The 144,179-nt window shown below is 39.2% G+C and overlaps 1 protein-coding gene across 1 annotated transcript; it reads left to right on the top strand.

Annotated features, from left to right (window-relative positions):
* The first annotated feature begins 8,195 nt into the window (after positions 1 to 8,195).
* ENPP1 (ectonucleotide pyrophosphatase/phosphodiesterase 1) lies at positions 8,196 to 82,059 on the top strand. Its single transcript, XM_061428001.1, has 25 exons — positions 8,196 to 8,450; positions 41,912 to 41,984; positions 44,637 to 44,753; positions 45,832 to 45,957; positions 46,837 to 46,897; positions 47,908 to 48,005; positions 49,869 to 49,948; positions 50,806 to 50,925; positions 53,333 to 53,442; positions 55,960 to 56,025; positions 56,330 to 56,402; positions 58,542 to 58,650; positions 59,846 to 59,977; positions 61,445 to 61,476; positions 62,249 to 62,376; positions 63,335 to 63,404; positions 64,344 to 64,431; positions 66,586 to 66,755; positions 67,547 to 67,598; positions 68,879 to 69,030; positions 70,831 to 70,960; positions 72,007 to 72,087; positions 72,992 to 73,124; positions 75,242 to 75,404; positions 77,616 to 82,059. Exons 1-25 carry the CDS (start codon positions 8,211 to 8,213, stop codon positions 77,784 to 77,786), a joined length of 2,775 nt encoding a protein of 924 aa, XP_061283985.1. The 5' UTR covers positions 8,196 to 8,210; the 3' UTR covers positions 77,787 to 82,059.
* Positions 82,060 to 144,179: the final 62,120 nt, after the last annotated feature.

Consider the following 144,179-nt stretch of genomic DNA (forward strand, 5'->3'; position numbering starts at 1 on the left):
TCATTAGGACTATAACCCTTCAGTTTGGGATTGGTCTTTCTATGGGCTCCCAACTGACTGTGCCACCCTTTGGTAGCTCTCAACATACTATATTACAGTTACAGTTAGTGAATATTTCTGGCTTCCACACTTGGCTAGGAGCTTCTCATGAGGATGGACCATTCTTGTTTTTCTTCTTTATCCAATGCTTCTTGTACCGTCCTTAGTATACAGTAAGTAATCAGTAAATGCGTGTTCCAGGGGGTTGATGGATTAGCATTCAGTATGCACAGTTGCTCCAGTACTTTGGCCACCTGATGGGAATAGCTGACTTATTGGAAAAGACCCTGATGCTGGGAAAGATTGAAAAACAGGAGGAGAAGGAGACAGCAGAGGATGAGATGGTTGGATGGCATCACCCACTCAATGGACATGAGTTTGAGCAAACTCTGGGAGATGGTGAAGGATAGGGAGGCCTGGCGTGCTGCATTCCATGGGGTCGGGAAGAGTTGGACACGACTAAGCAACTGAACAGCAACAACACCAATGCACAGTGGCGATCTATCTTTCATACTAAGTATATTTTTTGTGATTAGTAATTAACCAAATATGTGAATATGGTAATTTCATGCCTTTTTGTTCTGGAGTCCTAGAGTCCAAAGGCTGTGTTTTATTTTCTCCACAGAATAAACCTTCGGTTTTCTGCTGACAAAGTGGAAAGAGATAGTCACCACTGCCTGAACTGGGGAGAGGATCTGGCCCTCTAACTATTCCTCAAACAGACTTTGAACCAATTCGTCCATTGTTTCAGTCCTACCTTCACATCCTCTAACAGAAGTACCTGGTGTAGCCCATTTTACATATAAATCTGCTTACATCTTGGCTTTCTTTACTTCTGGTTTAAATTTTCCTTGGTCTGTTAAAGCATTTATCAAGTGTCCATCTGTGTTTCCATTCAATTATTGTGTAATTCTAATCATGTCTTGCCAATTTTCTTTGTCCCTGAGGATGTATGCCTTAAAAAACAAACAAACAGATTCTCTTTTGGCTTAGTGTAGTTTTAGGAGAAAAGTGGAAGTAAATGTATATGTTTGACCTGTCATCTTTTTCCAGATGTCCCTGTTTGCATTATTTTAAAAAAAATTTTTTAAATATCAGCTTTATTGAGGTACACTTCATACAGGAGAACGCTTTGATTTTAGGTCTGTTGTTCAAAGAGTTTTGATAGATATTTGCAGTCAGGTAAGCCCCAAAATCATGACGGAGAGCACTTCTGTCACTCCAGAGAGCCCCTGTGTGCCTGTTTCTAGTCAGTTTCCTCCTCCCATCCTGATCCTGGCAGACACAGACCTGCTTTCTGTCACCACAGTTTAGCCCTTCTAGAATTTCCAGAAAACTGTTTATAATATTCTCTTATCATTTTGATACTTGTAGAATCTGTAGTATTCGTGTCATCTGCTTCCCAATATTGGGAATTTGTGACTTTTCTCTTTGTCCTTCTGATAAGTCTAACTAGAGGCTTATCAATTTTATTAAGCTTTTCAGAGACATCTTCTGGTATCATTGAGATTCTTCATTTATTTCTGGTTTTTATTTCATTAATTTCTATCCTTCACTTTGTTTCTCTTACTTATAACAGTCCTTAGCTGCCTGTTATCAATATGATGAAGAAACACTTTTAATATGTTTTGTCTAATTTTATTATATTGGTAATATAAGATTCCTTTGATTGCCAGTTCTCCTATTATTAGTTAGGGCATTGCTTTGAATGTTTTCTTGGTCATATGCTTTTTCATTTCTTGTAAGTAGCTGGTAACATTTTTTTTTTTAATAGAAAGAATTGAGTTGTCATTTTTTAACTGTCTGCAATTTTCAAAATATCATTAACTTTAAATGATTATAAAGTTTCTTACAAATTAAGAAAGATCATACTTTATCTCTCATTTATTCAATCTTCTAAAAAATGTTTGTTTGAAAGACCAGGAGCTATGAGGTAATTTTTTACAATCACCTATATTTTTTCATATGCATTTATGAGGGTTTTTATACATGTGTATATATTTACATTTTTATCTTTTAGAAGTGTATATTGGAATAAAATAAAATGCCCCATTTTTATACAGTTTTTCCAATATTTTGGTTTCAGGTATCTTAAGGTATAAAGAGGAAAAGCTTTTCCCTCTCACTGTTCTCCATGAGAGTTAACGGATCTTTCCTTCACCGGGCCAGACCTAAGCATCTGACAAATTGGTTGATGTTACCAGCACAGTGAGGAAGAAAAGTGAAAGAAAAGAAAGTGAAGTCATTCAGTCATGTCCGACTCTTTGGGACCCCATGGACTGTAGCCCACCAGGCTCTTCCATCCATGGGATTCTCCAGGCAAGAATACTGGAGTGGGTTGCCATTTCCTTCTCCAGGGGATCTTTCCGACCCAGCGATCAAACCCAGGTCTCCCGCATTGCAGGCAGACGCTTTAAGCTCTGAGCCACCAGGGAAGCCAGTGAGGAAGAGGACATTCTTATTCTTTGGGACCCACAGCTACAACATTCCTCCTGTCTCCCAGATTTTAGGCTGTCCTTCAATGGTGGTATCTTTGTAGCAAATGTTCTCTCAGATGAAAGAGAAGGAAGGCCATGTGTTTGTCTCAGACTTAGTCCTCTGTTTTCCACAATCACACTTAAATAAGCTTTGCTGACCACATTAACATAAAAAGTGAGATGCCCTTATTAATGAATCAAAAAAATGTCAATATCTTTCCTATATACATGTTATATGTGTTATATGACTTGTAGGGGTTAAAACGGATAATAGCTTTGAAAAGAATGATGAATTAAATGATTTTTTTCCCTCTGTGAAGGATCAGATACCTGGCCACTAAAATTCTCCACCTGCCTCAGAGATGGGAGAGGAAGATAAAGCCAAGCCAGGCAGCCTTGGCTTTATTATGCTAATATACAAATATATACATATTTTATACAAATAATATACAAAGATAAAGGATTTTTTTTTATCAGTTTTCAACTGCAAAAATATAGTTATAATACCTACTTCAAAGATATATATTGCAAAACCTATTTTAAAGACAGATATTGTTAAGAGAGAAAACAATTTCTAAATTTCTTAAGCTCCCACAAACAAATTAAGAATGAGGCCTGAAAGAATTGAAAGTTCAGTGTACTGTAAACTAGCGGAATATAGAACTCAGGAGATGATGCATAAAAAGTCCCTGCTATCCTGCAATGAGAGAAAGTTGACTCGGATTCTGTGAAGAATGGAAACAGAAGGGGGAGAGGGAAGCGCTCAGGTAGACACCTTCATGACATTTTGACCTTTTGGGAGCTGAAATCCTGGATGGGAAGATAAACATTAGGTAGGCTGAGTAGAATCCCGGAAGCAGAAATGCTTCCACCCTACTTTCTGATTGGGCCTCTGTTGGCAGAATGTTCCCCTCATCCACATGGAAAGGGCTTCTTCCAAATGAAAAACAGTTACACATCGTGGCCAGTCAGAATCTGAGGTAGCACTCTGAGCCTTCACTGGCTCTCCTGTAGGAAAGGAGCAATACTGAACGTCTCACATGCCTTTGGGGATGCTGAAGTTGCCTCAGTTGAGAGCCAGTAGAGTTACCCAGTGGGCATTATAGTCAAAGACACTTACTTGTCACTTGTGCTCAGTCGTTCAGTTGTATCTGACTCTTTGCGACCCCATGGACTGTAGTCCACCAGGCTCCTCTGTTCATGAGATTTTTCAGGCAAGTATACTGGAGTGGGTTGCCATTTTCTTCTCTAGGGGATCTTCCTCACCCAGGGATTGAACCTGTGTCTCCTGTGTTGGCAGGTGGATTCATTACCACTGAGCCACCTGGGAAGCCCTAGTCAGAGATAAGATGACCCTAACTCAGAGAGCCAACTGTTTACACCATGTTTGGATGGAAGATGTGGCTGTACTCAGAAGTGGTTGCAGCCCTACTATGAGTTGAGGTAGAATTTAATCAACTCTGAAGGATTCCTGAGCCTTGTTGGAACAAGAAGATGAGTCAGGCATTTACCAACCGCACTCTAAAGCAGCACTCTATTATAACTACTAGAGCAACTGTGCATGTGTGCCTGCTCAGTCACTTCAGTCAGTCATGTCCGACTCTTTGTGATCCTATGGACTGTAGCCCACTGGGCTCCTCTGTCCATGGGATTTCCCAGGCAAGAATACTGGAGTGGGTTGCCATGCCCTCCTTGAGGGGATCTTCCTGACCCAGAGATCGAACCTGCGTCTCCTGCATTGCAGGCAGATTCTTTACCCACTGAGCCACCTGGGAAGCCTCCCCTAGAGCAACTACCAAGAAAATAACTTTAGAAAAGCTAAAATTCAACAGAAGAATTACCATGATATAATAAAACACATTTAAAACAGAAATTTAAAGAAGTGAAGAAGAAACAGAAAGACAAAAAAAAAGATATGAGGCATAGAGAAAAGAAGTAGCAGAGTGCTGTTGCTGTTAAGTTGCTTCAGTCGTGTCCGACTCTGTGTCACCACCAGGCTCCACCGTCCCTGGGATTCTCCAGGCAAGAACACTGGAGTGGCAGGCATGAATTTAGATTATTTGGCAACCCCAGGTTTTGTTCAAAATGAGGTACAAAAGAGACAATGGAGTGGGGAACAGGGGTAGCAGAGACCGTAGACAGCCAGAAAGTGAGGACTGTACTGCAGTTCCCTTTAGATGGGGTCTGCGCTTGCCATTTTCCCACAGCTTCTATGACTTAATTGCATTCACTTTCTAATTTTGTTACCTGACTGACAATGAGGTGTTTTTCCTCCATCCCAGAGGAGTCAGTATCTCTTCCCGATACCCTGGGTTCTCCCTTCATAGATGCATATCCAGTAGGGGCTCTCAAATCTTCCCAGAAATTATGCTTAGATTATATTTAAATCATTTGCAGTTAAATCATATTTAAGTATTTTAATCATGCATAATTTATGTAAAATTAAAGCATTTAATTCTCTCTCTTACAGGGGTAGGGATTGGGTGATTTAAATATGGAAAGGATCCATTTAAATTTAACGTAAAGTTGGAGAAATGTAAAATATTTTATTGACATTTAGAGATACTGTGGTTTTATGTATTATTTGTAACTCCAGTTTATAAGTGAGGAAACCAAGGCACAGAGAGTTCTTGTACTCTGTACAAAGTCATGTTGTCATCCAAGCTTCTTCCAGGGGGAATATTTTCACGTTTACAAAAAAGGAAGAGAAACCAGGATGTCACACAAAGCTTTAAAAATGAATTAATGTCATGGAAAAAATTTTTTTCTACATCTCATAAAGATGAAAGAGACTTGTGGTTTTTTTTCATTTTCGACTGGCCTAGATGTCTTCCATGTTTCACTGGAGAACTGGAGGGATTTCAGCTGGAGAAGCTTTGGAGCAGCTGCTAAAATAATTACTCTATCGTATATTTCATTTTTGAAAAACTGAGAAAAGTTGCTCCTCAGTTTCTAGAGGCCTTAGTTCCAAACACAGACAACAAGTTGGTTGTGCTAGGTATTCTGGTCTTACTCACATCCCAGAGTTCCAGGCACCCAGGGGAGTGTTCACATATTTTTGTACAATACAACCTAAGGAATCATCAAATCTTACCCTCTCATCTAGACTAGACTAGACTAGATTCCAGTCTAGACTAGAATCCTCAGTCATTCAAGGCAGAATGGTTTAGGACTAAGGACGACACATTGATTGCCCACCGTTACGCTAACTGGAGAAGTTTTGTTACAGTTTTATGTCTCTTGACCTTATTGTACTTCGGGCGTGTGGAGTGTTCACATATTTTTGTACAGTACAACCTGAGGAATCATCATATTTTATCCTCTCATCCTTACTGCCATCTTAGATTAGAGTCTTCATTCAAGGCAGAATGGTTTAGGACTAAGGATGACATATTGTTTGTTCACTTTCACACTAACTGGAGGCGTTTTGTTGCAGTTTTATGTCTCTTGACCTTATTGCACTTTGGTGTGTGAGGCTATCCCTCATATCATGTTGAATATAAACGAGACAGAGGCATGACTTGTCTATCGCTCAGTTTGTGGCTAAACAACATGAGTGGCCTGCTCAATCCAGTTTTATTCTGATTTTAGAGTTTCAATTGGATTTTTTATAGTTACCCATAAAAGTCCCAGTTGGCATTAGGCGAGGCCTGAGCATAAGGCAAAGGCCACATCCTGGTGGCCTGTGTGCCAGGCCCACCCTGCAGATGTGTTTTTACGTTTTGTTTGGCCTTGAAAGTGGTTGAAAGAAATTGTTTTTCTGAATTTCATAGACAAAATTTTGCAATCTGGAGAATTCACATAAACATCTAAATTTCCTGTTTCTCCTGAAAACTATCTGGCCACAGTGGGCACTAGCCTGCTGAGTAAATGCCACCACCTTTAACAGGGCACAAACTCACATTCAGGGGGCTGCCTCACTCTTTTATGTTCCTGCTGGTCCTGGATGTTTGAATCCATGACCATGCAGTCCCCTCCACCAATGGGCCTAGTCTTTAAAATGATTTGTTGACTTGGGATGCAGACAGTACACCTACTTCATTTGTTTTCCCAAGTTCAAAGCCACTGGGAATGTTTCTGTTGTGGTGCTTTTAGAAGATCTGAGACTCATTTGACCAGTCTCCATGGAGTAAATCTTTGACCTTGAATTTGACTTTTGGGAACAGTCAAAGGAAAATTTAGAGCCAAGTTTTTGGGGTGAAAAATATGTGTGACCATGTAATAGTGAAACCTGTTTCTCTTGGGTGGTTTGGTTTGTAAGCTGACTCAAAGGTAATTAAGGGAAAAAAAAGAGCTCAATCATGCTTTGAGGGCTTTACTTCTTCCAGATGTCCATTACCCTTTCCACTGAGCTGTCATAATATCCTATGTGTGTCTCTATTATGCATCTATGATTTGAGTTTTAGTTTTTTGTTTACTGCCCTCTCCTCTTGGATCAGACTGGGAGCCACTTGGGAAAGATACACTTTTGTTCATCTTCGATCTTGTTGGAGGCCATCGGCACTGTTGAAAGCCAAGAGACTGAACTGAAGAATTCATTATTGAATGAATGAATGAATCAAAGGACCTAAATGGAAAGCGTCCCAAGTTAATTATTTTAAAGGGGACAACAAACACTTTATATCGTAGGCATCCATTCTTATTTAAAAATATATTTGCATATATTCCTGAAATCAAAATGAATTGAAAAATTAATTGATATTGGATTGTATGACTTTCCTTGTTCCCTAACGTCAGCTCCGGTATTGAAAGTCACTGTTTTCCACTTGACAAGCAAAACTCATTTGTCTGCACACTTGTTGTCTCCCTAACTGATGAGCAAGGAAGTGTAAAAGCTGTAGAATCAAAGGTGAATAAAAATCCACCAAGAATGATAGCCTACTGCTCGTGTCCTAGTTTGAAACAAAATATCAAAGTATTTCAGATATTAAATTTTTTGGTAGCAGCAGCAACCTCAGGATAGCGCAGCGCCGACACTTTGAAGCTTTCGATGTAGAAAGTCACCAATAAATATTTCACAAGAGCAGCAGCCCCACCCCCAATGCCGAAAATCCCAGAAAATTAAATCTCTTATATGTTGTTGCATTTGTAAAATCAGGTGTTTTAAGGTTGGATAGTCCTGAGCAGCGTTAAGTATTCAAGGAATTCTTGAGTGTTTGTACGTAGAAGTGTCGCTTCCCACCCCCCGCGCTGTACCCGATAGCCTCTCTGCTTGTCCATCCAGAAACAGAGGTCCGTCCCGACTCCACTCTCCCGCCTTTGAGAAGCCGCACAGGCTGGCCGCATCCTCCCTGTCCACCCGCTCTATTTTGGGGCCCCATGATCTCATGCCCTCTGCAGACCACACGCTGCAATTCCAGACCAGCCTGCGCCGCGAGGCCACGCAAGGCGATTCCTGCAAGTGTTCGGACGCTGCCTGAGGCGCGAGGTAGGCAAGGCTTGGAGGGGGAGGTTAAAGACACGCCCACGTAAAGGACCCAAAATAACCGACACGCTGAGTGCCCGAAATCAGACAGGAAGCCAAATAATCCGGGGCGTTGAGTTGCTTTCCCCTCACTCGCAGCGCTGGGCGGGCGCCCAGCCAAGGGTCTGGCGGCGAGGGGCGGGCGCGGCGGCGGGCGGGATGGGGCGGGGCCGGCGCGGAGCCTATTAAAGGCGCGGCGGGGCGGCGGGGCCCGAGCGCCCGGGGCCACGATGGAGCGGGACAGTTGCGCTGGGGGCGGGAGCCGCGGCGGCGAGGGCGGGCGCGGCCCCCGAGAGGGCCTGGCGGGGAACGGCCGAGACCCGGGTCCGGGCCGCGCCGCCGAAGCGTCCGGGGAGCCGCAGGCGGCTGCGTCGCTGCTGGCCCCCATGGACCTGGGGGAGGAGCCGCTGGAGAGGGCGGCGCGCGCCCGCCCGGCCAAGGACCCTAACACCTATAAAGTGCTCTCGCTGGTAGGTCCCCGCTGGCCCAGCACGCGGGAGGGCGGGGAGGGCGGCGCCCGCTCCTGCGCTGCGAGCTTGCGGTCAGCACCCGGGGCCCGGAGAGAGACAGTTGTGTGCCGCTCTTCGTCCCCTTTTGGCTCTCCTCTGCGGGTTTTTATCCGTGCTCATCACCACCGAGCCTTCTCTTCCTCTCGGGGAAATAGCTCACTCTCGCTGGTGTTAATGATGCTCCGAAGGAACCTGTTTATGAAACCAGGCTGTTAAAAATCGTGGTCTTTGGAAATCTCACCGCTTTGCCCCAGAGAGTACAAGGCCGTTCGTGGGGAAAGATGACCAACCTGAAAGTTGTTGGTTTTAGGATGATGGACAAGGTTAGGGTTAGGGTTTGTTTTTTTTTTTTAATTTAATTTTCTACCTCTTTGGGGATATGCTTTCCTTGATTAACCGATTCCACTTGAAAGATGTAACAGAGCTCTTTAAGTTGTATCAGGAACTTTAGAAAGTACGTACTTTTTCTCTTGGCTCTGCTTAGGAATTTCTTTGCAGCTGTTCAGAAACCCCATCAATATTCATGTTACGTGAATGTGAAGAGGTGTTTATGATTCGTCGTGCATTCTTCCAACCACGTTTTTTGTTGTTGCAAAAGTACCCACTCGTCCTCTGCCACTTTACTGGTACACTTGCAGGATCCACAATCAATTTCAGGAAATGTGGGGGTGGTTTTCCCTTCTACATCTATGGCAGGAAGTACTGGACCCAGAATTCTGGGTTCTTGCTTTCATGGCCTTTATTAATTGCTGGGGCCTCCTATAACTTTACCCAAACCTCAATTTCTTTAATGTTAAAATGAGGACATCATCTCCATGTGCATCACGTAGGATTATTGTGAGGGTCAGGTGGAACAATGTATGTGGGGAAGTAAATTTGAAAACCACAAGGAGATGTAGTCATTTTATTGTATTTAGAGTGTGCCTTAAACTATATTGTCATTTAACGTTTTATGATTGGACAATGCAGTGTGGAGGACATCTTTTCTGATATTTGAAATCTTTCCTTTCATAAACTTTCCTTTTTCACTGTGTTTTGAGTGTCATGGAGATGATACAGTGCTTTGAGGAACCAACTTTCCTAAAGAGATAGTGTCATATAATTAGTACCTAAAAATAAGCCTAAGATTCAAAGAGTAAGTGTCCCAAACCACATAATGTTTGTATCTCAAGATATATTTTGCATCATATCTCACTATTTAAGAACACCTGATACTTACAAGAACTTAGTCTTTTGAGTCACCATTTTTGTTTTTGTCAGAGGGAAACCTTAGCTTTTGCAGCACTGTTACTTAATATTTTTCAGTTTGGCTCAGGCATTCAATAATTGTACATTGAATCTGTATGTAACTCCCATGTGAAATCACTTCTAAATGCCTATCTGCAGTCTTAAAAGTTTGCTAAATTTTCCAGTTGCTAAATTCAGTTTTAGAATCTTTCCTATTCATTTACCTATAAATCCACAGTAGGTATCAGCAGAGATCTACCTTTGGAACATGAATTTCAGTCTTTGACACCTGCAATCAGCTGGTCAAACAGCATTTGGTTTTACTCTGTTGATACAACTCTGGGCTTTGACATGGAAATTTCTTTAATATTGCTACAAGTAGGACAATCATGAGAATTTTTAACACCATTAGGTGGGGTATTTTGTTGTAACACGTATTGAATTGAAAAGAATTCTTACTTCATGCCTTTTGATGAAATACAATGGGCCATTAATATATACCCAAACGCACTGATGTGTTTTTGAAACTCTTAATTAATGGTTTCAGGTGAAAATGAAACCCTGGTGGCTCAGTGGTAAAGAATCCACCTGCCAGTGCAGGAGATGGGTGTTTGATTCCTGGGTTGGGAGGATCCCCTGGAGGAGGGCATACGGCAACCCACTCCAGTATTCTTGCCTAGGAAATCCCGCAGACAGAAGAGCCTGGAGGGCTGCAGTCCATAGGGTCCCAAAGAGTCAGACACGACTGAAGTGACTTGGCACACACGCATGCACGCATCCATTCTTTCCCTTCCCTACTTCCATATCCTTCTTCCTCTAGACTTTCCCAAATGATGCACTTCTAAAGGGAAAAGTCTCCAAAAGGAGCTTGACAGTTGTCACCAAAGAGCTCTGGGGCATGTATTCTAGAGAGAAGCTGCAATTATATCAAGTGGAACATCTGCACACTTTTCATAAAGCTGAAGAAATGGGTTGACTAATTGCATCTGAGGTTGGGATTACGAGAGCCCAACCAGTGAAGGGGTCTTTGGTTTTCATCTAGCAGGATTAACATAAGAATTACCTTCCGGAGAGATAAGCAGGGGCCACGGGACTGTCACATTCTTTCTGAAAGTGCTTCAGATACACTTAAATGCTGGAGGGAAGAGGGAGTGAATGCAGAAGGCACAGTCCTGCCCTGCCTTGGCTTCTCCTCATATGATCCCTAGGCAGACCACAGGCTCTGCTCTGGAGACGCTGGCCCTGGTCTGTGGATGTCCTCATGCCTAGGCACTGAGCCAGGCTGTGGGAAACTCCAGGAGGTCAAACAAATATATGCTTCAGTAGATATGTTAGATCTGAATGCTTTTCCAGGTTCCACATTAAGTTCTGAACTGAAATGCCTGCTTCCACTAAGGTTGTTCCTGGACATTAATTTGAAATAGCTTTCCTGTTCTCTGGTAGGGTTTTCAACCACATTGCAATACACTTCTCTATTCTTCAGTTAGCTCTTCCACAGCATCATTTTGTGTTTGTCACCTTTTGCTGTCCTTATGAATACATATACCTGTGTGTGTTCGTAGGTGGCCTTGTGTGTGGGTGGTGGTGAATGAAGACAACTTTCACCTTTTGATGAAAGAGTTCTTTGTAAGTGGCAGAAGTTTCCCTTGTTTATCAGAAATTTGAGTGTGAAAGTTATTAATTCTGTTAGCTTCTCTCTCCCTTCTTGTAACACATCATCTTATTTCCAGACTACCACCTGGAGAAGAGCTCTGCTGTTAATCCAACTTGAAATTGACATTGCTTTTTGGTTTGTAAAATTTTATATCTGCCCAGCCATAGTTGAGCATTTTATTTCAGAAATGACCAAGCACATCTTAGGGTCTAGAAATGTCTCCTGTTTTCCCTTTATGGTGTTTTGTTTCACATGTTCTAGTAAAATGTACTCAAGGTTTCTAGGAACTCAGCAAGACATTTGTGTTTACTGCTGGGCCTACGGTACCTCACTGTCAGTGTAAGCTTTTGGTTGAATGAATGCAGTACGTTTTTACTTAGACTGAGTAACACTTTGACTTGGAAGAGGGTAAGCTAGGAAGACTGAACACACAACTATGTACTCATATAGTCAACTGAAAGTCAGGAATCCAAATATAAATGCACTAATTGGGCTTCCTGGTGGCTCAGATGGCAAACAGTCTGCCTGCAATACAGGAGACCTGGGTTTGATCTCTGGGTTGGAAACATCCCCTGGAGAAGGAAATAACTACCCACTCCAGTATTCTTGCCTATAGAATCTCATGGACAGAGGAGCCTGGCGAGCTGCCGTCTATGGGGTTACAAAGAGTCAGACACGACTGAGTGACTTCTGCTGCTAAGTCGCTTCAGTCATGTCTGACTCTGTGCACACCAGGCTCCCCCGTCCCTGGGATTCTCCAGGCAAGAACACTGGGGTGGGTTGCCATTTCCTTCTCCAATATATGAAAGTGAAAAGTGAAAGTGAAGTTGCTCAGTCGTGTCCTACTCTTAGTGACCCCATGGACTTCAGCCTACCAGGTTCCTCCATCCATGGGATTTTCCAGGCAAGAGTACTGCAGTGGGTTGCCATTGCCTTCTCCAGACTGAGTGACTAAGCACGCAATAAGCACACAATAGAGATGACACTTATATCAATTCAGGGGTAGGATCAAAATGGGAATGTCATTATTTAGCGCATCGCAAGATGGAAGAAGCAGTGAATGAACCACAAACAAAAGTTCCCAACTAAAGTCAGCATACCTAAGAGGCCAGAGGGCCTTCATGATAACTTGGATTCAGAATCAAGATCTAGTCACTGGCCATGCCCTGAGAAAGAAACAGCCCAGGTATGGTGCTCCCGCAGGCACAAGTAAGGTCATCCTTCAGGTACAAATGAATCTCCTTTGCTTATGCCAAGGCCTCTTCTGTGACTTTGCTGTCACATCCCAAATTCCATTTTTGTGTGGTTCTTTTAGGGATCTGTTATCTTCAGCATTGCTTTATATGACTTCCTTTCCTTCTGATTTGAGTCAGATTCTAGTCTTACTCTCTCTCATCATTTATATTTCAGCTGTTTCTACTTCATGTGGCCTCTTAGGAATACACAGGTGCCCTTTCAACCTTTTTGTGTTTTTCCAATCTATTCCCTCTACTTTTTTGTTGCCTCTAGGCTCTCAGTTTTGCCATCTCCTGCCACATCACATCCTAATCATGACTCTGAAGAGAATCTCTGGAACTATATTGATAGACCTCATGCATTTTCTATAATAAAGAACTGGGGACCAATAACCTTTTTAGAATATTTATAGATTTTTTTTTTAAATCAGCTTCTTATCTTCCTCCAGGTAATTCTTTTTTTCCCCTCAGATTTAAGTATTAAAGGCAAATGAAAGTAGTTTTAAATTCAGTTTTGTTTTTGAGTCTGATAAATTTCATTGCCAACTATCTGTGTCACTGTTAAGACATAGAAAATGTATTTCATCTATATAATGGACATTTTAGAGAAGCCAAATAACTTATTCATGATTCACGGCTTTTTGGAGTGGAGAGAAGGGGGAAAGCCACTTCAACTTTTAAACAACTTAGGAACAAAAACCTTTTGAAGTACAACTTGTAATTAGAGATCTGCCTGTGGTTAAGATAAACATGCCTCCATCAACCATGAACTATACCCCAAACAACAAAAAATAAACAAGAAACCTTTTAGCAAATGAGACCAAGCAGAACATAGATTACCCTTGTTAGTCTAAGCTCTGTGCAACAAGAACTGATATTCAGAAGGCTGACCAATATGAAAACCCTTTGACATCAAACAAAAGGTAAGTTATGTATTTACCAAGGAAAGAAAGCATCAGTTCAGTTCAATGGCTCAGTTGGATCTGACTCTTTGCAACCCAATGGACTGCAGCACCCCAGTCCTCCCTGTCCATCACCAACTCCTAGGGTTTACTCAAACTCATGTCCATTGAGTCGGTGATGCCATACAGCTATCTCATCCTCTTTTGTCCCCTTATCCACCCGCCTTCAATCATTCCCAGCATTAGGGTCTTTTCCACTGAGGCAGTTCTTCGCATGAGGTGGCCAAAGTACTGGAGTTTCAGCTTCAACATCAGTCCTTCCAGTGAATATTCAGGACTGATTTCCTTTAGGATGGATTGGTTGGATCTCCTTGGAGTGCAAGGGACTCTCAATTGTCTTCTGCAACACCACAGTTCAAAAGCATCCATTCTTCGGCACTCAGCTTTCTTCACAGTCCAACTCTCACATCCATACATGACTACTAGAAAAACCATAGCTTTGACTAGATGGACCTTTGTTGGCAAAGTAATGTCTCTGCTTTTTAATGTATTGTCTAGGTTGGTCATAACTTTTCTTCCAAGGAGTAAGCATTTTTTAATTTCATAGCTGCAGTCACCATCTGCAGTGATTTTGGAGTCCAAAAAAGTAAAGTCTGTCACTGTTTCCACTGTTTCCCTATCTATTTGCCATGAAGTGATGGGACTGGATGCCGTGATCTTAGTTTTCTGAATGTCGAGTTTTAAGCCAACTTTTTTACTCTTCTCTTTTACTTTCATCAAGAAGCTATTTAATTCTTCTTCTCTTTCTGCCATAGGGTGGTGTCATTTGCGTATCTGAGGTTATTGATATTTCTCCTGGCAATCTTGATTCCAGCTTGTGCTTCATCCAGCCCAATGTTTCTCATGATGTACTCTGCATTTAAGTTAAAAAAGCAGGGTGACAATATACAGCCTTGATGAACTCCTTTTCCTATTTGGAAGCTGTCTGTTGTTCCATGTCCAGTTACAAGTTGCTTCCTGACCTACATATAGGTTTCTCAAGAGGCAGGCCAGGTGGTCTGGTATTCCCATCTCTTTCAGAATTTTCCACGCTTTATTGTGATCCACACAGGCAAAGGCTTTGGCATAGTCGATAAAGCAGAAATAGATGTTTTTCTGGAACTCGCTTGCTTTTTAGATGATCCAGTGGATGTTGGCAATTGATCTCTGGTTCTCTGCCTTTTCTAAATCTAGCTTGAACGTTGGGATGTTCACAGTTCATGTACTATTGAAGCCTGGCTTGAAGAATTTTGAGCATTACTTTACCAGCGTGTGAGATGAGTGCACTTGTGTGGTATTTAGAGCATTCTTTAACATTGCCTTTCTTTGGGACTGGAATGAAAACTGACCTTTTCCAGTTCTGTGGCCACAGCTGAGTTTTCCAATTTGCTGGCATGTTGAGTGCAGCACTTTCACAGCATCATCTTTCAGGATTTGAAATAGCTCAACTAGAATTCTATCACCTCCACTAGATTTGTTCATAGTTACGCTTTCTAAGGCCCACTTGACTTCACATTCCAGGATGTCTGGCTCTAGGTGAGTGTATCTTGGTTGTGAAGATCTTTTTTGTACAGTTCTTCTGTGTATTCTTGACACCTTTTCTTAATATCTTCTGCTTCTGTTAGGTCCATACCATTTCTGTCCTTTATTGTGCCCATCTTTGCATGAAATGTTCCCTTGGTATCTCTAATTTTCTTGAAGAGATCCCTAGTCTTTCTAGGGATTCTATTGTTTTCCTCTATTTCTTTGCATTGATCACTGAGGAAGGCTTTCTTATTTCTCCTTGCTTTTCTTTGGAACTCTGCATTCAAATGGATATATCTTTCCTTTTCTCCTTTGCCTTTCGCTTCTCTTCTTCTCACAGCTATTTGCAAGCCCTCCCCAGACAGCCATTTTTCTTTTTTGCCTTTCTTTTTCTTGGGGATGGTCTTGTTCCCTGCCTCCTGTACAATGTCATGAACCTCTGTCCATAGTTCTTCAGGCACTCTGTCTATAAGATCTAATCCTTTGAATCTATTTCTCACTTCCACTGTATAATCATAAGGGATTTGATTTAGGTCATACCTGAATGGTCTAGTGGTTTTCCCTATTTTCTTCAATTTAAGTCTGAATTTGGCAATAACGAGTTCATGATCTGAGCCACAGTCAGCTCCCAGTCTTGTTTTTGCTGACTGTGTAGAGCTTTTCCATCTTTTATAATAATATATTTAAAAGAGCTTTTCAAAAGAATGCCCAGAATGTTCTGATAAATTTTAACTGGAACATTCTGTTTCCTGAGTATTTTAGTTATTTCATATTCTGTGACAAGAATTAAGATAGCATCAATAGTACTTTTCCTTTTATCCTCCCGCTTTGGGAATAATGTTTGGTGGAAGAGTAGGTGGTAAAAGTTCAGATGATTATGTTCACATAGAATCTTGCACTTTCAGAAGCATTTTCTTGTTTCTTTTTAATTGACCCTTGTCATATCAGCCACTCTGAAATAGGAAAGTATGGTTACAGATAAGGAAACTGAGGCTCCCAGAAGTGAATGAATTCTTTATTAGAGTGTGTAGGTTCCAGCTGGGAAGTGTTAGGACCATAGACTCGTGGGCTGCATTCCCAGACACTGATTTTTATGAGGTCATGAGGATGAAACTCTGATGATGGGATTAGTGGCCTTGTTAAAAGGGAGAGAGAAAGAGGAGATCTGAGCAAACATGCCCATCCATAGAGGAAAGACCGTGTGAAGACACAGTGAGAAGACAACCATCTGCAAGCCAGGAAAATAGCCCCACCAGCAAACTAATCTATCAGCTCCTTAATCTTGGACTTCTCGTGCCGAAGAATTTATGCTTTTGAGCTGTGGTTTTGGAGAAGACTCTTGAGAGTCCCTTGGACTGCAAGGAGATCCAACCAGTCCATTCTGAAGGAGATCAGCCCTGGGATTTCTTTGGAAGGAATGATGCTAAAGCTGAAACTCCAGTACTTTGGCCACCTCATGCTAAGAGTTGACTCATCAGAAAAGACTCTGATGCTGGGAGGGATTGGGGGCAGGAGGAGAAGGGGACGACAGAGGATGAGATGGCTGGATGGCATCACTGACTTGATGGACGTGAGTCTGAGTGAACTCCGGGAGTTGGTGATGGACAGGGAGGTCTGGCGTGCTGCGATTCATGGGGTTGCAAAGAGTCGGATACGACTGAGCAACTGAACTGAACTGAACTGAGCCTCTACAGCTGTGAGAAGTGCATTTCTGTCACTTAAGGCACCCAACCTGTGGCACTTTGTTTTAGCAATTTGAACAGATTAAGATAGGAAGGGACCCAAGAAATCTTTTAGACAAGTACCTCAAGTTATTCAGATGTAGTTGGTTCATTTACTCCACGTATAGAAACAGTGGGTTACCTTTATAGGCAAAAGTCACATCATTTGTGAGTAGAGGACTATGATAACTGAAAGGACATTTAACCACAGATTTTTATGCTGGACTAATGACACACCCCCTCTCCCCCATTCATTTTCCTTTTATCAGTGGGAAGTCAATAATCATGTTATTGTGAGCTTCCAATGTATACCAATTTTGGGGAAAGTGACTTTCCTCTTCTTAATTTGAATTTTCTTCTTAATACATCTTTAGATGTGCTAGAACAGGGAAGTAGAGTCATGGTAGTCATTTTGGAGTGAGTGAATTTTCGCTAGCTCATCTCATTTTGGGTCAGTCATTTTCTCACCATTTCTTAGGAATTGACACAGATTTAGGTGCAAATATCCTACCGCTGTGGTTTGAGTCCTAAAGATCATTCTATCTTGGTTTTCAGGAAGTAGTCCTGAGAAAGTAGCTTGTTCTCAGAGCTGGTATCTTCTTTTGATACACTTTTTGGTGTTAATAAGCATCTGGAGCCTTTTGTCTCTCTGAAGACAGAGGGAGAACTGAAAAACTCAACAGCTTTGTAAATGATGCTGTGATACAATAAATAAATTTAACCATCATTATGAGACTTTTTTTTTCCAAATAGTTTCATATTACTCCATATTACCTGTAAGTGATTTTGGATAAAATTTCGAGGCAAAAGGCAACACAGGTAGAACAGTTTCAGCCAAAATATTTCAAGCAGCAGTTCTCAAAATGTGGTCTGTAGATCTCTGAGGGGCCCTGAGAGTCTTTCAGAGGGACTGTGTGTCTAAACCATTTGAACAATGATGGACATTATTTGGGCTTCCCCGGTGGCTCAAATGGTAAAGAATCTGCCTGCGATGTGGGAGACCTGGGTTTGATCTCTGGGTCGGGAAGACCCCCCAGAGGAGGGCTTGGCCACCCAAGTACTATTGCCTGGAGAATTCCCATGGACAGAGGAGCCTGGCAGGCTACAGTCCATGGGGTTGCGGAGAGTCCGACACGACTAAGCGACTAAGCACAGACATTATTTGCGCTTTGCACTGTGCTGCCGTTTACACCGCGTGAAAACCGCTTGCACCTCAGTGGGAATGAGGGCAGTGGCACCAATTGTACATGTCCTCTTGCATTTGCAACTAAAACCAGAAAAGCCAGTTTCATGTAATGAAGCCATAAAAATGTCCTCAATAGAGCAGATTTCATTATATCAACCTAAATTGCCTGCCTTGTTAGTATTCTGTGTGACACAATTGGAAGTCTGCCGTTAGCATGTCTGCTGCAGACTGAAGTATTGTTGTTTCTGGAGGAAAAGCAGTCGTGTTGTTATTTGAGTTGTGAGCTGAACCAGCTGCCTTTTTTGACGAGAGGGAAATATCATTTTTATTTGAAAGAGCAACTGACAAACTGGTTATTCAGACTTGGGTATTTGGCCCACATTTTCTCAAAAACGAATAGTGTCAGCTTGTCACTTCCAGGGAAACAAGGTACCTGCCACCTGTAATAAAATCCAGCCTTTTAGGTAAAAATTGAAATTTTGGAGAATTTGATTCTGCCATTGTAAGTTTGACAGCATCAAAATCCTTAAAGACTTTTCTGATGAAACCGATGGAGATAGTAAGGGATATGACTTTTTTCATAGGCTGTAATGATATGTGTCAATGCTTGGAAGAATACATAGCTCAGTGGACCAATATTTTCCAAGGGACCAATGGATGATTTACAAAAATATGTATGGGTGTAAGTTCTAATCAAAGTACAAGATAGAATAATGGGTTTTAATGTAACAATATTATTTCAAGTTTGATGTTGCATTTTTCCTTTAAGAAATTACAGCCCATCAATAGATGAACAGATACAGAAATTGTGGTACGTATGTAAAATGGAATATTACTCAGCTATAAAAACGAACATATTTGAGTCAGTCCTAATGAGGTGGATCAACCTAGAGCCTATTATACAGAGTGTAGTAAGTCAGAAAGAGAAAGACAGTTATTGTATATTAATACATGCATGTGGACTCTAGAATCTAGAAAGATGGTACTGATGAATCTGTTTGTAGGGCAGTAGTGGAGACGCAAACATGGAGAATAGACTGTGGACACAGTGGGAGTAGGAGTGGGTGAGATGAATTGAGAGAATAGCATGGAAATATACATTGCCATATGTAAAGTAGATAGGAGGTGGGGACTTGTTGTGTGACACAGGGAGCTCAACTCAGTGCTCTGTGACAGCCTAGATGGGAAAGGGATTCAGGAGGGAGGGGACATATGTATGCCTGTGGCTGATTCATGTTGATGTGTGGCAGAAACAAACACAATATTGTAAAGCAATTATCCTCCAATAAAAACAAATATATTCAAAAACAAGAAATTATAGGCCATAAAATTTTGGTGTCATTTTAAAGAAGGATGTGCACAATTATCTGAGAAGGCTTTTTAGGGTCCTCAGTAATTTGTAAGAATATAAAGTGATTCTGAGATCAAAAGTTTTGAGAATATTTACTTTAAGGAAAGGTGTACATTCAGTACTATTTTGAGAACTAGGGAAAGAGGGAAAGGAAATTAAGACATATAAAAAGAATCAGCTATGTACAATAATTTTATCTTTATTTAGGTAAGGTCCTTTATTGATTTCAAAATATTGATACTTTTTTTAATGTCTTTTTTTAAAATTTTATTTTATTTTTAAACTTTACATAATTGTAGTAGTTTTGCCAAATATCAAAATGAATCCATCACAGGTATACATGTGCTCCCCATCCTGAACCCTCCTCCCTCCTCCCTCCCCATACCATCCCTCTGGGTCGTCCCAGTGCACTAGCCCCAAGCATCCAGTATCGTGCATTGAACCTGGACTGGCATCTCATTTCATACATGATATTTTACATGTTTCAATGCCATTCTCCCAAATCTTCCCACCCTCTCCCTCTCCCACAGAGTCCATAAGACTGTTCCATACATCTGTGTCTCTTTTGCTGTCTCGTACACAGGGTTATTGTTATCATCTTTCTAAATTCCATATATATGCATTAGTATACTGTATTGGTGTTTACTTTTTCATCTACTACCTGGTTTGGTCCAAACCACAGCTCTGTCATTATCTTCATGTTAGAGATGAAAAAGATCATACTTAGAGAAAGTTGGGGAGCTTTCCAAGATCACAAAACTAATAATTCTGTTAATCTCATTGCTATAGCTTATTGACAAATGAAGTTAGACAAAATTGGATTTAAAGTATTGTTATTAGCTGTTTGAAGGTATGGAAACAACTTAAATTTCCTGAATATCAGCTTCCATAATCATTAGGTAGACTTCATAAAACTCTGTTAGGTGTTAGGAGAATTAAGTTAGATACAGTTTACAAAGTGGCACATAGTATGACTTGAATAAATAGTCATTTTTCATGTTATTATTGAAAGCTGCAGTATTACTGATTTTTGTTTTCTTACTCAGAAGATACTTACATCTTTGCAAGTGTGGTCTGCAGACTAGCATATCAGAGTCATCTCCTTGGAACTTATACAAAATGCAGAATTTTGGGGCCCACCCTAGACCTACCATACTAGAATCTGCATTTTCACAACCTCCAGGGGTCTCTCTGCACATTGAAGTTTGAGGGGCTGAACTCCATAGGTATACCAACCTGAATTTCTTTAGCTGGGGGTTCCAAACAACCCTTGTCCTGCCATTGACTTCACACATAATGTTCTGATTAAAAAACAACTAAATGTTCTTTAATGACCTCAACTGTGTTGGCATTGGGTGGAAGTGGTGCTGCTGCTGGTGACATTTGTCCCTTTCCTTTTTTGAAGTTAAGAGGCACATTGATTAAAGTTGCCCCATTGCCTGTCATGTGTACAGAACATTGCATGCAGTCTCTTACTGTCCTTCCTGTGCGTGTTTTCCCTCTCCTAGGAGTCTTCCTCTGCTCCTATTGGTTTCTTTAATTGTGTTTCCTTACTGTACCCTGGGCTTGTCCTTTAATTGTTCTTTAATTCTCTAAGCTACCAGTCTTCTGGCCTTGCTGTGGTCTGATAACATGCCCATGTTCTTTCCAGTTCAGCTCTTCATCTATCAGAATTTCAAGTAGATTTCACTTTATATTGCTCCATCAGTAGAACTCTTTAATTCAAAGTTTCCACTGCAGTGCCTTCTCAACAATCCACAATATACTTGACACAATACCAAAACAAAGGAATCTTAGATCAGGGCTTTTTCAGGTGGTGTTGAATCAGGTTCAACATTCTTGGCACAGAGTTTATTCCATAATACTTCATCTTTCAAACACATATGCTTTTTATAAAGTGCCACCCAACACCATTTAGATTAGAATCTTTTGGAGACCAGGAGAAACAGGTGAATGAAGTATATTCAGGTGGGAAGGTGGAAAGGGTGTGGATTAAGAGCATTGTAAATAGACTATGCTGATCTTATCTGTTTTTGGATTAACTAGAGAAATAAGTACAGAACAACTCTGCTTGTACGGTATTTATTTAAATGCCTTACTGATCGGCTCACGGGAAGTAAATGTTAAGAATGTTGACAGAGGAAGGTGTAATTATGCCTGTGTCATTTTGGGGAAACTTTCAAAGAAAAAGAGAACATTGATTTTTCTGGGAAGACAGTCAAAGATCTTGAGAGACAGGCGTCATGTAAAGAGTCCTAGACTCAGAGTCACGAGAATAATTTGCTGTGTGACCTTTGAGCAGTTGTTTTGCTCTCTCTGACCATAGCTGAGTGTTTTGGATTAGGTGGGTTTCTTCTAGGTTTAATAATCTTTGTATGGACAGCTTATAATATTTTCCTTTTGTTATAAGGATACTACATACTGCAGGAAGTTCAGAAAGTACAAAAAAGTATAAAGGAGAAAATAAAAATTGTGTATGTGCTATTATCTGGTGTTAATGTTTTGTTCCCTCAGAACTTTTCTGTGTGTGTATTATTTTTTTTAAACAAAAATGGAATCATGCTGCTGCATATACTCTTCTATATGTGTTTTAAGCTTGTATTTCCCTTATGAGATTTTCCTATTGCTAGACAGCTTTTTACTGCACCTTTCATGAATGGAATTTTGAGAATTTTATCAACTTTAGTTCATGGGGTAATCTTTGAAAGCATCTCTGCTCATACCTCAGACATAATCATTCTGCAAGAATTTAAATATTTTTTAGGACACAGTTTTTTCTTTTTAATGAATTTATTTAGTTGGAGACTAATTACTTTACAATATTGTAGTGTTTTTTTGCCATACATTGACATAAATCAACCATGGGTGTACATGTGTCACCCACCCTGAACCCCCTCCCACCTCCCTCCCCATGCCCTCCCTCTGGGTTGTCCCAGTGTGCTGGCTTTGAGTGCCCTGTTTCATGCATCGAATTTGGACTGGTGATCTATTTCACATATGGTAATATACATGTTTCAATGCTATTCTCTCAAATCATCCCACCCTTGCCTTCTCCCACAGAGTCCAAAAGTCTGTTCTTTATATCTGTGTCTCTTTTGCTGTCTTGCATATAGGGTCATTGTTACCATTTTTCTAAATTCCATATATATGCATTAATATACTGTATCGGTGTTTTTCTTTCTGACTTACTTCGCTCTGTATAATAGGCTCCAGTTTCATCCACCTAATTAGAACTGATACAAATGCATTCTTTTTAATAGCTGAGTAATATTCCATTGTGTATATGTACCACAACTTTCTTATCCTTTCCTCTGCCAATGGACATCTAGGTAGCTATTATAAACAGTGCTGCAGTGAACATTGGGGTACACGAGGACACGGTTTTTGTTTAATTCATCCCTCAACTCCATCTCCATTGTCTTTGTTTCTTCTTATGGTTTGATTATTAGTTTTCTGAAAATAATGACTTCTTTGAACTGTATTTCCACTCTGAATTTCCCAGGTACTGCCACAGCACATGTGGGAAAATGTGTGCTCCTAAATGCAGTGGTCTTTTTAGCCTTATTTTTCATTACTCCAGTAACAGTGTTACCACTCGAGGGTTTAGCTTATACCTTCATGGATTCAGAGCAGTCCTGTACAGACCTGGGACAAATGTATGTAGCCATTTATCAGTCAATATTTGTCGAGCATGCAGATCAGACTCATCACATGGTATGTGTTTGTTGAATTCCTGCATGACTTTACTGAGTTTACTCTTTGTCTGACCCTAGGTTAAGCCCTTTATCTCCTTACTTGGTGTAGTTGTGTAAGGCAGGAGGGAGCAAATGTGTTGGCTGGTGAGTGAGCCTAGTCTGGGACTCACATCTCAAGGGACTCTGTGTCTCATATGTTATTAGGGGACTTGCACATCTTATAGGCATAACTTGGATTTAGGGATTCAAAGGGTTCAGGTTATTTTTCAGCTTCTGCTCTGGTGGTATTTTACCAATTTTAAAGAATCATAGAGGGCCTCAAGATGCCTATCTCATAAATGTCCAGCTCTGTTGCAAAAAAAAAAAAAACAAACCCAGAAACCTACATTACAGCTCAGACGTGTACTGTTCTCCAGATGCACTTTGTAGAGATCATTTCGGTTTTTCACCCCAGAAGTGGCCTTTCACCTGCTTTTTTCTCATCCAACACCAGGACCCCCTGGAATCCAGCTCATCTTCCCAGAGGAAACACTCTTTTACTGCTCTTTGGCCTGTGTCCCTTGTCCCTGAATGACTCAATTTCCGTTCAAAGGGCCATAGAGCTTAGTGGTTAAGGCCCAGACTGCTGGAGTTGAATCGTTTCTCTGTGCATAACTGCTGTGTATGCCTGGGCATAGGGCTTCCCAGATGCCGCTAGTGGTAAAGAATCTGCCTGCTAGTGCAAGAGACATAAGAAACACGGGTTCAGTCTCTGGGTCGGGAAGATCCTCTGGAGGAGGAAATGGCAACCCACTCCAGTATTCTTGCCTGGAGAATCCCATGGTTAGCGGAGCCTGGCGGGCTACAGTCCATAGGGTTGCAGAGAGTCAGACGTGATTGAAATGACTTGGCATCCTTGGGCACAGTCCCTTAATTTCTTTGTGCTTTAGTCACCTCACCTGTAAATTGGAAATAGGAATTGTAGTTACCTTGCAGATTTGTTTTGAGGATTAAGTGAATTAACCTATGTAAACTAGTTAGAAAAGTGCCTGAAAGATAGTAGATGCTAGATTAGGGGTTATTATGATGACAGCTAATAACTTATTCAACAAATAATTAGAGTTCCTATTGTGTGAGCAGTAATGGTTAAAAGGCTAGGAGCTAATTGGTAGTGAGGGGAGAGGAGAGACTTACTCCTTGTTCTCAGGGCCATCCCCGTAGGACTGGATGTTTATGAAAGAATCCTCCAGGATTGTTTCTCACCGCACCTATGACTGGTGCTGCCTAGAATATGCAGGCCTGTGAAACGAGATAGTCAGAGAGGTGTAAGAAGGTGTCCAGGAGGAAGTGATGGGCAAACAGCAATGGGTTCTGAGAGGCAACGGCAGCATGTACAAAGGGGCTGGGGTAACAAGGATGTGGTGTGACCCAGAATCGGGAGCTGACCAGGTTGCTGGTGGACAGAAAGATATGTGGTGGATAAAGAGACAGGAAGGGTAGTCAGGGGCCAGGTCCAGGCAGGGCCTTGCAAACCATCTCAGGGCTTTGGAGTTTTGCTTTTAAGAGCAATTGGGAATCACTGAAATGTTTTTTTCTGTTTGGTTTTGTTTCTATTTTTGCTCATAGTAACAAAGTCTCATTTATGTTTTGGAAAGGTCATTTTAGCTTTAAGTGGCAGGAACAAATTAAAGAGAGTATGTTGCCTGTAGAAAGAGCACTATCTTCTTTTTTTACTTGGCTATTTCATAACTATTTACTTTCTCTTTCCTACTGGATTTTTAAGTTTTACATGTGGCTATGCAAGTTAAAATTTGCACAAATTAAAGTTAAATAGCGTAAAAAATAATTCAGTCCTTCGTCACACTGGCCACTTTTCAAGTGCTAGCAGTGATGTGCGGGTACCACCCTGAAGGTCAGCACAGACAAAGGCAACACTTTATCATCTTAAAAAATTATATTGCATAATGTTGACGATTGTAATATCATAGGGCTTCCCCCCCGCCACTATTATGGTCTTTTCCCAGGAAGTAATAATGAAAATGTACATAGAACAAATGTTCTTTGCTGAAGAAATGTTTGTTAGAACAAAATTAATTGCTTAAGAGGGGTATGTTGTGAATGTTCTTACAAGTATAATTTTAAGATTCCTTATCCAATGAATGCATGTAATTGAGTTGACTTAAGCCAGGATATACATGTTAAAAGGCGACCTTTCTGAAATTCTGGTTGCCTCCGAAATTATAAGCCCATGTATCCATTACCAGATTTTAAGCTCTGCCTTTAATTTGTCACTGTAATTGCGATTGAGTGTGATTGTGATAGAGTGTTATGATTGAGTGCCACTGGGTCTTCACAGAAAGTGAGGGGTCACTTTTAAGCTCTCTGTTAACCCCATTCTCTGTCCTCAGGAGGAATGACCAAAAATCTTCTGGAAGTTATCTTTTTGTTATCTATTTCCACTGCTCATTTTTCAAGAATAAATGCAGGGAATGCTAGTCATTCCAAAAAATAGTTCCGAAAAAAGCTAGAAATAAATCACATAAACTGAACATGATGTTCTGTCTGCTTTATTTTATTTCTTCATCTCTGACCCACCACCTGAATTGGCAGGTACCTGCCTAGGCGATGGCACCCCACTCCAGTACTGTTGCCTGGAAAATCCCATGGACGGAGGAGCCTGGTAGGCTGCAGTCCATGGGGTCGCCAAGAGTCGGACACGACTGAGCGACTTCACTTTCACTTTTCACTCTCATGCATTGGAGAAGGAAATGGCAACCCACTCCAGTGTTCTTGCCTGGAGAATCCCAGGGACGGGGGAGCCTGGTGGGCTGCTGTCTATGGGGTCGCACAGAGTCGGACACGACTGAAGTGACTTAGCAGCAGCAGCAGCACAGCACTTCACCTCTTAGTCCATCCCCTGCCTAAGGGTGGGAGGGGCTGTCCTGTACCATTAATAAGCTAGTTTGTTCTCTTTCCTGTCTCATGAACTTAACAACACTAAAATCACTTAATACTACTTTTATTTAGTGAGTCATGTCTTTCTTGATTGTAAGTTCTAAAGAAACAAATCATTTTCAGGATTATTTTAACAATGCTTTTTTCCCCCCTGCCTCCTTGAATCCAGCTGAAGCAAGATCTAATTAAAATATGTTCTGCATCTAGGAAACTGAGAATTAAAAACAAGTGAACTGTCAAAATGGGAAGTTCTTTGCCTGTATTAAATGTAACTTCATTTATGCCTTGGGGTGTGTGTATGTGTGTGTCTGATGTCTAATTATTTACTATGCAGCTAGGGTCCAATTAGAAAAATTAAATCCATATCTGGTAATTGAATCTAGAGAATTTAGTATAAGAAACCAGTTACAGAGGTGTTGGAAGAGCTGAAAGCTGAGCAGGATGGTGTGGCAATGAGGCAACCCACGGAAGAGTAACAGAAGGAAGCTTATACTACCTTGAAGGCAAGAAAGACAAAGGGAAAAGCTGATGAAACGTGGAGCTGGCAGCCAGGAGAGAATCGGAAACCCTGGAGAGATGAAGCCTCTGCTGAGCGGTCCTGTCTGAGGCAAGGAGAACAGGGAAGGTGTATTCTGACTGTATTTCCAACCATCCCCTCTCCCCCGCACCCCACATCTTCTGTCGGTTTCCCTGGTGTGATGCTGGAGTCAGGGAGCCCAGGTAATATAATTAGTTAAGATGTCTTTTCTCTGAGGTAGAAGCACAGGAAAAAGGCAGGGTCAGAGTTTGGGTTTCTCAGGAAACAGAGATGGAGGCTTGCACACCAGGGGTTTCATCGGGTTTGCTCTTGAGATCAGCTCCTGGGGAAGGGAAGGGACTGTGGGGAAGGTGAGGTGAGCTGTGATGCGGTCTCTCCATGGAGGCAGTTCTTTCTGGCCTGAACCCTTAGAGCCATTGAAGAGGGAGCAGTCTTTCCTGGGGGAGGGGTGTGGCCTTGGGTAAATGCTCTCTTTAGCTGAGACAGTTCTTGTCCGGTGGTACCCCCAGCTCCCAGAGGAGTAATTCCTTCTTATTTGAAGGGGAATCCAGGCAGCTTGTCACAGTCTCCGCTACTGACAGGGGGCAGATATGAAACCATGTTTGCACATTGTTTATTTTTTTAAATCATATGGTACTGAAATGTATGAAGTGGAAGTACAGCTTTCTCACTTAACAATATCATATATTGTTTAAATATTTCCATGTCCCAACCTATCACTCTATTAAAAAAAATATATACTTTAACGATTTATTGATAAAATAAGAAATGCTTATCAAATAGTATTACATGTGAAAAGAAAAAAGTCACATATATATATATATTTATATATAAAGTGACTTTTCAATTGAAAAAATTATAGAATAATTTCTCAAGTATGTAAATATATACATTTGTGTGTGTATATATATATAATATATGCATATATATATATAATATATGCATATATATAAATACATGTGTAAAAATGCACACATATATATGTATATATACGTGCATTTTTTAAAAAGTAAAGGAAAATAGATCAATGTTTTTAAGTAGTGGAAATTTTGTAGTGGAATAATATGGATTCTTGCATATTTCTTTTTTCAATAAACTTTTTAGTTTTAGAATAGTTTTGGATTTACTTAAAAGTTGCAAAGCTAGTACAGAGTTTTCACATGTCACACACCAGTTTCCCTGTCTTTAGCATCTTATACTAGTATAGTGCATTTGTCACAACTACTGAACTAATATGGATGTGGCCCTATTAACTAAAGTACAAACTTTGTTCATATTTCCTTAGTTTTTTTGTGATGTCCTTGTTTGTCGTTCTGGTGTCCCATCCAGGAATACCAGGTTATGTTTCGATGTTATGTCTAGTTAGGTTCCTTTTGGCTAGGTTTCTCAGACATTCTCAGACTTTCTTTGTTTTTGATTAACTGGACAGTTTCAAGGAGAACTGGTCATGTATTTTGGGGAATGTCTAATGTTTTTCTCATGATGAGATTGGGATTATGTGCTTTTGGGAGGCAGACCACAGAAGTGAAGTGTCATGCTGAACACATCATATCAAGATTCTATGCTATTAATATGACTTCATCGTTGATGATGTTAACTTTAATTACCTGACTGAGGTAGTGTTTATGAGAGTTTTCCACCTCAAAAATACTCTCTTGTGTCTTTCCATTCTGTACTCTTTGGAAGGAAGTCACTATGTCCAGCCCACACTTAAAAAGTAGAGAGTTAGATTTCACTCTCAGGGTGGAGTATCTGCATAAATTGTTTGGAATTCTTCTGTACTGGAGATTTGTTTATTCTTCCCCACATATTTATCTATTCAATCATTTATTTGTATCAGTATGAACTCATTAATATTTATTTTATACTTTGTATCATAACCTAATAATGCAGTGGCTATACTTTTGCTCAAACTGTTCCAGCTTTGGCCTTTGAGAGTTGGCTTCCATGTCCCTCTGACAGACCCACATGGTTGTGTGTGTGTGTCTTTAGTACTCCCTTACTTTCTGGTGCTAAAAGATGAGTCTAAAAGTCTGAAGCTTCATCACACATAGTTACAATTTTTTTTCTTGTGATGAGAATTTTCAAGACTGACTGTCTTAGCAACTTTCAAATATACATTTTAGTATTCTCAATTATGGTCATGATTTTTCTTTTTCTTTTCCAGCACTTATTACTTATTTTAGAAATGGAAGTTTATACCTTTTGTCATACCCAGTGATTGTGTGTGTGTGTGTGTATAGCCTTCCCTTACTTTCTAGTACAGGAGTCTGAGTTTTAGGCTCCTCTTGTCCTATTTTTCCCCCTAAATGTTTACTAATCTCTTGATACTCTAAAACTCATGAGTATAACACACTTCTTCACCTGAAAATTAGAAGTGGACTTGTGTAACTGTGTATACCTGAGCTCTCTGTGCATTTTCCAAAGGAAGAAAAGTATACATCACACCACTCACATCTCCATATCACTCTAGGGAGTAGTTTGTAGACATTTCTCTTCCTCTGCGAGGTGATGAAGACCCAGGTCACTACTTCTGAATGAAGTTGGCCAGTTGTGTACTTTTGGCAGAGTCAGCTCTTAGATTCCTTCACTGACCATTTTATTATGGGAATTTAGGCATAAAATCTGGGGGAAAGAAAAGCAAGCATTTTCCCTCAGATGGTCAGGAAGCCATATTGGTTAGTACTAACAACTTTGATAAATTCATCTCTGGTCAGCATCTGGTCATCAGCTCTATAGACTCAAAAGCACCTCATGGTTTTTGATGGGTTAAGGATTCAGGAAAGGCTTGGCTTGGCAGGTGTGGCTCATAGTCACCCAGTTGCAGTTAGCTGCAACAGGAAGGAATGGAGTACCTTGATGTTGGCCAGGCATCTCCCACTTCAGGTAATTTCAGAACCTCCCAACTGGTCTCTGTGCTGAGATAGTCTGGGCTTACACCATGATAATCTGAGTATAATGCTTGCATTGGGGCTAATGGCTTTAAGAGTAAGTATTTCAGAAATAGATTTACATAATTTTAAAGTAATTAGATTGTGTTTTATATTATTTGGGTTTTAGTTCATTTCAGTTGCTCAGTCGTGTCCAACTCTTTGTGACCCCATGGACTGCAGCACGCCAGGCTTCCCTATCCATCACCAACTCCCAGAGCTTGATCAAACTCCTGTCCATCAAATCAGTGATGCAATCCAACCATCTCATCCTCTGTTGTCCCCCTCTCCTCCCACCTTCAATCTTACCCAACATCAGGGTCTTTTCAAATGAGTCAGTTCTTTGCATCAGGTAGCCAAAATATTGGAGTTTCAGTTAATGTATTATATTAACTCAATTGTTTATTAACAGAAATTTATGTTATTTGCATATCTTTGCTATTACAAATAATGCTACAGTAAATAAATATCTGTGCAAATCCTTATCTGCTAATGTGAACCATTCTATCAGATAAATTAAGAGATTTGAAATTGCAAGAGTTAGTCAGTCAGTCAGTTCAGTCGTTCAGTGGTGTCTGACTCTTTGAGACACCATGGATTGTATAGTCCATGGAATTCTCCAGGCCAGAATACTGGAATGGGTAGCCTTTTCCTTCTCCAGGGGATCTTCCCAACCCAGGGATCGAACCCAGGACTCCTATGTTGCAGGTGGATTCTTTATCAGCTGAACCACAAGGAAGCCCAAGAATACTGGAGTGGGTAGCCTATCCCTTCTCCAGCAGATCTTCCTGACCCAGGAATCGAACTGGGGTCTCCTGCATTGCAAGCGGATTCTTTACCAACTGAGCTATAAGGGAAGCCACTTTTCTTAAGAAGCTACAGTAATTCTGAAGATTAAAGAGAGGCCACAAAAGTGTATTCTTCAACACTGAAAGCAGAAGACAGTTAAATAAGCCATAGACCAAAATCAGTGTTGATATTTAATAATTTTGTGATTCCATGTGGGCATTACCCACTCTTGGATGTAAATAGAAACTCTGGTTACCTGCCAGGTTTTTAAGAGGATCCTGCTTTGTGTTGAGGTGTTTCCCGTTACTAATCTTGTTGATTAGGTGCTTACATCTCAAGATTCAGTGAGGGTATAGCAGTCATTGAGCAAAGGTGGCCATCAAAGCTGAATCTCTCCTGAGACCATTACTTTATACACCAGATGGACATTTTATGCTTTGACCTTTAACTTCAGAGGGAAATAGTCTGTGAAAGCTATCGCTGAAATCTGGGAGAAGTGATTTGCTCACTCAGGCAGAAGTTTAAAAAGTAGGGGGATATTATTTTCCTTTGAAAATGCTTGCTACTTTTAGAAACAAAAATAAATGATCATGTTTTTCTTTTTATTGTATCTATATGATAGGATGGATGTTAGCTGAGCCTATTGTAATCATTTCACTATGTATGCAAATCAGACCATCATACTGTATGCCTGAAACATACATAGTGATGTGATGTATGTCAGTGATGTATGTCAGTTATTTCTTAATAAAACTGGGGAAAGAAATCAGTGAACATGATAGGAAAGGAGAATTACCAGCCTAGATAAATCAGTTCTCTGGAAACCTTGCAGGGTCCCAGGAAAAATTTCCAGTATGAAGAATATGGCTCAGGTGAGTGTCTGACTCCTCTTCTGCTCCACCTGGGGAAGTAAGGCTTCAGGGATACTGTTTCAGGTACTTCTCATGACAGGCCTAGGAGTTTATTCCAATGGCCTGCATTCAGGAAGAAATCTTAATATATGTATGGATTTGGAGTAGTAGTCCATAAGAGAGGAGGGTATAGGATATGGGGTTGGGGTGATCCAAATAAAGATAAGATCAAATGTCAAGGGAAAGTAGACTCATAGATATTATATATTTATTAGGGAGCATAGAAAATATACAATCCAAACCAATAAAGGGACTGTAGATGACATGATTTTCTCAGTGTCACAAAACTCCCAAAGGCTGCAGCTTTGTTATAGTTATATGTTTAATTGAAAATGGATACAGTTTTAAAAATAATTTCCCTACAATTTATGGTATGGTAACAGACTAACCTTGTTTCTGTTTTCTTAAGCTAGGATTCTCATTTGATATTTCATCTTAACATGTTATCCTAAAAAAATATATTTTTCAGTTATCATTACTAGCTCTTGTAGGCTACTGATTTGAACTTTCCTTGAAACGTTTCTTCAAATGCTTATTTTACAGGCATAATTCATTGAAAATTAGGAAAATGATTAAATGACTATTTGCTTAAATATCAAAGGTATAAAATCCTTTTTTAGACTATTATAGTTTAGACAAGACTCTCACATTTTTATCTGACCAAGAGACTAGCGAAACCAAGTGTGTGCTGTGCTTATTCAAAAACAATTGTTTTGAAGTGTGCTTTCTATTATCAGTAACTCCTAACAGACTGTTGGTATCATCTTCTCTTTCATGTGTATAGTGTCACGTCTGAATGTTAAAACATATCTTCTATTATCTTTCTTTCTCACTTAGGAAAACAGTTAAAAGTTCAGAGTAAACATGGAGGGGGAGCCATTAAGAGTCAATATTTCATAATAATATAAATATTATATAAATATTTAAATATTTAGTTAATTAAATAACTCTCATATTTAATTAAATATCTATCACCTTCTGACTTTATTTTTCCTTTATTATTTTTTAAAGGGGTATGAGAAAAAAGAATCCCAAAGAAGAGTGTGTAGTATTTTGATGTGAATATTATTTCTTTTTACTCATGACTAGAATTGACTTTGGTAAAAAATTGTTGTACTCAGCGTGCTACTGATTTCTCTTATTCACTAAATATGAAAAGTAGTTGGAATTTTAAGAAATGTACCAGATTTCATAGTAATATGTCTGAATAAATTAGAAGTGAGTGCTGTTGGGAATCATGGTATACATCCAGCAATTCTATTAATCCTTATTGTAAAAAAAATGCATTGATGGTACGTTCTTGGAAAGTCAACCAAAAATCTCTGTGATGTCATTGAAGCTTGTTTTTGTGAACTCCTATCTTAGCATCTCTCATTTTAAAGGCAATATTTTCCCTGCTATGTTTGTGGAAATTGCTGGTATCCACAGAGCAGAGATTCTTTCTGTCCATAAAAGTAAGAGTCTCTCTGAGGGAACTGCTATGGCTGGTGATCTTAGATTGCTTGTAACTCATACAGAGGTCTTAGACGTGCTTTAGTAGCTGGGTTTGAGAAGGTAATGACACACCCTATCCACATCCTGGGCTTGAGCAGGTGATGACCCCACATGCAAGGATCTGTGCCGAGTCAAAGGAACCTACCATGGTGTTCCTTTCTGTTATACTCTCAGTAGCCTTCTGATTTGTCCTTCTGGTTATTCTTATAAGCAGTGGTTTGGTGGCCTTGATCACCAAGATATGTTTGGGGTTTTGCTGTCATTTTTTTTGTGTGTGTGTGTAGTATAGTTTAAGAAATTAAAAGTTATTACTTGAAAGTTCATAAAGTAATTCTCCACTATACTTTTATTTTAGCACCTCTTCTCAGTCATCATAATCTTCAGCCTATGCTAGTTATAAGCTGATAGATATTGTGATAATGACTTCCGTGACTTCTAATTGAGACTTGTCAATGAGAGAATAAATACTGTCATTGTTTCCATAATTGCCAAAGCTGGCATAATGGTAAGGGTAAAGGACAGTCAGTTTAATACAGTTATCATATGAGATGTTCCCTTGTATAGTACTGGCAGATACTAACATTTCTTAAATTGATTTTGATTAGGTTTAACATGGGTCAGAGAGACAGAGATATAAAAGATATGTTTTTGGAAGCTATCAGAAATTGAAATACAATTTTGAAGTCATAAACTTAATTTTATAAAGAAATTCTGCCTGTTTATATATTATATGCTGTGTGTTATATTATAAATATATTAAATTATGTTGTATTAAAGTTAGAACATCCTCTGAAGGACCATAGCTATTGTGTAATTTGTGGTGTATTTCCCATATGTAAAGATACATACAAGTTAATCTCCCTTCAGCTTCCCTGGTGGTTCAGCTGGTGAAGAATCCGCCTGCAATGAGGGTGACCTGGGTTCGATCCCTGGGTTGGGAAGATCCCCTTGAGAAGGGAAGAGCTACCCACTCCAGTATTCTGGCCTGGAGAATTCCATGGACTGTATAGTCCATGGGATCACAAAGAGTTGAACATGACTGAGTGACATTCACTTTCACTTCACTTAATCTTACTTTATCCACCTCAAGTGATCTCAAACTTGATGATTCTTCCATGTTTTTGGCAGAAGCAAACATAAATGCTTTCTTGAGGAAAACACCTTCATCCTAGGCTTCAAAGAATCCTGGAAATTTTTAACATAAGTGAACAGAATACATTTAGAAACAATCAAGCACACACCGGGAGCAAAAACCAGCAGAAACATCACACAGCAGAAGAAGACAAGCAACAACTTCAGATGATGGTGTTATCAGATGATAAAATTCTTGACCATTTTTTAAAGAAAATATGGGAGAAATAATAGGGAATTGAATTAGGGTATCTTGTGATCTTTCTTTGTGATGCTGCTGCTGCTGCTAAGTCGCTTTAGTCATGTCCGATTCTGTGCGACCCCATAGACGGCAGCCCACCAGGCTCCCCTGTCCCTGGGATTCTCCAGGCAAGAACACTGGGGTGGGGTTGCCATTTCCTTCTCCAATGCATGAAAGTGAAAAGTGAAAGTGAAGTCGCTCAGTCATGTCCGACTCTTAGCGACCCCATGGACTGCAGCCTACCAGGCTCCTCCATCCATGGGATTTTCCAGGCAAGAGTACTGGAGTGGGGTGCCATCGCCTTCTTTGTGATACAAACTAGTTAATGTCTTCTGAACTACCTTTCAGCTCACAAATTCTGTCTTCCATACTCTACCTCTCTTCTAATGTGAAGCTTAATCCCTTAATTTTGTTCATTTTATTTTTAGAAATTTTATTTGGTTATTTAAAAAACTTTGTAGGTTTACTGATTTCTGATAACATTATCCATTTTCCTTTCATTTGGGGCACTATTTGAAGAAATGATAATTTTCTCAAAACAATGAAAGACCTAATCCATAAAAGAACTATATACCAAAAAACAAACAGAATAACATGGCAGAATATAAAGGTCAAAATTAAAATCACTGAAGGTATAGAAGAAACATATCAGATTTTTCTTCAGTGTGACAACAACTGAACTCTCAATAGCAATGATTAAAAACATGAAATAGTGTAAAGAGATGAGATCTTCACTGTGCCAAAAGAAAATAGTTGCCAGGCTAGAATTGTGTACCCCTGCAGAAATATCTTTCAAGAATCAGAACAAAATAAAGACATGTTTATGCAAAAATTACTGACAGACTCTGCCATCAGGAAAATTTTAAAAGATTTTTTTAAGCAGAAGGTAACTGATTCCCCAGATGAAAGGTGTAAAAGAAAAAAAAATGCATTAAAATGTATAAAGTTGTAAATATTTGGGTATGCCTGAATAAACTTATAAAATAACAAGGTCTTAGGGGTTTAAAAGTTAGAATAAAAGTAATATTAAAAGAGAAGGAAGTCTAAAACCTATGAACTAGACATCCATATCAACAACTTAGCAAAAGAAAACCCACTAATATAGAAAAAAGGAAAACCCAGAAAATTAGACCTGGGACATGGAAGAAAAAAATAAGGAGACCAGAAATCAGTAAAATAAACAAATAAACATATTAAAGAGACTGACAAAGTAAAAGACAGTTTATTTGAAAAAGTAATATTACCCCTGCTGCCGCTGCTGCTAAGTCACTTCATTGGTGTCCGACTCTGTGCGACCCCATAGACGGCAGCCCATCAGGTTCCCCCGTCCCTGGGATTCTCCAGGCAAGAACACTGGAGTGGGTTGCCATTTCCTTCTCCAATGCAGGAAAGTGAACCCCTAGTGAACCTGCTTAATGAAAAAAAAGAAAGCACAAATTATATCAGGAATAAAAAAAAGGAACACAAATCCAATGCTACAGATACTGAAAAGATAACAGTTTGTTATTGTAAATCATTTATATCAAAATATTCAAAAATGTAGATGAGATGAAAAATTCCAAGAAGAGAAGGCACTTTATCAAAACTGAGTCAAGAAAAATTAGAAAATCTAAATAATTCTGTAACCCATGAAGAAATTGAACTGAAAATCAATAAACTTACACAGATGTTTCTAGGTTCAGATCTCCCCATTAGTTCTATCCTCCAAGGAAGAACTAACTCTGATCTTACACATCTTTACTGCTTATTTTATGAAGTTGGCATGGCCTTTTACTTTAAGATCTTTTTATTGTTAGCATCCTGGTATTTTACAGTGATGTGATTAAGTACAAGCCTTTGATTTATTTTTATGGATGCTTGATATTAGGACCTTTTGATGTCAAGATTTGTTCATATCTTCTTAAATGCCATTATAACAGTACTATTTAGATGGGTTTGTTTGTTTTTTTTAATTTTATTTTATTTTTAAACTTTACATAATTGTATTAGTTTTGCCAAATATCAAAATGAATCCGCCACAGATGGGTTTGTTTTAAATATTTTTTTCCTCTTCTCCCTTTTTTTCCTTTGTTGTTTATCTTAGATCTTTTCTTTTTGTTCATTTTATACTGTAAATTTATCTCAAATGATGGGTGAATCACGGTGGTTCATTGATGTTTAGGATTGAGGGATTAGGTAGGTTGAATGGAAGCAGAATTTGTTGATTAGAGTTTGCTTAGAGTAAGTCGGCAGGGAGGAGCTTCCTGTTATGCTGAAGATCCCTAAAATGCCAGAATGAGGTAAACTTTACTCTGGATCACTGATATCCATGCTAGCTTCTGGGTTCTCCAGTATACTGATCCTAAACGTATATGGGTTTGTTGTGGAAGCTTTGAGCCCTTGCCATTTTGAAACTGAACCCCTTTCTGCCAGGCAGATGTCAACTTCTTCAGAGTTATAGGTTTCACTGAGTGGTTGGGTATGAGGTTTGCCCCTAAGTGATGTGCTTGCCCCGGGCTGAGTTAAGTCTTCTTTCCCCATTTTCGTTTGACCAGTTGTATAAGATCTCACTGCCATTTGGGGGAATCTTCATTGAGATCAAAGGTAACTAAAATGATGCTGTGTGTAAGAGGCTATACAAAAGTTAGAACTTTGTCTTTAGAAAGCTCCTCCATCCACTCAAGCAGTTCTAACTTTTGTATTGAACTTTGTAACACTTGAAAGTTGTTCAAGAACAAGACATTATCTTTGAGTCTCCAGTGGGTGTTTCTTGGCACCAGATTTTTTGCATTAGGATCTAATCCTCATCCTCTAGGGAAGGAAATCCCCTGAAAACTCCAGCAGTGTCTTGGTCGGAGTTCTTTCAAAATGTTTTCCAGAAGTATGCAGCTTTGGTCAAAGGCCAGAAGACTGATAGGCAATGTGGTCAGATAATTAATTCATCTTCAAGTTGGGGGGGTGGTCTGTCACATTTGAATACCAAATCCAGCCATCTTCCATCTCCTTAAAAAAATTGCTTTTTGCCTTTATTCATTATAGGCGCCCTTTATGTAAAGCAGACACAAAGGCACTTAACAAACTGATTGACTTTGTCAACTCACATGAAAAAAAGGGGGGAGGTTTATAGTTTTCCTCCAAGTTGTGTTTAATTAGTTTGCTGATTTTTCAGGTCAGCAGTTATTGAACGTCTGTGGGTTAGGCCCTGTGCTAGGCCTGGAAAATACCAAGATGAGTAAATAAATCCAGGCCTTCCTGGAGCTCACAGTCCAGTCAGAGGCAGACAGATAAACAGATCTCTCAGAGCATGGTCAGGTTGCAGTAACTGGGAGTGAGGAAGGGACCAGAGGAGAACAGAGGATCTCCCGAGAGAAAGCAGGCAGATGAGTGACTTATAGCACAGACTTCCACAGTGTCGCCAGATCTTTCTAGAATTTATAAATCCAGTCATGTTACTTCCATGTTCAAATGCCTCAACAGCTTCTAACTGACTGCCCCAAAGGCCACCTTTCAGCCTCTCCATTGGCCTTCCCCCCCGCCCCCACCAACTGCCCACTCCCTTTACAACCTGACTGCTTAAGTTCGAATCTTGCTCCTGTCAGTTATGAACTGTGATCCTTGGCAAGTTGCTAACCTCTCTGCAGCTATTTCTTTAAACTTAGTAAACACAATCATTTGTGTCTCAGTGTTACTGTAAGGATTAAATGATTTGATATAAAACTCTTAGAATAGTGCCTAGCACGTAGTAAGTACCACAGAAGGGATGATTACTACTGTTCTGTACAAGTGGTGGCTCTTACTGCCATCACTGTTGTTCCTCTTTCCCAGACTGGTATGATTTCCTTCCCTGGCATTGCACAAAGCACCATTGCATAGATCTGTTACCAAATTAGACACCAGGCCTCTCTGTTGGGGCTCTAGCTGAACCAAAGCTCTCCCCATGCCCCCGTTGCTCAAGGAGTTCTTTCCCACTCAGGTCTGTGCTGCTAATAATGAAACAGAGTTTGGTGCAGGCAAAACAGGCTTTTACTCAGTGACCAGAGAACTGAGAAGGGGTGTTCATGCTTTAAAGGTACGTTCTCCCCGAAGGAAGGGGAGTAAGGGAATTTTAAGGGTGAGGAGGCAGACAGGACATCAGGGCTCTAGGAAAGGGGTGGAGACTTCTGGGGCAGCAGGGGCATGCAGTCTCCCATGCTCCTTTGCACACAGCACCAATTGTGCCTAGCAGAGTACAAATCCCCCTCTTCCCGCCAGGTAGAGATGAAGCATGGTGATGAAGCAAAGGTAACTCTTGGATATCTCCAGGTTTCATCTACACAGGCGAGATCCTGTGGTCAAGTCAAGGCCAGTTCAGAGTGGTTGACCACTGTGTGTCTCTCAAAGCACATAGCTCTCTCAGTAAAACTTCAAAGCATCTGCCCAACATCAGGTGCTTTTGAAACACAGAGATGAGTCAAGGCCAGGCTCCAGCTCTCAAGGGTTGGTATGGAAACACAGAGATAAATCAAGGCATGGAAAGTGGTGACATTTATCCTACTTTATCTGCCATCTTGGAGCTGGCTGGTTCAGTCTAGTTTTGCTGCAGGACTTCGTGGCATCATGTTGATAAACCACAACTAGCCTGTACAGTTAAAAAATAGTTTCTGCACCTTTGCGTGGGTGACACATCATTATGTACGTTAATTCTTAGGCTGCTTTTCACTATCTCATGTCTTTATCATCAACAAATTCTAGAGTTGTTTCCCTGAGTAGATTATCAACTCAGATTAGAGATTTTACCACAAATTCTTTTTTGTTTTAATTTTGTACTTCTCCACAGAATTGAAATGCAATGCATATTGCAGGCACTCAGACATAGTTTATTGATTGAAAGGGAAATCCTTTTTTGTCCAGCTCTCTCTTCGTGATGTCTTTTTATAACCGTTCTCTCCACTGTACTGTTAGCATGTTAACATTTTTTAAAATATAAATTTATTTATTTTATTTGGAGGCTAATTACTTTACAATATTGTATTGGTTTTGCCATACATCAACATGAATCTGCCACGGGTGTACACGTGTTCTCCATCCTGAACCCCCCTCCCATGTCCCTCCCTGTACCATCCTTCTGGGTCGTCCCAGTGCACCAGCCCCAAGCATCCTGTATTCTGCATCGAACCTGGACTGGTGCTTCATTTCATATGTGATATTATACATGTTTCAATGCCATTCTCCCAAATCATCCCCCTCTTCCTCTCCCACAGAGTCCAAAAGACTGTTCTAAACATCTGTGTCTCTTTTGCTGTCTCGCTTACAGGGTTATCGTTACCATCTTTCTAAATTCCATATATATGCGTTAGTATACTGTATTGGTGTTTTTCTTTCTGGCTTACTTCACTCTGTATAATAGGCTCCAGTTTCATCCACCTCATTAGAACTGATTCAAATGTATTCTTTTTAATGGCTGAGTAATACTCCATTGTGTATATGTACCACAGCTTTCTTTTTTTTACATATTTCTACTGTAGCTCTTGTCCAATTCTATTGTAATCTTTCATTTTAATGTCCACATGCTTTGTTTCTCTGGCAGGATAGGAATTGCTTTCATTTGCATCTCTAGCCTTTAGCAAAAGGATTTCACACAGTAGCCACATATTTAGATGAGCACTTGATAAAGAGAATAATATGCATTATGTTAATACCACTGTATTTGAGGGAATTGGTGAGAACAAAAAAAAGATGGAGTGATTTCTTTGTACCTATTTTGGTTCAATAAATATCTAAGAAATAATTCAGATCCTCTAAACAAGCAGGAAACTCCAAATAAATATTCTTCTAGCATAGAGGCAAAACATTCCAAAAACTTTTCTTATGTCTCCAAGCTTCATGGTTTTTAAGATAAAATGTAGATACGGCATTGTTCACACTATTCTTGATAGGTTTATTACAAAGAAATAAAACTTCAATTCTCATGGTTTAAGTTGTTGTCATTGTTTAGTTGCCAAGTTATGTCTGACTCTTTTGTAACCCCCGTGAACTATAGCCCTTCAGGCTCTTCTGTCCATGGGATTTTATTACAGGATGCTAAATGTAGATTAGTTTGACTATTTTTTCATTCCCCTATATATTTAATGTTGACAATAAGAGAGTTTTTGTTGTTTTTGATAGATCCTTTAGAATCATCCCTCCATAAGCTTGTGTCGCTTTATAACATCAAGGCTTAAGAACACTTATTAGTATTCTCTATTAATACCTTGTTCTGTTTGCTATTCTTGTTCAAGCTCTTCTTCTGATGGCTATTTCTTTTAATGGACATATATACATTTAGGTTTTTGATTTCCCAAAAAGGAAACTGACCTAAACCCTGTTGCATTTTAGGCCTACTATTCTTTTACTCTTCTTTCCTTTACCCTCATTTTCTTTTGAAATGAGTTAGACCTGCTTCCTTAGTTTTCTTGCCACTCCGTTTCTCTTTAGTTCTGCAGGCCCTTGACAGTAGGCATCCTGAGGACAGAGGTCATGTGTCCTTTTTCTAAGTACCTAGTACTTAGTCTACAGACCAGCATATGGTCAATACACAGTATATTTTATTTGAGGGGATGAGTTCAGAAAACATAAAAGCCTTTGCCCACCATCCACCCTGTGCCATTCCCCCATTCCTCCTGGCTCTGTTATCTCTTCACTTTGGTTTTTGGGAAATGCCACACCACCTTTCCATACTACATCTCTTCCCCTTTTCATATTCTTGTTCCTGAAAAAGGAGGCTACTCATTATTCATCTGCTCCCTCCCATATACCTTCCATCCTGAAGGCCTTGCTTTATACTAGGTTCCTCTACTCTGTCCTCTCTAACCTTCCATCAGCTCTGCCTGGCAGTAACACACCATCATTTCCCCTTTGCAGAGCCCAGCTGAGAGGCTTCTTTGGTGAAACCTTTTCTGATCCCCTTCTCACTAAACACCTTAGCCTTTCTTCTTTAAACACTATAGAATTCTGCAACCAAACATGAGCCATTTGTGACTTTGCTTTTTCCCAAAAAGCAGAAGCTCCCTGGGGTATCTCTTACTCTTTTTGTCAGTGCATAACATAATCTTTACACATAGTTGGTGCTCAGTGAAGAATTTGTTGGATTGTCCAGAAATGTAACATTCCAGAGAACTGCCACGGGAGCTCCATTCCACTGAGAAATATTGAAGACAATTTTGTAGATTTTTCTGCTCCTTTTTTTTTTTTTTTCTAACTCACAAACTTCTGTCATTGTTCTTGGGAGTTATATGGTGTAACCACTTATATTAAAATGTTAAAGTCCAGAGTATTGGAGAATGAGAAGGTAGCAAAATATTAGAACTGGAAAGATTTTTAGGGATCCAGGGAGTCCAGCCCTTTAATTTTATAAGTGAATAAATTGGTGTCTGGAATGTTAAAGTCACCTGCCCCAAATCTATACATAGTTTATGGTAACATTTGGGTCTTGGATGTAATCTTTCAACCCTGTCTGTTGCTCATTCTTACAAGCTGTCACAGTGTACATGAGGATACTATTTAGGTTTGTGTAACAAAACTGTTAAAAGAGGCATCTGATATTATCATATTACCTTTTATGGATTAAAAAGTAGAAAATTGAATCTCTTTTTAGGTTTTCCTTTCCTCTTCTTTAATTATAAGTTTTTGGATTGAATTCACTTGCATCAACTGGGAAATTTCTGACTACATTAACCTAGGAGGGCATTGATTTGTTTGCTAATCTTTAAGTAATCTTTTGTTTGAAGTAGAACATACATACAGAAAAGTACATGAAGCGTAAATGTGCAGTTTCAGTTTTTACAAAGCGTACACGTCGTGTGACCAACACCCAGATCAGGAAACAGAGCAGCATCGACATGTTTGGAAGCATTTAAAGAAATGAAACATTTGAAGAAATAAAAGGGCTTTGAAACTACATCATTTTCTTTTTTCTCCTGACAGGTATTGTCAGTCTGTGTGTTAACAACAATCCTTGGTTGTATATTTGGGTTGAAACCAAGCTGTGCCAAAGAAAGTAAGTAGTATACTAATTCATGTGTGCATGGGTGTGATGTATGTGCCCCGCGCAGGTGTGGGTAATGGCCTTCTTGAGAATGTGATTGAGACAATAGTTACGTCCTCATCCCTTGAGTACTCCATGCATATGTGTGCATGCTCAGTTGTGTCCAACCTTTTGGCGATCCCATGGACTGTAGCCCACCAGGCTCCTCTGTCCATGGGATTTTCCTGGCAAGAATACTGGAGTGGGTTGCCATTTCTACCTCTAGAGGTGAGTGCTCCATAGATATTGCAAATTTGATGCCAGTTTGAACATTTATCTTGAAGATCTTTTATTATTTTAGCTGTATACTATCTACTTGCAAAACTTCATCCCAAAACAACAGAGAGGGGCTATGACCAAAAAAAAAAAAAAAAAAAAAAAGAGTAAAAAACCTCAAAACAACAAAAAAGAACAAAGATACAAACAAGAAGACATGGATGACAGGTTCTTGTGCTGGGCTCTGTGAGCCTCTCTCCCTGACTTCCTCCAGGGACTCCTACTTTTTGTCCCTAAGGCATTAGGTGCTGGAGCAGTCCTGAGGTTACTAGGTAAACAGCATGCCTGGGCAGCTGGAAACATCCTTACATGCTTGTAAGTCTTTTAGAAGTGCAGTCATTTCAAAACAATAGTGATATTTTTAAGCTGTTACTTACATTTTTCATTTTATGAAGTTCAGAAATCTCGCCAGCATGGAAAGATCACTATAAATAATAAAACTTTGAATCATAATACATTGTAGCAGTCATATTTTGGATTTGAAGTAGTTTTTTATTTTTGCTCCTTTTAAATCATTGATGGTCTTCCTTTTAAATCACTGATGAATTCCTAAGGAATTCAGTTTTGAAAACTGAACAAATCCTTCTATTCAGTTATTCCATAATTATACTATTAGTCATTTTTTGAAAAAATTTAGTGATTGTTAAGCTGTCATTTATTTTTAAAGTGAATGAAATGTAGTAATTTTATATATTTAGTCAGCAACAATTCAGAGCAAGCATATCAGCATTTAGTAAAATTAAGAAGCTACATATTGTAGTGTTCACCTATGTAGCCTTTAAGCAGTAATTCATTCACTTTGAGTTTAGTTTGGCACATAAAAATAAAACTGAGTGATTGAAAACAGCAATTTTAATCTAAACTCAAGGTGAAATACATTTTCTTTTTTAAGTTAATGGAAGTATACTAATGATCTGTAAGTAATAGCTATTATTATAATAGTTTTCCCTCCTGGGATCAGGAAAGTTCGTGTTTTTGACCCTAGAAATTATTATTGTCATTTCATGTTTTTAAAATTGCTTCATTTCCTGGTATCAAATGAGTTAAATTCTGTGACGGTGTCTTCTTGGGTCAGAGGAGCATTACAACCAAGAGCAAGGATTATTCCTTTTTTTTTTTTTTTCTTTTGGACTTCCATTATTCTACAAGTGGATTGTTTTTCTTACCATCCTGATTTATTTTTTATTAAATCTAGATGATTCTTGATAGCTAGTAAAGAGTTACAGTGTAAATTTTTAAAATTAATTTTTATTGGAGTATAGTTGCTTTGCAGTGTTGTGTTTGTTTCTACTGTACAGCAAAGTAAGTCAGCTATACATATGCCCCCTCTTTTTTGGATTTCCGTTCCATTTAGGTCACCACAGACTCAGTAGAGTTCCCTGAGCTATACAGTGGGTTCTCATTAGTTATCTATTTTATTCATAGTTAATAGTGTATGTCAGTCCCAATCTCCCAATTCATCTCAGCCCTCCTCCCCCTCTTGGTGTCCATACATTCGTTCTCCTTCTCTTGTAAAGTTGTTTTTAGTGCAAAGTGTTTTCCTTCCACGTCTGACATTTGTCCATTTAACTAAAACTTATTAGTACCAACTGTAGTCAAGGCTCTTGCTGGATACCCGGGGTACAGTGTGCCGGGCAGCATCCAGGTGTGGTCTTTGTTCCTAAGAAGTTTGTGGTCCAGGTTGAGACTGGGTTATTAACCAAATGATCTAGTTACAAATGAAATTAAGTGACTGAAAGGGAGGATAAGGTTTCATATAAACTTTAAAAAAATGGAAAAAGCATCTAGACTGGGGAGTTTGGGAAAGCTTCTCAGAGGGAGCCAGGCTGGATCTGAAGGTGCACTGGACAAATCCAGTGTGGTGGGAAATGAGTCTTGCAGAACATGTTCTGCACAAACACGTTACTTCTTTACACCAGACTGAGGGTGACCTAAGTCAGGTATTCTTTTCCATCACGAAGTTTTCAGAGATTATCAGTTTTTAGAGAACCCCACATAAAATATTCAGAACAAGCTCTTCTTATTTTTCCTTTGTTTAATATTCTATATGTAATTTTAAGTTTCATTAGCCCCTGTAGGATTTATACTATATAAAAGAAAAAAATTATCTTTTGTTTCTATGGCAAGAGATAAAATTGCAAACTCGATACGTAAGGTTACTGCCTTCTGTTTGCATCACTTTCTATAGGTATTTGAGAAAAGATTCTTGGTTAACTTTTTGCCCATCCCATCTGTATTTTCTAAAATAATATTTAAACCTACTCAATACCGAACTTAGGATATATTAGTTGATATTTGCTTTGTAATTATATAATGATTAGAAACATCTAACTCATTCGATATTTTCAGTTAAAAGTTGCAAGGGTCGCTGTTTTGAGAGAACATTTGGAAACTGCCGCTGTGATGCTGCTTGTGTTGACCTTGGAAATTGCTGTCTAGATTACCAGGAAACGTGTATAGAACCAGGTAAAAATCTGCAGGTAAAAAGATGGGGTAAAAGAGCAAAGGAAAGTTCTGCATGTTTTAGGTATGTGATTTACCTAACCCACTTGAGATTTTAAAAAATTTGTCCTTTATATTTCCTGACACAAACAAAATTTACATACCTTGCCTTTGTTAAAAATTTTATGGATGGCAGCACCATGCTGGATTTCAATGTTTGCTGACAACCTATATAGTCTAATTTGCATTTCACCTAAGTTCAAAAGGCTGATTAAAAATATACAACTCTTTCTGTTATGGGCTTATTAAAGAGAGAGTTCTTAAGATGTCCACTTAAACTTTAAAATAAAACTATCAGACTGTGAAAAGTTTGATTTGATCTTCTTTACCTATGAAAGTGAAAGTGTTTGTCACTCAGTCATATCCAACTCTTTGGACTTTAACCTGCCAGGCTTCTCAGTCCATGGAATTTTCCAGGCAAGAATACTGGAGTGGGTTGCCATCCCCTTCTTCAGGGGATCTTCCTGACCCAGCGATTGAACCCAGGTTTCCTGCATTGCAGGCAGATTCTTTACCTTCTGAACCACCAGGGAAGCCCATGCAATAATAACATTTAAATGAGAGTGAACCAGATTTAGATAAATTTGGAGAACTCTGGCAATGACTGGTGGAATAAGCCAAGATTCACATGGGAGTTGTATAATAAAAGTTATGTCTGTTTACATTTTATTTTTTATTTTCTGAATTAATTTTTATTGGAGTATAATTGCTTTACAATGTTTTGTTAGTTTCTACCTTACAGCAAAATGATCAGCCATACGTATATTAATACATATAGTCCTTCTCTTTTGGACTTGCTTCTCATTCAGCATTTACATTTTAAATTGCTGAGATTCTGGATTTTTAGTGAAATAGTAATTGTTGCCTGCGTATTTTCTGTTAGTTCACATTGACCACTGTGGTGGAAAGTTCTGTGAGTCACTGAGGGTTAAGAAATGGTCCATCATCTCTCATAGATCACATTCTAGAAGACAATTCTGTGTTCATTTTGGACATGTTGAATTTGAACCATAAAACGTGTTATGTTGACATTTGTTTCTAGAACGGATATGGACTTGCACCAAATTCAGGTGTGGTGAGAAAAGGTTGTCCCGAAGCCTTTGCTCCTGTTCAGATGACTGCAGGGACAAGGGAGACTGTTGTATCAACCACGGATCCGTGTGCCGAGGTCAGGAGGTTGTGCCGTCACCAGGTTCAGACACAGGCTGACATCTTCCTAGGTCTCAGAGGGGTTAGCATGGGTGTACTTTTTACAGTTGAAGTCATAGTTATTGACAAACCATATTGGCTGAAAAAATATTTTAAAAGCATTTTATTAGAGAAAGTTTCAAACATATATACCTGAATAGAGAGACTATGTAATGAAGCTTGTATCACCCAGCCTAATAATCATGATTGTCTACACACGGCTAGTCTTTTTTATCCATAGTCATACACTCTGCTGCTACTACACCCTCATGTTATTTTGATATTAGCTGCATATTTAATGCTGTATTTGTGGAACAATCACTTCACAGTCTTGGCTGACTATGTAGCAGGTTCTTTCATAGTAAACGAGGACAGTGTCTGCCTGATGTTGAGAGAAGTTAGTGCCTAAGATTCTGTGTAAGCTGGTGTTACTATGATGTCTTGCCTCGGTGTTGCAGGGTTCCTTGAAATTCTTTGACAGAACTTGACTGTATGAGAGGAACTAAGGCAGAAGATTCTGTCGGTGGATAGAAGTAGGGTTATAAATTTTGGTTGAAAATATTATTAATGACAATTTGAAAATGGAAAATGTGCCTTCAAGTTCTCACAAATACAGCAATGTGTTTTAGTCTTGCAATTATAAACTCATTCTTTAATTCCTGATATCAACTAACTCTTATTTTGAAATAGAATAACTTCTATTTGTTCTATTCCCTGAGAATCACACCCAACATGATCTATGTATCTGTTAACTTTTTTGTTTTTTGGGGGGAACGTGTCCTAATGTGTCTCACAAACATCACGACCATTGTTTCTGTTGAATGTGTTCAACTCACTGTACTTCTTGAAAATATTTTAGGGGAGAAAAGTTGGGCTGAAGAAGAATGTGACAGCATTGATGAACCACAGTGTCCAGCAGGGTAAGATTATACTCTGAGATACTCATGTTTTCTTTTATAGAAGTATCATTCTTTCTCTTTCCAAATTGAAAAAATAAAAATAATAATAATTATTCATTGGTTCAATATTATTTTTAGTTAGGCCTTCTTTTGGCATTGGTGGTATAGAAGTGATTATGACATGACCCTCACCCCCCACTTCCCACTCCTGGTCTAGAAACTGGAAAAAAAAAAAAAAGAGAGGTTATGAATATTTAATGTTCATGAGTGTTGGGTGGAAGAATTTGTTTTCCTTCTTAGGAAAAAAGGATCTTTACTTTCATTTGAAGTTTTTCAAGTTGAACTTATAACAAATTACAACTTTTTAAAAAAATTTTTTGATTAACTTATATATTTTCAGGATAACATGTCTATGAGAAGATGTTACATAGTTTTATAATTTGTATTTTATATTTTTTGTTTAAAGTGTTTTATACAATACCTTATGTTTCTAAGGTCATCAGGAATGGTTTGTGTAGAATTCGAAAAGTGGAAATTTGATGACAGTTAGACATGTTTATCTTTGTTCCACTTGAGACATATAATTTGAATTATTAATCTTCAGAAATATATTATATGTTTAAAATAATGATTTTTCCAAACTGTTAAACATTATAAAGCTGTCCTGGTAGAAACAAGAACACAATTTAGAATATGCTGTTTGTTAATATTTATTCTCTTGCAAGCTGGAGAAATATTGCATTTTGGTTGCATTTCATCTAGCTTTTGGACTAGCAGGGACCATAAATGATGGTCTCTGTATGGTACCTCACAATGGCGTGAGTGCTCAGTCAGGACTATTTGATAATGTACATGATGAAATACAAAATCATAATATGAATATAGACACTTCTAAAATATTCTTTATAAAGATGCTTGTTGAGCTTGTTAGTTTACCTTAGATTACATCCCTATCTCAGTGGAAAATGTTCACTGGATCTGTGTCTTCTTTCTTCTTTACACATTTTTTTTCTTTCTTTCTCATTACCCAGGTTTGAAACACCTCCTACCCTCTTATTTTCTTTGGATGGTTTCAGGGCAGAATATTTGCACACTTGGGGTGGACTTCTTCCTGTTATTAGCAAGCTGAGTGAGTAACTTCAGAGTATACTATTGGAGTGTCACAGTGTCAGTAGACTGAGGAGGCAGTCTCTTTTTTGAAAAATACAGCAGAATCTGTTTTACCAAACTTCTCTGTTGTAAAAGAGTTAAACCCTAGTGATAAGGACCTAGTCTTTAATATTATAATTGTTCTAAAACTGCCTTTTAAACAACTCTAAGATAATAATGATTATCTTAGGATTTTTATTCCTTGGTTACAGATGTTAAGGATAAGGCATACTTTTTTTTTTCTTAGACTTTTGGATTCATTTTGTGGACAAACTATTTATATATTTATTTATCTAATATGACTACATCTTAAAGTAGAATTTCAAAAACTGAAGGTATTTCTTATATGAATCTGGTAGTGCAGACATAGAATATTTACTTGTTATTTATCCTTTAGTATCATGAGGCATCCTTCCAATTTCTTTATCTCAATTAAAGCCTTAATTAAATGATTATTATATAAGTTAGTAATGCAGTAGTAGAATAGTCTTCTCTTAGTATGAATGCAAAAGTTTTAAATCACATTAACCACCAGTAATATGGTTATCACTCGTATCGTTGTTATTGAAAAAATAAAAAATTAAATATGGGTATAAAAGCTGAAGAACATTGCTTGTTATCAGTGATCAGTATTTAAATAGCCACAGTGTAATACTGGACTGAAATGGAGATAAGTAAATTCACTATTTTAGTGTTCTTCTGGAGTTCTGGGACATTATTTACTGGACTTGAATATTTGAATGTCAAAATCACTCTCCATAATCACATAGGTACATTTATTGTACTTCTTTTGTAAGAAACTGATATTTGGAGAACTTCTAAAAATTTCAATTTTTAATTTCTACTGGGAAGAAAGTTTTTATAAATAATCATTTGACATAAAAGTCTTTAGGAAAGAGCTTACATGGACAAGAAAGACTCTGTTTTATCAGCTAGGCTCACGGGCTTTGAAGCTTGCGTCTGGCCCTTTGTTATCATCAGGAGGAAAGTTGGTTTCCATAGCATCAAATACAATATCCTGAGTTCAGAATTAAGGAGCCTTAGGTACCTATATGTGAAGTTGAAAGGAACTCAATGCATAGTTAACTTAAGTCCTTGCTTTGGGTAATTAGGAAGTGTAGCCTGTAATTCTGAACTGTTTGGAATGCAGTGAGATAGAGAGACATGTACCAGCCTGAGGAACACTTTCAGGTATGAGGTATTGAAATGCTAGAATCATTAGTTATATGTTCCTTCCGCCGTAGAGGCAGACGAAGGATGTGACACTAGGGCTAAATCAGGAACAGTTTGACTCTGTCCTTCTTGTATTAATACTTGAAGCCAGAAGATACCTTTAATCATTAAAGCAGTGTTGAATTTGTCTAGAGTTAACTGGTTTGGACTTTGGGGTGGGACACTGTCCTCCTAGCTACTGCTTCATTCTTGTTTTCATTTTGCTGAGTTAGCTACTGTGGATGTTTGTAGTTTTGTTTTGGCTGTTTGTTTTTTTAAAAACTACATCTTGTATTTAGATATGTTACCACCAAGTAATAGCAAAGATCTAGCAAGCATCATTATGGTCCATCTGGACCATAATATTATTAGTATTGTTATTAGTAAGTATGGGGTAAATATTCCATTGGATTAATTATTTTAATTTTTTTTAACTAAGAAGAAAAACTAGCTCTCAGCATTGAGTTTGAATCTACAATGTTGCTTTGTAATTCACCCTGAATTTTTATATGGTTGTAAATCCCTTCTGGATTCATGTTTTAGTACTACTCAGAAGTCTGTGGTACCAACGCTAAATGAAGGAAACAGATTGTCAGTTGTATTTAATAACAATCTTTTTTTCCCCTTGTAGAAACCTGTGGGACATATACTAAAAACATGAGACCAGTATATCCAACAAAAACTTTCCCCAATCACTACAGCATTGTCACAGTAAGCTCTGCATTTCAATTTTTATATGTTCACAAAAGTGAGATGTAAATATAACATTTTTCAAGAGAATAATCAGATTTCAGATCAGAAAAAAATAACTTCTTTTTCATTGTGTAGTTAAGCAGGAAAACTGAGGTTCTGGTTCTTATTCTTCTACTAACACGTTGTGACCTTGGAAAGTCACCTTACCTTCTGGGTCTCCATTTCCCATACGTGAAAAGAGGTGATTGAAGACTCCAAGAAATGATTTCTTAATTCCCTTTAAGATTCTTAGGTTCTGTTCTTTCTGATTAGTTTTTAGCTTACTTTATTTGAGCCCCAGATTGCACTCACAGGTCCTCAGCCGTCTTTCCAATCATTTCAATGTTTGAGTCTAAGCAAACCACTTTACCTGACTCTAGATGTGATTACAGCTCTCTTTTTGCTTCACTTTCAGATTTAATTTGGATCCAGAAAAAAAAAAAATGTAGAATTCCTTAGGCCTCAAGGCCACAGAATTAATACTTTGACTTATATTGGTACAAGCTATTCTTGAACCCAATCAAAAAGGATTCTGTTATGCAGAAATTTTTCACTGAGCAATCCAAAAGGACATCTCAGTACTTTTTTCAAAATTAAGAGGCTGCTACCATTCCTAATGTATTTTCTCCTATTACATAAATTAAAACACAAGTACTACATAAAACCTTAAGCAGTTGGTTGTATTTTGATCATATGCAGTGTTTTGTTCTTCTCTTCTTAAGCTAGGTTAAGTTCCTTGTAGCTTCAGTTGTGTATTTCTCTCTGATGATTTTGTTCTGTAACCTTAACATTAAAAACTCACAACTTGCATAAAACTTGTATTTTATATATTTTAGGGACTTTATCCGGAATCCCATGGCATCATTGACAATAATATATATGATCCCCAAATGAACGCTAACTTTGCACTTAAAAACAAAGAGAAATTTAACCCAGAGTGGTACAAAGGAGAACCAGTGAGTTGTTTATTTAATTTAGCTATTAAAATTATTTTTTATTATTCTCATCTGTTTCTATCAGAGTAAAATGACAGATCCCCTGGAGTTTTTAAGAACCTATTTACTCTACTGTGTTTGTGTAATCCTTATGCAAATAAAGGTAAATGCAGATAACTCTAAATATAGTTTATATCTTTGTATATTTTATTTCAGAATAGGGTTCAGGTTATTCTGAGCCAGTTTTATTTTCTGCTTAATGATGCCTTTTTGTCCTAGTAGCAAAGAGCAGTAATCTGGGGGTAATATTTTGATCTACACAAAGCTAATTGTTTCTTCAGGAGTAAACTATGACTGTCTGCATTTGCTGACTTAGAAGATTCTCCCTGATTGTGATTTAGATGTGTTCTCCTTTTTAATTTTTAAAAATAGCTGCAACAATTCTAAAAGGTCTATTTGAATAGTCTTGATATCTCGAAAAGGTCAGTTTTCATTCCAATCCCAAAGAAAGGCAATGCCAAAGAATGCTCAAACTACCGCACAATTGCACTCATCTCATACGCTAGTAAAGTAATGCTCAAAATTCTCCAAGCCAGGCTTCAGCAATATGTGAACCGTGAACTTCCTGATGTTCAAGCTGGTTTTAGAAAAGGCAGAGGAACCAGAGATCAAATTGCCAACATCCGCTGGATCATGGAAAAAGCAAGAGAGTTCCAGAAGAACATCTATTTCTGCTTTATTGACTATGCCAAAGCCTTGGACTGTGTGGATCACAATAAACTGTGGAAAATTCTGAAAGAGATGGGAATACCAGAACACCTGATCTGCCTCTTGAGAAATTTGTATGCAGGTCAGGAAGCAACAGTTAGAACTGGACATGGAACAACAGACTGGTTCCAAATAGAAAAAGGAGTTCGTCAAGGCTGTATATTGTCACCCTGTTTATTTAACTTATATGCAGAGTACATCATGAGAAACGCTGGGCTGAAAGAAACACACGCTGGAATCAAGATTGCCAGGAGAAATATCAATAACCTCAGATATGCAGATGACACCACCCTTATGGCAGAAGGTGAAGAGGAATTCAAAAGCCTCTTGATGAAGGTGAAAGTGGAGAGTGAAAAAGTTGGCCTAAAGCTCAACATTCAGAAAACGAAGATCATGGCATCTGGTCCCATCACTTCATGGGAAATAGATGGGGAAACAGTGGAAACAGTGTCAGACTTTATTTTTCTGGGCTCCAAAATCAGTGCAGATGGTGACTGCAGCCATGAAATTAAAAGACGCTTACTCCTTGGAAGGAAAGTTATGACCAACCTAGATAGCATATTCAAAAGCAGAGACATTACTTTGCCAACAAAGGTCCGTCTAGTCAAGGCTATGGTTTTTCCTGTGGTCATGTGTGAATGTGAGAGTTGGACTATGAAGAAGGCTGAGCGCCGAAGAATTGATGCTTTTGAACTGTGGTGTTGGAGAAGACTCTTGAGAGTCCCTTGGACTGCAAGGAGATCCAACCAGTCCATTCTGAAGGAGATCAGCCTTGGGATTTCTTTGGAAGGAATGCTAAAGCTGAAACTCCAGTACTTTGGCCACCTCATGTGAAGAGTTGACTCACTGGAAAAGACTCTGATGCTGGGAGGGATTAGGGGCAAGAGGAGAAGGGGACGACAGAGGATGAGATGGCTGGATGGCATCACTGACTCGATAGACGTGAGTCTGAGTGAACTCCGGGAGCTGGTGATGGACAGGGAGGCCTGGTATGCTGCGATTCATGGGGTCACAAAGAGTCGGACACGACTGAGCAACTGATCTGATCTGATCTGATATCTCTTTTAGGAGGAAAAGAGAATGATGTTAATTTGCAAGTTATAATTTCAGATTTTTAGCTCTGACATTTAAAATCATGAATTTTGGGCAAAGTAATCTTTCTGTGCCTCAGTTTTCTGTACTGTATATAATTCTGTTAACTACCTCATAGAATTATTGTGATGATTATTAATAATCTAAGTTGCTTATACGAGTACCATTTACGACTGTAACTGGCAATAATAAGTGCTCAATAAATATTAAGTTACATAAGCAAAATATGTCAATAAGTTAAAGATATGTATATTTGTGAATTTTTCTTTTCTTGTGATTTTTTTTTCTTTTAACAGAAGCTTATTAAGTAGAAGCAAGTCTATAAAAGTTGCAGGAGTTACCAATTGTTTATATTCTTTAAGTTAATTTAATTTCTGATTATTTAATTTCTTTTTGCTGCTGTTCAAAGTCACATTTCATGGTTGTTTTGTAGTCTTAACTGCTGGAGCTTATTGACATCAAAACTTTCTAGCATTTGAGACGAAAGCATTGGCAGTTGTGTGAACACAGTTTCCTAAGAAATCAGTGCTTACATAGTTTCCTAATTTTCCTTCTCTGTCTTCTCCAGATTTGGCTGACAGCTAAATATCAAGGCCTGAAGACAGGCACATTTTTTTGGCCAGGATCAGATGTGAAAATCAGTGGAATTTTCCCGGACATCTATAAAATCTATAATGGGTATGTATAACTGTACTTTTTCTAGGACCTATAACACAGAACAGTTTATTTTCTTATCACAGCCTGAGTTCTAGCATTTGAATGATATGTTATCTGAAAAATGACACCTATCAAAATAAGAACTCTATTTCAAAGAGTTTTAAATGGATGGTAGATAGTAAAACTAGATGAGGTGTTTTGTTTTTTTTTTTTTTCTGGAGTTTTTCTGGAAAGCACTGGTGGTAACATGTTGGAGTTTGTGTTCAGATCTTTGGATAGGAATAAGAATTGAAGTCCTGGTGAAAGTAGGGGTCCTGAATATTTTCACTCCAGGAAGAAAGAACTAGGAGAAGGAGCTGAAAGTATTAAAGGGACATAGGTAGGAGTGACCCTTTGGTGTCCAAAAATACTATTTGAAAGAAGATATTAATGGCACCTCTAGATTTGCATTTTCAAATTACTTTTTTAAACATTCCATCTATAGTGGAACTGATTAGAGTAATCTCCCTGTGATATTCAAAATCCGTGTGGTATTGTGGGGAAAAACAAAACAAAACACACGACTTTTTTCCTGGAAGACTCCCTTCGGATTATTTTAGTGAGACTAGCAAAATAATTTGGCTTATACTTGGGGAATTTATGTCATAAAACCAATACGATAGTGTATTTGAGGGACGAAAGGGAAAGTTCATAAATTCCAAACAAGAAATGCGTATTTTCTTTTGTAATCTTAGGCTACTGTTGATTCTCTGTGGTTCATGTGAGCACCTTGTTATTTGCCATTAATTTCATTCCATAGGTGGTAATTGAGATTCTCTGCACCAGGCACTGTCTTAGACCTGGAGAATTGTGCAGACTAGTGGTACATGTTCTCTGGCCTCTCAAGTTCTGATAGAAACCTTCTCAAGGAACAACCTAGTGTACTTGGGGTTGGGCAAGCACTTTGATGGAGACCTATAAACAAAATTCTGTGCCCAGAGGAAGATGTCATTAATTCTACCCAAAAACTGTTGCCTGGAGAACTGTCTGCCCAACAAGTGTCCATTTCCCAATTTTACTGAGAGTCATCAATGAGTGAGTTCATCTTCATGAAAAGAAAGTGAAGTCACTCAGTCGTGTCCGACTCTTTGCGACCCCATGGACTGTGGCCTACCAGGCTCCTCTGTCCATGGGATTTTCCAGGCAAGAGTACTGGAGTGGGGTGCCATTTCCTTCTCCAGGGGATCTTCCCAACCCAGGGATCGAGCCCGGGTCTACCGCATTGTACACAGACGCTTTACCATCTGAGCCATCAGAGAGGTCCCCTTTAAAGAGTATATTGATTGACACTTGGGTTATTCATGACATGGCAGTTCCTATTCTGAGGTACAGGAATAAAATCCTCAGGTAGAAAATGGGAAGCAAATTTTTAGACCCAACTACAACTTTCATTTTTGTTTTTTACAAACTTTCTGTTTGTTTAACCTATACTCTGAGAATATCATGAGTAATGCCGGGCTAGTTAAGTTACAAGCTGGAATCAAGATATGCGGGAAAAACAACAACATCAGATATACAGATGATACCACTCCAGTGGCAGAAAGTGAACAGGAACTAAAGAGCCTCTTGATGAGGGTGAAGGATAAAAGTGAAAGAGCCAATTTAAAGCTAAATATTAAAAAAAAAAAAAAAAAAGACTTAAGATCATGGCATCTAGCCCCATTACTTCATGGCAAATAGAAGAGGGAGTGGAAATAGTGACATATTTCCTCTTCTTGGGCTCTAAAAATCACTGCAGATGGTGACTGCAGCCATGAAATCAGAAGATGATTGCTTCTTGGCAGGAAAGCTGTGACAAACCTGGACAGTGTGTTGAAAAGCAGAGACATCACTGCCGAAAGAAGGTCCAATATAGTTAAGACTGTGGTCTTCCCAGTGGTCATGAGACCGTAAAGAAGGCAGAATGCCAAAGAATTGATGCCTTCAAACTGTGGTGCTGGAAAAGACTCCTGAAAGTCCCTTAACAGCAAGGAGATCAAACCAGTAAATCTTAAGGGAAATCAATCCTGAATACTCATGGGAAGGATTGATGCTGAAGCTGAAGCTCCAGTATTTTGGTCATCTGATGCAAACAGCTGACTCATTGATGTCCTTGATGCTGGGAAAGATTGAGGGCAGAAGGAGAAGAGGACATCAGAGGATGAGGTGGCTGGATGGCATCACTGATGCAGTGGACATGAACTTGGGCAAACTTTGGGGGATGGTGAGGGGCAGGGAGGCTTGGTGTGCTGTAGTCTGTGGTGTTGCAGAGTCAGACATGACTGGGTAACTGAATAATAATGAACAACAACAACTTTCATATGTGTAAAAACTTAATATTTGTTCCTAGGTCGGGAAAACAATTTTAAGTTTTCAGATGAAACTCTTACATTACTTCAAACATATTTGATGTCTTGAATTGTTTTAATCTCTCTGAATGCAGTTTTCAGTAAGACACACATTGATATTTTAAACCCTAACACTCGTCACATATTTGTTTCATTTTATCTTTCATTTTAGTTCAGTACCATTTGAAGAAAGAATTTTAGCCATTCTTAAGTGGCTACAGCTTCCTAAAGATGAAAGGTATGTAGATGATTAATTTCTACCATAAAATACTCATTTGTTTTATAAAAATGTCTGAATATTTTAAATAGAAGATAGAAAAATTTGCTATTGGCTATGATGTTTTACATCCAAATGAACTTTTTAGTGACTATTATAGCCGCGTTTCGAAGAATTCTAAACATGTAAATTATTTCTCAGCACTTTTAGAAATGTTACCCCAGTGCTGTATAACTTTTATTCACTATCATTTGTTGAATTATTCTTTCTATTCTGTTTTACAATGTGTTCATAAAATATTACATTTTGATACTGTTTGATTTAGACCACACTTTTACACTCTGTATTTAGAAGAACCAGATTCTTCGGGTCACTCTTATGGACCAGTCAGCAGTGAAGTAAGTACATTTTTATCAGTGGTTTTTTCATTAAACCTGGTAGCATCTAACTGAACTTTGCTTTGAAGCAGATTTCTTGATTATTCTATAAGAATCCATGATTTCTGGAAAGAGTATTAAGGACATTTCTATTAAACTACAATGATGCACTTTAATCAAAAGGAACTGGGAGCATTGTTTGATTTTACACTATCTATGGTGCTGAATTGAACAAATGATGAGTTAAATTCTGCATTTTTAATTTCAAATGAGACCTGTCACACTCCACCCTTTGTACTCTTTCCAGCAAAACCTATCTCCAGTGACTTCAATGTAGTTAACAATGCTGCGTGCCCTGGCTTTGATTTTGTCCATCAGCTCAGCAGAGATGCTCTTTCTTAGAGGTGGGAGATGCATGGCTGACAGTGCGGTCCTGCCATCACTAGACTGAGGGAAGTTTCCTGTACCTCTTATGTTAGTCTAAACAATTGGCCAGATGCTAATATAAGTTTTATTCTTTCACTATCAAGATCCATCTCTAGGTAAGTTTGGCTACAAGTAACTCTAAGGATCATTTTGTAAAGGATCAGATCATATAAATTTTAAGACCAGTATTACTTTTCTGTTCACTAAAGATTTCCCTCTTGAGAAACCTGTATGCAGGTCAGGAAGCAACAGTTAGAACTGAACATGGAACAACAGACTGGTTCCAAATAGGAAAAGGAGTACGTCAAGGCTGTATATTGTCACCCTGCTTATTTAACTTATATGCAGAGTACATCATGAGAAACACTGGGCTGGATGAAGCACAAGCTGGAATCAAGATTGCCAGGAGAAATACCAATAACCTCAGATATGCAGATGACACCACCCTTATGGCAGAAAGTGAAGAAGAACTAAAAAGCCTCTTGATGAAAGTGAAAGAGGAAAGTGAAAAAGTTGGCTTAAAGCTCAACATTCAGAAAACGAAGATCATGGCATCCGGTCCCATCACTTCACGGCAAATAGATGGGGAAAGAGTGGAAACAGTGGCTGACTTTATTTTGGGTGCTCTAAAATCACTGCAGATGGTGATTGCAGCCATGAAAATAAAAGATGCTTACTCCTTGGAAGGAAAGTTATGACCAACCTAGATAGCATATTCAAAAGCAGAGACATTACTTTGTCAACAAAGGTCCATGTAGTGAAGGCTATGGTTTTTCCAGTAGTCATGTATGGATGTGAGAGTTGGACAATAAAGAAAGCTGAGTGCAGAAGAATTGATGCTTTTGAACTGTGTTGTTGGAGAAGACTCTTGAGAGTCCCTTGGACTGCAAGGAGATCCAACCAGTCCATCCTAAAGGAGATCAGTCCTGGGTGTTCATTGGAAGGACTGATGTTGAAGCTGAAACTCTAATATTTTGGTCACCTGATGCAAAGAGCTGACTCATTTGAAAAGACCCTGATGCTGGGAAAGATTGAGGGCAGGAGGAGAAGGGGATGACAGAGGCTGAGATGGTTGGATGGCATCACTGACTCAATGGACATAAGTTTGGATGAACTGTGGGAGTTGATGATGGACAGGGAGGCCTGGCATCCTGCGGTTCATGGGGTCACAGGGAGTTGGACACGACTGAGCGAATGAACTGAACTGAATTGAAAGATTTCCCAACATAACTGCTTTTCTGATTTATCTTCATTCAGGGTTCAGTCCATTACTTTTCAAATCATATTCATTAATTTATAAACTTGGTTAAACGCTAGTATTATTGGCTCATCAAAACTTACTTTATCTTAATTCTTAAAAATTCCAGTCCATGTTACTTGGATATCTTTCAGTCAATGTGAGATCATGTTGAAAGAGCGTGTTTCATAATAGAGTAAAATATACAGACTGTAAGTAAAGATTAGACTGGTTTGCTATAGGCAAAGCTGCACAAGAATTTCCCTCAGGTGATTTTGCTGGGAGAGAGAAGGAGAGAAATACCAAAGGCAGTTTGCCAAAACCATATGCCATTCTGTGTCCTTGTGACATTCGTATGCAAAATAATGCAGTTTGTTTGGAAATAATGGGTTTTATTCTTAGAAGTTCTAGTTTTAAAAAATTAAGTACACAGAACTCTAAGAAGCATTCCATGAATACTTTTAACTGCATGACATGAGATTGTTTCCCTTTCTTAGGTCATCAGAGCTTTGCAGAGGGTTGACAACATGGTTGGCATGCTCATGGATGGTCTGAAGGAGCTGAACTTGCATAGATGCTTGAACCTCATCCTTATTTCAGATCATGGTAACCTGGGTTTATATCCTTTATCTTTCAGGTTAAATGGAGCTTCCAAAAGTTTACTTGATTGATTCATGTTTTATTATTTCCTCTGACTTTTATAGCTAATTATTCCTTGTGGAGAATCTTTAGAAAACATTACATTAAATATAACATACAAATAAAACACAGAACTCACAGACACCTATGAGCTTATTAACCACAACGCACTTATCTCCTGATTTGGGGAAGACTTACATTAGAAACTTGGAGAGTTATTTTTTCAATATTAAATTTTGGTAAATCTACTCTAAACATTTTAGGCATACTTTGAACAGATTATTATGTGCTTCTTCTATTTTCTCTAGAATGATAAATCTGACTTTTAAAGGGAGTATGTGTTAATTTTGGCAGTATTTTGATCTAACTCTTATTTACTGTGACCTTTAAAACATGTTTGTATGCAGACTTGGGACTGTAAAAGCCATGTGTATACAGGAAAATCAGAAAAAGCTGCTTTTTGTTTGCTCTTGTTGTTATTATTGTTTGCTTCAGAAATAATTATTGAAAACTATTTCTAGAAACAGTCCTAAGAAGATGTATTCTAAAGAAGCCTCCAGTCTGAAAATGAGATGAGTGTTTTATACTCCTAGTTAGTATACTAGTTGATTCTGAGAAAATAACTGTGCTTTCATACTCAGGCTAAAACTGTGATATTCTTCCTCATTCACATAAAAATATTGTAATACATAAATAAGAAACACTGAACTAATTTTAGATGGAGAGAAGGGAAAATATTTTTTTAAGCGAAGTGGTAGATATATGTGAAACTCTGTGTCTTACCTGTTAGATGTTCAACTATCATAAGTGCTGCCTGCATGTGTGCTAAGTCACTTCAGTCATGTTCTACTCTTTGTGACCCCATGGACTGGTAGCCCACCAGGCTCCTCTGTCCATGGGTTTCTCCAAGCAGGAATACTAGAGCGAGTTGCCATGCCCTCCTCCAGGGAATCTTCCTGACCCAGGGATCGAACCCACATCTTTTAAGTATTCTGCACTGGCAGGCAGGTTCTTTACCACTAGCACCACCTAGGAAGCCCATCGTGAGTGCTGACCTCATGTTTATTGATTTTAATTCTGAAAGTGAAAGAAATTCTGTCCTACATGTTAAAGGTTTTTTATTAAGGTTGCGACATGTTTGGGGATTTTTTTTTTCTCCTAGGCATGGAACAAGGCAGTTGTAAGAAATATGTGTATCTGAATAAATACTTGGGAGATACTAAAGATTATAAAGTTGTATATGGACCCGCAGCTCGACTGAGACCCTCTGATGTTCCAGATAAATACTATTCATGTAAGTATATCTCTGTGCTAATTTTGAATATGATTATATTTACAACTAGTGTGTACGTGCTCAGTTGTGTCTGACTCTTTGTAACCCCATAGACTGTAGCCTGCCAGGCTCCTCTGTCCATAGGATTCTTCAGGAAGGAATACTGGAGTGGGTTGCCATTTCCTACTGTAGGGGATCTTCTTCCCAGGGATTGAACCTGCATCTCTTGCATCTCCTGCATTAGCAGGTGAATTCTTTACCCCTGCAGTACCTGGGAAAGCTCTATATTTACAATACATTCCTCTGAATCATATCTTTAAATTAAAGGTGATCAATTAATTTCTTTTTCATGATTAAATATCCAGGACTGGCCTTCTGCACCCAAAGGGATTTTATGGGACTGGATATGAGGACATAAGTCTAACCACTTACCTGTTATTCATGACTAAGAATATTATTTGATGAGCTTGGTACAGTTTTATGTTATGTGTATTTTTCTTGGGCTTCCCTCGTGGCTCAGATGGTAAAGCATCTGCCTGCAATGCAGGGGACCTAGGTTCGATTCCTGGGTTGGGAGGATCTCCTGGAGAAGGGAATGGCAACCCATTCCAGTATTCTTGCCTGGAGAATTCCATGGACAGAGGAGCCTGGCGGGCTACAGTCTATGGCATCGCAAAGAGTCTCAGAGACACAACTGAGCGAGTAACACTTTCACTTTCATATTTTGCTTTTGTTGGATTCAAGATTACTTATAAGGAAAAAAACTCAAAATTTCAGCTACATTTATTCAACTTTAATTAATATCATTTCATTAAACTAACTTACAGGTGTTATAGGATAATATTCCATTATAAGGAGGAATGCTGGCTGAGATGATTAATTCTATAAGCAACTAATTTCTGTTCTCAGAAATGACTTTCTTAAACTATTCCAAAAAACAATGAGAATGTGTTTTGTGAGCAGAGAAGAAGAAATTTCACATTCTCTCTTGACCACATGTCATACCCAACCTGCCAGGAAATTTTAAATATTCATTCTTTTGAAAATCAAGCCTGGTTAAGAATTGATTGTTATACCCTTCTTTTCGATTACCATCCTTGGTAATTCTAAAATACTAAGAGCAGTTTTGTTTATCATTCTGTTAAAATTACCTTTGAAATGGAAAGAGAAAAGAGATTTTTCTGACAGTCATCACTGTTGGATTAGGTTTGGGTATATGCAGTGCTATATGTTTCAGTAGATATGGTTGAGTATTTGTGAGGAGAAGTAGATTTCCCTCCAGGAAAATTGTTATACACATATATTGACATAGTAACCCAAAGCATAGACTCTAACTTGTACAATAACAAGTTTTAATTAGTACTTAAGAAAAACTATTAAAGTAGTATGTCATTGTTTTAAATGGATTTGTGTCTGATGTGCTATATTTTTGTATTATTTTTAATAGTAGCATACCATTCAACTATTCTTATCTTTACCTCTCTTCAGTTGATTATGAAGGCATTGCCAAAAATCTTTCTGTGAGTATCTTTTTTTTCCCTATTACTGTTTTGTTGCTAGTTTTGTATAAAATATATTTAGAAGAAAGTTTTAGTATTTGATTGGGAGATTATAGGATTTTAACCTAATCTATTTTCTTTTTTGGGGGGGGGATATCTGGGCCAACATTTAAATGCCCTGTAGTTTTTAAAGGTCTTTAAGGACATATCTCAATAATGTAGGTTTTTAAAATTTTAAGAATTTATTTATTGACATTATTAAATTTATATGACAGTACAAGAAATAATTGAAAACAATAGGAAGGGAAAGCCTGTAGCCATACTACCACAAACACTTAGCATTATAATATATTTCCTACCAGTTTTTCTTAGGTTGATTTCTTAAACTTTTGCCCTAGTGCTGATTTACCTATATTCCATTTTTTTACTTGATGAAAATTCTTACAATTTTAAAGAAAGTTCTTAAAATTATTATAAGAGTATTTGAAAATAGATTATCAGTAGTAGAACAAATATAAACTAGTGACTCAATCTAAGGACTAAATTGAGGACTAGGACTCTTATGCAATAATTATGATTTCCTATAAAATAAGAAAATACAATAGTTGAGAATATGCAAATTATACATTATGTAAGTAGTGAAAACTCAGTTATTTTTGCATCTATGACTTATTGGGCATACTGATTAAACATTCAGGAGAAAAAAATTCATATGGACTTAGGAAGCAATTTCAAGAGCAGTTTACACTTAGAAAATGTGGAAATGGTTTTTCTTTGTCTCTTACAATTTCAGTGCCAGGAACCAAACCAGCACTTCAAACCTTACCTGAAACATTTCTTACCCAAGCGTTTGCATTTTGCCAAAAATGACAGAATTGAGCGCTTGACGTTCTATTTGGATCCTCAGTGGCAACTTGCATTGTAAGTTCTGACAGTCTCCCAGGTAAACCTAGTCATTCAAGGTCCTTGAAAGGACCATTGGGTCCTTTCCAATGATGTTGTAATATGAAGACTTCAAGTATGATTCTCTTTGTCCCAGTTTCTCTCAGCCTTGGACTATTGACATTTGGGATCAGATAATTCTTTGTGGTGGGGAGCTGTCCTGTGTGTTTTGGGGTATTTGAAAACATCCCTGGCTTCTACTGACTAGATAAAAAAGTGCTGTCTATAGTTGTGACAACAAAAAATATGTGCAGGCATTGCTGCAATTCCCTGGTGAGAGGGGGACACCTCCAGCTAAGAACCACTGCTCTGTCCCCTCACATCCATCTTGATTATTTCTTATGTTCCACTTGCCTTGTGTCTTTTCTACATGTTATGGTTATGCCTAACAATAGCTTCAAAGTCTAACAAATGATTGGCAAAAGCTCTTTGTTATAATAATGAGCAATTACCATCTTCATTAGACAGAGCTGTTTTTTTCATTCTTGTTATACTAAATCCATCAATAAACCTCAGTTTATTGTTATGTTCAGCAAATTATTTGGATTGTGCATATTGTTAATGTGTCAAACTTGATCATTAACTCCTGGAAGCCAGAGATGATAAATACATACCTCTGTCCAGCAAAACCTAAACAGTAAACCAGAATTCAGTCAACAGAATTACAAGGTCTCTCCCTTATTAGAGAACTGTGCTTTCAGTGTTTAGAAAAAGAATATGAAAGAAGAGAAGGTCCTTATCCTCATGAGAGAACTAATATTTAGTGAACATCTACTATGTTCCAAGCATTTCTTTAGGCTAAACGGTATACTTTTTACAAATAAATTGTTAACTATCAAAAAATAGTTGCTCTTTATTAATGGAAATAATGTCATGGGTGTCGATTTTGCTTTATGAGTGGACTTTGCATTATTAATTCGTATTATGTGACAATTAGGAATCCTTCAGAAAGGAAATATTGTGGAGGTGGATTCCATGGCTCTGATAATACATTTTTGAATATGCAAGTGAGTAAACCTATTCCACTTTAAAAATTATAGTTTATATCTAAAGAAAAAACTGATATATAAAGTTTTAGACTTAAAGATGTAGACTGTCCTTATGAGTCTTTAAAGAGAATTAATGAGGCACATACTTTCATATAGCTGTTTTACTTTGAACATTAATAGAATTTTAAAAAGTTACATTTCCGAATGTGTGACTTACACTTTGTGTGTGTGTGTGTGTGTGTGTGTGTGTCTGTGCACGCGTGCACACACACACTCAGTTGTGTCCAACTCTTTATGACCCTATGGACTGTAGCCCACTAGGCTCCTCTTTCCATGGGATTTTCTAGGCAAGAACTCTGGAATGGGCTGCCATTTCCTCCTCTAGGAGATCTTCCCAACCCAGGGATCAAACCTGTGTCTGCTACATTGGCAGGCAGATTCTTTCCCACTGAGCCACCAGGGAAGCCCACATTTCATACTATATTTCTAATAATTATTTTTTCATCTATTTGTACTTCATTGAGAATGTTGATTCACAGTAAACAAAAGGCAGTAATTAATAGGTGGAAAGATAACATACTTATGTTCTAAATAAAGATAATCCCTTCCATTTGCCTAGCACTGTAAAAATTTCAAAATACACTCATATCATTATCCCTACAGCATGGTGTATGGTGGGCAGAGTAAGATTTAGATCCCATTTCACAGTTTAAAAAAAATTTCATCATCATTTTGTTCTGATTGTCAGGTTCAGAATTGTAATAAAGTTAAGAAAGATATCTTAGATGTCTTTAGATTAAATGTGCAACAGGGATTAAAATAATATCCTAGAAGGGCCACTGGGCACAGTATTTTTCCACTTATCTTAATATAACCAGTTTGTATATGTACAATGGGCAAAAAAATACCTTTTTAGTGACCAACTTTAGTGACCAGTTTCTTTTCTGGCCAACGTAGGCCCTCTTTATTGGCTATGGACCTGGATTCAAGCACAGCACTGAAGTTGACTCCTTTGAAAATATTGAAGTCTATAACTTAATGTGTGGTAAGTGTGAACAGGTAGCTCTTCTCCCTTCTGAACACAGAGCTGGAATAGATTATCAAAAGTAGGTCACATATTGGGCACCTTTCAGGAAATGATGATAAGGCAAGATCCTCATATTTCCACCTTTCTTCTTCCTGACCCAGAGTCATTGAAAACATATGCAAAACATAGCTATCTGATGTTTCCACTAGGCTGCACAGTGGCAAAATATAACAGAGCAGATGGTCTATAAATTGTAAGTGCCTGATACTTTGCTAGGCCCTAGACTTAATGAGATGACAGTTGAACCAGATCAGGGTGGAAGCCAGAGAAAAGAGTTTGGAGGTTGTGAAAGGTAGAAAAAACAGGTGGATCCTCTAGTAGCAATAATAGTTGAATGGACGGCAATGTCAAGGTTGCAGAAATGGAGGAGAACGCATTGGCTATATTCTTAGTTTACTCCATACCTTCTAAATTAGAGCTTTTATGGTTGAATATTGCATTTTAAATATTGCTTCCTTTTTCTGATAACAGTACTAGAATTTATAAAACCTTAAATGTGTCCTAAGTATTGACATAATTCTTTTAGCGGGAGACTGAATACTTAAATGAGTTAATATATCCTAAAGCGTCTAAACAGTGCCTGGCATATAATAAGTGCTTTACTGTGTAAGTGTTTGCTATTATTATTATTAACAGCATGAGTCTTAGACTTGGACTGAGCTGATTTTGAATCCAGGTCTACTATATTAGTAACTTGAGACCTTGAGCTAAGTAAGCATGCTGATTCCAGTCGTGCATGTGTACCAAGTCGCTTCAGTCAAGTCCAACTCTTTGCGACACTGTGGACTGTAGCCCAACAGGCCCCTCTGTCCATGGGATTCTCCAGGCAAGAATACTGGAGTGGGTTGCCATTTCCTCCTCCAGGGCATCTTCCTGACCCAGGGATTGAACCCACATCTCCTAATTCTCCTGCATTGGCAGGTAGCTTCTTTACCACTAGTGCCAACTGGGAAGCCCACCTTGGAGAAATTGAAATTCAGTTCTAGACCATTGCAATAAAGTGAATACTCTAATAAAGCAAGTACATGAATTTTTTTGATTTTCAGTGCATATAAAAGCTATTTTTACACTATACTGTAGTCCATTAAGTGTGCAGTAGCTTATGTTTAGAAAAATATACATACTTTAATTAAAAAGTACTTTATTGCTAAAACATGCTAAGCATCATCTCACAATGTGGGACTGTCATAGACCTTCAACTGTAAAAAAAATCTCTGGAGTGTAATAAAATGAAGTACAATGAAATGCTTGCTCCTTGGAAGAAAAGCTATGGCAAATCTAAACAGCGTATTCAAAAGTAGAGACATCACTTTGCCAACAAAGTTCCATCAAGTCAAAGCTATGGTTTTTCCAGTAGTCATGTACAGATATGAGAGTTGGACCATAAAGAAGGTTGAGTGCTAAAGCTTTGGAACTGTGGTGTTGGAGAAGACTCTTGAGAGTCCCTTGGGCAGCAAGCAGATCAAACTAGTCAATCATAAAGGAAATCAACCCTGAATACTCACTGGAAGGACTGATGCTAAAGCTCCAATATTTTGGCCACCTGATGCAAAGAGCCAACTCATTGGACAAGACCCTAATGCTGGGAAAGATTGAGGGCAAAAGGAGAAGGGATGACAGGATGAAATGGTTGGATGGCATCATCGACTCAATGGACATGAATTTGAGCAAACTCTGGGAGATAGTGAAGGATAGGGAAGCCTGGCGTACTGCAGTCCATGGGGTTGCGAAGAGTCAGACATGACTTAATGACTGAATAATGATGAAATGATGTCTCTCTGTATTCATCTACCAAATATTGACAACAAATATATTTAGCACGATTGGCATATAATAAACATTGAATAGGGGATAACTATAGTTACTGTTTACATTAAAATTTAGAGATTTTTATAGAGAAGTACAGTGTGCATATCAATATTTCCATCAAGAATAGCCTGATCATAAATATTCTACAACCTGAGAAAGAGAGATTTTTAGTTTTATTTTAGGTAAAGAGTTAAGGACTCATATAGATTTGGATTTAAAAAATAAAATTCATAGTGCAAAACTACTATTTAGTTTTGAAATTTCTTAAGTAAATCTTTATTTACCATTCTTGGAATTATGCAGATTTACTGAATTTGACACCAGCTCCTAATAATGGGACTCATGGAAGCCTTAATCATCTTCTAAGCAATCCTGTTTACACTCCAAAGCATCCCAAAGAAGTCCGGCCCCTGGTCCAGTGCCCCTTCACAAGAGCCCCCAGGGAGAGCCTTGACTGCTCGTGTGATCCCTCAGTAAGTATTCTGAAAGTATTTAGCCCAGTGGCTATGATTTTATAGCACCTTCTGCATAGCGTATTTGTGAGTGGGAGCAAATGTACGTATTTTCAACTCTAGTGACATATGCCAACCTTTTTATTTTTTATTTTCCCCCCTCTTAGTTTTTACACTCGCTGTATTTTTAATCCCCTTGTATTGAGACTTGATTTGGCTGCAGGCTGCAAGAATTCTAGCTGAATTCTGAAATATACTGAATCCCAGAATCCGGGCTGCCCTCCTAGCAGTGAAGTCTTTTATGAACCAATCTCAGTATTTCCTCTCTAAAATACATCCAACCTGTTTTAAATTTAGGAGGAAAATATTTTGAAGGATGAAATGAATTTATTACACTTCATTTTTATTCCTAATATGTAATTGTTGTAAGGAGATGAAAATATATGACAAATTATGAACAAAATTGATCATGTCCATAAAAGCAAACATTTGAGTAGCTCATCTTATGCTCTGTTTTGTTTTAGGCTTAATTTATGCTTGTAAAAGACCATAAGAGTAGAGATAAGAATTATAAACAGTAGTTATATTCTTATTTTTAAATGGCTTGTGTTCTGCTGTGCTAATAATTTTGTCTTTTTGCAACTACTATCCCTATGTTTTTATCCTCTTCTTCAAAAAAATAATTTCACTTGTACAGAATGGTTATAATTTTATCTTTGTTCTATGGTGGAATACTTAAGCTATAAAAGTCATTTGTTACAAAATTAAGGCACATTTTTCAACCCTCAAAAATTGTATCATTAATTTTTTAGATTTTGCCAATTGTGGATTTTCAGACACAGTTGAATCTGACTATGGCAGAAGGTAAGCAGGATTTTTCTCAACAATGTGAAGCTCAAAATTAGTTTGGGGTCATTGTTTGAGAATAACCAATAGAATAAGGTAGTGGTGGAGGACCACCTGATGAACTGGGTGAACTTTTTAGCTTGACAATCCAAACTGTTAGTCATAAGGAAGGAAGGGGTGTTTACAGTGGAAGCAGTACGTAATGTAGTTACTGGAAGCTGAATCACTCTTTATGGACTCAGTGGAGTATTTTGAGATTTTGAAGATATGTATAGGTTTATATTATAATAATAGATCCTCAGATTGCATTTAAAATACCTAAATTTCTGTTTCACTTAGTTCTTAATTATAAGGTAGTATAAACTGATTTATCTAAAGTCACTTCTTCATAACTCTTGAATGAAAATTAAGCATATGCAGACAACTGATGAAGTGTGGGTATTTAGTATCCCTTTGATGGTCCTTGACACAGTCTCAGATCCTTAAGTTACTTGGCTAACAGTTTTTTTCTTGCTGGAATAAAAAAGTGAATTCTGCATGCTCTTGACTTGGACTTCTCTCTATAAAATCTCTATAAATGCACAGATTATAGAAATTTTAGATGACCCCAAGGTGGCAAAGTGTCATGGTGAAAAATGACAACCTTTGGAACTGAGTAGATATGGGTTTGAATATGAGCTTAGAAACCGTATGTCCATGGAAAAAGTATTTGTTCCCTATAAGTTGCTCTTTTCTCATCTGTAAAATAAGTATATAGCCTCAATTTATAGGGGTCCATATGAATTAAATTCAATGATATATACAGAGAATTCTATAAAGCATCTGATGCTTGAGAAAAGGGCAATAAATGGTATATGTGCTATTATTCCATTTGGGGTAGTCTCATAATTTCAGTTTAAAATTTTTGCTTTCTGAGTATACACATCATCCAGAAAACTTTCTTTTGATATTATGTCTTGGAAAATAGGTAATAAAGATAATATTAAAGAATTTTAGTAACATAAGTCCTAATTACTGAAATCCCTAGCAATCTCATGTAGTATCTTCTTGTGATATCTTAATATCACATTGATAGTTCAGGATCTACATAGGCACACACTCTTGTGAACCCCTTTTGTTCTTTTAAAATTACTTATGGTTCTGTTCTTTGTAAGTAGTTTTATTTTGCAGTTACAAATAATTTTTCAATAGGATTAAGTAGAGAAAGGAATCAGATGAGGGTGTATCATTATATCTTACCATACAAAGCATACTAAGTGTGTTTGAACGGTGGTTTCACTTCCCCCCTATGACCCAAGAGAAGACCATTAAGCGTGGTGCTCTACCCTATGGAAGACCCAGAGTTCTCCAGAACAGCACTGTCTGTCTGCTTTACCAGCACCAGTTTGTGAGTGGTTACAGCCGTGACATCCTGATGCCCCTTTGGACATCCTACAGTATCAGCAGAAATGCAAGTATTTGCCATCTCTTTCCCTCTGCGTGGCTATTTTATGTTATTACTAAGCAAAACTTTGTCCGCATCATTTCTCACTGTCCATCTCGGCTCTGTAACCAGCTCCCAAATTAGATCACTGAGCCGAGAGTCAGAAAATTTAGGTCCCGGTTCTAGCTTGGCCACTGACTAGCTATGTGACTTTGACATTCAGAGCAAACCTTTGTGAAATGAAGGTATGCAGTGAAGGTTTCTTACATGCTTTGGTTTTTTTTTTTCTTGGTTTTAATATTTGATGATGCTAATTTCTAATTTCATGAAATCACTTTCACAATCAATTACAGTTATTATTTCTAAATACACAGCTGTGTAAGTCCAAGGATTTCCCTCAGCTGCCCAAATCTTGGGCCCTCAGGGATGGAGGAGGACATTGAAGCTCAGTAACCTCAGTACATATACCACCTACAGGGAGACCTCCCAGACCAAACCAGGGAGAGGCCTGGGGTCCTGTCCACCACCCAGACTAGAGGAGTTCAGCCTTGAAAGGAGTAGGGGAAGATATTCCAGAATAAGACCACCATTCTCCTTCACCCTCACCCCCTGGATGCTTTGGTAGCAAGACAAATGAGGAAAGAAATAGAGCTTGAGAAAGAGATGAGATTTAGATCTTACCTGGAAATAAAGTTTTAAACTAGTTGTTGTTCAGTCCCTAAGTCGTGTCCGACTCTTTGTGACCCCATGGACTGCAGCACACCAGGCTTCCCTGTCCTTCACTATCTCTTGGAGTTTCTTCAAACTCAAGTCCATTGAGTAAGTGATGGCCATCAACCATCTCATCCTCTGTTGCCCTCTTCCCCTCCTGCCCTCATTCTTTCCCAGCATCAGGGTCTAAACTAGACTGACCAGATTTTCAGAAATTGAAAATGTCTGGTAAGATATAGGATGCTCTTAAGGGATAGAAAGGGGATTTGAGAGAGCTTAGTTGACTATAGCAGTTAGATTTTAAAAACAGAGTTATTGTTACTACTCACTAAGATTGTTCATATATATGTAATTTTTGTATCTGTATGTAGAGAGAATACACACACACATTCACATATGTACATAAAGTTTCTACCTTAATTTGATTTTTAATTTTTGAAGAACATCTTCAAACATTTCAAACACTTTTTAATTGACTTTGTAATATTGAGTTTGCCAAAAACTTGACTTGTGTTTTTCCATAACATCTTCAAAAAACCCAAACAAACTTTTTGGACCACTCAGTATACAGCAGTTTACCCAGTTTTTTGTAGGTCCCCATCCTATTTATTATAGTTTAATACCTTAATTATAATGTCCTAGGACTCTGTTTGAATTTTCAGTTTTCTTATATAATGAAAGCTGCAAAAATTGAGTCATCACTACTCATGAGGTTTTCATATTGAATTGCTGTTCCATGGCTTTCCCCCACCGCCCCCCACCATTTTTGGCTGTATTGTAATATGGAAAAGTCTGATCTCTAAAAATCAGCAATTCACTGCACAAAAGTTTGAAACTGAATAGACAAAAATATTATAAACAAAGGTAGCACAACATGGTAGGAAAAATTTGCACATATATGACAAGTGATTAATATCTTTAATATTATAAAGAGTTTCTACACGTTGGTTAGAAACAAGATGAATACACTAATAGAAAAGTGAAAAGTGCAGGGCATGAACAGACAAGCAGACCCACATGATTTTATGACGTGGTTCACCTTTAATTATTTGTAAAGCTCTAGCGTTCTGTTCTATATGCCTCATCCCTGATTGTCCTTTTCATTTTGTTCTTCAGGACAGTTTCTCTACAGAAGACTTTTCCAACTGTCTTTACCAGGATCTCCGAATCCCTCTTAGTCCTGTCCATAAATGTTCATTTTATAAAAATAACGCTAAACTGAGCTATGGGTTCCTCTCCCCACCACGTAAGTCTCTTCCTCGCTGATGTTCCCTTTCCCTTATGTTCTTTCTTTCTACCATTTCCTTTCCTTTCTTATGGGGACGTGTACATCTTGTTTATTTATTGATGAAAACTGTGAGTGGAAAATGGAACTATTAGGGAAATTTTTCAAGTATCTAAAACTTAAGTTTTGGAAACCTGTTTACTTTTGTTTGGAGAGTGATGGATTTAGGGTAACCACAGTAGATAGAACATTCTTCACTTTTCTGCATTTCTTTTAAACAGAATTTGAGAAACTCAGGTCAAAAGGATGCATCAGGGTTCTTAGGAAGGAGATAGCATTTTGTTGTTTAAAAAGAAAACTCTGATTTGTCAAAGGATGAGGTAAAAGGAGAGCCTGAGTTTGCTTGCTCTTGCACTGATACAGAGCCCCTGAGGAATGGCTTTTTTTTTTTTTTTCTGAAATCTTATTCTATTTTTTCAAGTGGCAGATCTGTATGTTAATGAGAAGACATTTTGAGGCCAGCCTAAAAAGGAAAAAAGTCAGAAGACTCCAGTCAATATGCTCAATATCCAGTTCAGTCCCCAGAGCAAGCTTCTGAAGTCAGAACTTGGCTTTTGCGTTATAAAAATAGGTCCAAGCCAGAAGTCCATACAAAGAAGCCTTGTACAGCACATTTCAGGAAAGACATCCCTTGTGATGTTTTTTCTGGTTAGTAGGTGTTCTGAAGCCAGATGTTCTCATTTTTACTTTTCTCTGTGAAAGAGTTCAGGGAAAGATTGTTGACACAATGTACTTTAGTTGAAAATAAGGCAAATGAGGTAAAATTTGAATATGTTTAATTTAGGCCCTTCGTATTAAAGATTTTGTTTCTTCATCTTGAAGAAGAAAAGATCCAATGTTTTTTTAAGGGACCTGATCACATTGCATTACCCGCCTTGATCTAGTACCTGGGAAAGTGTTACGAGTTTAAGATGATAGCCCATTTTTTAAATACCCCCATGAGAAAGTATAATTCTTACTGTGATTTGTGAAGAATGAAATAGTTGTTCTTGTTATTTTCTTTGTAGAATTACATAAAGGTTCAAGTCAAGTATATTCTGAAGCATTACTTACAACTAATATAGTGCCCATGTACCAGAGTTTTCAAGGTAAAATTTTTAATCTTACAAACACTTTTGGTGGGAAAAGAATGTAATGTTACTCCTAACTTATCTAGCTAATGTAATCTACTAATAGATATTAAATTTCAGTCTGTTGCCTTATTTAACTATTTGGAAGTTCTTGATAATTGTTTTTAATTTAAAATGAATAGATTTTACATCATTATTAATTATTGTAACTATTGGCTTTTTTAAGAATAAATACACATTTATACTTTAAGTAATTTACAGAGCATACAAGGAAAATTTTATTGTAGTTTACCTCTAGAATGCTTTTGAATAGTTAAAAATTCTCTGCTGCTGCTGCTGCTAAGTCGCTTCAGTCGTGTCCGACTCTGTGCGATCCCATAGACGGCAGGGAACCAGGCTCCCCCGTCCCTGGGATTCTCCAGGCAAGAACACTGGAGTGGGTTGCCATTTCCTTCTTCAATGCATGAAAGGGAAAAGTGAAAGTGAAGTCGCTCAGTCGTGTCTGACTCTTAGCCACCCCGTGAACTGCAGCCTACCAGGCTCCTCCATCCATGGGATTTTCCAGGCAAGAGTACTGGAGTGGGGTGCCATTGCTCTAGAATATTTCAAAAAAAAAATACAGATGTTAACAATAAATTTGAATAGCTTGTCTTGTTTGTGTTCTTATATTTTTTATACTTAATGATAATATGTGATCTCAGCTTCATTGATAATACATATGTTTAGGGATGCCTGAAGTAGAATTGACTTCAGCATTTGCTCGTTAGTCTTTCAAAGAGCAAAAGCTGAACGATGGATTTTTGGCCAGACTTTACTTTATCCCTAATTATGACAAATGCTAATTTTGATTCATAATTTGGTTCGTAGTTGATTTACGTCATCTTGTTCTTTTGACACTGTGGCGTCTTCCTTCTTGTTTCAGTTATATGGCACTACTTGCATGGCACCTTACTGCAGAGATATGCTGAAGAAAGAAACGGTCTCAATGTTGTTAGCGGTCCTGTGTTTGATTCTGATTATGACGGACGTTATGATTCCTTGGAGACTCTGAAGCAGTAAGAACATATTTCATTTACTCTTAAATACAGCTCTCCAATGGGACTACCATCCAGTTGAGTCAGCAGAACCTCTTCTATCTAACTATTCGTATTTGTATAGCTGACATTTCTGATTATGCAGGAAGCCCCTTGAAATAGCTGATTAATTTTGATATTTTGATGTTCAGTAAAATATTTTTTTAGATGAAAGTAGTGTTTATCCCCCACTCAGCTTAGATGAATAATTCTATAGCTCATATTAAATACTGACTCTGCCTTTTGTTAAGAAGTTAACAACAGTGTTTAAAATCTCTTTCGGTGGCTATTGTGAAGATGCTGTTTTAACTAGCAAACTGCCAGTTTCGAGACAAAGAATGATACAGCGTGGCTGGAGGCATCCTGCGTCAAAGGAGCAGAAGACAGAAAGCCATAGTGCCGCAGCGTTCCGTAGCTTGAATGTCACAGCTTTCAGTTTTATCCGACTCTGCTGCAAGGGGAATTTGTTGCAGGAGCGAAAGTGGGGTGGACGAGGATGGCCATGTCCCAGATCGCTTCTGAGTCCCTGAGATGGCCACCAAGTGTGGGTTGCTGGCTCCATACAGGAAAGACTTCAAGAGCGAGACATAGTAAAGAGAAAGAGGGTTTATTCCGGGAGAGACACACTCCATAGATGGAATGTGGGCCATCTCAGAAGGCAAGAGGCACCAGGGTATGGAGTGTCAGTTTCTATAGGGGTGGGTGATTTCACAGGCTAATGAGTGGGAGGGGTATTCCAGCTCTTTTGAGGAAGGGGAGGGTGTTTCCAGAAATTGGGCATTGCCCACTCTCTGATCTTTATGGTCAGCCTTGGAACTGTCATGGTGCCTGTGGGGGTGTCATTTAGGATGCTGATGTGTTACTGTAAGTGTATATTGGCCCCCAAGGTCTAGTGGAATTTGAATCGTCTGCCACCTTGGACCTAGTTTGTTCTAACCAATTTATGTCCTGTCCTTGGGCTATATTGTGTTTTTAAAGGTTGTTCCCTGCCCCCTTCCAGTCTCTGAATGATACAGTGACCTTCTTGAGAAACCATCAGTGGTGCTTTCATAAAGGAAAGAGGAAGAACATTTTAGAGATTGGTTGATCTTTATTAAAACAATTGCAAAATCTTTGGAAGCAATTTTGGTTCTTCAGTCTATGAGAAAAGTGGAGTGAAGCATCCACTGGGATTCAGCCCCTGTCTGAGAACTACTCCCTCAGGCTGACTTAGAGATTACTGTTTACACATATACACCTGTGACCACATCATTTGTGAAATTATATTTTTATTATATTCTTTAAGGCATAAGGATCCTATGGAAATGCCTCAGAGGTGGCAGCAGGAGAATGGGTAAAGAAGAGAACTTATACCTTTTCCATTCACAGCTTCAACTGGAACACATTTTAATATGCTTTATGTATCATGGTTCCACATAAGATTGTGGTTTTTGTTTTTTTTTTAATGATACCACCACTACCTTAAATTTTGAAAGATAACTAAAAAACCAAATGAATCTTCTTTTTTTTTCCCAAACAAATCTAGTCTTGAGGCCTAAGGAAATAGAATTAAGATGAGGTAAAGGTGTTACTTGGGACATCTTTGAGAATATGCTTTAATTAAAAAAAAAAAGTAAAAACAAAGCTATAGAATAGGAAAGAAGATCCAGTTAAAACAACAGCTTCTCTGAATGAGCCAGAATGAAAAAATCTCAAACCATTTCTCTTTCTTTCACTTTCTGTTCATAACTGCCTGGAATTTAAAAGATTCTCAGTAATGCTTTAGAGTCTTGGTTGTACATATTCAAAATTGATGATTTTTTCCCTTAGTGTCTCAATTCCAATTTATTAAGGTGGAATTACAAAAAAAATACAAAGTTTTAATAAATTTCTGTAAAAAGTAACATTATTTGGGTTGTGTTTCTATGTCTTCTAATTCTTCTTCTTCTCCATCTGGTAGAAAATGTGAGGTATTATGATGACTAACTTCTTACAATATGTTTAATTATTTGACTGAACTTTATTTGGAGATGTATTGTATTAAAAATATACTTGAGTGAAATAGTCATTAAAGGGAATAGTTATTTTTTTCTTAAAGTGAATATTACTATATTTTACAGAAACAGCAAAATCATCCGTAATTTGGAAGTTCTGATTCCAACTCACTTCTTCCTTGTGCTAACAAGTTGTAAAAACACATCCCAGACTCCCTTACAGTGTGAAAATTTAGATGCCATGGCTTTCATTTTGCCTCACAGGACTGACAATAGTGAAAGCTGTGCGGTAAGTGGCCTTTGTTAATTTATCTTTAAGCATTGATATATAAATATGTTTGTGCATGTCTTACATCTGACATTACTGTGGGAAAGGAAGAGATAACTAGAAGATACATGTTTGAGATTATAGAATGGTTTTAAACTTGATCCTCTTAGTTTATTCAAAGAAGATTACTCTTGTCTGTTAAAAGCACTAACAGTAAGATCAAAACGTAAAAACTTTGTTGACGTCATATGGCTTAGTCACTTAATCTGTGTATAAATTCTGGGCCCTCCCCTGGAAAAAAAAGGGCTGCAATAGATTTATACTTACATTTTACTAACCAAAATGATGTTAAGTGCCTTGAATTAGGTGTTAAGTTACTTTTCTATCTGTACCATTCCAAAAGCTATCATACCGATAACTTAAATATAAGCATTTAACAAATTCTATAATGGCAGTGTAACAAGAAGACACTGAATATTGGATTTGAACCAGAAAGTGAATTGTTTGAAGGTGTATCAGATATACTTGGTCTTCCCTGGTGGCTCAGATGGTAACAAATCCACCTTCAATGAGAGAGACCTGGGTTCGATCCCTGGGTTGAGAAGAGCCCCTGGAGAAGGGCATGGCAACCCACTCCAGTATTCTTGCCTAGATAATCCCCATGGACAGAGGAGCCTGGTGGGCTACAGTCCATGGGATCACAAAGAGTTGGACATGACTGACCAACTAAGTACATAGCACATATACTTACTGACCCCTTCTGTTTCATGTCTGAAATAGTGACTAAGGATTAGCTGGATTTGGCTTGAGAGAACAGATGTCTTTTATTTATTCATGTAAATGCTGAAACAGATGGCCAATATCTACTGGCCAAGTAGTCTACTGAGTCAGGCTCTTCCCTTGCAAGCCAGAGAGAGGGTTGCTGGAGTGGAGGAGACTGATATAATAGCAGTACTGGGTGGTGGATGCTGGAAGCTAATGGAAAATGGAAATTATTGATCTTTTATGTGAAAAGTCTGTATTTATTATTTGCAACTAATAATATCATCAGGGCACATGAACCTTTATTGAAGTATGTCTTTAAAGTATAATCATAGCACACCAGCCCGTGGATATGTTCTTCATCTGACTTTCTCCAGTCGCCATTTTCAGAAAAATTTACACCAACATATGGATGTATGATTTCCATCTCTGCCTCCATGTGCCAGAGCATAAGCCTTTAATTCTTTTTTGATCTCATATTAGCTAGAACTTCACTACTTCACCAGAAGTGAAAGTGTATTTTTCCACTTCCCCTAACCCTTTCTTCATTGCAGCTGTGTAGATAACTGATTCTGATAAGAACTAGCATTTGTATAGCTCATTTGCACACATCATTGTGTTTGATCTTTAGAGCAACCCTGTGAGGAGGGCGCAGGTAAGAGAATTCGTATTCAGATACTAAATAACTTGCCTCAGTTTACCTGGTAGGATGATGGTAGAAGTAGAACTTGAATCCAAGTTGTTGTTCAGTCACCCAATCATTCTGACTCTTTGCAGCTCCATGGACTGCAGGATGCCAGGCCTCTCTGCCCCTCACCATCTCCCAAAGTTCACCCAAGTTCATGTCCACTGCATCAGTGATGCCATCCGGCCATCTCATCCCTCCGATGCCCTCTTCTTTTTCTGACCTCAATCTTTCCCAGCATCAGGGACTTTTCCAATGAGTTTGCTGTCTGCATCAGATGACCAAAATACTGGAGTTTCAACTTCAGCATCAGTGCTTCCAGCCAGTATTCAGGGTTGATTTCCCTTAAGATTGACTAGTTTGATTTTGCTGTCTGAGGGGCTCTCAGGAGTCTTTTCCAGCACTGTCGTTTGAAGGCATCAGTTCTTTGGCATCATTCCAAGTTCCTTTCTGCTAATTCCCATATTCTTTCTACCATGGCATGTTACTTTTGTTTTCCAACATTTTTAACCCCATACTTTGGTGTTTCTTGCACCAAGGCACTATAGGTACATCTGTTCCACATATACTTTCCTCAGATTTGATACATCTACTAAACAAACATGAATGGTATGTATTGGATGGTGAACTGCTCAAGAGCAGGGATTATGCCTAATAATTCTCATGGCATCTGCCATTTAAGAGACAGGGTGTCATGGCTGATTACAACGAGGGAGATGCAGAGAGTGTGGGGAAGGTGGACTGACTATTGTCCAGTGACTTTTCTTCCTTTCCCACCCTCATAGCACGGGAAGCATGAATCCTTATGGGTTGAAGAACTGTTGAAGCTACACACAGCTCGGATCACAGATGTTGAACACATCACCGGACTCAGCTTCTATCAAGAAAGAAAAGAGCCAATTTCAGACATTTTAAAGTTGAAAACACATTTGCCAACCTTTAACCAAGAAGACTGAAACTTTTTTTATTCCAAAAACACAGCAGTAAATCTTTGTGAAAGAGCCTTCTGTTTTATACATCCTCTATTTACACTGTTGCATTGTTTGGAGACTGTCGACCAGAGTTAGAACTGGGAATCCTCTGTGATACATGACCTTCTCAGGGAAACTTGTGGCCTCCGAATAACAGTAGGAAGGTGTTCCTACTGGGTCTCACACATGTTTGAATGTGTAAGAATTGTTCAAAAAGAAAAAGAAAAAAAAAAGAATTGTTCAGATTTGGGAATAAAGACAGATCATACCTAAAACTGCTCTTCTACTTCTCTTAAGGGCAGAAGGAGCTGTGAACATTCTCTGGACACCAGATGTTTGAATCATATTATCATTAATAAATTTCTGTGATGCTGACAAACACCAGACTAATGAATAGGATTGGAGTAGACCATGTTTCATTAGTTCATTCACAGGAATTTAAAAGTGATTCTGGATTCTTTTTAACTTGGATATTCATTTATTTTCATTTTAATCAGAAAAGTTAATGGGAGCAGAAATATTTGAAGCCCTATTTTTATCTCTTCTGTACACCCCCTCAAAAGCTAACTATTTTTAAATTGTAACTGGGTTTCTTCCGATTTAATGATTCTTTCAGGTTAAACTTTGAGGGACCATCTGTACTGAGTGTATCTACCCTTTACAAAATTTAGTCTACATTTGTACCAAAAAATAAAAATATTCCCAATCTGATCACTGATAATATAGGTTGAAAATAACTCCAATAATGGTTATTTTATACCATTAAAAGTGTGTCTTGTCTTAGTGAAACTTCATGGGGCTTGTCAACTCATGCAAGATAGCATTTTTCATCCAAGTAATAGAAATGTTTTCCTCTATACACAAAAATCACTCTATTAGCAACAGAGCTGTACTGTTCTGAGATGTTCATTTTGAAGTTCCATTGATTTGAAGAGAATGTATTACCATCGTTTTATATCTTCTTAATACTCATGATAAATGAACTTGATTTTCTTCACTTCATAGACCATATATATATATATATATATATATATATATATATACATATACACCCTTCAGTACCAACCTGTGAATGTTCAAAAGCTACATTCATTTTTTAGGCTACTTGAGTCTGATTTAAGTGTTATATTATTAATAACACCAAAGGTCTGTATTTGTCCTTCACATTCCACTTGTTCTTCAATAGCATAGGGGCCCCAAAACCTTTAGATAATACACTTTGCATCTGAAAATTATTTACTTATTTAGAAAGTTTCATTGATTTTATTTTAGTCCCACAGGTCCCTGAAGTTCTATAAATTTATTCTTTTCCCCCAGTCTCTTTTTTCTCTGTTATTCAGATTGGGTAGTTTCTATTGTTCATTTCTATTGCTCTGTCTTCAATTTCACAGATTCCTTCCTCTAATTTCATTTTGCTGTTGAGCCCATTCATTGATTTTTATATTTCAGTATTGTGGATTTTTTGTTTCTAAAATTTCCATTTGATTCTTTGTAGCTTTTATTTCCTTGCTGAGAATTTTTATCTCTTTGCTGAGACTTAACACTTTTGCATTTGTTTCAAACATGTTCATAATTGCTTATTGAAGCATTATGATGGATGTTGTAAAATCCTTGTCAGATAATTCCTACATGTGTTGTCTTTATGTTGGCATCTGTTATCTTTTTTTATTCAAAAATATTTTTCTGGTTCTTGTTGTAATAAATGATTTTCAGCTGAAACCTGGACATTTTAGGGGTTATGTTTGAGACTGTGGATCTCATTTACCCTTTCTGCTTTAGCTGACTTTAGCAGGAGAATGGGGGGCACTATCCTATTAATGCCAGTTGTGTTAGAGTCCAGGAATTTTTACCCTCTATTGACACTCAGAGTGAGGAGAAACCCTTGTTGCTGGACAGAGTGGGAATTCAATATCCTACTCTATCTCCATTGCTGCCTCCCTGCCTGGGATGTGCTGCTGCTGCTAAGTCACTTCAGTCATGTCCAACCCTGTGCGACCCCATAGACAGCAGCCCACCAGCCCACCTTCTCCCGTCCCTGGGATTCTCCAGGCAAGAACACTGGAGTGGGTTGCCATTGGATGTGCTGGGTTCCTCATTGGTGCTCCCATGTCGTCTTCACTGATGCTATGGACAGGGGTGGCAAGGAAAGTGTTTTTGTTTTGTTTTGTTTTGTTTTAATCACTATTGGGAATAAAATTACCAGTTTCCTACTCAGCCTTCTCTGATGCTATTCTGGCAGAGAACTTGGGGCAACTCTTCACAGCCTGGCAAGCCCCTGTCTTTCCTGACATGGTGATGTTTAGTTGGAGTGAAGTGGTTACTGTTTTCTTTCTTGCTAGGCCACTCCTCTTCTGGTCCTTTGGCTGGAAAGATAGCAGGCCTTTCTTGGGGCTTCTTTTTGTCCTTACTTGTTGGAATTTCCAGGTTTCTGACTTTTTCAGCAACAAGTCTGGGGTATATGAACTAAAAGAAAACCCAGGGAAACTCATTGCAGTGTTGCTCCTTGGGTCTTGAGGTCCCTAGCCTGTCTGCCTTCTCCTCTCCACCTTTTAGAATCTTCCTATGTTTCTTTTATATATAATAACAAAGCTTTTTATCTGCACTTTGCAGAAGGATATCTACTTCTTTATAGAAGTATCTTACTGATTTTTATATGTCCTTCACATACAGACACAGTTGCCTCTACATGGAACATCTTAGCAGATCTTAATTAAGTGGATAGACGCCTTTCCCCTTTGCCAGACACCAGGAATAACAGAAAAAAAAAAACAAGTTATAGTCTTTTGGGGGCTTCCCTGGTAGCTCAGAGGTTAAAGCGTCTGCCTGGAATGCGGGAGACCCGGGTTCGATCCCTGGGTCAGGAAGATCCCCTGGAGAAGGAAATGGTAACCCACTCCAGTACTCTTGCCTGGAGAATCCCATGGAGGGAGGAGACTGGTAGTTTACAGTCCATGGGGTCGCAAAGAGTCAGACGTGACTGAGCAACTTCACTCACTCACTCACTCATAGTCTTATTAGTCTTGAAGAAAGGGAAGAGACATAATAAGTGTAAATGATCCCAAAAGTGTGGCAAATGTTATAATGGAGCCATGGGTGGAGTGCCAGGGAGCACGAAGGAGGCACTGGGTGCTGCTTGGCAGTGAGAGTGGTGATTTGCCAGAAGTGGTGATGACTGGGCTAGAACTTGAAGGATGAATTTGAGCTCTTTAGGCGAATAGGTGAGGAAGGGGCATTTTAGCCTCCCTTGGATTCATACATTTTGGGCATTTTTCCATTTACTGTTACTTCTGATATTTTCCACAAGTGTCACTGTGACCAGTTTACAATATGCAACTATTTCATTTTTCTTTTGTTGACCTGTTCTTAAAGGAAATGTCAGAATATAAATTCTGTGCTGACTCTTTAAAGGGAAAGGCATGCACATCTGTTCCTACTTAGTTTTCAGTTGCTCTTATACAGCATTCTTTTTTTGTCCCCTCTTGTCTTGAAAGAGACCCTTTTACTCTTTAATCAACTTAAAACATACGATTAGTTTCCATTTTGAATGCTAAATTCACATGATCATGTATGGAAATGTTTTTATCTTACTTTTCTCAATAAAGGCCATTTTTTCCTTTCAAATGAACAGCAAAACTTTTATTTATCCCTAATTTTACTGCCCCGTCTCTAGTCAGTACTTCTTAAATGAGGTAAGTAATTCTCATGCAAAATTTTCTACTTGGTTAGTCTAGTGATGGCAGAGCAAAAAGTCAGGTGAAACCTAAAAACATTTCCAGGAATCAGAGAAAAGAGGGCAAGCCTTAGGGAGAATAAGGTGAATGCTCAGGTTCCAGTGGGATAAGGAGAGCCATAGGTCAGTTGGCCTGATTGGTCCTATTTAAGGAGATAAGAGAGACCAGACTGGGAGAGAGCTGAACCACCGAGTCCTGCAGGAGGCTCTGACCCCCTCTTGACTATTTTCTGCCACTAGCTGCAATCTGTCCTGCCTGGATCTGTGGGTACGTGTTTATCTATAATTGAAACTGTTGAACTTTGAAACTAAATGTGATCACACTTCCTACTGAAGCCTAGCACAGGAATTTAGTATGTAGGTGCTTTCATAAGCACCAAGTTAAATTTCTTTATGACTATAGTTCAAGGACATTTTCCCTGATTTTTGATCAGTCTAAATATTGTAAGATAGAAAAAGATTCTATAGAATTAGTGTCTCTAAGCTAAGAGATGTGGATTTACAAATAAAAATTGTGTATCCAGAAGACTGGCTGCTTTCCTGTGTGGATGTGGATGTGTGTATGGAAGGTAGGGGCAGGGAATGGGTGGAGCTACATCTCTAGGGACTGCTGCTGAGTGCAAGGGGTGTAGACGATTAACCACAGCTGTGTTGTCCGAAGGAGAGACAAGATCCAAAGTTCATTTCAGTTTCACAAAGTGAACAGCCATTTCTGACGCGTGACTGATTATTCTTGTTTTTTGGTATTCTAATTACATTTAGCTATACTTCAAAGTAAAAAGAACATATAAATGCAAGGCATATAGAAATATCTTTCCAGTATTTAAAATGATCTGAAACCAGAAGGAAAGACTCCAACTTGTAACATATAAATTTTTTCAACATGAAATTTTCCTATTTATCTTTTCCATAATATATAGTGACTGGAAAAAAAAAAAAGATGTTTACTAGAAATCATATCTATACCAGGAACGAAAGATGTATAAAATACATTTAGTTTACTAGGAATGAGTATTACACCTATGGGATGGTAAAAGGAAGCAATATAATCCGACCCCAATGCAATTGTTTTAAATTTAACTTCATACTTGCCCCCAAGCACTCAATTCAGGGGATGATTTGAGGATTTTAATAAAAATATCTAACATATTATTTTAAAAACTCATATCCAATTTCACTATATATCAGAAATTCAGAATTCAGAATAGACTTCAGCTTTCACAGAAGAGAGATACAAAACAATTTAATAAAGATACAGGAAATGAGATTTTTACATCTTTTGATAATTTTGTCCAATGCTGTCCAGGTATTTTTCACTATCAAAGGTCATTTCTGCCTACACTTAAATGCAGTGGTTTTGGGTTTAAATAAAGGAGGAAAAACAGGGGTTTCAATGCAAAGTTTATAAGTTAACGAAAGCTTGAAATGATTTTAAATAAATGAGAACAAAATATTCTCAGTCCAATGAATAGATCTCATTGCTCCAATTTTCACAATTAAAATCTCAGATAAAACCTACAATTTTGAGTTCTCTGTCATAAACTATTCTATACCTTGTCACAATTTCACTGTCTTGAGTTACTCAGTTTTGTTAAAGTCCAAACAGAAACAAGCTGGTAAATCTATGGGGCTTTTATTTGTGTACTATCTTGTTTTTCAGGTAACACCACTGATTATCTCAGTAGCACACTTTAAGACTGCAACTAGATTAGATTCAATTAGAGCAAAACTGACAATAAGTTTCAAAGCTGTGCTTACTCTGTTAAGGAATTAGGCATTAGGGACAAATTGGGGAACAGGGCAGATGGGATGCCTGTCCGCTTCCTTGGTACTTATTTTAAGTTCTAGCCCAAGGCACACTGGGGCTTCCCTGGTGGCTCTGCAATGCAGGAGACCTGGGTTTGATCCCTAGGTCAGGAAGATCCCCTGGAGAAAGGAATGGCAACCCATACTCCTGGTATCCTTGCCTGGATAATTCCATGGATAGAGGCTACAATCTATGGAGTCACAAAGGGTCAGACATGACTGAGCTACTAACACTTCACTTCCTTATGAGTCCTCTTCTCTATTCCCATAAGGGATTGATCATGTGATCATACCCTCCTAGACCTTGCACCTCCCCTCAAGACTAGACATTCTGTAGTTGTCCCAACTGCCTGTGTTCCATGACCTGAGCACAATGTTGCTAGATGGCGTTGAGACCTAAGAGATTGTCCCCAAACTCCTTAACCCACTCCCATGCTAGATCTAAGTACATGGCTTGCAAAAGGCAGGCTGCAACCATAAAAGATAATAAAATAGTTTCAGGGTAATATGGTTATAGGTATAAGAGGATTTTTAGCTTCCATCTGGGGTTTCCAGGGAAAGACCTGGCAGGATCATCTCCTAAAGAGAAAACATTACCATAAACTGTGTAAGGAAAACGAGAAGTCCCAAGAAGGTGCATCATGTATACGTCTCTCAGCCTGTGATCTTCTGTTAACTTTGCTGACTGTATCCTTTGAGCTTATTCCAGAATACTGTAATTTTGATAAGATGTGTGTTGAATGAAATTGAGTTCGCTGTTTCACCAGGAGTACAACTCAATACTGTAGGATATTACCCCCTCTTCCCACCTCCCCACCCCTGTGGTTTGAATTATCAACAAAAAATTAATCAATCAAAGAAGGGATTGGGAAATTTTAACTGAGTCAAATCCGAGGACTATAATCCGGGAAGAGCATCTCAGAAAGCTCTAAGAATTGTTCCGCCCATTAGAAGTCAAGGCACAGTTTACATAAGTTTTTTGAGGCAGAGTGCAAGTCTCTCAGTTTTGTCTGACTCCTTGCGACCCCACAGATTATACAGTCCGTGGAATTCTCCAGGTCAGAATACTGGAGTGGGTCACCTTTCCCTTCTCCAGGGGATCTTCCCAACCCAGGGATCGAACCCAGGTCTCCCGCATTGCAGGTGGATTCTTTACCAGCTGAACCACAAGGGAAGCCCTTGAGGCAGAAGGCTGTATATTAAATGATGCATTATTGATTATATAAACCAGATTTCAGCACCATGATGGTGGGTCATGTGATCCTTTACAAAATCAACAGTATTATCTTCTAAGGAGTTATCTTGTTGGCACTAGGAGAATGTTGCTGTTTATGGTTGAATAGGCATTCCTGCTGATGGGGGAAGTTTGGTCAATTCATAATGTAGCTACCCAATGCATGGTGCAGGGAGAGGGGAGGCCAAAGAATTTTTTTGTTTACAATTTTCTTATCTTGCCATAAGGATGAATTTCATTTACATAACTCTCATTTGGTATTTATCATGTATTTCTTAAATTGATAGAGGATTTTCACGTATTTATTGTCTTGTCTCCAAAGTTATTTCTTGAGAACAGAAATTAGCTTTATATTCTCTGTTTATAGTGCAGCACCTTGCATGCAGTAGCTGTTCGGTCTGAAAAATGACCAAGTGAATAAAAACCAGTGAGATGATCCTAGCAAAGCATCCATTTAAGATTGCCAAGACATCACAGGTTACAGAAATGCAGCTGAAGGACAATCCCACTGAAATGAATCATTCTTTGCATCCCTATTTTTAAGTTCCAGATGGAATTTTCAATGGAATATTTTTTAAAAAGAGTTCATTTGTAGATATATTTCTAGTGCACAAAGCAGATTTTTTTTTAAATAATAAGAGATCAAGAATGCCTTTCAAGGGCCATTCACAGTTGTTTCATTGACTGTATATCCTGTGGAAAGTATGATGCCTGATGAACTGAAAGCACAAGAGGGAATTTTTCAGTTTTGACATGTCAAGTGGAAACCCTCCACAAAGCACTTAGTGTTTCTCCAATAACAAGTTGTCATAGATACTCACTAGCAAAGGTGGAGGTGCATGTCAGTGTCATGCGTGCTTCGTAGCCCACACTCCAGGAGCAAAAACTTTCTTTTTTTTAAACCAAAGAAGCTACTTGTGTTTTATCAACAGGATACCACAAAGGCGTGGGCAAAATCAAACTGAACTGGTTTAACCCAAGACGGACAAAGAAAGCTAAAGGTCACTACTTTCCGTATCTTGATTTCTCTCTGTTTCCATACCAACCCCTCAAAGCTGACGGACACTGGCCCTGACTCATTTCTGTGTTTGTTTCAAAAGTACCTGGTGTTGAGCAGAGACGCTTTGCAGCTGTACTGGGAGAGACACCTGCTTTGAGAGAGACACAGCAATCAGCTGCCCCAACTGGGCTCTTACTTGACCACAATATCGTGCTTGCACAGATGAAACCTGGGGGAGTGTAGAGTTACCTCTGCTGTATCACCATGCTAAGATCTCCCCAAAAGGAGGGATTTGCACTATGCTTGGCACTATGCTGTGTACAAAGGAATTTGGAAGACTGCACGTTCCTGGGCTGCCCCTTGAAATCCCCACCCCTTTCCTGGAGCCCTGTCGATCTCTACCTCTTGATCCTTAAAATTCCCTTACTCCCTTCCCCTGGGAAACTGTTGCTTTTGGTGCTCAAGCGCCTCTTCTCTATTCTCTGGCCATTGAATTTTCATTCAATGGTTTGGTGTAAGTCTATCTTGCTTGCTCCAAACTCTGTGTTGTTATTGGCAGTGCAAACCTGAGCGAGAAAGAACCTCCTGACTGAGCTCAGGATGGGAATGGAAGTGAAGGGAGTTCAGTTCAGGTAGGGCCCCAAGAGGGGCCCTCACATTTGATCTAGTTCTTATGTTCATCAACTCCAGTAACGCATTCTGCAGTGGGAGAAAACAGATCAGCCTGGAAAGAAATAAGTAGGTGGTAAGAACCACCCCGGAGCAACTGGAACAAAGAGATTTCAGGCGACTTCCCTTTACCAAAGAAGAGAGATTTTCCCCTTTCCTAACTCTTCCTCCTATTTTTGAAATTTAGGGCAATTGTATCTAGCATTGCCTATGATGGTAGTGAACTAAGAAGTGTTAGAGGTGGGTTAAGTCACCTCATCCCTCTCTGATGGAAGGTTGACAAAAAACTTAATAACCAGTGCATCAATAATATTATTATGACAACAAAAGTCTTTGAAATGAGATCAAATATGATGATAATTATAATAAATACCCATTACTGGATGCTTATCTTGTTCCAGACATTGCGTTAAATGGTTTACATATATTTCCTGAACAATCCTATAATGTGAAAATACTCAGCTAACTGTGGCTAGTGGGTTATCCCTGGCAGGGACTTGAACTCAGATCCTGGCAAAGTTCATATGTTTAAGGAGTATATCATGTTGCCTTCTTAATAAACACATGGAAAATGTTCAAGTCATCAAGTTCTACTCTGTCAGTAATTGAACTGTAAAACAGTTCTTGAAATACATTTATTAATAGTGTAATATTAATAGTAGGACATATCACTAATTTTTCAAAAAGCTTTTTAAAAACATAACCAAGATACATTAACCCTCTATTGAAAAATGGGCAACAGTTTGGATTAAGGCATTTGTAGGAAAAAAATGCAAAGAGCAAACCTAAGTGCATAAAAATGTTTTACGTCATTAATTAACATTTTTGTGCTTACCACATGGGGAAAAAACTAAAAAGATGCAAATCTCCACTGTTTCGAAGTTAATAGGCAGTGAGACCTCGAGAAGGGCATCACAAGGCAAGATACTCTGATATCTCTGACAGTGATTTGATGATTGTGTTCTGAAGTCTAAAAATTGTCCATAAACACTTCAGTCTTCAGTTTGAAGAACTTTCAGTTCTTCAAATTTGTTCTAAAGAAGCCATTATCCAACTGTCAGAAGATACAAAGTAATATTTGAACTAAATGGTTGGCTATTATTAGAGAAACAGTAATGATATAGTATATTCATTGAATACACTCTTAAAATGTGATGCTTATCTAAATTTATTAAAGTAGAAAACTTCACTTTCAATTTCAATAAGAATTGAAAATGACAGCTTCTAAAATAGCATATGATAATGTATCCATTTTGGTGAAAGGAAAAAGAAGATCCCTTTTCTTCCTCTTTCCCCTTCCTTTTCTTCCTTCTCTTTCTCTCTATTGTTTCCTCTGGAAGTAAACACCTTAAAATATTAGCAGTAATTATATCTGAGTGGCGGGATTTGGAATGATCTTCACTTTCTTGTTCCTCTATAATGCATTAATTTCATAATCTGAAAAGAAACAGTAAAATTCAATTAGGCAAAAGGTATTTTAAAAATTCATAAAGTACCTGAAGTGTCTTTCCCCATATCTATGTAGGTGGTAAAAAGTCCAAAGAGCACAAAGTACCCAGTACCGAGGGATATTGACTAGATACAGATTAATAGTTTATACGTGCCATTCACTCATTACACTGCTGGTTGCCGTGGCAATGCTAACGCAGTTCCAGAAGGCACATTCTGACTTGAATTCTGCCATACTGCACAAGACATTTGTCTTTTATCGTCTTCCTTTCCATTTTCTGCATGCACACACACCTGATCTAACTTCCTTCTGATCCTACTTTCTTCTAATGTATCAGAGAGGAAGTGTGGTTCTTTTCTTCCCCAGCCCTGACTCCTCACTGCCTGGAGGACTTTGTTTTCTTAATGATTAACCCTTCTTTCTCACACACACATCTCTGATTCCTACCTCTGAATGATCCCATGTCTCTGCTTTGACTATGCGTGTATCCTATTTATCTAAAGTATTAACCCGGCTGCATTTGCCCCCTCTGACTCCCTCACAATCTCTCACTATGGGAGAGAACAAAAAAGTGACTGGTTTTTATTTCCTGACTTTATTGCTTCACGAATCTCTTCCCTTTGTTTGAAATTCCGGTTTCAGATCACCTCCCCAAACTTCCTTACTTCCTATAACCTGCCTTAAAAATGTAATAATTCCTGGGACTCCCTGGTGGTGCAGAAGTTAACACTTCCAGTGCAGGAGGTGTGGGCTCAGTCCCTGGTCGGGGAGTTAAGATGCCTCATATGTCATGGCCAAAAACCCAAAACATAAAACAGAAACAATATTGTAACAAATTCAATAAAGAATTTTAAAATGGTCCATATCAAAAAAATTTTTTAATAAATTTTCCTAATTGATAGGTTTTCTTTTTATTTTGGAAATTAAAAAATATATTGTAAAATATACAACATATTTTTAAATTTCCAAAATAAAAAGAAATATACACAATGGAGTATTACTCAGCCATTAAAAAGAATACATTTGAATCAGTTCTAATGAGGTGGATGAAACTGGAGCCTATTATTCAGAGTGAAGTAAGCCAGAAGGAAAAACATCAATACAGTATACTAACGCATATATATGGAATTTAGAAAGATGGTAACAATAACCTGGTGTACGAGACAGCAAAAGAGACACTGATGTATAGAACAGTCTTATGGACTCTGTGCGAGAGGGGGAGGGTGGGAAGATTTGGGAGAATGGCATTGAAACATGTAAAATATCATGTAAGAAACGAGTTGCCAGTCCAGGTTTGATGCACGATACTGGATGCTCGGGGCTAGTGCACTGGGACGACCCAGAGGGATGGTATGGGGAGGGAGGAGGGAGGAGGGTTCAGGATGGGGAACACAGGTATACCTGTGGCGGATTCATTTTGATATTTGGCAAAACTACTACAATTATGTAAAGTTTAAAAATAAAATAAAATTTTAAAAAATATTGTAAAATATAAGGAGGAAAATAACACTCATCAATGCAGAGTCCCAGTGACAACATTCTTTCTAGTTTATTAATTTCTTGATCGTTGCATTAATCTTTTAGTTTTGTATTTTCAAACATTATGAGTATTTCAAGCATCTTTACATGATCCTGATTCCATTTTTTCAGCAATATTTTTCTTCTTTATTTGTAATTTATTTTTTCTATATTATTACTTCTTTGAGCCTGTTATCCCCTCTTTTAAAAATCCTTCTATTGTTCTACTATGTCTTCCTTAAGTTTATTTTCTGGATTCATATTTCTATTAACCTGTTCTGTAATGTGAAACATTTCTTCCCACTTTTTTGACCTCTGTATTTTTCTTCTAGATGAAATAGAAGAAATGAACCCTCCCTTCCTCCCTTTCTACAATCCTTCCTTCCTAACCCTAACCCCCCTCCCTTCCTTCACCCTTCCTCCTTTTTTATCCTGCAGTAATTTGCTGAGTTTAATGCCATTTATTTTTATATTACTCATTGTATATTATTCTAAGATGAAGCAGTCATCTAGTTGCATCTGAGAATTGTTTGTGTTTTCCTTTAAACTACTGTGTCAGGGAGGACTAATTTTGTATCCTATTCAATTGTCTGATGCTCAAGGGCAGGGTAGAGATGGATTGAGGCTGTCTTAGACTTTCTGTGATATTTGGGATCTTTCCTTCTTCAGAGATTGGGTCTCAGAGAACTGTACACTTCATCTTTGGTTAAAAAATCCTATGTTGGATAATTTTGGACTTTGACTTATTTCTCCAGTTTAGTGCAGACCAAGGAGATTTCATATCTGTCAACTGTATTTTTTCTTTCTCTGTTTCACTGGATTTCCTCCTATTATATCCTTATTTAACCATTGGAGTAGATTGTTGGTTTTTTCCACTCTGAATGCCTCTTTTCAATATGACTTTGCTGCTCAATCCTTTGAGTGTGGGCTAGACTTGTGACTTATTTTGACCAACCGAATGTGGCAGAAGTGATTTTTTTCCACTAATGAGGTTGTCAACTGATGTGGTCACCATGCAGCTTATGGTTTCAGCTCTGAAAATGCTCCTATCACCATGTAAGGAGGTCAGTGCTTAACTTTTAAGTGATGAAAGACTACATAGGAGAGAGGCTGAACTCACAGCCTGTTCTAAGGGCCCAAACAAGAATGTGAGGCCATCTGGTGGTCTAACTCCAGTGGAGCTGCCAGATAACTGCAGCTGTATGATCAGCCCCAAAGGAGACCATCAAAAGAAACACCCAGCTGAGCACACCCAAGGAGTAATGAGAAATATTAAATCATTATTTTAAGCTACTATGTCTTAGGTTTTAATGCAAAAATGTATCATGGGGAAACTCAGCAGTGACCACCAGACTGGAAAACGTCAGTTTTCATTCCAATACCAAAGAAGGGCAATGCCAAAGAATGTTAAAACTACAGTACAGTTGCACTCATTTCACATGCTAGTGAGGTTATGCTCAGTCCTTCAAGCTAGGATTCAGCAGTATGTGAACCAAGAACTTCCAGATGTTCAAGCTGGATTTCAAAGCAGAGGAACCAGATATTAAGTTGCCAACATTCATTGGATCATGGAGAAAGAAAGGGTTCCAGAAAAACATCTACTTGGGCTTCATTGACTACGCTAAAGCCTTTGACTGTGTGGATCACAACAAACTGTGGAAATTCTTAAAGAGATGGGAATACCAGACCACCTCACCTGTCTCCAGAGAAAGCTGTATGTGGTTCAAGAAGCAACAGTTAGAACCGGACATAGAACAACTGACTGGTTCAAAATTGGGAAAGGAGGCTGACAAGGCTGTATATTGTCTCCCTACTTATTTAACTTATATGCAGAGTGTGTGTGAAAGTTGCTCAGTTGTGTCCAACTCTTTTCGACCCCATGGACTATACAGTCCATGGAATTCTCTAGGCCAGAATACTGGAGTGGGTAGCCTTTCCCTTCTCCAGGGGATCTTCCCAACTCAGGGATTGAATCCTGATCTTCTGCATTTCAGGTGGATTCTTTAACAACTGAGCCACAAGGGAAGCCCAAGAATACCGAAGTGGGTAGCCTATCCCTTCTCCAGGGGATCCTCCCAACCCACGAATCGAACTGGGGTCTTCTGCATTGCAGGTGGATTCTTTACCAACTGAATTATCAGGGAAGCACATATACAGAGTACTTCATGAGAAATGCCAGGCTGAATGACTCACAAGCTGGAATAAAGACTGCTGGGAGAAATATCAATAACCTCAGATATGCAGATGATATACCACTCTAATGACAAGAAGTGAAGAAGAACTAAAGAGTCTCTTGATGACGGTGAAAGATGAAAGTGAGAAAGCTGACTTAAAACTCAACATTCAAAAAACTAAGATCCTGGCGTCCAGTCCCATCACTTAATGGCAAATAGAAGAGGGGAAAGTGGAAGCAGTGACAGATGTTATATTCTTGGGCTTCGAAATCACTGCAGATGGTAACTGCAGCCAAGAAATTAAAAGACGCTTGCTCCTTGGAAGGAAAGCTATGACAAACCTGCTGCTGCTAAGTCGCTTCAGTCGTGTCTGACTCTGTGCGACTCCAGAGACGGCAGCCCACCAGGCTCCCCAGTCCCCGGGATTCTCCAGGCAAGAACACTGGAGTGGATTGCCATTTCCTTCTCCAATGCATGAAAGTGAAAGGTGAAAGTGAAGTCGCTCAGTCGTGTCCGACTCTTTGCGACCGCATGGACTGCAGCCTACCAGGCTCCTCCATCCATGGGATTTTCCAGGTAAGAGTACTGGAGTGGGGTGCCATTGCCTTCTCCTGGATAGTATAAAATTGAATCTAGAAAACTGCAGCCGCTGCACTTCAGATTCCAACACTAAAGAGGAGTTCGCCCCCTGCTGGCCATATTAGAACTGTTCGGTTCAGTTCAGTCACTCCGTCGTGTCCGACTCTGCTACCCCGTGGTCTGCAGCACGCCAGGTTTCCCTGTCTTTCACCATCTTCCAGAGTTTGCTCAAACTCATGTCCATTGAGCAGATGGTGTCATCCAAACATCTCATCCTCTGTCGTCCCCTTCTCCTCCCTTCTGTCTTCAATCTTTCCCGGCATCAGGGTCTTTTCAAATGAGTCAGTTCTTTGCATCAGGTGGCCAACATATTGGAGTTTCAGCTTCAGCATCAGTCCTTCCAATGAATAGTCAGGACTGATTCCTTTAGGATTGACTGGTTGGATCTCCTTGCAGTCCAAAAGACTCTCAGGAGCCTTCACCAACACCACAGTTCACAAGCATCCATTCTTTGGCTCTCAGCTTGCTTTATAGTCCAGTTCTCACATCCATACATGACTACTGGAAAAACCATAGCTTTGACTAGATGGACCTTTTCTGGCAAAGTCGTGTCATGGAATAAGCTGGACATGGAATGAACTGATCATGGAATAAACACGTTCCATGTAAGATTTGTTGATCAGTTGCTCAAGCCTGTCTGACTCTTTTGTGACCCCATGGACTGTAGCCCACCAGGCTACTCTGTTCATGAGATTTCCTAGCAAGAATACTGGAGTAGATTGCCATTCCCTCTTCCAGGGAATCTTCCTCACCCAGGGATTGAACTTATTTCTCCTGAATTGCAGGCGGATTCTTTACTGCTGAGCCACCAGGAAAGTTCCATGTAAGATTGCTGCTGCTGCCAAGTCGCTTCAGTCGTGTCTGACTCTGTGTGACCCCATAGATGGCAGCCCACCAGGCTCCCCCGTCCCTAGGATTCTCCAGGCAAGAACACTGGAGTGGGTTGCCATTTCTTTCTCCAATGAATGAAAGTGGAAAGTGAAAGTGAAGTTGCTCAGTCGTGTCCGACTCTTAGCGACCCCATGGACTGCAGCCTACCAGGCTCCTCCGTCCATGGGATTTTCCAGGCAAGAGTACTGGAGTGGGGTGCCATTGCCTTCTCCCCATGTAAGATTAAGTGCTTTTATTTACCAAAATATTTTCTATAGAGACACTAAACTCCCAGAGCCATTATCTATAATTATTCACTTATCATTTTTCCATTTCTTAAAATGAATGCACAGTTCATTTGGGTATGGCTCACTCATCCTCCAACTTTCAGTTAACCCTAGCAGGTGCCAGGAGCTGTGCTAAACAGTTTTCAAAGATGACATTGGTGTGGATCTAAGTTTGGCATCTAATAGAGTAACATATGGAGAAGACACGACTGAAGCGACTTAGCAGCAGCAGAAGCAGATTAACATAGACGTGTAAATTATTAAATGAAATTTAATGTTCATTGAGCCTAGAAAACTGCAGCCGCTGCACTTGTTAGATTCCAGCACTAAAGAGCAGTTAAAGTTTACATCAAAAAGCAGTTGAGTTTGCATCAGTAAAGTGTTATCAATGTGATGGACGTGGTCTGTGTACTAGCGAATAAGAATGAGGACATAAAGGAGGCAGTAAAGAGGTTCAGCAAAAGTGCAATTAGTAAATTGGATTCCTATCCTTAGAATTCTCTAAGACGAAGTGATATGATCGTACAGATACATTAGTTATATATTTTAATATATTCTCCATTTTTTCTCTAGTTGAAATTTTTTAAGAACAGTTTTTTACTTAGAAATAATTACAGAGTAACAGGAAGTTGCATAAGTAGTATAGTTAGTCCCCTGCCTCTGTCACCCAGTTTTCCCAGTGACTGTGGCTCCAAAACAGGAAGTTGATAATGATATAAAGTGTGTGCATAGTTCTGTGTCAGTTTATCATATGTTTAGATTTGGTAAGCACCACTGGAGAAGGAAATGGCAACCCACTCCAGTACTCTTGCCTGGAAAATCCCGTGGATGGAGGGGCCTGGTAGGCTACAGTCCATGGGGTCGGAAAGAGTTGGACACGACTGAGCGACTTCACTTCACGGCAATCAAGATAGGGAAGTATTCCATCACCACAGACCTCCCAGCGCAGTATATTCTCAGAGAGTCACCCCCACCTCCTCCAGCATCCCTAACACCTGACATTGTTAATCTGTAAAAGATGGCATTGTCCCCTACATAATGTCTAATAGCAAGACACAGACATGTAAATCATGGAAATAAAATGAAGGAAATATACTAAGGTATTTTGTCATTTCAAGAATGTTATAAATGAATTCATATAGTATGTAATTTTTTGATGTTACCTTTTTTCCCCACGCAGTACAATATCCTTGGGGTCCATCCAAGTTGTTCAAGTTGTTGCATAAATCACTAGTTTCTCCTTTTTAATTGATAACTGGTGTTCTTATTATGATGTTCAAGAGTCTACTTACTCATCTATTATAGGACATTTCAGATCAGATCAGATCAGTTGCTCAGCTGTGTCTGACTCTTTGCGACCCCATGAATCGCAGCACGCCAGGCCTCCCTGTCCATCACCAACTCCTGGAGTTCACTCAGACTCATGTCCATTGAGTCAGTGATGCCATCCAGCCATCTCATCCTCTGTCGTCCCCTTCTCTTCCTGCCCCCAATCCCTCCCAGCATCAGAGTCTTTTCCAATGAGTCAACTCTTCACATGAGGTGGCCAAAGTACTGGAGTTTCAGCTTTAGCATCATTCCTTCCAAAGAAATCCCAGGGCTGATCTCCTTCAGAATGGACTGGTTGGATCTCCTTGCAGTCCAAGGGACTCTCAAGAGTCTTCTCCAACACCACAGTTCAAAAGCATCAATTCTTCGGTGCTCAGCTTTCTTCACAGTCCAACTCTCACATCCATGTATGACCACAGGAAAAACCATAGCCTTGACTAGACGGACCTTTGTTGGCAAAGTAATGTCTCTGCTTTTGAATATGCTATCTAGGTTGGTCATAACTTTCCTTCCAAGGAGTAAGCGTCTTTTAATTTCATGGCTGCAGTCACCATCTGTAGTGATTTTGGAGCTCCAGAAAAATAAAGTCTGACACTGTTTCCACTGTTTCCCCATCTATTTCCCATGAAGTGATGGGACCGGATGCCATGATCTTCATTTTCTGAATGTTGAGCTTTAGGCCAACTTTTTCACTCTCCACTTTCACCTTCATCAAGAGGCTTTTTAGTTCCTCTTCACTTTCTGCCATAAGGGTGGTGTCATCTGCATATCTGAGGTTATTGATATTTCTCCCAGCAATCTTGATTCCAGCTTGTGCTTCTTCCAGTCCAGCGTTTCTCATGATGTACTCTGCATAGAAGTTAAATAAGCAGGGTGACAATATACAGCCTTGACGTACTCCTTTTCCTATTTGGAACCAGTCTGTTGTTCCATGTCCAGTTCTAACTGTTGCTTCCTGACCTGCATACAAATTTCTCAAGAGGCAGATCAGGTGGTCTGGTATTCCCATCTCTTTCAGAATTTTCCACAGTTTATTGTGATCCACACAGTCAAAGGTTTTGGCATAGTCAATAAAGCAGACATAGATGTTTTTCTGGAACTCTCTTGCTTTTTTGATGATCCAGAGGATGTTGGCAATTTGATCTCTGGTTCCTCTGCCTTTTCTAAAACCAGCTTGAACATCTGGAAGTTCACGGTTCACATATAGCTGAAGCATGTCTTGGAGAATTTTAAGCATCACTTTACTAGCATGTGAGATAAGTGCAATTGTGCGGTAGTTTGAGCATTCTTTGGCATTGCCTTTCTTTGGGATTGGAATGAAAACTGACCTTTTCCAGTCCTGTGGCCACTGCTGAGTTTTCCAAATGTGCTGGCATATTGAGTGCAGCACTTTCACAGCATCATCTTTCAGGATTTGAAATAGCTTAACTGGAATTCCATCACCTCCACTAGCTTTGTTTGTAGGACATTTGGTTATTCCAATTTTTAGTTAGTACATGTAAAACTGCTATGAAGAATCATGCATCGGTTTTTGTTTAGACATAAGTTTTGATTTTTCTGGGATAAATTTCCAGGAAGACAATTATTGGGTTATATTGTAAGTGTATGTTTAGAGGCTTTTTGTTTGTTTTGAGAAATTGCCAAACTATTTTCCAGGGTGGCCATACCATTTTACATAGCCACCTGTGATGTATGAAAGATCCAGTTTTCCTTCATCCTTGCCAACAAACTGGGTATTAATATTTCATTTGTCCTGTTTTAACAGATGTGCAATATCTCATAGTGATCTTAATTTACATTTCCTTATTTGCTAATATATTTAATATGTTTTAATGTCTTTATTTGCCACCTGTAAGTCCTCTAGTGAAATATCCTTCATGTCTTTTGTTTATTTTTTGATTGAATGGTTTATTTATTTTTTTTTTTTTTACTATTTTGAGAATTCCTTTAACATTCTGGATATGAATTCTTCATCAGATATGTAGGCTTGGAAATATTTTCTCTCCGTCTGTAGATTGTCTTTTCCACTTCTTAACAGGGATTTGTTAAGAAATTTTGATGCATTTACTTAGCAAAATTAAAATGCTTTTAGTGTCAATGAAGTCTGATTTATCCTACTTTTTAAAAAAATGAATCATGCTTTTGATGTCAAGTCTAAGACCCCTTCACTAAACATTTAGGTCTTGAAGATTTTCTCCTGTGATTTCTTTGAAAAAGCATTACCATTTCATGTTTTACATATAAATCTATGATCCAAAACTTTGAATTAATTTTTGTACAAGATGTGAGTTTCAGATCAGATCAGATCAGTTGCTCAGTTGTGTCCGACTCTTTGTGACCCCATGAATTGCAGCACGCCAGGCCTCCCTGTCCATCACCAACTCCTGGAGTTCACTCAGACTCATGTCCATCGAGTCAGTGATGCCATCCAGCCATCTCATCCTCTGTCATCCCCTTCTCCTCTTGCCCCCAATCCTTCCAGCATCAGAGTCTTTTCCAATGAGTCAACTCTTCGCATGAGGTGGCCAAAGTACTGGAGTTTCAGCTTTCGCATCAGTCCTTCCAATGTACACCCAGGACTGATCTCCTTTAGGATGGACTGGTTAGATCTCCTTGCAGTCCAAGGGACCCTCAAGAGTCTTCTCCAACACCACAGTTCAAAAGCATCAATTCTTCGGCGCTCAGCCTTCTTCACAGTCCAACTCGCACATCCATACATGACCACAGGAAAAACCATAGCCTTGACTAGATGGACCTTTGTTGGCAAAGTAATGTCTCTGCTTTTGAATACGCTATCTAGGTTGGTCATAATGTGAGTTGAGGTTAGGGTTAATACTTTTGCCTACAAGTATTCAGTTGCTCCAGCATTATATGTTGAAAAGTGTATCCTTCTTCCGTTGCATCCCCTTCATACCTTTGTCAAAAGCCAATCTGGTGGATCTTTATGGCTCTGTTTCTGGGTTCTCTGTTCTCTTCCATTGATCTAGGTTTCTCTCTCTGCATCAACACAGCACAGTCTGTTTACTGAACCTAAACAGTAAGACTTAAAATCGGTAGGGTGAGTCCTCCCATGTGATTATATTTTTTCTTCAAAATTGTTTTAACTACCCTAATTACTTCACTTTTCCAAATCATTTTAAAATAACCTTGACCTTACCAATAAAATATCTTCTGGAACTTTTACAGAAATTGCAATGAACGTATGGTAGCACTAGTGTTAAAGAACCTGTCTGCCAATGCAGGAGACATAAGAGATGCAGGTTCGATTCCTGGGTCAGGACGATCCTCTGGAGTAGGAGACGGCCACCTGCTCGAATATTCTTGGCTGGAAAATTCTATAGACAGAGGAGCCTGGTGGGTTACAGTCCATGGGGTTACAAAGAGTAGGAGGCAACTGAACACACACACACACACACACACACACATCAGTCTGGAGAGAATTGACATATTTTCCAATCCATGACCACAATATGCCTCTTCATTTATTTACATCTTCTGTTTTTTGTTTTTTTGTTTTTTTTTTTAATTATATATTCATTTTCATCATGTCCCTTGTAGCTCATTTGATAAAGAATCTGCCTGCAGTGCAGAAGACCTCAGTTTGATCCCTGGGTTGGGAAGATCCCCTGGAGAAGGGAATGGAAACCCACTTCAGTATCCCTGCCTGGAAAATCTCATGAACAGAGGAGCCTGGTAGGCTGCAGTCCATGGGCTCGCAAAGAGTCGGGCACGACTGAGCGTCTACCACTAACTTATTAGATTTACACTCAGATTTTTTTCCTGCCATCTGTAAATAGTATTGTATTTAAGATTTTGATCTACAAATGTTCATTGCTAATGTATAGAAATACAATTCGTTTTTGTATACTGATCTTGTATCATGCAATTTTTCTGAACTCTTTTACTAGTTCTAGGACTTTTTCAAATAGATTTCTTAGAATTTTTTATGTAGATAATCATACCATCTATAAATGAGAACAGTAATATTTCTTCCTTTCCAACCTATATTCCTTTTAATTTCCTTTTTTGCTTTATTTCTCTGACTAGAACTTACAGTATTATGTTGAATAGCAATGGTGAATGGGTATCCTTACCTTGTTCCCAATTCTAACAAGGAAACATTATTTTTTCATCCTTAAAAATAATGCTAACTGTAGGTTTTTTGACAAATATTGGTTGGTAGAAATGCCATTTTGTTTAATTTTTCTCAGTCAAATTAAATCTGAACCTTAGTTGCTATGTTTATGATGAGGATCCATTTTTTGTGTGTGTAAAAACAGTAGGTTTATATAAAACAATTAGAAAAATAATAAACAATACTGTTATGAAGAATTTTCCTCTACTCTTCAAAGTTTCTTTCAGCTCATCTAATAGTCAAATTGACATGAAACTTAAACAGATAAACAGGAGAAAAAGTGGAAAGTGAAGTAGCTCAGTTGTGTCCGACTCTTTGTTGACCCCATGGACTATAGCCTACCAGGTTCCTCCGTCCATGGAATCTTCCAGGCAAGAGTACTGGAGTGGGTTGCCATTTTCTTCTCCAGGGGATCTTCCCGACCCAGGGATTAAACCCAGGTCTCCCACATTGTAGGCAGATGTTTCAGCATCTGAGCCACCAGGGAAGTCCTAAAATAGGAGAAAAGCAAAATTTAATTTTGAACTTATGGGGGCTCCTCGAACATGAGCAATTCAAAGACAGAAAGGTGAAATGAAATCTGTATGCCATTCCGAGTTAGGGTCAGGGCCTTCCAAGGACAGGAAGGTCATTACAGGACAATAAGAAGAGCAGATGTTGGGTAATTGGATGTTTGCCCTGCCACATAGATGGGCCACTTAAATAAAATTGATCCCTGGCAATAATTCTAATTCTGAGAAAGACTCCTAATTTAAATTCTTCTAACCTACAGAAGGGGCAAAATTTCTCTTGAATCCACAGAGTCTCCATCGCTTTTAGTACAAAATAATCTACCCACCAGAGTGGAGGGATTCATTGTGAGGAGAGTCATTCTGAACCCCTTCAGTACAAAGAAAACACACTCTTGTGTGTTTTAATATAGTGAGTATATGAAAAGTCATTTAGTGACTATATGAAAAGTAGTGATCACATTAACAATTACTTGACCAATTGCTTTAAAAATATCTTTTGTAAATTCTCTCGGTTATTGTTTTTCTTCTTATCACAAAGTCTTCATCCTTATGAATTAAAGTAAGAAAAAAAAAAAAAAACCACCAACTACAGTTGGCCCTTGCCATTGTGTTTATGTAGAATTGACAAGCTGTAATCACTTTGCCAAAAAAAAAAAAAAATGAGGTGACTCTCATTTTATTGATAGGATGAAGTGGAAAATCAAAACCTTTAAAATATTATTAGATCTCTTAGTCAAATAGAGTGAAATATCATCATAGGATCTCTTCACTTTAGGAAATATTAGGGTCATAGAATGCACATGAACTAGGTATACAGATGCCATGGGAATTCCTTGGGGAGCATTGCCTGGCATTTTGAGTATCTGTAAGAGCACTGAACACTGAAAGGAGCTGTTCGCAAGAGTATCCTAAAGATGTGCCTTCTCCAGTATCACAAGAGTCACTGAAGTCTTGATCAATCAGTGGAGACCTTCCCCAGGCAAGTGGAAGCTCTCTAAACGGCTAGGGGTGGCTGCCGATTCCATTGGCATATTTCTCTGAACGGTTTCTACTATTTTTTTCTACTGGTGTTTGCTTTAACAACAACAGTGATAAACACAGGACAAACAGCCCAGAAACGATAGCTGCTGCTGCTGCTAAGTCACTTCAGTCGTGTCCGACTCTGTGCGACCCCATAGACAGCAGCCCACAAGGCTCCGCCGTCCCTGGGATTCTCCAGGCAAGAACACTGGAGTGGGTTGCCATTCCTTCTCCAATGCATGAGAGTGAAACGTGAAAGTGAAGTCGCTCAAATGTGTCTGACTCTTAGCGATCCCATGGACTGCAGCCTACCAGGCTCCTCCGTCCGTGGGATTTTCCAAGCAAGAGTACTGGAGTAGGGTGCCATTGCCTTCTCCAGAAACGATAGCTACATAGAGTTTATTTGGTTCTTACTATACAATTTGCCCATCAGCAGTGCTTCTCTTCGGAGAAGGCGATGGCACCCCACTCCAGTACTCTTGCCTGGAAAATCCCATGGACGGAGGAGCCTGGTAGGCTGCAGTCCATGCGGTCGCAGAGTCGGACACGACTGAGCGACTTCACTTTCACTTTTCACTTTCATGCATTGGAGAAGGAAATGTCAGCCCACTCCAGTGTTCTTGCCTGGAGAATCCCAGAGACTGGGGAGCCTGGTGGGCTGCCGTCTACGGGGTCACACAGAGTCGGACACGACTGAAGTAACTTAGCAGCAGCAGCAGTGCTTCTCTTTAACCAGCAGGTGGCGGTAAGTGATTATGAGAAATTCTATAATCGCCCTGAAGAACCTAGAAGTTTGCCTTAGGCTGTTTGGAAAAGTAATTCTAAGGATGTATTGGACATCGTGCTTTTCTGAAGTTATCTTTTAATTTGAATATTTCCTGAAATATTTTTATTTGGTGCCTCTAAACTAGTGAAGTGGTACCTTTAAAGCATAAAGCAGATTTTCAGCTGAGCTACTTTAGTTGAAGAGGGGCATGAAGCTACTCTCCCCTAGATACAGCAAAACATTGGGGCTTCGAAGACCCTGCTTTGGCTCAGCTTCTCATTGGAACAACTGACCAGTAAGTCTTTTTTTTTTTTTGAGTTTTTTTAAGATTTATTGAAGTGTGATTGCCAAATAAAATTGTAATATATTTAAAGTACACAGTGTGATAATTTGATATCCTGGTGGCTCACTGGTAAAGAATCTGCCTGCCAATGTAGGAGATCCAGGTTCGATTCTTGGGTTGGGAAGATCCCCTGGAGAAGGAAATGGCAACCCACTCCAGTATTCTTTTTTTTTTTTTATTATAAATTTGTTTATTTTAATTGGAGACTAATTACTTTACAATAATGTATTGGTTTTGCCATACATTGACATGAATCCGCCACAGGTGTACACGTGTTCCCCGTCATGAACCCCCCTCCTGCCTCCCTCCCCATATCATCCCTCTGGGTCATCCCAGTGCACCAGCCCTGAGCATCCTGTATCATGCATCAAACCTGGACTGGCGATTCGTTTCACATATGATAATATACATGTTTCAATGCCATTCTCCCAAATCATCCCACCCTCACCCTCTCCCACAGAGTCCAAAAGACTGTTCTATACATCTGTATCTCTTTTGCTGTCTTGCATACAGGGTTATTGTTACCATATTTCTAAATTCCATATCTATATGCATTAGTATACTATATTGGTGTTTTTCTTTCTGGCTTAGTTCACTCTGTATAATAGGCTCCAGTTTCATCCACCTCATTAGAACTGATTCAAATGTATTCTTTTTAATGGCTGAGTAATACTCCATTGTGTATATGTACCACAGCTTTCTTATCCATTTGTCTGCTGATGGACATCTAGGTTGCTTCCATGTCCTGGCTATTATAAACAGTGCTGCGATGAACATTGGGGTACATGTGTCTCTTTCAATTCTGGTTTCCTCAGTGTGTATGCCCAGCAGTGGGGTTGCTGGGTCATAATGCAGTTCTATTTCCAGTTTTTGAAGGAATCTCCACACTATTCTCCATCGTGGCTGTACTAGTTTGCATTCCCACCAACAGTGTAAGACGATTCCCTTTTCTCCACACCCTCTCCAGCATTTATTGCTTGTGGACTTTTGGATTGCAGCCATTCTGACTGGCGTGAAATGGTACCTCATTGTGGTTTTGATTTTCATTTCTCTGATAATGAGTGATGTTGAGCATCTTTTCATGTGTGTGTTAGCCATCTGTATGTCTTCTTTGGAGAAATGTCTGTTTAGTTCTTTGGCCCATTTTTTGATTGGGTGTTTATTTTTCTGTAATTGAGCTGCAGGAGTTGCTTTTATATTTTTGAGATTAATTCTTTGTCCATTGCTTAGTTGGCTATTATTTTCTCCCATTATGAAGGCTGTCTTTTCACCTTGCTTATAGTTTACTTTGTTTTGCAGAAGGTTTTAATTTTAATTAGGTCCCATTTATTTATTTTTGTTTCCAATATTCTGGGAGGTGGGTCATAGAGGATCCTGCTGTGATTTATGTCGGAGAGTGTTTTGCCTATGTTCTCCTCTACGAGTTTTATCATTTCTGGTCTTATGTTTAGATCTTTAATCAATTTTGAGTTTATTTTTGTGTATGGACTGTGGCTCAGATCATGAACTCCTTATTGCCAAATTCAGACTTAAATTGACGAAAGTAGGGAAAACCACTAGGCCATTCAGGTATGACCTAAATCAAATCACTTATGATTATACAGTAGAAGTGAGAAATAGATTTAAGGGACTAGATCTGATAGATAGAGTACCTGATGAACTATGGATGGAGGTTCATGACATTGTATAGGAGACAGGGATCAACACCATCCCCATGGAAAAGAAATGCAAAAAAGCAAAATGGCTGTCTGAAGAGGTCTTACAAATAGCTCTGAGAAGAGACGTGAAAACCAAAGGAGAAAAGGAAAGATTTAAGCATCTAAATGCAGAGTTCCAAAGAATAGCAAGAAGAGATAAGAAAGCCTTCCTCAGCAATCAATGCAAAGAAATAGAGGAAAATAACAGAATGGGAAAGACTAGAGATCTCTTCAAGAAAATTAGAGACACCAAGGGAAGGAACATTTCATGCAAAGATGGGCTCGATAAAGGACAGAAATGGTATGGACCTAACAGCAGCAGCAGATATTAAGAAGAGGTGGCAAGAATACACAGAAGAACTGTACAAGAAAGATTTTCACAACCAAGATAATCACGATGGTGTGATCACTGACCTAGAGCCAGACATCCTGGAATGTGAAGTCAAATGTGCCTTAGAAAGCATCACTATGAACAAAGCTAGTGGAGGTGATGGAATTCCAGTTGAGCTCTTTCAAATCCTGAAAGATGATGCTGTGAAAGTGCTGCACTCAATATGCCAGCAAATGTGGAAAACTCAACAGTGGCCACAGGACTGGAAAAGGTCAGTTTTCATTCCAATCCCAAAGAAAGGCAATGCCAAAGAATACTCAAACTACCACACAATTGCACTCATCTGACATGCTAGTAAAGTAATACTCAAAATTCTCCAAGCCAGGCTTCAGCAGTATGTGAACCGTGAACTTCCAGACGTTCAAGCTGGTTTTAGAAAAGGCAGAGGAACCAGAGATCAAATTGCCAACATCCTCTGGATCATCGAAAAAGCAAGCAAGTTCCCTAAAAACATCTATTTCTGCTGTATTAACTATGCCAAAACCTTTGACTGTGTGGATCACAATAAACTGTGGAAAATTCTTCAAGAGATGGGAATACCAGACCACCTGACCTGCCTCTTGAGAAACCTATATGCGGGTCAGGAAGCAACAGTTAGAAGTGGACATGGAACAACAGACTGGTTCCTAATAGGAAAAGGAGTACGTCAAGGCTGTATATTGTCACCCTGCTTATTTAACTTCTATGCAGAGTACATCATGAGAAACGCTGGGCTGGAGAAAACACAAGCTGGAATCAACATTGCTGGGAGAAACATCAATAACCTCAGATATGCAGATGACACCACCCTTATGGCAGAATGTGAAGAGAAACTAAAAAGCCTCTTGATGAAAGTAAAAGAGGAGAGCGAAAAAGTTGGCTTAAAGCTCAACATTCAGAAAACGAAGATCATGGCATCTGGTCCCATCACTTCATGGGAAATAGATGGGGAAACAGTGTCAGACTTTATTTTGGGGGCTCCAAAATCACTGCAGATGGTGATAGCAGCCATGAAATTAAAAAACGCTTATTCCTTGGAAGGAAAGTTATGACCAACCTAGATGGCATATTCAAAAGCAGAGGCATTACTTTGCCAGCAAAGGTCTGTCTAGTCAAGTCTATGGTTTTTCCAGTAGTCATGTATGGATGTGAGAGTTGGACTGTGAAGAAAGCTGAGCACCGAAGAATTGATGCTTTTGAACTGTGGTGTTGGAGAAGACTCTTGAGAGTCCCTTGGACTGCAAGGAGATCCAACCAGTCCATTCTAAAGTATATCAATCCTGGGTGTTCTTTGGAAGGAATGATGTTCAAGCTGAAACTCCAATACTTTGGCTACCTCATGTGAAGAGTTGACTCATTGGAAAAGACTCTGATGCTGGGAGGGATTGGGGCAAGAGGAGAAGGGGACGACAGAGGATGAGACGGCTGGATGGCATCACCGACTCAATGGACTTGAGTTTGGGTGAACTCCAGGAGTTGGTGATGGACATGGAGGCCTGGCGTGCTGTGATTCATGGGGTCGCAAAGCGTCAGACACGAGTGAGCGACTGAACTGAACTGAAAACTGGGGTTTTTCACCTTGGGTTTATCCTGTTTGGGACTTTCTGGGTTTCTTGCAGTTGGGTGATTATTTCCTTCCCCATTTTAGGGAAGTTTCACCTATTATCTCCTCAAGTATTTTCTCATGGTCTTTCTTTTTGTCTTCTTCTTCTGGGACTCCTATGATTCGAATGTTGGGGCGTTTAACATTGTCCCAGAGGTCTCTGAGATTGACCTCATTTCTCTTAATTCGTTTTTCTTTTTTCCTGTGTTTCATTTATTTCTACCATTCTATCTTCCACCTCACTTATCCTATCTTCTGCCTCTGTTATTCTACTGTTGTTTCCCTCCAGAGTGTTTTTTATCTCATTTATTGCATTATTCATTATATATGACTCTTTTTTATTTCTTCTAGGACCATGTTAAACCTTTCATATTCTCAATCCTTGTCTCCAGGCTATTTATCTGTAACTCCGTTTTTTTTTTTTTCAAGAGTTTGGATCATTTTTACTATCATTATTCGGAATTCTTTGTCAGGTAGATTCCCTATCTCTTCCTCTTTTGTTTGGTTTGGTGGGCATTTATCGTGTTCCTTTACTTGCTGGGTATTTCTCTGCCTCTTCATCTTGTTTATATTGCTGTGTTTGGGGTGCCCTTTCCGTATTCTGGCAGTTCGTGGAGTTCTTTTTATTGTGGAGTTTCCTCGCTGTGGGTGGGATTCGACAGGTGGCTTGTCAATGTTTCCTGGTTAGGGAAGTTTGTATCGGTATTCTGGTGGGTGGAGCTGGATTTCTTCTCTCTGGAGTGCAATGAAGTGTCCAGTAATGAGTTATGAGATGTCAGTGGGTTTGGAGTGACTTTGGGGAGCCTGTATATTGAAGCTCAGGGCTATGTTCCTGCGTTGCTGGAGAATTTGCATGGTATGTCTTGCTCTGGAGCTTGTTGGCCCTTGGGTAGAGCTTGGTTTCAGTGTAGGTGTGGAGGCTTTTGGATAAGCTCTTGTAAATTAATGTTCCCTGGAGTCAGGAGTTCCCTAGTGTTCTCAGGATTTGGACTTAAGCCTCCTGCCTCTGGTTTTCAGTCTTATTCTTACAGTAGCCTCAAGACTTCTCCATCTATACAGTATCAATGATAAAACATCTAGGTTAAAGATGAAAAGTTTCTCCACAGTGAGGGACACCCAGAGAGATTCACAGAGTTACATGGAGAAGAGAAGAGGGAGGAGGGAGATAGAGGTGACCAGGAGGAGAAGAGGGGGAATCAAAAGAGGAGAGAGCAAGCTAGTCAGCAATCACTTCGTTATGTGTTCTCCACAGTCTGGACCACTCAGAGATGTTCACGGAGTTACACAGAGAAGAGAAGAGGAAGGAAGGAGACCGAGGTGGCCAGAAGGATAAAAGAGGGGAACCAAAGGGAGAGAGATCCAGTCAGTAATCAGTTCCCTAAGTGTTCTCCACAGTCCAGAACACACAAAGAGATTGACAGAGTTGGGTAGAGACGAGAAGGGGGAGGGAGGAGATAGAGGCAACCTGGATGAGAAAAAGGAGAATCCAAAGGGGGAGAGAGCAGTCAAGCCAGTGATCTCACTCCCAAATAAAAATGGGCACTGAAGATTGGGTTCTTAAAGATACAAAATTGATAACAAATACCAAAAAGAAAGATTAAAAATCTAGAGTAGAGGTTTGATTCTCAAAAATACAATATTAAAGAAAAAAAAAACAAAGTCACAAAAATTATAAAATATATATATATGAAGTTTGCTTTAAAAAATAGGGTCTTTTTTTTTTTGCAAAGTAATAGTAGGTGATAAAAATGAAAATTAAAGGATTAATAGAGGACTTACAACTAACAATTCTTTTTTTTTTAATTTAAAGAATAATAGTAAAAATATATCTTGGACTTTCTCTGGTGTTGTTGTGGGCAGTGTGGGGTCAGTTCATTTTCAGATAGTTCCTTGATCCAGCTTATACTTCTCAAGATCTATAGGCCCATTCCTATGTAGTCGGTGCTAACTACAGGGATTTAATCTATTGCACCTGTCACTTCCAAGGCAGTTCCCTGTTTGTTTTAGCTTCTTCTGTTTGCTGGTCTCTTCAGTGTCTAATTTCTGCTCTGACCCAAGGGGCCGGTGGTGGACACTTTTTTAGGCTCACTTGTTCATTCGTGCTGTGGGGAGGGAGGAACACTGCAAACAAATAACACTGGCATGTGCTCGCAGTGTCTCAGCCACACTGGGTTTGCCCCCGCTCACGGTGTGTGTGCTTTCCCTGTCTACACTGCTTAGGCTCTAGGTTGCTCTGCCAGGAACTGTCTGAGGCCGGCCCTGGGTTGTATGCACTTCCCAGGTCTAAGCCGCTCAGGTTCAGGTACTCGGGTACTCCACAAAGGCGCAGACTTGGTTGGGCCTGTGTTTGTGCCCTTCCCAGGTCTGAGCAGCTCAGGTGACCAGGTGTTTGGCGAGCACAGTTGCTGCAACTTATCTCCTGCCCCGTCCCTGCCGCTAGGTTTTCTGGGTGTACAACCGGCGCACCTTCTCAGGCGGATGTTGACCATCCAGAATCCCAAGAAGTCTTGGATAACAACAAAGCTTGCTTGCAGTTTGGTAGATGATGCCTCTCTGGGGCCGCGATTGCCCGCTTCTGGCTCTGGCTGCCCTCACCTGACTGTCTCCGGTGGGGAAAGGGCCTGTCTGCAGCCAGCTCGCTCTAGTCAGTCCTTTGTTCTGTGAGCAGGCCTGGTGGTGTCTTCAGTTCAGTTCAGTTCAGTCACTCAGTCGTGTCCATGAATCGCAGCACGCCAGGCCTCCCTGTCCATCACCAACTCCCGGAGTTCACCCAAACTCATGTCCATCGAGAAGGTGATGCCATCCAGCCATCTCATCCTCTGTCGTCCCCTTCTCCTCCGGCCCCCAATCCCTCCCAGAATCAGGGTCTTTTCCAATGATTCAACTCTTCACATGAGGTAGCCAAAGTATTGGAGTTTCAGCTTTAGCATCAGTCCTTCCAATGAACACCTAGGATTGATCTCCTTTAGGATGGACTGGTTGGATCTCCTTGCAGTCCAAGGGACTCTCAAGAGTCTTCTCCAACACCACAGTTCAAAAGCATCAATTCTTCGGTGCTCAGCTTTCTTCACAGTCCAACTCTCACATCCATACATGACTACTGGAAAAACCATAGCCTTGACTAGATGAACCTTTGTTGGCAAGGTAATATCTCTGCTTTTGAATATGCCATCTAGGTTGGTCATAACTTTCCTTCCAAGGAGTAAGCGTTTTTTAATTTCATGGCTGCTATCACCATCTGTAGTGATTTTGGAGCCCCCAAAAATAAAGTCTGACACTGTTTCCCCATCTATTTCCCATGAAGTGATGGGACCAGATGCCATGATCTTTGTTTTCTGAATGTTGAGCTTTAAGCCAATCTTTTCACTCTCCTCTTTCACCTTCATCAAGAGGCTTTTTAGTTTCTCTTCACATTCTGCCATAAGGGTGGTGTCATCTGCATATCTGAGGTTATTGATGTTTCTCCCGGCAATGTTGATTCCAGCTTGTGCTTCTTCCAGCCCAGCGTTTCTCATGATGTACTCTGCATAGAAGTTAAATAAGCAGGGTGACAATATACAGCCTTGACGTACTCCTTTTCCTATTAGGAACCAGTCTGTTGTTCCATGTCCACTTCTAACTGTTGCTTCCTGACCCGCATATAGGTTTCTCAAGAGGCAGGTCAGGTGGTCTGGTATTCCCATCTCTTGAAGAATTTTCCACAGTTTATTGTGATCCACACAGTCAAAGGTTTTGGCATAGTCAATAAAGCAGAAATAGATGTTTTTCTGGAACTTTCTTGCTTTTTTGATGATCCAGAGGATGTTGGCAATTTGATCTCTGGTTCCTCTGCCTTTTCTAAAACCAGCTTGAACATCTGGAAGTTCACGGTTCACATACTGCTGAAGCCTGGCTTGGAGAATTTTGAGTATTACTTTACTAGCATGTCAGATGAGTGCAATTGTGTGGTAGTTTGAGTATTCTTTGGCATTGCCTTTCTTTGGGATTGGAATGAAAACTGACCTTTTCCAGTCCTGTGGCCACTGTTGAGTTTTCCACATTTGCTGGCATATTGAGTGCAGCACTTTCACAGCATCATCTTTCAGGATTTGAAAGAGCTCAACTGGAATTCCATCACCTCCACTAGCTTTGTTCATAGTGATGCTTTCTAAGGCACATTTGACTTCACATTCCAGGATGTCTGGCTCTAGGTCAGTGATCACACCATCGTGATTATCTTGGTTGTGAAAATCTTTCTTGTACAGTTCTTCTGTGTATTCTTGCCACCTCTTCTTAATATCTGCTGCTGCTGTTAGGTCCATACCATTTCTGTCCTTTATCGAGCCCATCTTTACATGAAATGTTCCCTTGGTATCTCTAATTTTCTTGAGATCTGTAGTCTTTCCTATTCTGTTTTCCTCTATTTCTTTGCATTGATCGCTGAGGAAGGCTTTCTTATCTCTCCTTACTATTCTTTGGAACTCTGCATTTAGATGCTTAAATCTTTCCTTTTCTCCTTTGGTTTTCACGTCTCTTCTTCTCAGAGCTATTTGTAAGACCTCTTCAGAGAGCCATTTTGCTTTTTTGCATTTCTTTTCCATGGGGATGGTGTTGATCCCTGTCTCCTGTATGATGTCACGAACCTCCGTCCATAGTTCATCAAGCACTCTGTCTATCAGATATAGTCCCTTGAATCTATTTCTCACTTCCACTGTATAATCATAAGGGATTTGATTTAGGTCATACCTGAATGGTCTAGTGGTTTTCCTTACTTTCTTCAATTTAAGTCTGAATTTGACAATAAGGAGTTCATGATCTGAGCCACAGTCAGCTCCTGGTCTTGTTTTTGCTGACTGCATAGAGCTTCTCCATCTTTGGTTGCAAAGAATATAATCAATCTGATTTCGGTGTTGACCATCTGGTGATGTCCTGTGTTGTTGGAAGAGAGTGTTTGCTATGACCAGTGCATTCTCTTTGCAAAACTCTATTAGCCTTTGCCCTATTTCATTCCATACTCCAAGGCCATATTTGCCTGTTACTCCAGGTGTTTCTTGTCTTCCTACTTTTGCATTCCAGTCCCCTATAATGCAAAGGACATCTTTTTTGGGTGTTAGTTCTAAAAGGTCTTGTAGGTCTTCATAGAACCGTTCAACTTCAGCTTCAGCATTACTTGTTGGGGCATAGGCTTGGATTACCATGATATTGAATGGTTTGCCTTGGAAACGAACAGAGATCATTCTGTCATTTTTGAGATTGCATCCAAGTACTGCATTTCAGACTCTTTTGTTGACCATGATGGCTACTCCATTTCTTCTGAGGGATTCCTGCCCACAGTAGTAGATATGATGGTCATCTGAGTTAAATTCACCCATTCCAGTCCATTTTAGTTCGCTGATCCCTAGAATGTCAACGTTCACTCTTGCCATCTCCTGTTTGACCACTTCCAATTTGCCTTGATTCATGGACCTGACATTCCAGGTTCCTATGCAATATTGCTGTTTACAGCATCGGACCTTGCTTCTATCACCAGTCACACCCACAACTGGGTATTGTTTTTGCTTTGGTTCCATCCCTTCATTCTTTCTGGAGTTATATCTCCACTTATCTCCAGCAGCATATTGGGCACCTACTGACCTGGGGAGTTCCTCCTTCAGTATCCTATCATTTTGCCTTTTCATACTGTTCATGGGGTTCTCAAGGCAAGAATACTGAAGTGGTTTGCCATTCCCTTCTCCAGTGGACCACATTCTGTCAGACCTCTCCACCATGACCCTCCCATCTTGGGTGGCCCCACATGGCATAGCTTAGTTTCATTGAGTTAGACAAGGCTGTGGCTCATGTGATCAGATTGGCTAGTTTTCTGTGATTATGATTTCAGTGTGTCTGCCCTCTGATGCCCTCTCGCAACACCTACCTTCTTACTTGGGTTTCTCTTACCTTGGATGGGGGGTATGTCCTCACGGGCACCCCTCCTCACCTTGAACGTGGAGTAGCTCCTCTTGGCCCTCCTGCACCCGTGTGGTGTCTTAGGTTAGGGCTTTTCGCAAAGCTCTAGTCAGTCCTTTGTTCTGTGAGCAGGCCTGACAGTGTCTTAGGTTAGGCCTTTTCACGTGGTAGCTATCCCACAATCTGGTTTGCTATCTCAAGTTAGTTCCCTCACATTGCCCTCGGGGCATTCAGGCTTGGTCCTTACTCTAAGCAATGCAGCCCGCGCCTCCCTGCCCAGCCCCTGCTTGCTAGTGGCGGATGCGGGCGTCTGTGCTGCTTCTCCACTGGGAGTTACCATTGGGCACATAATCTGTGGGTTTTAATTATTTATTTATTTTTCCTCCTGGTTATATTGTCCTCTAGGGTTCCAAGGCTTGCCACAGACTCGCCAGTGAGAGTGTTTCCTGGTGTTTGGAAACGGCTCTCTTTTTTAAGACTCCCTTCCTGGGACGAATCTCCATCCCTACCTCTTTTGTCTCTCTTTTTATCTTTTATATTTTTTCCTACCTTCTTTCAAAGACTATGGGCTGCTTTTCTGGGTGCCTGATGTCCTCTGCCAACATTCAGAAGTTGTTTTATGGAATTTACTCAGCATTCAAATGTTCTTTTGATGAATTTGTGGGGGAGAAAGTGGTCTCCCCATCCTATTCCTCCACCATCTTAGGACCACCCCTGACCGTAATTCTAATGACTATGTGACTAACCTCCATCTGAGATGTCTGACAGTCATCTCAAATTTAATATGTTCAAACCAAGCAGTTGTGCCCTGGGTCCAGCCTCAATAGGCTCATAAACGCTGATTGATCATTTGTCAGAGATTTTGCATTGACTTTACATTGGTAGCTTGAAATTGACTATCATGGAAACATTTACAATAGAAACTTTCTATTGCTATAAATCAGTGCCTTCCCGCTGGTTGTTAAATATTTACCAATATCGCACTTATCCAAACATGCTTGCTTTGTTCCTTAACCATACCTCTTCTCTTACTCACACATCCTATCAATTCCCAAACCTCTGATTATTTCCTTCTCCAAAGTCCAATTTAAATTCACTTCCTCCCATGCTCAACTAATATTTGACAAGGAAACTAAAACTATCCAATGGAGAAAAGATATTTTCTTCAATTAATGGTGCTGGGAAAATTGCACATTCATATTGAAAAAATGAAACTGGACCCCTGTTCTACAAAAAACCCTGTTCTACTCACAAAAATTAACTCCATATGGATTAAAGACTTAAATATGAGACATGACACTATAAAACTCCTAGAAGAAAACATGGAGAAAGAGCTTCTTGACATTGGTCTTCACAATGATTTTTATTAGATGTGATTTCTAAAGTACAAAATAACAAAAGCAAAAATAAGTCAGTAGGATTCCATGAAATTAAAAAGCTTTGCACAGTAAGAGAAATAGTCAGCAGAATGAAAAGATAACCTACAGAATGGGAGAAAATATTTGCAAACCACATATCTGATAAGGGATAAATATTCAACATATATAAGGAACACATACAATTCAATAGTGATAGTAATGAATCATAAAATATTAAAATCCAATTTTTAAAATAGGCCAAGGGCCTGAATAGACATTTTCCAATGATCAACAGGTACATGAGAAGGTGCTTAGTATCACTAATTATCAGGGAAAGGCAAGTCAAAAACACAATGAGCATGGCTATCATCAACGAGGCAAGAGATAACAAGTGTTGATGATGTACATCCACTATAGAAAACAGTACAGAAGTTCCTCAAAATAAAACTACCACATGATCCAGGTATCCCTCTTCTGGGTATGTATGCAAACGAAATGAAACAACTGTCTGGAATAGTTATCTGCAGCCTCATGATTATTACAGCATTATCTACCATAGTCAAAACATTGAAACAACCTTTCCAGTGGATTTATGGATAATATGGTGTAAATGTACAATAGAATGTTCAGTTCAGTTCAGTAGCTCAGTCATGTCCGACTCTTTGCAACTCCATGAATTGCAACATGCAATCCCTGTCCATCACCAACTCCCGGAGTTCACTCAAACTCACTGTCCATCGAGTCGGTGATACCAACCAGCCATCTCATCCTCTGTCGTCCCCTTCTCCTCCTGCCCCCAATCCCTCCCAGCATTGGAGTCTTTTCCAATGGGTCAGGTCTTCGCATGAGGTGGCCAAAGTACTGGAGTTTCAGCTTTAGCATCATTCCTTCCGAAGAAATCCCAGGGCTGGTCTCCTTCAGAAGGTACTGATTGAATCTCCTTGCAGTCCAAGGGACTCTCAAGAGTCTTCTCCAACACCACAGTTCAAAAGCATCAATTCTTTGGCACTCAGCTTTCTTCACAGTCCAACTCTCACATCCATACATGACCACTGGAAAAGCCATAGCCTTGACTAGACGGACCTTAGTTGTTATTTGACCACAAAAAAGGAGGAAATCTTACCACTTACAACAACATGGAAGGATGTTGAGGGCATTATGTTAAGTGAAGTACTTCAGACATAAAAAGACAAACACTGTATGATCTCATTAATATATTGGGGAGAGGGGGGAACCTGAACTCACAGAAAGAGAACAGGTGGTGGTTGCCAGAGTTAGAAACTAGGGGAAATAGGTGAACAGATTCAAAAGCTAAAAACAGAAAAAAAGGATTCACCTCCTCCAGCAATGACACTGAGCTAGCTTCTCCACCCCTGTCACTCCCCTTTACCCTTAACCCCACGCCTCTTGGTTTCCACCCCTATCACTCCCCTTCATCCTTAACCCCAACCTCTGGCTTCCACCCCTGTCACTCCCCTTCACCCTAACCCCATGCCTCTGGAAGATTCTGACTTGGTTAATGGCTCAGGGTAAAATACCCTTATTTTATAATATGTGTTTCTCAGGAGTCTAGTGAGTAGATATTACACTGTGGGTTTCTAGAGGGGCCCTTGAGCCCGTGTCTGAGACATCATGGTAACCTCAGTGGCTATGGTTGAACTTGGCACATCGTATATACTCAAAGGGCTGTGGTTTTAGTTATTGCCACAGAGTAAGTTTGCAGTTCTTTTACACTGATCATTTGACCCCAACCAAATTATTAACATCACTTTTTATTTCTCGTCTTCATTCACCCTATTATATTTGTTACATTTTACTCAAACCAGGACTCATGATGCACCCCATGGCCACCTCCCACCATCCCCATCTTTGTGTATGCTCTTCCCTGTCCCCCTGGAATGTCTTTACCCATCTCCCTCAAGGTTTTACTCAGATGCCCTTTCTTCTGTGGCGCTTTTTTCTCTCCTTATTCTTTCACTTCTGCCACTCTAAGTAATCTGATCTCTCCACAGCATGTCTCCAAATTTGTCCACTAATTCCTAAAATTCCATGAAAAGGGGAAACTGAACTAATCCACTGTGGTTGACTGGACCGCACGGGGGAATGCCAGAGTTCATGAAGGATATTCTGAGAGTCTTGCCAAAGTCACTCCCTTGTCCAGACCAAACAGGAGTGTGAGTGATGGATAGAGATTTCGGATGTGGGGTATAATGAAGGGGAGGAGGGCAAGGCTGGCAGGACTTGAGTTCTGTCTATTTAAAGTGGCTGCCCATTTGGCAGCCCTCCTTGGAGGGGAGAAGGGCATCTGTGCTCTCATCCATATCAAAAGGACTGTTAACATCCTCTGGGCCAGGTCTGTTAGCCTTCCTCATAAAACCATGTTTGGAGAGATATCTCTGGGGAGGGAATTTGGGGTTGAAACTGGAAGAAAGCAAGCCTGAAACTTAATTGGGAAGTAAGAGATATATCAAGGGGGAAAAGGCAACAATTTTGAAGTGGAAAATATCTCGTGAGGAGTAAAAATAGTAGTTTTAGGTGCATATGAGGCAGCTGGGCTGCTGACCATCTCATCAGTTGACTTCCTGTGCCCCCCTGGGACTGTCCTCTGAAGCCTGATTGTTGTCTTCAGTGCTTCTAACCAGCTGGTATCACTACTTTGGCCATGGATTCTGACATTGCAGGAAGACAGATAGCTTAGCAAAGAGTTAAAGAAGCTTTGTTTTGAAAAAGCTGATTTACCAATCATTTATCAAGAATTTGTTGGGTATCTGCTAAGAACAGATACCAAGTATCTGTCAAGAGTATATGCTAAGAGTATCTACCAAGAACAGTGACAGGTACTAGGAGAGGGAGAGATACAAAAATAAACATGTGATTCAAATTTTGTTTTGTTTTGTTTTGTTTTCCCGCTTTGGTGCTTTGGATAAAGTGAATGGTTTTCATCTGGGAAGACAATATAAAGAATAAAGTGATTGCTTATGCTAAAAATGATTCTGCTGCTGCTGCTAAGTCGCTTGAGTCGTGTCCAACTCTGTGCAACTCCATAGATGGCAGCCCACCAGGCTCCGCCATCCCTGGGATTCTCCAGGCAAGAACACTGGAGTGGGTTGCCATTTCCTTCTCCAATGCATGAAAGTGAAAAATGAAAGTGAAGTAGCTCAGTTGTGTCTGACTCTTCACGACCCCATGGACTGCAGCCTACCAGGCTCCTCTGTCCATGGGTTCCTCCAGGCAAGAGTACTGGAGTGGGGTGCCATTGCCTTCTCCGAAAAATGATTCTACCTAGTGATTTTTTTTTTTTTTCTGGCCTCACTGTGAGGCATGTGGGATCTTAGTTCCCAAGCCAGGGATTGAACTCATGCCCCCTGCACTGGGAGGATGGACGCTTACCCATGGACCACCAGGGAAGTCCCTACCTTGTGACTGTTGACTCTCAGAGCTCACTCCTCTTCTTCATTTCAATTTAGTACACTTTTAGTAAACCCATACCCTGTGCTAAATACTTTGATGGACCCGAGGAATATATATTTGAATAAAATATCATCTATTTTTTTCTTTAAGAAGCTCACTGCCTAGTGCTGGAGGAAGATTCATAAACTTTTAATATTATCCCCAGATAAATTATAATTAATGGAGGTACAAAGTGCAATGGAGACATGTAAGAAAAAGTTGAAGGAGGCATTATGGAGGACTTAGAACAGTTTGCTGCTATTTTTTTTTTCTTTCAGTCATATGCTTTTTCATCACAAACTACTTGCTAGGTCCTGGCATCGCTGATCCAGAGAGTTAAGTTAGACAAAATTTTCCAGTAGGAAGAGAACACTACCTGTGACAATTTGGCTTTTCCATGGAGCCTCAAGAGTCCTCTCAACACACCAGCCCAGGAAGCCATCCATAGCCATTGCCATTTGCACAGGACAGACCTATTTTTCACCTCAGCCTCCCTCCTGAAATGATGTTCTGCTCCTCCATTCCTTTAATTCTTATGGGTCTAAAATTCCTGTTTTTGTGCCCTAACATTCCCTGATGAAAGATTATTTCAGGTTTTGTAATTTTAAATTGTGAACTTATCTTCATCCATGGAAATTCTCCACAGCCTGGCTTGGGAATGTGCCATTCTAAAAAGGTTTCCAATTTGTTTTAGTCAGGCACACTGAAGATATTAGCATTTTGGGACTAACTTTTGTGTTAATCTCCTAGCTTGAGGGTTCCCAGACTAAATAATTTTCATCCTGTTTCAAACCTCAAACTACTTATGGAAAGACCTACAACTTACTTTCTTTTTTTTTTTTTTTTTGACCTACAACTTTCAAAGTCCGAAGAGAGGTTTTTTCCTATTCAGGTAGACAAAACCATTTATCCTTTCTAGCAGCTTGATGTTTTTTCTAGACCATCCTTTCAAGTGTTCTTGCTTTACTGGGTGGGGAGCTTAGGGTGGTGATGATCTTATTTTCATTTCTATCTCTTGGTATCAGAGCTTCACACTCTCTGTTCACATGGATGCTAAGACCCCAGACTTATGGTTATTGGGACTAGAAACCCTCCTCCCTCCTGGACAGCCTCAGTGTTATTTTGTATTTATAGCTTTAGTTTTTAATATCTTATTATTTGAAGACACTATAGAATTCCTTTTTTTTCCCCCCTTGAGAGCTCAACCATGCATTTTAAAGATTTTTGGTTACATTTTACCCAGAATTTCTAGGTTTAGACATGGTAGGAGAATGTTCAGGTTGTTTACTGCCCAGAAAGAGAAACCATCCAGCAAACCCTTAATCAGATCAGATCAGTCACTCAGTCGTGTCCGATTCCTTGCGACCCCATGAATCGCAGCACGCCAGGCCTCCCTGTCCATCACCAACTCCCGGAGTTCACCCAGACTCATGTCCATCGAGTCAGTGATGCCATCCAGCCATCTCATTCTCTGTCGTCACCTTCTCCTCCTGCCCCCAGTCCCTCCCAGCATCAGAGTCTTTTCCAATGAGTCAACTCTTCATATGAGGTGGCCAAAGTACTGGAGTTTCAGCTTTAGCATCATTCCTTCTGAAGAAATCCCAGGGCTGATCTCCTTTAGAATTGGACTGGTTGGATCTCTTTGCAGTCCAAGGGACTCTCAAGAGTCTTCTCCAACACCACAGTTCAAAAGCATCAATTCTTCGGCGCTCAGCCTTCTTCACAGTCCAACTCTCACATCCATACATGACCACAGGAAAAATCATAGCCTTGACTAGACGAACCTTTGTTGGCAAAGTAATGTCTCTGCTTTTGAATATGCTATTTAGGTTGGTCATAACTTTCCTTCCAAGGAGTAAGCGTCTTTTAATTTCATGGCTGCAGTCACCATCTGCAGTGATTTTGGAGCCCCCCAAAATAAAGTCTGACACTGTTTCCACTGTTTCCCCATCTATTTCCCATGAAGTGATGGGACCAGATGCCATGATCTTCGTTTTCTGAATGTTGAGCTTTAAGCCAACTTTTAACTCTCCACTTTCACTTTCATCAAGAGGCTTTTGAGTTCCTCTTCACTTTCTGCCATAAGGGTGGTGTCATCTGCATATCTGAGGTTATTGATATTTCTCCTGGCAATCTTGATTCCAGCTTGTGTTTCTTCCAGTCCAGCGTTTCTCATGATGTACTCTGCATAGAAGTTAAATAAGCGGGGTGACAATATACAGCCTTGACATACTCCTTAATACCTAACATCATTCCAGCCATCCTTAGCATCCATAGACACACATGAAAACAGAGTGAGGCCTGTGACAATGTCTGATTATTTTGGCCTCTACAGGTTCTAGATATAGAAGGCTGTGTCCTGCCTTCTACTCCTTATGGCAGAAACAAATAATATATTAATAGTTCAGGCATGAATCAAATCAACAATTTTTAGTGTACAAATATGGTCACATTTATTTATTTTTTCTAGAATAACTTTAAATCCAACTGCCTTTGATGAAGGAGTCTAATGTCTCTCTGTTAAGGCTTCACTCTCTCCAGAAAATTATTCAAGAACTCCTAGGAATTATTCACTACAAAGGGAGTCAGTCCTCTTTAAGACCCAGACAGAGAACTACCCAGTCCCTCAGCGCAGCTATTGTCAGTCTTTGACACATGGTGTCGCTGTTGAGCAGGAGTCCTGCTGTGTCCAGGGTTGGTTGGTTACTGCTTCCTCGCTGGTACCCTCATTTGGACAGCAAGGTTACAGTACAACTCTTTTAGTTCATTCCCAGATTTTCAGCAACTGTTTCCTAAAGTTGCGACCTAGTAGTTGGGCCTGAGGGCCTTTTTGCCTCAGCCAACTGCTGTGCCCCATGGCTCATGTCACTCATTCTTGCCCTCCCATTTTGTAACAGTGCTTAAACTGTGTATATTTTCCTCAAGGACATTAGTTAAGCTCCCATTCTTTTCACTTCTCCCTTATACTAAAAAAACAAATTTTATTAGTATGGTGATTTACAATTTCATAGTTTATCAATATTCAAAACTCACCTTATACAGGTAATACTGAGACCCAGAAAAAAAAAAAAAAAGTGACTTTCCCAAGAGAATTATACCAATTAATGGAAAAACTGGAGCACAACTGTTCTCTGTACAAATAGCATATCTTTCAGACACTAACTCTTGCCACACAGTAAGCAGTTTGAGGTAAAAATCAAGCAACTCCTGTATATCTTCAAAAATCTTTTCTTATTTAAGTATGCATGCTAAGTCGCTAGACTCTGTGACTCTATGGACTGTAGCCCACCAGGATCCTCAGTCCATGGGATTCTCCAGGCAAGAATACTGACGTGGGTTGCCACACTCTCCTCCAGGGAGTCTTCTCAACCTAGGGATCAAAACTTCTGCCGCCCCTGCACTGCAGGTGGATTCTTTACTGCTGAGCTACCAGGGAAGCCTTGTTTGTGTAGTTCCCTTCACTAACTGTCTGTTCTTGATTGCTGTTAGTGCAGAAGCTGCAAAGTGAAAGTGAAAGTCACTCGGTCATGTCCAACTCTTTGCGACCCCATGACCTATACAGTCCATGAAACTGTCTAGGCCAGAACACTGGAGTGGGTAGCCTTTCTTTTCTCCAGGGCATCTTCCCAACCCAGGGATCGAACCCAGGTCTCCTGCATTGCAGGTGGATTCTTTACCAGCTGAGCCACCAGGGAAGCCACAATACTGTTTCTCAAAGTGCGGTCCTTAGACTAATAGGATCAACATCACCAGGGAACTTGTCAGAAAAACAGATTCCGAGATCTCATCCAGACATGCTGAGACCAAAACTCTGGGTGTGGGGACCAACAGTCTGTTTTCACTACCTTAAAGGAAACCCTGTCATACAACACATAGCCTTTTATCTGTTAGATACTCTGATACAGTGCTTGACCAAGCACCTACGATTTTGAAGGTCTTAAAAAATGTTTGCAACTTGAAAAACAAAGTTTAATCTCCAAGTCACAGAAAGAAAATACCCAACTGTAAATCAAATTTAACAAATAGGTCACTTTCTACAACACAAAACAGTATGTCAGTCAACTAAACCTGAATTCTTAAAACTACTTATATGTTCAATTAGGAATGTAGGTGTCTTTTAATACGATATGTGTATATTCAAAATAGGTGCATACTTTGGTCTTGTTTTGTTGTTTAATTCTTGAATGTAGAGATTCAATTTCTCATATGGCATCTTTGTAGATGAACATTAAACATGCAGGAGAGACATCATGAATTTCCAGACATGTGTTCAGATGACCACAAATATTGGCGTAATTAAAGGAAAAATAAAATTACTATGCTGCAGTGAACGCCCACTGAAATGGCTTCTTTAAATTATTGCAGACAAATGAAATGAGAAAAAAAAGAAAAACCCAAACTGTGTAGCCCTAAAAGTTTGTTGTGGGAGGGTATCATGCTTGATTTCTATTTTCTTCTTCTCTTTGCTCTTTTACCTGTATATTCTCTAATGTAATGACATGAGATGTTTAAGTAACATGAGGTAGAAAAAAAGGAATATTTATTGATTGCTTACCATATATCAGCTTTTGTTGCATGCGTGCTCAGTCATGTCCAACTCTGCAACCTCATGAACTGTAGCCCACCAGGCTCCTCTGTCCATGGGATTTCCTAGGCAAGAGTACTGGAGTGGGTTGCCATTTCTTCCTCCGGGGGATCTTTTCAACCCTGGGATGGAACCTGCATCTCCTGTATCTCCTACATTGTAGGTGGATTCTCTAGCACTGAGCCATGGGGGAAGCCCATATATCAACTACTATGTGCCTATTACATAACAAATGATTGAGAGAATTCACTGAATGCAATACTAAATTCAGTATTCACATTAAAGAAGAAGGCATTGACTATTGTTTCTTTTTACAAATGGGAAATCTGAAGTTTCAGTTTAGTTCAGTCACTCAGTCGTGTCCGACTCTGCGACCCCATCAATTGCAGCACACCCGGTCTCCCTGTCCATCACCAACTCCTGGAGTTCACTCAAACTCACGTCCATCGAGTCAGTGATGCCATTCAGCAATCTCATCCTCTGTTGTCCCCTTCTCCTGCTGCCCCCAATCCCTCCCAGCATCAGTCTTTTCCAATGAGTCAATTCTTTGCCTGAGGTGGCCAAAGTACTGGCGTTTCAGCTTTAGCATCATTCCTTCCAAAGAACACCCAGAACTGATCTCATTTAGGATGGACTGGTTGGATAGGAAGTTTAAATTACGTTCTAAGGCTGCGCAACCATAAATGTGAATCCAGGATTTAAATATCTTTGAGACACTAGACATTCATGACTTTTCCACCTAATATGCTACCTCTCTGAGGAGTAGTGTTAATAGTGAATATCAACTCTGGACAATTTTTACTATACAAGACATATGGATGCCATTTATTATTGTTTCAGGATCTGAAAATTTGTAAAGTAACTAAGCCTTTCTATGCCAGTATATGTAGGCATATGTACAAAATAATTATTCTTTATGAGAAGTCCATATTTGCTATATTTGAATTGAACTTCAAAAGTTGACATTTAGGGGGAAAGTTTGTTATAATAAAGTCTATTTTGAGACTTTATTACTCCCCATTCTCTTATAAGACTTTAAACACAGCAAGTTCCATCAATCTGTTTTGTACTGGTTGCTTAGAGGCAGTCTGGCTACATCATGATTTGTCAGCTCTACAGAGTCATCTCCTAAAAATAGTACTATTGCTTGGTTATAAGGTTGTAAGAGAATAGCCCATAGCTACTATGGACAGACAATATGGTGTTCTTCTTACTGGGACCAGGGCAAGTGTAATATGAAAGGCTTAGCTCTCAAACACTCCTTTCATCCAAGACTCTACTCTGATTCCTAAAAGACAAATCTCATTGAATGTTCAGAGCTCCCCCACCTGCTAGCTCTCTGTCATCAATAGTTTAAGAAAGAAGTCTAATTAAGGAATGGAGATTCAACTCATATAATTTGCTCAGCAATAAGCTCACCCAGCAAACAAGGATCTCATTTATTTTAGTCCCAATGAGATTGCAGATGAACATCTATTCATATGACAAAATGTTCTTGACATTGAGAAGTGGAAAAAACACTATTAAAAAGTTTACATAATATTTGATCATTAAAAATTATGTTTATTCATCAATCCAGAGCAGGGGTCCCCAGCTTCTGGAATCTAATGCCTTATGATCTGAGGTGGGGCTTATGTAATAATAATAGAAATAAAGTCCACAATGAATGTAAAGTGCTGGAATCATCTGGAAGCCACCCCACCTTCCACCCCCACAACCCTGGTCCATGGAAAAATTGTCTTCTATGAAACCAGACCTGGATGCCAAATGGTTGGGGACCTTTGATCTAAGGATTCACATAAATATGTAGTAGAGAAGCACTGTTCAATATAAATATGAGTCACATATGTAATTTAAAATTTTCTAGAATCACATTTAAAAAGTAAAAAAAAATAAGTAAAATGAATTGTAATGACATTTTAACTGTCCTAAAATATATTCATTTTACATGTATATATTTAAGTAATTATATATTTTATATACACATATAACCATCTAGCAAATGTATATTTAAATATATTAATTTAACATATTAATATATTTTAACAATACATTAATCTATATAACAAAATATAGTAATAATGATGTATTTATTTAACCAATAAAATATATGTGTGAAATCAATATAAAATTATATACAGGTAGATAGATTTTACATTTTTTTTCATAGTCTTTGAAGTCTGCTATTTTACTCTTTTAACCCATCTCAGTTTGGACATTAAATTTGGGGTGGGGAAATATTTGATGTGTTTTGATTTCATACACTTTATAAAAATAGGTTCATATACTAAGGTATTCCATGTAACAAGTTGTACACAAAAGTTTTCCAATAAGTGAATTGTGAATGTCAATTTTAAACTTAAATTAATTAAAATTAAAATAAAGTTCAGGAAGTAGTTCCTCTGTTATACTAGACTCATTTCAAGTGCTCAGTGGCCTCATGTGTCTAGTGGCTGGTATGGTTGTGATGTTTTCTCATGAAGTCTCAAATTGCATGATCACTTCCAGACTCAGAGGATGATCTTCCTATTCTGAAACCCAGACAGTTGAGGCTGCGCTTATGTTTCATAATGAAGAAGAGATGAGATTAGACCTGGAAGTCAAACTCATAATCTCGGTCCTCATCAACCAATGTACTAAAGGTGAAAAAACATTTTTATAAATATATGAAGCAGTGGCTAGATTCCAGAAGTTTTCTTGCTGGAATTAGGGGAAAAATCACCTGATTTATCATTAAGGAGAAACCATGGAAACAATTTTACTGATTGTATACTAATTATTTTTGCTTAAGAAATCAAGTGGAAACCTAGTGATATCTTCTTCAGACTGGAAACATGAATTCAGTGGGAAATAAAATATATCAGAGGTCTGAGATGCTCCATCATAGTCCCAGAGAAATCCATTCATCATTGAGGTCACATGACTCTAAGAGTAATAGAATTTATGTTGCAGAGTAATACAATGAGAGTAGGATATGGAAATCACTGAATCTTGAGAGCAGAAGTGCAGCTTTACCCCTGAAGGAAAGTGCCTCAACAACTGAACAGACAGTTTCCATTAGACAAGTTAAATTGAGAGGCATCAAGACAAGTTAAGTCAAGAAGAGGAAATAGGTTTTTCAGGGATCAGAATCAGTGACCCTTCAATGAAAGTACAGGACACCCAAATGCCCAAGGGAGGAACCCTGGGGACCATTCAGGAAGAAGGCTCCTTGAAAGGAGCCCAGAAAGGGAGCTACAGACCTTTTGGAAAAACAGACAGGGTGAGAATGATGTCAGTTCAGGAGTTCTGGATCAGGGAAGGGGCAGTCATTTGGGGCCAGAAAGTTGAAGGCACAATTTTGCCCTGGGTCAACCACAAAACTGTCCTAAACTTAAAAGCCAGCTTTTCAGCAGCTCCCATCTCCCCAGAGGCCAGTGTCTGCAGCCATCAAACTGTGAAGGCATCTCTTTCTGTTCTTCTCCCACTCAATCCTGTTCCTCAGGTTTAATCTCAAGTCGCTTGCTTTTGTCCTGCCCTCTTACACACAGATTCTCTTCTTTAATCTTTCAACATTATCTGACTTTTAATTTCTTCTCAAAACTGTCTCTGGATTCCACGTTTTGAGGTTGTGTTTTTCCTCACCCAGAATCGTTTTAGGATAAAGCATTTAATCCATTGGGTAGTATATGCACAAATCCTGGAATCTATGAGCATTTTAGAGATTACCTGCCCCCTACCCTGGCTAAATATTTTAGTCCTGGAAAAAATACTTATGGCTCCGAATAATATAAGAAGACTGAAAAATTGAAAGTAATAAGTGCACAGGGAGCTCAGCTCAGTGCTCTGTGATGACTTAGAAGAGTGGATAGGGAAGGTGGATGGGGATGGAGGATGGGAGGGAGGCCCAACAGGGAGGAGAAATATGTATATATATATATACATAACTGCTTTATGTTCCTGTACAACAAAAAAACACAATATTGTAAAGAAATTATATTTCAATGAAATAAATATATTTTAAAAATGAAATTTACAAATATAACACTATGTCAATTGTGTTGTCAAATGTAGTATTTATACCAATTTCAATACCTTTGAATATAATTTTGGAAGTTGGAATTTCTTACTCTAAAATATTCCCTAAGCATACACGATGATAGTTGACAGACCATCAGTTCAGTTCAGTCGCTCAGTCATGTCCGACTCTTTGTGATCCCATGAATTGCAGCACGCCAGGCCTCCCTGTCCATCACCATCTCCCAGAGTTCACCCAAACTCAAGTCCATCGAGACAGTGATGCCATTCAGTCATCTCATTCTCTGTCATCCCCTTCTCCTCCTGTCCCCAATCCCTCCCAGAATCAGGGTCTTTTCCAATGAGTCAACTCTTCACATGATGTGACCAAAGTATTGGAGTTTCAGCTTTAGCATCAGTTCTTCCAATGAACACCCAGGACTCATCTCCTTTAGGATGGATTGGTTGGATCTCCTTGCAGTTCAAGGGACTCTCAAGAGTCCTCTCCAACACCATAGTTCAAAACCATCAATTCTTCGATGCTCAGCTTTCTTCACAGTCCAACTCTCACATCCATACACGACCAATGGAAAAACCATAGCCTTGACTAGACGGACCTTTGTTGGCAAAGTACTGTCTCTGCTTTTGAATATGCTATCTAGGTTGGTCAAAACTTTCCTTCCAAGGAGTAGCATCTTTTAATTTCATGGCTGCAATCACCATCAGCAGTGATTTTGGAGCCTCCCCCCAAAAAAGTCTGACACTGTTTCCCCTGTTTCCCCATCTATTTGCCATGAAATGATGGGACCGGATGCCATGATCTTCATTTTCTGAATGTTGAGCTTTAAGCCAACTTTTTCACTCTCCTCTTTCACTTTCATCAAGAGGCTTTTTAGTTCCTCTTCACTTTCTGCCATAAGGGTGGTGTCATCTGCATATCTGAGGTTATTGATATTTCTCCCAGCAATCTTGATTCCAGCTTGTGCTTCTTCCAGTCCAGTATTTCTCATGATGTACTCTGCATAGAAGTTAAATAAGCAGGGTGACAACATACAGCCTTGACGTACTCCTTTTCCTATTTGGAACCAGTCTGTTGTTCCATGTCCAGTTCTAACTGTTGCTTCCTGACCTGCATACAGGTTTCTCAAGAGGCAAGTCAGGTGCTCTGGTATTCCCATCTCTTTCAGAATTTTCCACAGTTTATTGTGATCCACACAGTCAAAAGCTTTGGCACAGTCAATAAAGCAGAAATAGATGTTTTTCTGGAACTCTCTTGCTTTTTTGATGATACATCATATGTTGGCAATTTGATCTCTGGTTCCTCTGCCTTTTCTAAAACCAGCTTGAACATCTGGAAGTTCACAGTTTACGTACTACTGAAACCTGGCTTGGAGAATTTTAAGCATTACTTCATTAGCGTGTGAGATGAGTGCAATTGTGTGGTAGTTTGAGCATTCTTTGGCATTGCCTTTCTTTGGGATTGGAATGAAAATTGACCTTTTCCAGTCCTGTGGCCACTGCTGAGTTTTCCAAATTTGCTGGCATATTGAGTGCAGCACTTTCACAGCATCATCTTTCACAGCATCATCTTTCAGGATTTGAAATAGCTCCACTGGAATTCCATCACCTCCACTAGCTTTGTTCATAGTGATGCTTTCTAAGGCCCATTTGACTTCACATTCCAGGATGTCTGGCTCTAGGTTAATCACACTATCATGATTAACTTGGTCATGAAGATCTTTTTGTACAGTTCTTCTGTGTATTCTTGCCACCTCTTCTTAGTGTCTTCTGCTTCTGTTAGGTCCATACCATTTCTGTCCTTTATTGAGCCCATCTTTGCATGAAATGTTCCTTTGGTATCTCTAATTTTCTTGAAGAGATCTCTAGTCTTTCCCATTCTGTTGTTTTCCTCTATTTCTTTGCACTGTTAGTTGAGAAAGGCTTTCTTATCTCTCCTTGCTATTCTTTGGAACTCTGCATTCAGATGCTTATATCTTTCCTTTTCTCCTTTGTTTTTCACTTCTCTTCTTTTCAGAGCTATTTGTAAGGCCTCCCCAGACAGCCATTTTGCTTTTTTGCATTTATTTTCCATGGGGATGGTGTAGATCCCTGTCTCCTGTACAATGTCACGAACCTCCATCCATAGTTCATCAGGTACTCTATCATATCTAGTCCCTTGAATCTATTTCTCACTTCCACTGTATAATCGTAAGGGATTTGATTTAGGTCATACCTGAATGGTCTAGTGGTTTCCCCTACTTTCTTCAATTTAAGTCTGAATTTGGCAATAAGGAATTCATGATCTGAGCCACAGTCAGCTCCTGGTCTTGTTTTTGCTGACTGTATACAGCTTCTCCATCTTTGGCTACAAAGAATATAATCTATCTGATTTCAATGTTGACCATCTAGTGATGTCCATGTGTAAAGTCTTCTCTTGTGTTGTTGGAAGAGGGTGTTTGCTATGACCAGTGTGTTCTCTTGGCAAAACTCTATCAGCCTTTGCCTTGCTTCATTCTGTACTCCAAGGCCAAATTTTCCTGTTACTCCAGTTGTTTCTTGACTTCCTACTTTTGCATTCCAGTCTCCTGACAGACCATAGTCAACCACAAATCAAATGCTATCTGTAGCAAAATGGTTTCAAAGGTAGAATTATAAGCATCCTTTCAAAAACTGTTTGCCTGAAAATTGTATTTGGTGTGGGATGGGGGTTTGTTTTGATATGTTTTATTTGAACTGTGGTGTTGGAGAAGATTCTTGAGAGTCCCATTGACTTCAAGGAGATCCAACCAGTCCATTCTAAAGGAGATCAGTCCTGGGTATTCTTTGGAAGGAATGATACTAAAGCTGAAACTCCAGTACTTTGGCCACCTCATGTGAAGAGTTAACTCATTGGAAAAGACTCTGATGCTGGGAGGGATTGGGGACAGGAGGAAAAGGGGACGACAGAGGATGAGATGGCTGGATGGCATCACCGACTCGATGGACATGGGTTTGGGTGAACTCCGGGAGTTGGTGATGGACAAGGAGGCCTGGCATGCTGCAATTCTTGGGGTCGCAAAGAGTTGGACATGACTGAACGACTGAACTGAACTGAATTGATATGATGCAGAGTGAAAGAACTCAACATCTATCAAGGCCTTGAAATGATCTTGCGAATCCCTCTCCAACCAGCCCATTCCTGGCCTTTCCTGTTCCTGGATAAGGCAAGTCCATATAGCAGGTAGTACGATGTGTCCACGGGGTCACAAAGAGTTGGACGCAACTGAGCAACTGAACTGACTAATGACGTGTCAGAAAGTTTGTGAAATTCACATCCTGGACACATTAATTTCTAGCAGTGAGAAAGCTGACAACTTCTTTAGCCTCTCAGACCTTCCATTTATGTGAATATTCAGAGATTTCTGGGAGAATTACATAAAATGACAATTGGGCTCAATATCTAGTAGGTCAGTAGGACAGTCTAGAAAGAGAAAAGATGGATTAAATTCCTGTGTCCTACAGGCGAACAGAAACAGAGGGATAAAATTGAACTCATGAACAAGGACTTATCTTAGGAGTTAAAAACTACAGGCTTCGGAACTGCAAACCTTACAAAATTCAGCATTATTTACTGGGAGAAAGAGAGACTTAAGATAATAGTGCTAAGTGGCTTTTGTGGTCATTGCATCATGGTTCCCATGACTCATTCCCTTCCCTGTAGGATAATTATGCTTTCTCACCCATTGTCATGAAACTTGTTGAGCTACCCTAGAGGCTGAAGGCTCTTGGCCACCGGGTCAACTTGGTCACCTGGCTTGTTTTAGCCAATGCAGTGCAAATGCCACATGCAGATAATAGCTTTAAGGGCAGTGGAATGATATGGCTCTGCCTCTTAGCCTTTTCCCTTGTCCACAATAATGATGTAGTGTCCCAGGGAAAGGCTGCTGTTCTTGATTAGTTCCTGGTATGAGAAAGCACATGGAGCAAAGCCACAGCCCACAGCCATGGTGGAGCTGCTAACATGGGACTGTGGGAGAAATAAACATTTGTTGTTACAAGTCACTGAGATTTGGGACTTGTTTGTCACCACAGGAAAGCTGATTAATATAGGAATTTAAGAGGTAGACACCCCCAAGTGAGAGCATTATTCTCCTTGATCTTTTATGGATTAATTTGAAATAGATGATTTTTGCATTAACCAGCAGTAAAGAAAACCAGCAGGTTCCACTCTTCCCAGAACAATGCTGTGCATACTTTATGGTAATTAGCCCTTTAACAGAATTAGTACATTAACGTTAAGGTAGAATCCCTGAACCACCCATGTCACACACCACACGGTCCACATGAAGAGTTTAGGAGTGGAGTCACAGAGATATTTGAACACCAGTGAAGTTACTGATTTGTCCCTAATGACATCTTCTGGGATTTACCAACGTAGGCATTTTACATTTTTTAGTTATAAGTGTGAACTATTCTTTCTTGCCAATTTTGCTAGTGTTAGGAATACTTCACAAGGTTCTTTCTGTACTTAGAAAATCAGCATTAATTGAATCAACTCATTTCCTAAGTGCTTAATATAGCACACTACTTTTTCCTTTGTAGTGTGAATCTGTTGTTTCTTCTCTGAGTTCTAGATAAATAAAAGTACCTTGACTCAGAAGAACATAACCTTTCATTAATTAAAGCAGTGTTGGGGGAGTGTGTAATTTCCTCAGTTCTGTCGCGGCAGCAAAAATTTGAAGTGATGGATGCAGCTCCGTCTCAATGGACATGAGTTTGAGTCAACTCCAGGAGTTGATGATGGTCAGGGAGGCTTGGTGTGCTGCAGTCCATGGGGTCACAAGGAGTCGGACACAACTGAGCAATTGAACTGAACTGAACTGACAGACCATTGTTACAGCTCCGTGTTACAGCTCAGTTTTATTTAGAAAGCAAAGGAAAATACATCCTCTAGGCATGAGGCTGGCTGGACCCAAAAGACATGAAGAGAAGAGATGCCTCCTCCCCTCTCCCCCTACTCAATTTTGGCTCCTCTTTTTATATGTTTTTTCTCCTCCCCCTGAGCCTACCCTATGTAAATTGGGCTAGCCAGGAGGGCTGTTTATTTTACCTGAGGTCTTCACTCCAGTCCTTGGACCTTCCTTTGTTCTATCTTCACGGTCTTTTCCCTTCTTTGTCTTTTAGCTACCACCATTTTAGACTCCTTTTTCTTATTCTAACTACCAAACAGTAGCAACTACTAAGATTTTTTGGAGTAAACTTTTAAAATACTAAATATAAAAATAGTGTTACACACAAAAATGCTTTCCTGGTGGCTCAGTGGTAAAGAAACTGCCTGCATTGCAGGAGACCCAGGTTCAATCCCTGGGTTGCGATGATCCCCTGAAGAAAGGAATGGCTCCCCACTCCTGTACTCTTGCCTGGAGAATTCCATGGACAGAGGAGCCTGGCAGCCTATAGTCCATGGGATCACAAAGAATTAGAAACGACTGAGAGACTTTCACTCATAGACAAAAATAACCCCAAAGCTCTGGGATCTACCCAAAATGTAAAGAAATAGGATACAAAATACCTTCCAAAAATGTCTAATGTCTAGGGGTTGGAGGATGGGTGAGAAATTAAACTAAATCTTAAGTGTATTCTTCTGAATTCAATCCATTCCATAAGCTATTTGCACATTTCATGGTTGATTTGTTTTGCATTGTAGCTTTGGGATTTAAATGCAATGTCAACTCTTTAAAAAGATATTAAATTTTTAAAAATTATCTACAAATAAACATTAGACTTGATTAATTTATTTTAAAGATATGACCCAGAAAAAATCTATTTCTGCTTTATTGACTATGCCAAAGCCTTTGACTGTGTGGATCACAATAAACTGTGGAAAATTCTTCAGGAGATGGGAATACCAGACCACCTGACCTGCCTCTTGAGAAACCTGTATGCAGGTCAGGAAGCAACAGTTAGAACTGGACATGGAACAACAGACTGGTTCCAAAAAGGAAAAGGAGTATTTCAAGGTTGTATACTGTCACCCTGCTTATATGACTTATATGCAGAGTATATCATGAGAAACGCTGGGCTAGAAGAAGCACAAGCTGGAATCAAGATTGCCGGGAGAAATATCAGTAACCTCAGATATGCAGATGACACCACCCTTATGGCAGAGTGAACTAGAAGAGTGAAAAAGTTGGCTTAAAGCTCAACATTCAGAAAACTAAGATCATGGCATCTAGTCCCATCATTTCATGGGAAATAGATGGGGAAACAGTGGAAACAGTGGCTGACTTTATTTTGGGGGGCTCCAAAATCACTGCAGATGGTGATTGCAACCATGAAATTAAAAGATGCTTACTCCTTGGAAGGAAAGTTATGACCAACCTGTCAGGGAACGTTTAAGGAATCCTATATGTTATTTTCTGTTTCTCAAAGGCCCGCTGTTCCTTATCAGTTCCTGGAAAACAGGAACAAGCAGAGCTGCACATAGTTCTCAGGACTGAGGCCATGAGGTGGAAAGCATACATGGATTCCTTTCAGTAACTTTTTAACTTTTTTGTAAAACTACTTAGTCATGTTCCTATTTCCAATACATGGATTGTCTTCTGGCCCTGTGATGATTGTTATTCCCCTAGTTACTGTTGTTATGGACCTATGACTATTGTTACTCCCTTAGTTGCTGTTGTTATGTGTCTGGTTTTGGTGTTTTTTACTCAACTTTATTTTTCAGCCTAAAGCTTCCTTGTATAACAATATATAAACACACGCTGCCATGAATAAAGCACACTTGTTCTACTACAGACTTTCATCCCCCGTGTCCTTCTTTTCGTTGACTCCTGTCCCCAGTTTCCAGTCTGTCAAGAAGACCATAACACCAACCTAGACAAGCATATTAAAATGCAGAGACATTACTTTGCCAACAAAGGTCCATCTAGTCAAGGCTATGGTTTTTCCAGTAGTCATGTATGGATGTGAGAGCTGGACTGTAAAGAAAGCTGAGTGCCTAAGAATTGATGCTTTTGAACTGTGGTGTTGAAGAAGACTCTTGAGAGTCCCTTGGACTGCAAGGAGATCCAACCAGTCCATTCTGAAGGAGATCAGTCTTGAGTGTTCATTAGTAGGACTGATTTTGAAGCTGAAACTCCAATACTTTGGCCACCTGACACAAAGAGCTAACTCATTGAAAAAGACCCTGATGCTGGGAAAGATTGAGGGCAGGAGGAGAATGGGACGACAGTTGATAAGATGGTTGTATGGCATCACTGACTCAATGGACATGAGTTTGGGTGGACTCTGGGAGTTGGTGATGGACAGGGAGGCCTGGCGTGCTGCGGTCATGGGGTCGCAAAGAGTCTGACACGACTGAGCTACTGAACTGAACTGATAATTAAATAACCCACTTAATTCAACCCATGTTTACTGAAACTCTTCCATGTCGAAGCTGAGCTTCTGAGTACAAGAACTTTAGAGCATATAGGATCTACTAATATCCTGTAAAGCAAATCTAAATTACACAATTAGAATGATGCTTTTAAGTATAACTTTCTGTGATGATGAAAGTGTTCTACATCTATGCTGTCCAATATAGAAGCCACAAGCTTCTGATCATTTGAAATAATGCTCAAGTGAAAGAAAAGTTGAATTTTGCACATTATTTAATTTTAATTCATGCAAATTTAATAGCTACACCTGTCTATTGGTTTCCATCTGGACAGCAAAGAACTAGAAAATGGGTAAAACTGACACAAGCGACAAAAGAGGTTATAAACATTATGTTTGCTAGAATGTTTTAGAAAAAAAAAACACTACTGACAGGTCAGGGGAATCAGGAAAGCATTTGTGCAAGTGACTTCTGGGAAGAGTTTTAAAGATGTGTAGTATTGGTTTATATATAAATGTGTGTATGCATACACACACACACATACACATTATAAAAGAATCAGGGGAAGAATTTTGCAGGGAGAGGGACTCGAGTGAATAAAACAATGTGTGGAAACTATTTGGAAACCGGTAAGGCCAGCTTGGTTTTGGCATAAAAGTATGTACAATAGTAATATGAAATTATTCTGAGTAGATTTTTTGATGTTATTTTGTATATCTTGATTACCATTCTGAAAAGGTGGTATTTACCTTGGTAATAACTTTTGCATCTTTTCTGGAGCACCAAATTAATGTGACCAGAGATGACAATCTGATGGCAGTAATTAAGAATTGTGGAGGGACAGGAAAACTAAAACTCGTATTAGCAGACTCATACAAGTATCACTGGCAAGATAGTGAAATATGTAATAAGAATGATGGAAATGGAAATTTTGAGATGGTTTGGAAGTTTCTGTGTTTGGAGGCATGTGAATAGAAACTGGTACCTATCATTTTGCTTTGGAGATTTGTGATGATAGGATAGCATGAAGTAACACCTTTCACCATCAAAGGGAGAAGGGATTTTGGCACCTGGGAATAAGATGGAGGGAACTGCAACCTGATTACAGCTTTACGAAGCTTTCAAAGAGAAAGAAAAGAGGACTTCAGTTTCCACTGGTCACCAAAGCATCTGAGAATTTAGAGAAGGGGCAAAAGTAATAGAACTGCCCAGTGACTGCTTGAGCCCCCTTAGGAAGCCCTCCTTAGAGAACCATCCAGTTGAAAATATTTAAGAATTTCTCTTGAGAGTCCTTCTTTGACTCATGTGTTACGGAGAAATGTGTTATTTAATCTCCAGGTATTTGGGGATTTTCCAGCTATCTTTCTGTTTTTGATTTCTAGTTTTATTGTAGAGCAGACATTATGTGATTTCAATTCTTTTAAACTTGTTGAATTACATTTTATGGCCCAGAAGGTGAATATATACTGGTGGATGTCCCATGTGAGCTTGAGAATAATGTTTAATATACTGTTGTTGGATGAAGTAGCTTGTAGTTGCCAATTAATGTCCTGCTGATCAATGGTGCTTCGAGTTCAGTTGTACCCTTACTGATTTTCTGCCTGCTGGATCTGTCCATTTCTGATAGACAGGTGTCAAAATCTCCCTCCAAGAATAACAGTGGGCTCATTTATTTATTTTCATAGTTCTGTAAGCTTTTGCCTCATGTATTTCAATGTTCTATTGTTTAGGTGCATGCACATTAAAGATGGTTATGTCTTCTTGGACTACTGACCCCTTTATTACATACATACACAGTGCCCCTCTGTATCCTTAACTTACCTTATTCTAAAGTCTGCTCTTTCCAAAATCAATATGGTTACTCCCACTTTCATTTGATTAGCATTACCACGGCATACCTTTCTCCATCCCTTTCCTTTTAATGTACATATGTCTATAGTTAAAGTGGGATAATTGTAGACAACCTATAGTTGAGTCTTGTTTTTTGATTCATTGTAATAATCTGTCTTTTAATTGGTTAGAACACAGACTTTTAAAGTGACTATACTGTGTGATTCCATTTTTTTTGTCCTTTCTTAGCACATCAGTTATATTTCTTTTTAAACTTTTTTTTTAGTATTTGCCGTAGAGGACACTATATATTTAAAATAATTCAAGTCTGTTTTCATATAACACTCTATTACTTCATAGGTGAAAGTGTATTAGTCACTCAGTTGTGTCTGACTCTTTGTGACCCCCTGGACTGTAGCCCACCAGGCTCTTCTGTCCATGAAATTCTCCAGGCAAGAATACTGGAGTGGGAGGCCATTCTCTTCTCCAGGGGATCTACTCAACCCAGAAATAGAACCTGGGTCTTCTGCATTGTAGGAAGATTCTTTACCATCTGAAACACCAGAGAAGCACTTGATGGGCAATACTTGAATAATAGCAAAAGAGATCCTAATTCCTACCTCAATCTTTTGGTGAACTTGTATCCCTGTGAACATCAGCAATACTTCTCAGTGTCCCCATCTTTAGTGTGACCACATAGCTAGAGGGAGCTGAAATTAAATATTTTCCTTCCTCCAGACAGGCTGTTCTCAGTCACTCAGTAATGTCTGACTTTCTGTGGCCCCATGGACTGTAGCCCATCAGGCTCCTCTGTCCTTCGGATTTTGCAGCCAAGCATACTGGAGCAGGTTGCCATTTCCTGCTCCAAGGGATCTTCCCCACCCAGAGATTGAACCAGCATCTATTTCTTCTCCTGCATTGGCAGGAGGATTCTTTACCACTAGCACCACCTAGGAAACCCTCCAGATAGGTTTCTGCTAAATCACTTCAGTTGTGTCCGACTCTGTGCAACCCCATAGATGGCAGCCCACCAGGCTCCCCCATCCCTGGGATTCTCCAGGCAAGAACACTGGAGTGGGTTGCCATTTCCTTCTCTAATGCAGGAAAGTGAAAAGTGAAAGTGAAGTCGCTCAGTTGTGTCCGACTCTTAGCGACCCCATGGACTGCAGCCTACCAGGCTCCTCCGTCCATGGGATTTTCCAGGCAACAGTACTGGAGTGGGGTGCCATTAGGCTCTAACAAAACCCCAATAGGTTAGGCTCTAGTAAAATAACTTCTTCTTGGGCTTGGCCTTGTTAAGAATGGAGTGCTCTGGTATATTTTTAAATGGTCACTTTTGCCTTTCCCCTGCTTGAAGCAAGAGACAATTTTCCTCCAATATACATAGAGGTCCTGGAGATGAATCACAAAAGCATGGGACTCCCCTTAGGACTGGGTTTGGGGCTACTTTCTCTGTAAATGAATCTCTAAGTTGAAGTTAAAATATTTGAGGGTGGGTAAGAAGAAAGTGGAGGATTCCATGACAATGGAGAATTCCCATGTTGGTAACAAGTAGATTAATAGTGCTATTAATAGAAATGCAGAGTCACATGGAAAAGCTGATTTTGAAGGAAATTGTGATGTTCTTTTAGTGAGAAGCATAATAAAACCAATAGTATTTCTCTTTTTTTCCTAACATCAAGGATGATTCACCAAACCATGTTTATACAAAACAAACAACCACCTCCTTCAAAAAAATCTTCAAGTAGATGATCCCCAGACCTAGCTCTCTATTAAACACACCCAATGGTGCCTCCAGTCAACATCTCCCAGGGGAGCCTCTTGGCTGTTGTTCTTGGCCATGACCACTTCTTGGCCACTACTTCCAACAGTGGTCAGCATGAATTTCCATAGCTGTACCTTCCAGTGGCCACCCATATTGTCACAGATCCTAACCAGCAGCAACACCTCTGGGCAGGTCTTCCTTCTGGTGAATAAGACTGCCAGAGATTGTCAGCAGCTCTTGACCCCTGTATCCCTGGAATCCCTTTAAATTCTAAAAGGTTTAATTTTAAAGGATCTCAATCCCAAATGTCTTAAAAGGCTTATGGTTTCCCTCAGTGACTACTGGGCACATTAGACTTTCAGCATCACTCCCCAAGGCCAGCTCTCAAGAGGCTCTGTATTAAGCCCTTAAGGGGCCGTTAAGATGCCACATTATTCTTTTAAAGTTCTTTATATTTCCATTGGCTATTCTACATACCTCTAGCAGAAAAGTCCCATGGGCAGAGATGTTTGGATTCTGGCTTGAAAGACTGATGGGTGTTTTCTCATTGTGGGATCCTCTGGGTACTCCAGAGAACTGAGCAACCTGTGTATAGGAAAGAAGTCACTGGACAATCAGGTTTTAAGCAGAGCAGAAGAAAGACTACGACGAAAAGATTGTTAGAAAATTGACAAAGACTCAAACCCAAAAGAATGAAAGACATCAGAAACTGTATGAGTGAACTGAGAATGTGTATAATATTCTCAGGAAACCATTTTAGTTGCTTTTCCCACATTCTTTCACTGTTCACTAATGCAGATACATGAATTGGCATCTCTGCAGCTTGAGCAAAGCTCCTGTCTTCTTTAAAAGGTATCTCTCTGGGTCGGGAAGGTCCCCTGGAGAAGAGAATGGCTACCCACTCCAGTATTCTTGCCTGGAGAATTCCATGGACAGAGGAGCCTGGTGGACCACAGTCCATGGGGTCACAAAGAATTGAACACGACTGAGTGACTAACACTTTCACTTTCGCTTTTACCAGAGGCCACCTTATAAAACCCACAACTCCCTCCCCACATCTAGGGAATTTTAGTGTTTGGCTCATGGTCCACACACCTCCCTTCTCTCTCCACATCCCTCTATCAAGATGTCTACGCAAAGGGAATTCTGAGAATTGCTTCAAACTTTTCAGAGCTCCTTAATGTAAACATGGAAATGCCTTGAGGTACAAATTATCAAGACATGAAATAAATTTCACACTGAGATTCATCAGCTCAAATTACAGGTAAAGGTTAAAAATCAGCAAATAAGTAAAATACAAAACAAACAACAACAACAAACTCAGTCATGTAGAAAATATTTCCCAAGTCCCTGCTTTTAATGTGATTTTCAGCACTCTATAATAGCTCACTAGAGAGGATACAACAAATACTGACCACAGATCAGAATGAATTTAGGTAGAGAGAATTCAGATTGAGGAGAAAAATAAGGAGTTGAATCTATTCTTATTAAAAACAAAACAAAAATCCCTCTGGAATGATATAAAAGAACATTTGAAAAAGAGTAAAACTACAATAGTTTGTCTTTTTTTTTTTAATGCTAAGGGTTTCAGTATTAGAGGATTTCAGTCACAAACCTAGAATAAATCAATATACATTGGATTGAAAAATAGTTTATATTGTTAGCAGTGAATGCAGAAGTATAAATTTAAATTTTGACCTCTATTTCCCAATTTAAATAGCTCTACAGATAGTAAAGAATTTTCCTGCAGTGTGGGAGACCCCGGTTTGATTCCTGGGTCGGGAAGACCCCTGTAGAAGGAACTGGCAACTTATTCTTTTACTCTTGCCTGGAGAATCCCACGGACAGAGGAGCCTGATGGGCTGCAGTCCATGAGGACGCAAAGAGTTGGACATGACTAACATACACTGATTCTTGGATTTCATATGGTTTGTTTTAAATCTATCTGTATTTCCTAAATTTTGTAATAACTTCTTTGTATAGCACCCATCATATCAGCAGTCAGATTTGGGTACTTTCTGTGCTTTATGTATTATTTTTATAAACATGAAGATTGACTGGACGTCACTTGAAAATATAAGATAATAAATATAAGATATTCTTAAACCAATTAGATTCATGGGTCTATTATTATTTGCTTGGTGTTTATTATATTTAGGGCTAAAATCACTGTAGTATTTATTTATATAGCCCAGCCTTTTCAGGGAAAAGACCCAAGATACCATAAATGATGTTCATGAAGCCTGGTTGAAAACGAAAATGAGTATGAAAATGAGTCTGTACACAGCAACTACTTTTTAAAACTCAGACAGCTGGGTTTAGTTTGAAATTTGCATTTATTCACACATGAGTAAACATGACTGAAAGTATTACCTCATCCTCTCTTCTCTGAGCCCCTTCTGCCCTGTCCCTGGATGCTTTATTAGCTGGTCATATCTAGCTTTTGTTTTGTTGGTTTGTTTTAATTGCTAAGTCACTTCAGTCATGTCCGACTCTGTGCGACTCCATAGATGGCAGCCCACCAGGCTCCTCCATCCCTGGGATTCTCCAGGCAAGAACACTGGAGTGGGTTGCCATTTCCTTCTCCAATGCATGAAAGTGAAAAGTGAAAGTGAAGTCACTCAGTCGTATCCGACTCTTAGCGACCCCATGGACTGCAGCCTACCAGGCTCCTCCATCCATGGATTTTCCAGGCAAGAGTACTGGAGTGGGGTGCCATTGCCTTCTCCATTGTTTTAACAAGATAAAGGAAAATTATTGTTTTTCATAAAATAGTATTTGCTATCCATTTGTTTGTCTGTATCTGTTGAAATGTACCACACATAATAAAGTGTTGATAAGACTGTTCTATACATCAGTGTCTCTTTTGCAGTCTCGTACACAGGGTTATTGTTACCATCTTTCTAAATTCCATATATATGTGTTAGTATACTGTATTGGTGTTTTTCTTTCTGGCTTATTTGGGAGAATGGCATTGAAACATGTAAAATATCATGTATGAAACAAGTCGCCAGTCCAGGTTCGATGCACGATACTGGATGCTTGGGGCTGGTGCACTGGGACGACTCAGAGGGAGGGTGTGGGGAGGGAGGAGGGAGGAGGGTTCAGGATGGGGAGCACGGGTATACCTGTGGCAGATTCATTTTGATGTTTGGCAAAACTAATACAATATTGTAAAGTTTAAAAATAAAATAAAATTAAAAAAAAATAAAGTGTTGATAAACCTTATTGCTGAAGTAGAACTTACAGAATGAGAAGCTATTTTCTACAAGGGACTTTAGACACCTTAAGAGCTTGTTGTGCACTCTAATTAAATGGTATTTATCAAGTCCCATTGAGTATGTGTTAAATATATAGTTTCATGGTTTCTAATAGTTAGCTTCATTTTGGAATTATGTTTCAATGAAAGAGCCTACTGATAACCTAATAAAAAACGTTGGAAAAGATCAATCTGTCCTCTGAGATTTAAATAAAAGTTGGCATGAGTACATCTGATGTTAAAAGGGAAATCCAGTGTCTCCCTAAGATCATTGTGCAGTTTGAGAAATGCTTACAAATAATTCTAGCTTTGAGTTTCTATCTCCACTAATTTCTCAATTTCATTTCCCATTCATATCAAAAGGGCTGTAGTAGTTTTGTTACACTGGACTTGTTATATGCACTCTACATTATCTTTCAGGAGCTCATTATCTGAAATATTAAAAGGAAGGCTTTTCCTCCTGCAATATAGTGATGACTGTTTTTTGTAGACAATTTGGAAAGTCTAAAATATTACAAAGATGGAAAAAATAACCCCCAGATAATCCTTTTTAATGTCTTGGTAGCATTCTTTTAAAAAAATTGCATAAATCCATTTACTTATTTTTAAATTTTTCAATTGAGATATCATGTACATATAAAAAATGTATGTGAAGTTTTCTTATGCTCCCACCTCCAAAATGACCACTATTCTGAAATCCATCACTGTTGATTAGTTTTGCCTATTACTCAATGTCATTGTAAGTAGAAACATGCAGTGTATGTGATTTGTATGTATTGGCCTCTTTCATTTAGTATAATATCAGCAGTTCTTTTTTATTGATATATACTAGTCTATTGCATGAATATTCTGTATTCTACCCATTCTCGTGTTTGGATCGTTTTCAGCTTTGGGGATGGATAAAACTGCTTTCAGAATTTTGCCTGAGTGTATTGCTCATTCTTTTGATCTATACCTAGGAGTAAAAGTTTTCTATGTAAAATGTTTAGGTTTAGTAGATTCTACCAGACAGTTTTTTAATGTCATTATGCTTATCTAAGTTACACTATTAACAGTGCTGACAAAGATTGTATTAGAATTTGTTAACCTAATGCAAGTGTTAATTTATTTTACCTTCTTGAGACATAAATTCTAATTAATAGATGATATTTCATATTTCTTACTAATTTTTCTTTGTCTTTTAAATATCAAAGGAGATCAAACCACTCAATCCAAAGGAAATCAACCCCAAATAGTCATTGGAAGGACTGATGCTGAAGCTGAAGCTCCAATACTTTGTCCCCCTGATGCAGAGCTGACTCACTGGAAAAGACCCTGATGCTGGGAAAGATTGAGGGCAGGAAGAGAAGGGGGTGACAGAGAATGAGATGGTTGGATGGCATCACCAACTCAATGGACATGAGTTTGAGTAAACTCTGGGAGCTAGTGAAGGACAGAGAAGTCTGGCATGCTGCAGTCCTTGGGGTCACAAAGAGTCGGACACAAAAAGTCTAGCAACTGAACAACAACAATGTAGAAGAGAGTCTCTATGTCTATTGCTTTGTATCCTGTATTTAGATTTGGAATCTGACAGTATTTTAAGAAAATATTTTATGTTTACCTTATTTTTAGTCTTAGCAACAGTCTATATATAATCAGTATGATTCATGAGATAAAATATAGCTATTGTAAATTTATAGAAGAAAAATCTTCCATGAATTTATTTATGGAATTGGAAAATGAGGTAAGAATATACATTGAATTTACATGAAAACATGAATTCTGTAGAGTCTCTATGTGTGTTGCACATGCTCCTAAGCACTTGGAAAATTAAGGAATAGTGACTTGAATGGCTTAGTTATCTGTTTTTTTTTTTTTTTAACAGAAGTATACTTGATTTACTATAATATATTAATTCCTGTTGTACAGCAAAGTGATTGAGTTATATATATACATACATTCTTTTTTATCTTCTTTTCCATTATGGTTTATCATAGGATATTTAGTCATCCATTTATATATTGTGAGCTGTTTATCTAAATTTGAAATTATGAAAAACTTGAACACTTTGGCATATCCTTTGCTACTTTTTTTTTTTTTATTGAGGAGTTAAAAGATTTGTTTTTAAACTCTTTTTCTGATTATAAAATATTGCATGTTCATTTCTGGAAATTTGGAAAATTACAGAAAATTATTTTAAAAGAATATGAAATTGTTTTAAATTGATTATCATATGATGAATACTATGAAGAGATTAATTTCTTTTAAAAGTCATCTATGGATTATGTCTCGGAGAAGGCAATGGATTATGTCTGGGGTTGGTACAGATTGGACCAATCTCTTCTGAGGCACTGTTGGTTATGGAGAACAAGGATATGACACAGAAGTCATCATGGAAACATTCAGTTCAGTTCAGTCACTCAGTAGTGTACAACTCTTTGCAACCCCATGAACTGCAGCACGCCAGGCCTCCCTGTCCATCACCAACTCCCAGAGTCCACCCAAATCCATGTCCAATGAATTGGTGATGCCATCCAACCATCTTATCCTCTGTCGTCCCCTTCTCCTCCTGCCCTCAATCTTTCCCAGCATCAGGGTCTTTTCAAATGAGTCAGCTCTTTGCATCAGGTGGCCAAAGTATTGGAGTTTCAGCTTCAACATCAGTCCTTCCAGTGAACACCCAGGACTGATCTCCGTTAGGATAGACTGGTTGGATCTCCTTGCAGTCCAAGGGACTCTCAAGAGTCTTCTCCAACACCATAGTTCAAAAGCATCAATTCTTAGGCACTCGGCTTTCTTTATACTCCAAATCTCACATCCATACATGACTACTGGAAAAAACATAGCCTTAACTAGACAGACCTTTGCTGACAAAGTAATGTCTCTGCTTTTTAATATGCTGTCTAGGTTGGTCATAACTTTCCTTCCAAGGAGTAAGCGTCTTTTAATTTCATGGCTGCAGTACCCATCTGCAGTGATTTTGGAACCCAGAAAAATAAAGTCAGCCACTGTTTCCACTGTTTCCCCATCTATTTGCCATGAAGTGATGGGACCGGATGCCATGATCTTAGTTTTCTGAATGTTGAGCTTTAAGCCAAGCTTTTCAGTCTCCTCTTTCACTTTAATCAAGAGGCTCTTTAGTTCTTCTTCACTTTCTGCCATAAGGGTGGTGTCATCTGCATATCTGAGGTTATTGATATTTCTCCTGGCAATCTTGATTCCAGCTTGTGTTTCCCCCAGCCCGTCGTTTCTCATGATGTACTCTGCATAGAAGTTAAATAAGCAGGGTGACAATATACACCCTTGATGTACTCCTTTTCCTATTTGGAACCAGTCTGTTCCATGTCCAGTTCTAACTGTTGCTTCCTGACCTGCATACAGGTTTCTCAAGAGGCAGGTCAGGTGGTCTGGTATTCTCATCTCTTTCAGAATTTTCCACAGTTTATTGTGATCCACACAGTCAAAGGCTTTGGAAAATATTATGTTTAGTGTATAATGAATAGATTCCTTATGATCATCAGATGACCAATTGGGTTTTTTTTCTTTAATTGTCATAATGAGGTAATGAATTTAAGTATAGATGATAAGCTTAATACACTGTGATTTTTATTGTCCTAAGAAGCTCAAATTGCCTCATCTTTAGTAGGAGTCTCTTCAGTTTGTGTCTTGAATCCTTTCAATACGTTCTTAATCGTCCTTGTGAACTTCATTATTATCTAATATATAAAGGTATTCCCTGCATAATTGTTTTTAACTTACACATTTCTTGCTCCAGTCCTGGAATCAGCTATTCTCCAAGAAGCTCTGGTTGTTTTAGTGGAAAGTAACATTACAAGGGTACAATTTGGGCCTAGGGATGCTCATTGTTTTTGAGTTGTCATTGTAGTTTATCCAGTGAGCAGATGTAGCAAAATGTATATGTATATATACATATATATATAATTGCGTGTGCTTTTTAAAAATGATTTTATGTATTCATTTATTTTTGGCTGTGCCAGGTCTTCGCTGTTGCATGGGCTTTTCTCTAGTTGTGGTGAGGGGGGATCCTTTCTAGTTGCAGTGCACAGACTTCTTATTGCAGTGGTTTCTCTTGTGAAACATGGGCTCTAGGGTATATGAGCTTCAGTAGTTGTGGCATGTAGGCTCAGAGTTGTGGCTCCTGGACTTCAGAGCACAGGCTCAATTACTGTGGTACACAGTGGGCTTAGCTGCTCTGCAGCATGTGGCATCTTCCTGGATCCGGGATCGAACCCATGTCTCCTGCATTGGCAGGCAGATTCTTTATCACTGAGCCACCAGGGAAGCCTTGTGTGTATGTTTTAAAAGATAAAATGCGTCATAAGTTTATGCTGATATTTCTAATCCAAATTCAGGACTACAGAATCTAACTTAACCACTTAAAAAAAATTTAATTGAAGGATAATTGCTTTACATTATTGAATTGGTTTCTACCAAGCATCAACATGAAACAGCCATAGGAACTTAACCAGTTTTATATTAAATCTGTATTTTCTGACTTTCTCACTAAGAATCCCAGTATTCACCACTGCTAAGGATAGTATTAGAATGTCTATAGATAGCATATTCAAAAGCAGAGACAGTACTTTGCCAACAAAGGTTCGTCTAGTCAAGGCTATGGTTTTTCCTGTGTTCATGTATGGATGTGAGAGTTGGACTGTGAAGAAGGCTGAGCACCGAAGAATTGATGCTTTTGAACTGTGGTGTTGGAGAAGACTCTTGAGAGTCCCTTGGACTGCAGGGAGATCCAACCAGTCCATTCTGAAGGAGATCAGCCCTGGGATTTCTTTGGAAGGAATGATGCTAAAGCTGAAACTCCAGTACTTTGGCCACCTCATGCGAAGAGTTGACTCATTGGAAAAGACTCTGATGCTGGGAGGGATTGGGGGCAGGAGGAGAAGGGGACGTCAGAGGATGAGATGGCTGAATGGCATCACTGACTCGATGGATGTGAGTCTGAGTGAACTCCGGGAGTTGATGATGGACAGGGAGGCTTGGCGTGCTGCGATTCATGGGGTCGCAAAGAGTCGGACACGACTCAGCGACTGAACTGAACTGATAGTGGTTAATTTTCTTTAACCTGCATTATACACTCCATAGTCTCAGAATAGCAATACCATCACCACTTCAACCAATGAGAGCGTGCATGTGTGCATGCATGCGTGTGTGCTCAGTTGCTTCAGTTGTTTCGGACTCTGCGATGCTATGGACTGTAGCCTGCCAGTCTTCTCTGTCTAGGGGATTATCCAGACAAGAACACTAGAGTGGGTTACTGTGCCCTCCTCTAGAGAATCTTCCTGACTCAGGGATTGAACCTGAGTGTCTTATGTTTCCTACATTGGCAGGTGGGTTCTTTACCACTAGTGGGGAAGACCCTACCACCAAAAAAGTAGTTGTGTGTGTGTGTGTGTGTATGTGTATGTGTTGGTGAGTGTGTGTCATATGCTACTTTTATTCTCTCCCCAAACCTTTATGGTTACACTCTACACTGTCAGAGTATATGGCTGCTGTATACTGTACTTCCTCCTCTTTCATCTTTATTTAGTCTTTCTTCTAAAGATAAGCTATATTTAATGGCCACCACCAGTCCTTAATGTTATCATTTCTCAGACATTTTTGCTTTTTGAGCTTCTTGTCTAGTAGGCTCTTTAGAAAAGGTTCATAAGAATAATATGTCCTGAGATATTATATGGTTTTAATGATT

The sequence above is a fragment of the Bos javanicus genome, chromosome 9 (genome assembly GCF_032452875.1).
Source record: "Bos javanicus breed banteng chromosome 9, ARS-OSU_banteng_1.0, whole genome shotgun sequence".
NCBI classification, from domain to species: domain Eukaryota; kingdom Metazoa; phylum Chordata; class Mammalia; order Artiodactyla; family Bovidae; genus Bos; species Bos javanicus.

Bases quoted from the DNA above. Each gene is read 5' to 3' on its own strand.
- ENPP1 (XM_061428001.1), top strand. From the start codon at position 8,211: ATGGAGCGGGACAGTTGCGCTGGGGGCGGGAGCCGCGGCGGCGAGGGC. The intron at 41,985-44,636 runs GTAAGTAGTATA...CGATATTTTCAG, and splicing joins ACCAAGCTGTGCCAAAGAAA to TTAAAAGTTGCAAGGGTCGC. The intron at 56,026-56,329 runs GTATGTAGATGA...TGTTTGATTTAG, and splicing joins CAGCTTCCTAAAGATGAAAG to ACCACACTTTTACACTCTGT.